At 42.3% G+C, this 109,966-nt stretch overlaps 2 protein-coding genes and 1 long non-coding RNA gene across 3 annotated transcripts; 2 read left to right on the top strand and 1 right to left on the bottom strand.

Moving 5' to 3' along the window:
- The first annotated feature begins 496 nt into the window (after positions 1–496).
- IPO8 (importin 8) lies at positions 497–57,035 on the top strand. Its single transcript, XM_077469012.1, has 25 exons — positions 497–722; positions 4,695–4,776; positions 6,144–6,300; positions 9,143–9,301; positions 9,422–9,578; positions 10,194–10,283; positions 13,582–13,676; positions 14,714–14,798; positions 15,307–15,441; positions 16,442–16,541; positions 21,081–21,157; positions 23,942–24,058; positions 24,143–24,232; positions 25,387–25,552; positions 29,474–29,634; positions 30,099–30,224; positions 30,302–30,368; positions 30,629–30,754; positions 34,915–35,012; positions 39,504–39,599; positions 45,333–45,553; positions 48,562–48,767; positions 51,810–52,010; positions 54,440–54,556; positions 56,413–57,035. The coding sequence occupies exons 1-25, from the start codon at positions 639–641 to the stop codon at positions 56,475–56,477; spliced, it is 3,078 nt and encodes a 1,025-aa protein (XP_077325138.1). The 5' UTR covers positions 497–638; the 3' UTR covers positions 56,478–57,035.
- LOC143960423 (uncharacterized) lies at positions 20,033–75,938 on the bottom strand. Its single transcript, XR_013270311.1, has 3 exons — positions 75,785–75,938; positions 30,274–30,376; positions 20,033–21,246 (listed from the first exon to the last, which is right to left on the bottom strand). It is a non-coding gene; the product is annotated as an uncharacterized LOC143960423 (long non-coding RNA).
- On the top strand, positions 72,489–101,639 carry LOC143960422 (poly(3-hydroxybutyrate) depolymerase-like). The gene is made up of 11 exons (XM_077469013.1): positions 72,489–72,639; positions 74,000–74,119; positions 74,528–74,725; positions 86,393–86,484; positions 90,238–90,348; positions 90,443–90,475; positions 93,012–93,120; positions 93,217–93,259; positions 94,321–94,446; positions 97,297–97,322; positions 99,440–101,639. The coding sequence occupies exons 1-11, from the start codon at positions 72,579–72,581 to the stop codon at positions 99,505–99,507; spliced, it is 987 nt and encodes a 328-aa protein (XP_077325139.1). The 5' UTR covers positions 72,489–72,578; the 3' UTR covers positions 99,508–101,639.
- Positions 101,640–109,966: the final 8,327 nt, after the last annotated feature.

The following is a 109,966-nucleotide window of genomic DNA, read 5'->3' as shown; positions in this document are numbered from 1 at the left end:
TGGCACAAGTGGCTGCATTTGATTGGTACAAGTGGCTGTATTTATTGGGCCCAAGTGGCGTCATATGATGGGCACAAGTGGCTGCGTTTGATGGGCACAAGTGGCTGCATTTGATGGGCCCAAGTGGCTGCATTTGACAAGCAACTGTGGCTGCATACGATGGGCACAGTGAGGCTGCAATTGATTGGGGGTCAGTATTTTTCTGAGTATTTTTTTCAGTTTGTTTGTGCCCCCCCCCCAAAAAAAAATATTTTGAGCACCAATCACCACTTGGTTGCTCTTTAAGTCACAAACAGAAATGACACCACTGTGAGCATAATTCTTCTCCCCCTTATACTTTGTATCACAGAATGAAAGTATTCCGCACACACACTGACAATGTCACAATTTCTTCAGTGACATCTCGCTCCGTACAGTGACCTCATTCTGTACAAAACCACCCCTCCCGCACCCCGTTCTGGCTTCACTGGCTCGTACTGCGCATGCTCCTCCGTACAGTATGGCCGCCAGGAGCGTCTAATGGATTCCGTACGGCGCGATACTTTGCGGCAGCAGTGTGAGGAGTCTGGTCGTAAAGTGACATCTTGATGCCCGGCATCTGCTGTTGAGCCGAGTGATCAGCTCTGATTCTCTCAGCAATGGATCCGAACCGGATCATCCAGGCCCTGCGGGGGACCATAGACCCCAAGATGAGGCTGGCGGCCGAGAATGAGCTCAACCAGGTGGGGGCACTTACTGGGCTGACACCATCCTGGGGTAATACTGTTATTACATGGGATGACAGTGGTAGGGAGGAGTACAGCATTCTGCCCCCAAGGGATAAAAATATACAATAGTATGCCCCCCATAGGTACATCATTCTTCACCCCCCCCCTTTAGGGGTAGTAGTGTAAGGGAGGGGTACATCTTTCTTCACCCCCCCCCCCCCTCTCCAGGAATAACAGTGTGAGGGAGGGGTACATCATTGTTCACCCTCCTCCAGGGGTAGTAGTGTAAGGGAGGGGTACATCATTCTTCACCCCCTCCAGGGGTTATAGTGTAAGGAAGGGGTAAATCATTCTTCATCCCCCTCCAGGGATAACTGTGTAAGGGAGGGGTACATCATTCTTCACCCCCCTCCCCCCCACCGGGGTAGTAGTGTGAGGGAAGGGATACATCATTCTTCACTCCCCCTCCTTCCAGGGGTAGTAGTGTGATGGAGGGGTACATCATTCTTCACCCCCCCCAGGGGTAGTAGTGTGAGGGAGGGATACATTATTCTTCACCCCCCCCTCCAGGGGTGATAGTGTAAGGGAAGGGTACATCATTCTTCACCCCCCTCCAGAGGTAGTAGTGCGAGGGAGGGGTACATCATTATTTACCCTCCTCCAGGGGTAGTAGTCATTCTTCACCCCCCCCCCTTTAGGGATAGTAGTGTAAGGGAGGGGTACATCTTTCTTCACCCCCTCTCCAGGAATAACAGTGTGAGGGAGGGGTACATCAGTTTTCACCCCCTCCAGGGGTAGTAGTGTAAGGGAGGGGTACATCATTCTTCACCCCCCCTCCAGGGGTTATAGTGTAAGGAAGGGGTAAATCATTCTTCATCCCCCTCCAGGGATAACTGTGTAAGGGAGGGGTACATCATTCTTCACCCCCCCCCCACGGGGTAGTAGTGTGAGGGAAGTGATACATCATTCTTCACTCCCCCTCCCTCCAGGGGTAGTAGTGTGATGGAGGGGTACATCATTCTTCACCCCCAGGGGTAGTAGTGTGAGGGAGGGATACATCACCCCCCCCCCCTCTTTAGGGATAGTAGTGTAAGGGAGGGATACATCATTCTTCACCCCCCTCCAGGGGTAGTAGTGTGAGGGAGGGGTACATCATTCTTCACCCCCCTCCAGGGGTAGTAGTGTGAGGGAGGGGTACATCATTCTTCACCCCCCCTTTAGAGGTAGTAGTGTGATGGAGGGGTACATCATTTTCACCCCCCTCCAGGGGTAGTAGTGTGAGGGAGGGATACATCATTCTTCCCCCCCCCCCTCCAGGGGTGATAGTGTAAGGCAGGGGTACATCATTCTTCACCCCCCTCCAGAGGTAGTAGTGTGAGGGAGGGGTACATCATTCTCCCCCCCCCTCCTTTAGGGATAGTAGTGTAAGGGAGGGATACATCATTCTTCACCCCCCCCCCCCTCCAGGGGTGATAGTGTAAGGCAGGGGTACATCATTCTTCACCCCCCTTTAGAGGTAGTAGTGTGATGGAGGGGTACATCATTTTCACCCCCCTCCAGGGGTAGTAGTGTGAGGGAGGGATACATCATTCTTCACCCCCCCTCCAGGGGTGATAGTGTAAGGCAGGGGTACATCATTCTTCACCCCCCTCCAGAGGTAGTAGTGTGAGGGAGGGTTACATCATTCCCCCCCCCCTTTAGGGATAGTAGTGTGAGGGAGGGGTGCATCATTCTTCAGCCCCCCTCCAGGGGTAGTAGTGTGAAGAAGGGGTACATCATTATTCACCCCCCCCCTCCAGGGGTAGTAGTGTGAGGGAGGGGTATTAGAGTAAAGGAGGGGTACATCAGTCTTCTCTCACCAAAGGGTACTACCCCTAACCCAGGGATAATAGTATAAGGGAGGGATACACCATCTTTACCACCCTAGGGGTAATAGTGTTAGGGAGGGGGTACACCATTCTGTCCCCTACCACCCTATGGGGTAATAGTGTTAGTGAGGGGGTACATCATTCTATCCCCTACCACCCTAGGGGTAATAGTGTTAGGGAGGGGGTACATCATTCTATCCCCTACCACCCTAGGGGTAATAGTGTTAGGGAGGGGGTACATCATTCTGTCCCCCCCCTCCCCAGGGGTAATAGTGTTGAGGAGGGGGTACATCATACTCCTTTGCCAGGAGTAAAAGTGTAAAGGGAAGGGTACATCATTCTTCTCCCCCCACAGGGGGTAATGGTGTAAGGGAGAGGTACATTATCCCCCACCACCCGCCTTTAGGGATAGTAGTGATAGGAGTCCTTAATTCTGATAGGGTAATGGGGGGGGGGGTGCACAATTTGTCCCCCCCCCCCTCATTCATGCCCAGGAGTGATAGTGTAGAGAAGGGGCACCTCGTTCTTCCTTGCTTAGTGGTAAAGAAAATGTACATTATCCTGCCTCCCACACCAATGGAGACAGGATAAGTGATGTAGTATAAGGGGTACATAATTCTCCCACAGCCCAGGCATGGTAGTGTAAAGGAGGGGGTACATCATTCTGCACCCCTGGGGCTAATTACATTATGCCCCCCCCCCCCAGTCTTCTGTGGCTTTAGAGAGAATGATAATTTTTGACAGAGATGGATGGATTTAAGGCGACAGATAAAATGGCCTTGGTGTGTAAATCCTCTTGTATCTCCCCAGAGCTTTATATGCTTGTATAAATATACACTTCTCTATAGGGTGCAGAACCTATATCTTTAAAGGGCATATATGTCTTCCCCGGATTCATGTATGTAGAAATTATGTAGTGATTAAGGCTGAATTCACACGAATACGAATCACAGCCGGTGTCCGGTGCATCCCTGTTCTCCATTTCAGGGATGATTCGGGCCCGAATTTTTGCCTGAATTCGGACCTGAAACAGCCAGACACACAGGACCCCTGTGCAACTCGCTCCACGGCCACCATGGACATGTATGAACCAGCTTCATAGAGAGCCAGTCACAGTCTCCTGCCATGCAAATTGGATGCGGGGAAACCTGCATCCAATTCACATAAGTGTGAACCCAGCCTAAAGTGGAACTCCAGTCAGAAAATTAGGATCCACTAGATGACTTCATGCTGGCCCCTTTTGCAGATATAGCTATGTGAAACATTAAAAAGAAGTGTCTATACTGTAAAATCCAGTAAAACACTCCCTCGCCCTCTGCACATGCTCAGTTGCTCTCCATTTTTAAGCTAAGGAAGCTGCTTCTGTTTGATCTGCAACTTCCATGGTGCTTCACATGTGATCAGTTCAAACACCAGTCATTTTTGTAAAATTTTTATTTAGAAACTTTTTAGTTGAAAACTACATACAAATCAGATATACGTTAACCGTATTGATTTAGGCGAATGTCAAGAAAACACATATACATGTATAAACTATCTAGAGAAAATAGGAGACAGGAAAATATAACAAAATGTATAGAAATTATGCGTTGGTATAGGCTAGTGCATATAACTTTTTTCCTAGACCTAAGATGGTATCGATCAATGCCCCGAAAATAGATTTTTATTGACCCAGGGAGGAAAGTCTGGCCTAAGGCCAGTTAAACACCAGTCATTTGATGGTTTGACAGTTTGGTTGAGGACACAAGCAAATTTGACAGTTAGCAATCCTGGAATTCCAGGAATATAACTGTTTTTTGAAACCGTTAAATCAATGGGTTTAGTTCCACTTTATGATTTATTGCTGCTCAGGGTCTCTAGACTTCAGTCAAACGGCAGCTTCCAGCAAGAAAAAACAGAAACATTGCTGGAGGCAATGTACAGCTCACACTTTTTTTGGGTTACATAATTATCAATGTAGTATGTATGTTCCTTGCTAAAGAACATTTATTTATTTTTTAACAAGTCGTAATGGGTAATGTTCCGTTTTAAGCTTTACACAAAGAGGATCTCCTTCACGTATAATAGAATGTCAGACATTTCCTGATGTGGTTCCAATGTTTTTCTCTTTTCTCTCCAGTCCTACAAGATCATCAGCTTTGCTCCCACTTTGCTGCAAATCATTGTGTCTGATCAGGTGGAGTTTCCTGTGCGACAGGCAGGCAAGTGTATACCTAGGATTTGTCATTTTGTTCCTGTGTGGTAAAGAAGTATTAAACCCATAAGCAAACATTTATTATATTGCAGCTTACCTATTTTTAGATGTGATGGCTGCATTAGTTTTCTTTTTAGGCTTTCTTCTATTTTCATCTGGTAATCCAGCCAGCAAGTCTGCTGTTTTTCAATAGCACAAGCTCTCCAGCACAATGTATCAGGTTACATGGATGAGGCAAACCACTTAACAGATCAGCTTTTATGTATTACTGCAAAACCTAAAAAAAAAAAACCCAAGGTAAAACAATGTGCTCTGTAACTGATTATAAAGTGTTAGATGGGGTTTGGCTTGTTTAGTGTATCTAAATCTGCTAATACATTTAACACTACCCCTCCAGACTGTCAACGCTGCTAATACTTCTGTGCCTCCTGTTCTCATTCATTCAGAGTATTGTCTCTAATACAGGTGGTGTGTTACTGGCCAGATCACCAGGTACAAAACAGAGGGAAAAAAGCCAAAGAAAATAAAACGAATACAGCCACCACATCTAATATTTTTTTTCCCACAAATAGAGCTTTCTTTTGGTGATATTTAATCATTACCGGCCTTTTTTATTTTTGCTAAACAAAAAAAGACTTAGTCGACAAACTATGGCATAGATATTTGAAAATCATTCAGTCCTGATGTACTGACGGCTTATCTTACATTTCTTGAGGCTAGAAAATGGCAGGACAGTTCAAATGCCCCCATTTTTTAGAAAGTAGATAGTCCAAGGTATTTAGTAAAAGGCATGGCCAATATACCCTGTTTCCCCTAAAATAAGACCTAGCATGAGTGTCGGTGATGGCTGCAATATAAGCCCTACCCCCCAAATAAACCCCATCCTCTTTCCCCAAAAATAAGCCCTACCCTGAGAATAAGACATAGAAGGACTTTAACTAGGGCCTATTTGGGGGGTAGGGCTTATATTGCAGCCATCGTCGACAATCACGCTAGGTCTTATTTTAGGGGAAACAGGGTATATATATATATTTTTTTACATACTGTGACCAGAACAGTACGGTGTTACCATAGTGACACTGTACTACTATGGGAAGGTGATCAGGACTTGGCTATGAATGGAAGCCATTCATTGTGTACAATTGCCATGTGATCTACTGTGATTGGTCACAGCAATCACATGGTACCGGCAGCAGCCCAGTACACTAATTTTTCATCTGCAGTGTCCAGCATTGCATGATCCTGAGAGGGCGTCATATGACATCAACCCGGGAAGGTAGCATGCCCACTCGGCTGTCATTCTATTATAGGCGGAGTGGGTAATTGACGTTGACTTGTAATTGAGATGCATTTTAATAACCCCCTCTGTCATAGCTGCCATCTACCTAAAGAACATGGTGACACAGTACTGGCCTGACCGAGAACCCATGGTGGGAGAAGTCATCTTCCCATTCAACATACACGAGAATGACCGCCAGCAAATCCGTGAGAACATTGTGGAGGGGATTATCCGTTCGCCTGACCTTGTAAGGTATGGAGTAACTTTGCTTATTTGTCAAAGCTTAGATTCATATTGTTCCTGTAGCCCCTGCCTACCAAGAACCTGTTTTATTATCCCGGTATGGGCTTTTCTCCTTTTGTTTTTATTTTGTTACCATCACTATAGTGAATAACTTCTTTTGTTTTATGCCTATATACTGGAACACACTCTCTTGCTCTGTTAGACCCTTTTGGTAATACTGCATGGCTTAGACACTCAGAAGGCACCTCTTAACGTGGATTTGTTGGTAACTTTAAATCTCCACTTAAAGTAAATTCCTGACGTGTCATAATATCCGGCAACCGTGTTGTTTTTCAGAAAAGCTCCACCTTTTCTCATTAAAAAGCCATCCTTTAGCTCCAGCAGTGACTTTGCCTAGGCTGAGATGATGTCATCAGTCTGCTGCAAGCAGAAGGAAGCATTTCCTCAGTCGTCTTAATTGGTAACCCTGGATGATACTTGAACAAAGGTGACAGTGGGGGAAATTCACTAAACTGGATAACTCGGAATCTGGTGCAGCTGTACATGGTAGCCAATCAGCTTCTAACTTCAGCTTTTTCAATGACGCATTAACAATAAAACCTGGAAGCTGATTTCTATGCAGAACTTCACCAGATTTTGCACTCTCCTATTGTAGTAAATTAACCCAATTGTCCTGGAGAGAAAAGCATACTGTGATGTCTGTGAAAGGGAAGGGGGAATAAATACCTGGATGTGTTACACTTCTACATTATTGATAATGCATAGACATAAAGCCCAGCTACACTTTTAGTTACAAATAAAAGCAAAGCATTGAAAAAGGTGTTCAGAATCTTACAGTTTGTCATACATTTAGTATTCATGTGGATATATTTGCAGGTATATGGTCATTCAGCATTAAATAAGCCTGTATTTGCGGTGGCTGGGCCCGCAGCTGCTGTGCAATTATTCCCATAGGAACAAATGACAAAATATGCTGTATGCAAGTATATTTTAAAGATGAGCTCAGGCGTGTTCGCAAGCAGCACATGCAGAGCCCGCCAGGAATTCGGCACTGTGGATTGCTTATCACAAGCAGTGAGACATTGTTCCGATGTGCGGCTGCAGAGATTGGGAAATGTCCTCGCTGCCTGTGATTAGCGCTGTGCAGTGCCCACTTCCTGGCGGGCTCTGCATGTTCTGTTTGCGAACTCTCCTGAGCTCATCCTGAGTATATATGGAAAAACGCTGGAATTTTGTTTTATAGGCGATGTTCAATGGAAAGTAGGTCATATGGTTTCCACTGGCATAGTTCACACCATTGCGGTCAGTTCCAGGGATTTCCAAAAAAAAAGTAGAACATGCTGCATTTATCCTGCACTGGACAGGAACGCGGTAACATGCATTGGAATGCACTGAAATGAATCAAAAACACACTGGACACCAGTACAGTGGAAAAAAGCATCTGGAATGCGTTCTCAAACTCTTCAAAAATGCACTGGAATGCATCTAAACGTGTTAAAAAATATGCGCATGCATAAACACATCCAGATCAGATCTGGAGTGCGTTTTTGTGGTGTGAACCAGCCCTACAAGCATAAAAACTCAAAGTGCCAAACCAAATGGTGAAAGACTCCCGGTTGTAGTAATGACTCGTAATACGATCACTTGGAACAACAAACGCATTTCAGGGACTAACATCCCCACTTCATCAGAGCTACAAAATATACATTAAAAAAAAATGTCTATCCATATTGTTTATATACCCCTACACATAATAATGTGTAATAATTGGTCTTGTATTCACATAGATGTTAATATACGATATGTATACGGATACATTTTCTATATCAGGGATATGCAATTAGCAGACTTCCAGCTGTTGCAGACATACAAGTCCCATGAGGCATAGCAAGACTCTGACAGCCACAAGCATGACACCCAGAGGCAGAGGCATGATGGGAATTGTAGTTTTGCAACAGCTGGAGGTCTGCTAATTGCAGATTCCTGTTCTATATTATTTTGTAGCCCCGATGAAATGGGGATGTTGGCTGTTCTGTGTGATTTTATATTACAAATCATTTAATTAACTTTGACTTTTTCAGCATATTGTTTGGTGTCACTTCTTGTGTGTGTTTATTTTTTTTTTTTTAATATGCTTTTAAAAATAAAATATTTCAGCAGGGGTTCCCCTGCTCTCCAAAAGAAAAACATTTTTATTTCGGTCTGTGTTGCTGTAGGAGAGGTCCCCTCGCTTCCTGTCTACTAAAACATCAGTAAGTGAGGAAAATCTCTCTAAGGCCGGCCATACATGGATCAAAATCGGGCCGGTTCAGCAGGGACTGGCTTAATTTTTAATACATGTATGGGCTAGCAGATGGACTTGTGTACAACCAATTCATAGTCGGTTTTTTCCCAAACAGTCTGTGCTGCCAGCTATAGCCACTAACACTGATCATTGTATTCTGCCAAATGGAAAGGTTCCCTGCCGGCAGAATACAATAGTACAGCAGGAAGGATTTCCCCATCCACATCGAATGTGTCGATGGGGCAATCGGCTCATTTTTTTTTCTTTTTAGTTCAACCTGCCGGTTGAATGAAAAAAAAAAAATGAATCCTGTATGGCTTACCTAACAGAACCCCAGATAGCAGTAAAGACCTGACAGGGGTTCTAATCCTTTAATGATCTATTCTAAACTAAGTAAACATTCATTTTTGCTGGGTGTACACTTGAACTGTATTCCCTGACAGTACTCTAGGGTAATATTTTTCTATACTTATTGTCTTTTTTTTTACTTATTTATATGTCCCAATCTGTCGCCATAACATACAATAGTAAATGCATCAACTAACACAGCGTCTGATGTTGCCGCAGGGCTCAGCTGACACTCTGTTTACGCGTCATCATTAAACACGATTTCCCAGGGCGGTGGACCAGCGTGGTGGACAAGATCGGCTTCTACCTGCAGTCACAGAACACAGCCAGTTGGCTGGGCAGTCTGCTCTGCCTGTACCAGCTGGTGAAGACTTATGAGTGAGTGTAATTTTTTTAAATTTTTTTTGTTCATTATCTGGAGAGGAACTGCGATAATTGTGGGGGAGGGTTGAGAAAATCGACCGCTTTTAATCGTAAAACCTTTCCTGTTACTTTCAGGTACAAGAAGTCAGACGAGCGAGCACCTCTCATCGCCGCCATGCAGATCTTCCTGCCCCGCCTCCAGCAGCAGATTGTTCAGCTGCTTCCAGATCCCTCCCACTACTCTGTGCTGATGCAGAAGCAGATTCTGAAGATATTTTATGCCCTCATCCAGGTGAGCATGGAAGGATAAGCATAATTGTACTGAAATTGCTTACTCTAATCTCCTTGCACACTGTGGGCATTAGCATTGGTGTGCATTAGAAGCTCCAGCGAGTCAGAGCCTGCTTAGTGGTTGACGTTATTAGCAATGGTAGGGTGCATTTTCTTTCATTTCTTTCAATGGTAATTCATTGATTGGGACAAGGGGAGGGCTGTATAGTGAATTTAAATGTTACTTTTGATCTGACCCTCATAGACCCCTTAAAACTCATCTATGGACCCCAGGTTAAGAGCCCCTGGGTTTGCTCCAACTATATTTTTGTTTTTTTATTTAGATGCACTTTTTAAATAAAGTGATGTAATCACCCAAACATATTTTAAATATTGCTCTGCATAGATGCCAAGTGTGTCAATTCAGAACAGTTACCTTCTCACCTTCTGGCAAATTGCCATTCAGTAATGTCCCATCATATGGGAAGGGGGGTGGACCACCACTGGCTTTGGCAGGCAGCATGCAAAAAGCTCCTCCATTTTTTTTTTCTTTTTCTTATTGCAGGAAAATGTTCTTTGGGTACATTGCCTACTATGCCAATGTGTACACATTTTACATTGATGAATTTCTTTACAGTACACTCTCCCGCTCCAGCTGGTTAACAATCAGACCATGACACAGTGGATGGGAATATTTAGCAGTATTGCTGATCGGGATGTTCCTCCTGTGAGTATAAAATGAAAAATAAATTTACAAAACTGAACTTAAAAGGTGAATTTGTTGCGTTATAGGGAACATCAAAAATGTTAGTTGTGTAGCCTTAAAAATTTACCTTTTTGAACTGCTTGACTTTATCATCATAGCTGTGTATTTGCAGTGTGCGATCATCTAAGGCTCTGCTTCCTCTGACTGCTAATATCTCCAGATTTGGAGTGAGATTTGGTGATTTCACTACTGTGCTGCACACTGTTCTGCTTGCTGTAGGGGAGGGTGTACCTGAGGACCTGCAGAGGAAGGATTTACCTGCTTCTGCTTTGGCCCCCCCACATTCCTGCTTGATCCCCCCCCCCCCCCCCAGTCATTGGATCACCAGTCATCAGGAGGCAGCTCTGACACAAGACATTAAAGCCCTGCCTTTACCAAGTTAGCTGTCTCCACACAGAGACATAATGCAGAGCAAGGCATGATAAGTCAGCAATGGGGAAAGCTCAGGTAGGCCGCAGACAGTACTGATAACTTGCCCTTTGTCTGTGATTGCCTTTGTTTGGGCACAAATTCCACATTTCAGTTACTTTTTAGGGTCTTCTTCCAGCCAAAATATATTTTTAGTTTGGGATAAAATGGAAAAGTGATAAAATTTGTCAGGTTTTTATTTCTGCGTCTGTGACCCATTGGGCACATGTTCCCTCACTTCTTATTACTGTACACTTGGAATTTATTTATTTAAAAAAAATAAAGCAGAGGACTATGTTGCGTTTGATTTTAACCCCTTACCAACCAGGCCAATTCTGACATTCCTCTCCTACATGTAAAACATCTTTTGCTAGAAAATTGCATAGAAGCCCCAAACATTATATATGCAGAGTAAATGGATACCCAACATGTCACGCTTCAAAATTGCATGCGCTCGTGGAATGGCGGCAAACTTCGATACTTAAAAATCCCCATATGCGACGCTTTAAAATTTTTTACTGGTTGCATATTTTCAGTTACAGAGGAGGCCTAGGGCTAGAATTATCTCTCTCGCTCTAACATTCGTGGCGACACCTCATATGTGTGCGGGACTTACGTATGCGTTCGCTTCTGCATGCGAGCACTCGGGGACAGGGGCACTTTAAATAGAGAAAAAAAAGTGATCACTTTTATTCCTATTACAAGGAATGTAAACATCCCTTGTAATAGGGATATGGCATGATCGGTGCTTTTTACAATAAGACCCCACATCTCACCTCTAGGCTGGGAAGCCCGAAATAAAAAAAAAAAAAAAAACGATCTCGGATTCCCAGCTGAGGTGGCGCCGTTTTTTTGAATACAGAGGCCGGGCGTGACGTCATAACATCGTGCTGGGCCTCCGACGATCATAGAGACTCTGGCGACCATCTGGTCCACCGGAAATCTCTATGGTAAACACCTGGGGGTGACGGATCCATTCTCTGACTCAGATCGCAACAGTGAGTCGGTAGAAGCACCGGAGGGCGGCGGGAGGGGGGTCTCTGCTTAAAAAAAACATAGATATATAGATATATATATCTATATATCTCATGTTTGGGTGCTCCAAGTAATTTTCTAGCATAAAATAATGATTTTTACTTGTCAGAAAAGGTTTGGTCTTTAAATGGTTAAACTGCCTTCCTCTACACACAGGAGTTCTTTCCTTTGATAATATACTTTGTTTCTACTTATTCATGTGTTGTAATAAAACTTGGCAGGCTGCCTGAATTTTTTTTCCAGCTGCGAGAACTCTTTGCACTAGTTAGAAAGATCTTGAAATGCTGTTTTGAAGATCGGGAAGAGAAAAAGATTGCGATTTAGATTCTTAATGATTAATTGTGCAGCTCTGCTATGCAGGTAAGGGATGTTTGTAGATTACAACTAACTGTGCAGCTCTGACTAAATATAAATAATACCCTTGCTTTAGGTGTAGGCCATTTACATACCTTATGAAGCCTGAATGGAATACTCATTTAGCAACATCCTGGGAGTATTCCAGTCAGACTTTATAAGGTATGTAAATGGCCTACACCTATAAGAAGGGCTTTATTCAACTTTAGTTAGAGCTGCATAGTTTGTTCTTATCTATAGATGCCCCTTATCTGCATAGGCAGTTTTGAGGGAAAGGTGAAACGGAAGTAAACCCATCGATTTAACAGTTTTAAAAAAAAAAAATCCATTTCTGGGCACGCTGGGAATGTAACTGTCACATTGGTTGTGCCCTCAACCAAACTGTCAAAACCATCCAACGGCTGATGTCATAACTGATCATCTGTAGCATCATGACAGTTGAAGATTAAATAGAGGCCAAAGATGGCAGCTTCCTTGAGTGAAAATGATAGGAGGGTTTACTTCCACTTTAAGGCTCTGTTCACATCTAGGCGTTGGTATTTTACAGGTGTTTTTCCTGGCATTTTTTTCTGGCGTTTTTTCAGCATTTTTGTACAGTTGTATTTAAGTTCAAAAGGTCACCAATGTAGAAGAATTAAAACGCCTGTAATCTACCAAAAAAGAAGCTTGTGTGCTTTTTTTGAGTGACAGGCGTTTTGCCTCGGGCAAACAATATATTAAAGGTTGAGGCTCTAGTGATGTTCAGTAAAACAAATCAAGTTAATTGTAAATATACATAGTATAGCAAGCTAGAAAGTCCATATGTGTTGAATCCCAACACCAAAATGTGATGCTCAAAAAATAAACTTCTAGTTCTTCACCAGGAGTGCTCAATAGATGGGTGGCCACTCGCTAGAAAATGATCACCACTTTTTACAGGAAGGTCAAACAGCACTTCTGGAATTCCAATTAATTCCACTGACAGCATGGTTCCACTCGACCGGCCCCTCGAGATGAAACTAGGATGGGAAAAATGACTCCACAAGAGACATAGAGGAAGGTTTCATAGTGTAGTCATTTTATTAAGGTAAAAAATTACAACAAATGGCGATTGCTCACATGTTACAGTGCCAATCCAGGCACCAGGTGTAATCAGCGTGTGCAAGCCAGCTAGTCCTTGAAGGATGGCACGTAGTCTGCGTCTCTCCTAAGGGCAAAGCCTGAATGGGATGTAGGATCCCGTTCAGGTCCTAATCCTACATCCCATGTTGATCTATGTCTTCAAACTTTATAATGTACAAGCACTTTTTTTTTTTTTTTTTGTCCTTCCTTCCTTGTCAATGTCAAAAGTTTTGATTTAAAAAAAAATAAAAATAAAAAAAAAAAAATAAAGAAAAGAAAAATGCCTAGTTGTGAACAGAGCCCAACATGGGATATCTTTTTTTTTAATGTTTCTGTGCTGATCTTGTGCTCCTATTGATAGGAAACTCTGCAGGTGGATGAAGATGACCGTCCAGAGCTAGTCTGGTGGAAGTGCAAGAAGTGGGCCCTTCACAACATCACCCGGCTCTTTGAACGGTAAAGTCAGCATATTATAAAGCTGTTCATGCTTAACTCTTTCGACTAGTTACTGACCTTAGGCCGTGTATGGTATGTCCAAAAATGCAAGTACCTAGGGTATATCTTGTACATACAGGCCTTCTTTTCTGCTGCTGCCAAATCCTACTTATTTGCTGGAGTTGCCAGAGAGCAAACATCAGCTACGCTGTAAACAAGGCCTGCACATTATAATATTATTGATACAGTGTGAATGGAATAGTTATTCATTGTGCAGATCAGGAGTTTCCTTTGTGTATTTAATGTCAGAGCAACTTGCCATGTGGCTGGATAAAAATGAACATAACATCTCTTGCACTTTTTAAAAGCGAGCGAGCTGTAGTGGATCCAATATGTTTAGTTTGGCAGATTCTCGCTAAGGCTGGCTGGTTTGGTAAGAAGTAGAGGTAGCCATTTTTGGTTCTGCAGTTTAACATTACAGTGATGGACCTTTTGATAGCCCTACAGGGCTGCATGAATTTTTTTTTGGCAACATACAGTAACAGTATAGTTTTCATAAAATAACATAGTTTATTTTTTAAAAGCTGAACTTGAGTTCCAGGCCAGTGACTGTGTTTAAGTGGAGAGACATCCCTCCCCAATGATCAGACTGCAATGATTATAAGTTTTTGTAGCAAATTACAGGCTGCAGCAGGGGCTGATCTGTATCAGGCAATGTTGAGCAGAGCCAAGAACTGCACAGGCATCAACGTTTTAGATGATTGTGTCATCTCTGAGCTGGCATCTCAGTCCAGGAAGTAGATGGTGGCTGTGGATGCCTGAACAAAGATGGAGAGAAAATCAGATGGAACCTTTGTCAGGAGTACTGTAATGTGTGAGAGGCAATACCTGGAAATGTTAAACACATACGATACATTGCGTGTGTTTGTCAGATGAAAAAATATATCAAAAATTAGGTCTGCTTCAAGTCTGAACAATATATATTTTTTTCCCTTCATGTCTTGCCTGGAAATGCAGGAAGATGTGTCTATCACTGATTTTGGCTTTGTATTCTTTAGGTATGGAAGTCCTGGAAGTGTCACCAAGGAATATATAGAGTTCTCAGAATTCTTTGTGAAAACTTATGCTATGGGAGTATTACAGGTGACTTTTTGTTTTCTTTGTTTTACCATAAGCTGCATGCATACAAAGGGGGCAATTTGCTAACACTGGATGGAGCACACAGAATCTGGTGCAGCTGTGCATGGTAGCCAATCGGCTTCCAACTTCAGCTTGTTCAATTAAGCTTTGACACTAAAACCTGGATGCTAATTGCTTCTATGCCCGGCTGCACCAGTCTCTGTGTACGCCAGTTTTAGTAAATCTCCCCCAAAACGACAAGCGCTTCTTTCTAATTAGAAAAATGCAATTGAAGCTGAATATTTTGCTGGTTCCTCCCTCCCCCTGATCAACACGCTAATGAAATTTTAAAAATAAAACCTTTCTTTTTTTTCATTATATACCTTCTTTTAGTCCTAGCAATGTTCTCACATGGTCTCTGCTTCTATATGCAATGCGGGCAGATCATAAATTTGACCATCATAAACATTTGCTCAGTAGTTATTGCACTTGGGAGGAATTGTCGCTCTACATCATTATTTTGTTTCTTCAGGTTCTGCTGAAAGTCCTGGAGCAGCACAGACAAAAGCAGTATGTGGCCCCACGGGTTTTGCAGCAGACTCTCAACTACCTGAACCTGGGAGTGTCCCATGCTGTCACCTGGAAGGTTCTGAAGCCGAACATGCAGGTGAGAATACCATCATACATAGCTGGGTTGAAAGGGGCATGTGTTTGAGTGTTAGCCCTAACCGTTTTAGTCTCTGAAGTGAAGAGGTTCCATCTAAGGGGCCAAAGAACCCTTAAGGGCCCATTCACACTTTTGCATTGTGGCAATGCACATTACTACAGTGCCATTCATTTTGAATGGCACCCCACACACATCCACAGCCCACTACAAGATAAAATACTGTGTGCAAAATGGAGCTTGCATGTTCTTTTAAAGGAGAATTACCACTAAATCTCATTTGGCTGTACTTCTGTGGCGAACCACAGGAGTGCAGTTCAATCTGCACTCCTGGGACCTGTTTTCAGCAAACAGCGGGCTGAAGTCTGCTGATGTCAGAGTTTGGGCAAGATTGTGGCAATGGGGTTGGGATCCACCCAGATGCCGGGGCAGCACCCAACTCGGCCTCTCAGCATGCCGTTGAGATGCTGAGCCGGCCACTCCCACACGCTCCGCAGCCAAGCACTCCAGTGAGGGGGGGAGCTCTGAGAACCGAGCGAATGGCGGTGGTAGTAGATCGCTCAGTTCTCAGTGTTGGAGGTGCTGGGGGACAGATGCAGCATCGGCCTGATGCTGCATCCACCTAGGTTAGTATGATTATTAAATAAAAAGAAAATCTATACTTCTCTTTTAAACATTCTGTTATGTTGACAGCTCACTTAAATGAATGCGTTGCCTTAATGCAGCACACGTTAATGCGTGACATAAATGCAATAAGCCCTTGTTTTATTGCATCATAACAGGAATGGGTCCTAAAAAAAGACTCCTGTGTAGTAGTTAGTAGCTAGTTATTCATTTAAGTGATCTGCCTCCTTGGGCTACTAAATTTTTTCCAAAAGATAAAATTATCAAACAAGTTTGCAGTGTAATATTGGCAAAGTGTCTCCACTTGTTAAACATAGTGCAAACAAATGATTATAAAAATTTGATACATGGACTCTCTGCCCCACCTCTTGCTTCTAAGAGTATTTCCGAAGAGGTGATTTTCCCCCTGATGTGCTACAAAGATGAAGATGAGGATTTGTGGCAGGACGACCCATACGAGTACATTCGCATGAAGTTTGGTAAGTACATTGTTTTTGTTTGAAGTAGAAGGAAAGGCAAGGTAGTAAAGTAACGATTAAATGTTCCCTCCCCTTTTTTCCACATTGCTCTGCATATATTTTATAACAAATTACAATATAATGCCTGTTTTAGCGTTTTTTTTTTTTTTTGTTTTTTTTTCATCACGGCATCTTCTGGAGCAGCATCTGAGAGATGGGGCTCCTCCCCTTGTAACAGGAAACACATCACATACCTCTGTGCCTCAATTTATGTTTTTTCCTCCGGACCAACAGGACATCTTTTTTTTTTCTCACAACCAGGCCGACATGCTTGTTGCTCCCTGTCTGGTGGCCTTCCCATGGCCTCACTGCAGGCCAGGCTTGCCCAGGCAGGACCTTGTTATAGGCACATCACTTGTGGTGTTCCCTCTCATCTCCTTACAAGCCCGAGGTTTTTCCTTCAATGGGAGGTATGCAGCTATCCCTCCAACCACAGGCTGCCTTGACAGCCTCCCCTGGTGCTCTCCTTATAGCCACAGTACTTCAGCCTAGTTTTAACCTTCTACTCCATGGTCGATGCGGACATTTGGGGTTAGCAAGATGAGATAAGAGTGGACATGGAACTGTATCCCCATTTCCAGCTGTGCTTCGAGACACTGGTTGCATCACTTCTGATGTGCTTCCTGCAAAACAACCCTGCAGGTGCTTTTCCAGTTAAAGTGGAAGTAAACCCTTCTATCGTTTTTAGTCAAGAAAGCTGCCATCTTGGCCTCTGAGTCTTCAACTGCCATAATGCTGCACATGTGATCAGTTATGAAACCAGACATTGGATGGTTTGAAAGTTTGGTTGAGAGCACAACCAATGTGAAAGTTAGCATTTCCGGCATGCCGGAAATGTAAGTGTTTTTTTAAACTGGGTTTATTCCCGCTTGAAATCACTTCCGGCGCAGGTCCTATTGGGATACAGGAGTGACCTCACTTGGAACACTATGAGACACCTGAAACATGCAAAGCCTCCCCCCAACAATGTGGCTCACCAGGGACCAAGCACAAGCCGGTAAATACTAAAACCCACCTATGCATATGGCGGGGCAGGGCCAGAGCAAGGGCAGGCAGCTTAAAGGAACACATTTGGATGGCAATGTTTAAGATGGCTCTAAGGTATGCCAGTGGGTGCCCAGTTTCCTCTGTCTTCTTAAATTTCCACTATGCAGGTGTTCAATGCTAGTGGTACCTTTCCAGTCATTTTCCTGGACCTGATCTTTCCTTTAAACACACAGACACCCTAAGGGACCCAATGGACAAAAAAGCAGAGACCTTGTAAAAAAGGGCACAGCCAATTTCAATCTGCCCATTGCCACTTATTGCATTAGCTGGATGTTTATGCACTAGCTCAACCAGTTTCAGACCCACCTGGAAGCTGGCACGGTCATAGCAGATCTCTTGAAAACACTACCAACTTTAAACAAAGCTGCAGCATTTATTGCAGACACTTCAGTCGAAGCTGTGAAAAGAACAGTGCTGTCGATGGCCCCCATCAGCTCAGCTCACAGAGCATTATGGTTTAAAGCTTGGAATGGAGGCACCACTTCCAAGACCTAACTATGCAGGATTCCATTCGCAAGGTAACTACTGTTCTGAGCCAAACTGAAATCGATACTGGACAGGTCGGCAGATAGAAACAAAGTGTGTTCTCCCCCACCCCCACCCCAAAAAGAAACAAAACAATAACCCCATTTTCTTTGCAAGCTCAGTACAGTAAATAGCAAAACGAGTCCAAGAACAGGTCATCCTGCGCTAATGTATAAAAGCAAAGAGGGATTTATCCTTAAACCCCCAAGAAACAATAACTGCCTGCTTGTGGGGGGAAGCCAGGCTGCATACTCAAGACAATGGCAGACAAGCGCAGAGAACAAGTTTGTCCTTGACACCATACTAGAAAGTCACACACTAAAATGCTATCCATCACCCCCAGTTCAATCTTCCCAGGGAGACACTTAACATATCTTATGAGTGGCAAAGAAAAAGTAGCAGGACCACAATCATCACTGGACGATCTAGCAGAACAAGTAATTGCGTTTGTACCCCCAAGAGGAGGGGAGAGTGATCTATTCACACACATTCGCAGAGAGGAAACCCTTACGCAAATTCAGCCTGAACTGGCTATAGACTGATCGAAATTTGGCTGATTTAGCAGGATTCCCCTGGGCTTTTGATCTGTCTATGGACAGGCTGGTTGTACTGAAGTCTATCCATCAGTTGACTTCAGTACAACCAACCTGTCAGGTTTTTTCACCTCATCACTGAGGGTGGCTATAGCCACAGAACACAATAGCCCTGTGGGATTGATTAGAGCAATTTTCTTTCCTTCGACTTGTCGAAGGAAAGAAAATTGCATAATGCGGGGTATGTTTAATTCTAAACCTCAAATTTTTAAAATTGTAAAATACAAAAGGTTCCAGATGGAATCTATTTATTCCATCGGGAACATCCTCGCGCCAGGAGCCCTTCATGTCTACTCTAGATCTGAAAAATCCATATTTACATATCCCGATTGGCAGAGAACAGAAGACTGGAGGAAGTTATTGGCTCTAGTCGTCCTCCTCTCAGTTGCCAAAAGGGACAACAAGCCTCCAGAGATAGATGGATGAATCAGACTTGCAATTATCTACACCTTCCAAATTTTAGAATTGCGTACCACCCAAAGAAATCATGGCATCTTCCTATGCAAATAAATCAGGAGCTACACCAAACTAGATCTGCAGGGCAGCAACATGGATGAGCTTTAAAACCTTCGTAAAACACTACGGGATAGACTTCCTGTCCAACCAAGACCAGTCCTTCGGGCTGTGGACCCCCAAAGTAAGTATTCCTTGCCAGTCCTCTGAGATGCTGCCCTGGATGATGTCTTGAGCAAAAAAAAAAATAAGAGAGTTGGGTACCTGGTAACTAATTTTCTTGAAGTCTTCCAAGGCAGCACATCTCTACTTCCAAGTCAGCACATCTCACATCTCTACTCTCGGCAGAGTGCTTCCTCACAACTTTGGCACATCCTTAGGGGGTCCCTGACTATACCTGGGTTTTCCTTTGGTGCTTTTTACTTTTGTAATGCTGAGACAGATGTATATGACCATTTTTTTAATAATGGTTGATGATTCTTACTGTCACGGGTGGGAGGAGCCTAATCTCAGATGCTGCTCTGGAAGACTTCTAGAAAATTTGTTACCAGCTACCGAACAGTTTTTTTTTTTTGTATGTGGTCATGTGACTGCAAAGCTCTGGGTCCTGTGTGTAACGTGGTGGGCAGACAACAGAAATTAATCCTATGGGGTAGTAATGGTGTCCACTGCTTTAGGCCCGGTTGGAGGAAGAGAGAGTTCCCTCCCATCAGCTTCGCCACATGCCGCAGGGATGGGAGCTTTGCAGATATGGAACCGCATAGAAATTTTTTTTTTATTTATATTGTGATTTGTTATAAAATATGTGCAGGGCCATGGGGAGACAAGGGAGTGGAGCATTTAAATGTTGATTTATTACTTGGCTTCTCTTCTACTTTAACTTTTTACACAGCTAACAAAACTGTTAATGTTATGTTCACAAAAATAATTATTATTGTGTAGCACAGGTTTTATATATTCTTGTATATGCAGTTAGTCTACAAGGTCACCTTCAAACAGCTGGATAGCTGCAGCCACCAGATTCCTGTAGCAAGGATTGGCAGATTCTTGGAATGAGTGGGTCATGTGATCAGTAGCGGCCACTCAGCCCATTTAAACTAATGGCAAACTGACAGTGGCCGCTGCTGTTCCCATGTAGCCATGCAAAGAGTAGATAGTTGTGGTTTGTGTTTGACACAGCACACCTGTCCTTTGTCGAGAAGCCTGCAAAGGTGTGAAAACTTCAATTTACATGGCTGAAGGTGTGAATTTTTAAAATCAGAACAGCAAAGTTTCAAACTGGTACAATCATCCTGGAACAGGGGTGGGGATCTTCGCTATCATGTGTCTTCCATTTATAATGCCGTTTTCATATCTCTGTCCCAGCGATTTGACAATTCACATCTTCAGCCATGTAAAATTACCAGCTGTTCAGATTTCTGCCCACCAAGGATGGGATTATGTAAGTAGAACTGAGTGGTTCCACAACTTTCACACCTCCCACCCTGTTTGTGGACAATCATCAGCATTGACACATGCCTTGGTGATTGGATTAAGGGATCAGTGCTACCTGTGTGGCTTTAAATGTTGATGTAAGTTCCTTCGACATTACAAAACAAGTCCAGTTGAATGTGACTAACTACTGCTGGCTGTATATGTAGTTTCATTTTTTTTTTTTTGTGCACTACTGCCCATACATGGGTTTTGTTTTGTTGCTTTTCCAATGCCATGTCCAATATTGCTCTGCCTTTTTTTTCCTGTACATCTAGCAAGGCTGTCAATTCGTTCAATGTTGCACCTTCGCACACATGGCGGTTTTGTTGTGTACTGGGGGGTATGTGTCACACAGTGATGCTCCACGCTAATTGTCCTTGTCCATGACCTGTTGTGTTTCTGGTTCTAGATGTGTTTGAAGATTACGTATCTCCTTCAACTGCTGCTCAGAATCTGCTCTTTACTGCCTCCAAGAAGAGGAAAGAGGTGAGGCAGGAACATTGGCAAAACGTTGTTTTCAACCACTTGCTGACCAGGAATTTGGAGCGTTTCAAGTGAATAAACCAAGCGTATTGCTGCAAATAATAAGAAAAATAAATTAGAAATTGAAAGAAATTTCCCCCCATGGATACACATAAATTTCCCCCCATGGATACACATAAATTTCCCCCCATGGATACACATAAATTTCCCCCCATGGATACACATAAATTTCCCCCCATGGATACACATAAATTTCCCCCCATGGATACACATAAATTTCCCCCCATGGATACACATAAATGCAAACACACACTTACTGCCCGCAGCGATTGGGCCACACATGAGGTTCGAGGGCCATAATTCATGGTTAACTCTAAAATGATAAGCTCCTAAAGACTTTTAAAGCATCACCACTGAAAAATGTTATGTACTGTCATTTTTTGCCATTTGATACATGCAGTTTTTAGTCTCGACATGTTTGGTATCTATTTTCTTGATGCAACCCTGATTTTTTTTTTTTTGTTTCACCAAAAAATTTGTGTTTTTATGGTATTTGTACTAAAATTCATTTTAGTGTATATCTTTCAAAAAAATATGCGTTCGATAATTCCAGTTTAGCAAACATCATGCAACATAATAAATTGTAATTGCCACTTTAGTCTACAGGTCTCTGTTTACAGAAAATATACAATTGGGGGTTCAAACTACGCAGCCAATAGATGATTCAGCATTTTTTTTTTTTCATTCAACCAATGGGCTGAACAAAAAAACTGACCTGATTTCTCCATCCACACATGAGCTATTTCCTTACGATGGGGACACTTCCCCGCTGTCAGAATACACTGATCAGCACTGCCAGCTATTAATTGAGCTGCATTTATCTGACATGGTGGTTGTACAGAAGTCAATTGGTACTGTCCACCCTCCCTATGCATAGATTGAAATGCAGCTAGTCCCTACTGCAATGGGTGAATTCCGTTCCTTAAGTCTCTAGCAAATTTTTTTAATATGTATGAAAAATTAAAATATTGCCTCAAACACAAAATGGTTAAAGCTGAACTCTAAGCAGATTTGAACAAATTATTGTATGTCTATTTATTAATACGTTATTAAATGTATTTTTATTACAAGTTTTGTAAGTACCTGAATCAGCCTCTTGCAGTCCTGTGAGATGAGGAAGCAGTACAAGGAACCAGTCCATTCATGTGCTAACAAGAAGCACAATGATGGGAAGAGAGATCAGAATGACAGAGACACAAACTTATCACTGTGCAGCCTCTCTTCATTGCGCTCAGAGATGGGCTGGGTCAGGTGCAGGAAGACCTGGACTCTGAGGAAGTGGGTTGAATGATGCTGGTCTTCAGATTGAAGACAACTGGGGCAGAAATAATCTCTACTATATCAGCTTCTATAAAGGTCACATGACTTGGAGTCACTGATCATCATTGGTGACTTGAACTATCAGTAACAGCTGAGTTTAGGGGCCACCAGCCGTGCAAAGTGTTGGCTGGTGGCACTCAAATGGTGCATTTATAAATGTACCCCAACCCAGTGCATCATTCTAAGGGCATGTTTATTCAGAGGTATTGTGATGGCATTTATGAAAAGGCTGCCGACCTAGAGATCCTTTTACAGTCATACCCCTCTGCAAGTGCCACCAAAATACCTAGTGTTGGCTTTTGTTGCAGTCTAGAGGGAGCAGTGACCCCCTATTTCTGGACTGGAGCAGTTAATATTATTGAGTGTGAAGGGGGAGGTATTTAGTAATATGTTTTAGTTAGTTCAAATTTTTTGTCAGGCTGTGTCCTTTGACTTCCTGTCCCATTGACACTGATACAAAATATGAGGGGAATAGGAGTCTTCCTCACAGGGAGATGCAGACAACCTAAAAATGGATGGACTCTTTTGCCAAATGCTAATGTTCTGTTTTGTGACCTTTTTCAGCAATTTCCAATCACTTTCCTTCTGACTCCTTGTATCTAAGATTTATGTGAGGGGAAGATGGAGGTTCTACCCCCTTCCCGATTCTATCCAAAGAGGGGGGGGGGGGAATTGTCTAGAGTTGGGCTTTAAGTAGTTTAGAATCAGTGCGTCCAGAAGTTACATTTCAGTAAGTAGTTGAGTCTGGTGGTCTGAGGCCATCTTTGGTTTATTGTATCTCTTTGGCACAGGGATAGTGGGATCCCCTCAATGGGCACAGCAGGTGTGCAGACCTGAAATATCTGTACACAAATGATGGGGACCCCTCATATTGGGCACGGCAGGTGTGCAGACAAGGGAGCTCAGTACAGGAATGGCGGGAACCCCTCATATTAGGCACAGCAGGTAGACAGGCCTTGGAACTCAGTACAGAGCTCTCACCAATATGGTCCCCAATATATTGAAGAGATTGTCAGACGGTCACGTGGTTATGTTCCCTCCTCTTCCTCCTCGTGGAGTCTAAAGGAGCGACAGGGACCCTTGAATATGCCAACTTTTTTTTTTTTCTTGTATTTTAACACATTATAGCGCTTGGAGCTAAGAGATATATTTGTTGAAATGCATCCTTATGTCCATACTTCTAGTACCTTGATGGTCTATCTTTTTGTATACTGAAATACATATCCGTTGTAAGCAATATTTTCCCTTGGAATTTGATATGTGAATTTTCAATAAAAATGATTGGAAAAGAGGAGGCTGTCAGATGGTTTAATGCCCCAGCATCTACCAAATGCAGAAATATGCATTATGGGTGGGCTGACCCTCTGAGTTATTACTGAAAATTGCTATTGTTCCTCTTTGTTTTAGGTGTTGCCAAAGATGATGAATTTTTGTTACCAGATCCTCACAAGTTCCTCGGTTGACCCGCGGAAAATAGATGGGGCACTACATGTGCTGGGTTCACTTGCAGAGATTTTATTAAAGGTAACATATTTGCTTTCTACTACTATGGTCAGTATACAGTACATGTGACATTTCTGTAGTGTATTACTTTATATTTTCCTCCAGAAATCTGTGTACAAAGATCAGATGGAAGTCTTCATCCAGAATCATGTTTTCCCCCTTTTCATGTCTGAGCTGGGCTACCTCCGAGCACGGGTAGGTCATTCAAAAGTAATTTCCAATATTTTGAAATCTGTAACTTTTATAAATGTCCAGCCTTAAACATCCTTGTTAAGACACTTCCTGGCATAGGGTGACAATCCCATCTACCCGTTGTGTGCCTGTGTTGCCATGCAGTTACATGATCCTCAGGAGTTTAGAAGTGGCCATTTACGCAGACATGGTCCACATGCCATGCCACTTGAGTGCATATACTAAGGGAGGGACTGCAAAGAGGCTGAAAGCAGAACTTCACCCAAAAGGGAGAGTTCTGCTTTTCCTTCCCTCTCCTCTCCCATGTTTTGGATTTTTTTTTTGGGGGGGGGAGGAGAGAGAGAGGGTATGTACCTAATTTTGATGGCTACCAGCTCCCTCTTCCGCTCTGACTTTCTAGGTGATCAGAGGTGGAAGTTCACCCCCCCTTTTTTCCCCCGCAGACATGTCACAGGAGACTGCAGGACTATATACAGGGCGCAGCATGGCTCACACATGCGCAATGGGCAGTCACCTGTGAAACTGCAAGGAGTCAGTCGGCTGCCCATAGTTAAGATGCCAGCACCTGGATCCAAAGACACAGCAAAGAGTCGGGTCAGGTGACGACATGGCTGGGTCCTGGGACAAGTGTGTGTGTGTGTGTGTGTGTGTGTGTGTGTGTGTGTGTGTGTGTGTGTGTGTGTGTGTGTGTGTGTGTGTGTGTGTGTGTGTGTGTGTGTGTGTGTGTGTGTGTGTGTGTGTGTGTGTGTTTTTTTTTTTAAAGTCACCAGCTTCAGTATTTGTAACTGCTGACTTTAAATTTTTTATTTTCGGGGTGAAGATCCTCTTGAATGTCATCTGCAGCATTGGGGTGCAACAACAGATAAAAATGAAAGTAGAATTCCAGGTTTACTTCAACTTTGCATTGTTTGAGCCAAGCAAGCTATATCAGTTACTGATGTGTGCACTGTACTATACTGTATTAGCATCAGCTACATGCAGTGCTGTGTTTCGGCAGAGGTATAGGCAACTTCCCTTCTGCTGCTGGAACTAAATAGAGTCTGCCTGAATGCTTCTCTGCCATTCAAGAAAAGCCTTGTATTTTTTCAGGATTTACATCTCTCTTTTTTAACGCATAATCCTGTTCTTTACGTCATTCTCTCTTCTTTCTCTTCTAGTCATGTTGGGTCCTTCACTCGTTCAGCTCACTAAAGTTTCACAATGAGCTGAACCTTCGAAATGCTGTAGAGTTGGCGAAGAAAAGTCTGCTGGAAGATAAAGAACTGCCAGTGAAGGTGGAGGCTGCCATCGCTCTGCAGATGTTAATCAGTTACCAGGGGGCTGGTGAGAGAATTTCCGAAATATTTGGTATACGTTATTCATCCAAAAATGCTGCAGTACTGTACTATAAACAAATTGTCCCTTATCTGTCACAGTAGTATATGAATACCCAAAAGAATACAATTATTATAATAATGTAGGATTTATATTTCGCTCCAACAGTTTGTGTTCAGTGCTTTACAATAAGGAGACCATACAGTTACAATACAAATCAAGAAAAGGGTTAGAAAGGTCCTGCTCATAAGAGTTTACCATCTGAAAGGGAAGGGCTTGTTGATTCAAAAAGTGATGACTGTATCGGGATTAGAGTGGCGGAGAAATAAAGTTTCAGTTGTTAGAAAAGGGCCAGGATAGGCTTCCCTTAAGGGATGAGTTTCAGGGACCACCTAAAGACAGAATAGTAGATGGCTGAACAGATTCAGGTAGGTTCCGGAGGATGGGAGAGGCTCTGGAGAATTCCGATAAGCAACAAGGGAGCCAAAGAGCAGGAGATCTTGGGAGGAGCAAAGAGAATGGTGTAGGTGCTATTTTGAGATGAGGTTGGTGCTGTAGCTCAGGACAGCTGTTGTTGACTTTGTATGTTAGTGTTTAGAATTGTATTTGTTGTGTGAGTGAAAGTCAGTGGAGAGAATGCATTTGAGAGGGGTGGCAGACACTGAGTACTTAGGAAGGTGGATTAGTTTGGCAGCAAAAGTCATGGTAGGTAGAAAGGGGTGTATTCTGTATAGAGAGAGACCAACAAGCAGCAAGTTAGCATTTGAGGCGAGAGATGACAAAGAAGTGGTTGAACTGGATGGACTTGTGTGTTTTTTTCAACCTAACTATGTAAAGGAATAAGAATGCTGGTGGTGCCATTGGTTAAGAAGGGGCTTCTTATGGAAATGTTAGAGGTGAAGACAACAAGATTAGGACAGTAAATGTATGTGGGGATAAAAAGAGAGGTCAGAGTCTAGTATTACACCTAGCAGCCTGGCATGAAGGGAAGGGGACTGATGGTTGTGGTGTTCAATATGATGGAGACTGAGGAGTAGATGGATGGATTTGTGTCTCAGCATCATAAAGATAGTAGTAAGGTTATCAACTGCCTGAAGCAGTCAATAAATGAGTCCTTTTTTTTCATTAAAACAATCATTGTGGATGTTTGTATTCTGACAGCGGGGAGACTTCCCTGCCATCAAAATACATTGGTTAGCCCTGCCAACTGTAGCCTGCAGCACTGATTGAATAGTAAAAATCCAACAGGGTGGTTGTACAGAAGTCGATCAGTAGATTGACTCCTTTACAACCACCATACATGGATCGAAAATTTGTCCGGTCTCTGCTGAGTTGTAGATAGAGAATAGAAGGGTTTTGATGAGCCTTGGAGAACCTAGGACCTCTAAAATCCTAGGAATATCATTTTAGAGCAGGTGGACAACCACATCTTAGATCTCTGTGTTGAGATTGGGAGAAAGTCCATAGGTCTCCTATAATGCCTTGAAAACATATTCCTACCCCTTGACACTTTCCACATTTTGTCATGTTACAACTAAAAAAGTAAATGTATTTTATCATATAGACTAACACAAAGTGGTACATAATTGTGAAGTGGAAGGAAAATGATAAATGGTTTTCAGTTTTTTTTTATTTTTTTTACAAATATGTGACTCTGATACCTCCTAACTAAAATCTAGTGTAACCAATTGCCTTCAGAAGTTACCTAATTAGTAAATAGAGTCCACCTGTGTGTAATTTAATCTTAGTATAAATACGGTTATTCTGTGAAGCCCTCAGACATTGGCACAACTGCAAACATACCAAGACATGGCCGTCCATGTAAACTGACAGGCCAGGCAAGGAGAGCATTAATCAGAGAAGCAGCCAAAAGGCCAATGGTAGCTCTAAAGGCGCTGCAGACATCCACAGCTCAGGTGGGAGAATCTGTCCACAGGACAACTATTGGACCCCTTTCACACTGAATCTCTGCTAAAGCTCTGGCCGTTTTTGCAGCGCTTTTCGGGAGCTAGTGGGCTGGGTTTTTTAAGGTCACGTGATGTTTAAAAACAAAAAAAAAATGGAAAAGGCCTTTTTTGCGGCGCTTTCAAATCGCTTTGGAAGTTCTGCCCATTAATTTCAATGGTCAGCTCTGTTTTTGGAGTTTTATTTATAGCACTCCAAACCTGCCCCAAAGATGCTGCTTGCAGGATTTTTTTTACCGTCCAGCAAGCAAACCGCCCCAGTGTGCAGACACACATTGAAGTGAATGGGCGGCGGTTTTCAGGTGCTGTTTCTAGCGCTGACATGCTTGACAACTGCCTGAGTGTGAAAGGGGTCTTAGTCGTCCACTCCACATATCTGGGCTTTTATGATGGGAGAGTGGCAAGAAGAAAGCCATTGTTGAAAGAAACCATAAGATGTCCCATTTGCAGTTTGCCAGAAGCCATGTGGGGGACACGGTAAACATGTGGATGAAGGTTCTCTGGTCAGATGAGACCAAAATTGAACTTTTTGGCCTAAAAGCAAAACGCTATGTGTGGCAGAAAACTAACACTGCACATTACCCTGAACACACCATCCCCACCGTGAAACATGATGGGTGGCAGCATCATGTTGTGGTGATGCTTTTCTTCAGCAGGGACAGGGAAGCTGGTCAGCGTTGATGTGAAGATGGATGGAGTCAAATACAGGGCAATCTTAGAAGAAAACCTGTTTGTCTGCAAAAGACTTGCGACCGGGGTGGAGGTTCACCTTCCAGCAGGACAGCAACCCTAAACATACAGCCAGAGCTACAATGGAATGGTTTAGATCAAAGCATATTTATCTGTTAGAATGGCCCAGTCAAAGTCCAGACCTAATTCCAATTGAGAATCTGTGACAAGACTTGAAAATTGCTGTTCACAGACGCTCTCCATCCAATCTGACAGAGCTTGAGCTATTTTGCAAAGAGAAATGTGAAAAAATGTCACTCTCTCTCTCTAGATGTGCAAAGCCAGTGGAGACATCCCCAAAAAGACTTGCAGCTGTAAGTGCAGTGAAAGGTGGTTTTACAAATTATTGACTAAAGTATTGTTATTTTGATAACCATTTTATAATTTTCCTTCCACTTCACAATTATGCGCCGCTTTGTGTTGGTCTATCACAAAAAATACCAATACAATACTTTTACGTTTTTGGTTGTACCATGAAAAAATTTTGAAAATTTCAAGGGGTATGAATACTTTTTCAAGGCACTGTATAGACTGTTAGTGAAGAGATTAGCACTGGTAGTAGGGCAACAATTAAAGGGGTTGTAAAGGTAAATGTTTTTTCACCTTAATGCATTCTATACATTAAGGTGAAAAAAATGTCTCACAGTGGCGGCGCCCCCAGTCCCCCCGTTTTTAGTTACCTGACCCCTCGAAAGTCTTGCGCTCGCCCCCAACGTCCTCTTCGCCGCTCAGCCTGGCCGCTGATTGGCTGGAGTGGATGGATTGAAAGCAGCACAGCCATTGGCTCGCGCTGCTGTCAATCACATCCAATGACGCGGCGCGCCGGGGGGGCGGGGCCGTGTGATATAGCAAGCGGCTATACCCGCCGGCTGTATCACGGGAGCGCACCCGCAGGTGCTTCTCACCATGCGAGGGAGCTTGCATGAACATGAGAAGTACCTGCGGGAGGAAGCAGAGACAGCAGCCGAGGGACCCCAGAAGACCAGGTTCTGGGCCACTCTGTGCAAAACGAGCTGCACAGTGGAGGTAAGTATAACATGTTTTTTTTATGATTTTACAATCCCTTTAAGCTAACCCGTTGCCTTTTCCTTCATGGGTGGGATGTAACAACAAATTCTGAGTGTCTGGTTTAGGAGCTCTAATTTAAGACAAATCAATAGACTGCTCTGCTGTTGTAAACTCTTCAGACTGTAGTTCTTTGTATTTTATAATTATTCCAGCATTTTGTATCCCTCAGCAAAAGAGTACATGAGGCCTTACATCCGACCAGTCATGCAGGAGCTCCTGCACATAGTCCGGGAGACAGAGAATGATGATCTGACCAATGTCATCCAGAAGATGATATGCGAATACAGTCAGGAAGTGGCTCCCATTGCCGTGGACATGACAAGACATCTAGTGAGTGGTGTGTGAAGATATGATGAATGGCAATAGTTTGATGCTGTGATGTATATGCAAAGGAGATATCCAGGATCCCAATGATTCAGTGCTCTATGTATTTATGTATAGGATATAGTACGTCAAAGGGATGGTGATAGTATGGTGCTTTGATCTGTATGTACAGAAGATATCAAGGATGGTAATGATCCGATTCTTTGATCTGTACATACAGGAGATAAAAAAGATGGTGAAGGTCCATTGCCTTTATCTGTATGTACAAGGGATATAAACAATGGTGGTGGTTTACTGCTCTGTGCATGTACAAGAAGTTTACAGGGGGAAGTTTATTCCAGTGATCTGATCTGTATCTACAGGGAAATATACAGGATGTTGATAGTCTGGAGTAATATGCATGTCCAGATATTTAGGGTGATGATGGTCTGCTGGTGTGCTTCAATCCCTTCTCTGTGTTCTCTCTCCAGGCTGAGATCTTTGTAAAGGTCCTGCAGAGTGAAGAGTATGAGGAGGTGGAGGACAAAACTGTCATGGCAATGGGAATCCTTCACACCATTGACATTGTATTGACTGTTGTGGAAAATCATAAAGAGGTGTGTACCCTGACATGTGGCTTAGTGGATACCCCCCACTTTCTCTTACCTTCTTTAATTCTTTACCTTTCTTTCAGGTGAAGCAGCAGCTGGAGGGGATTTGTTTGCAGATTGTTGGTCTTGTTCTTCAGAAACATATTATCGGTATGAGCCTGTAAAAGATTTAAAGGAGGTCATGGGGTAATATTTATAGGGTGGTCACATAACTTACCCCTGGTATATAACCTCATGAGTTCCAAAAAACAGAATAATGTTATACGTCTGGTTTTAAACCTGTGTAAAAAGTGAAGTTTATAACAAGTAATGGCAATCCTCTATTTAATTTATGGACAGACTTTACAGTATGCTTTAGTGAGTAATGCAAAGTGATTTATGTATGGGAATTCATTTTTCTGTCCCTACAGAGTTCTATGAGGAGATTCTGGCACTAGCATACAGCCTCACCAACCAGACCATCTCCCCACAGATGTGGCAGCTTCTGGAGATCCTTTTTGAAGTTTTTCAGAGAGACTGCTATGAATATTTTACAGGTTTGTTATCAAATGCTCTGTTTGTGTGAGAAATAGCTACTGCTTCCTTCATCTAATATTTTGTGTACAATCAGCGCTACCCATAAAATGCTCTTTTATATGTATATATAAACAATATATCAAACGATCCCTCTGCGAAAAATTTTCTGTAGTTTCTGCACACTACTTAGTGATTCACCACACTAAAAATACCAAAAGTAATACAGTGCAGCGCTATCGACCCTAACCATATCTACAACAGTGATGATTACAAAATATCTATCTATCTCCAAGATACAACATGTAAAAATCAAAACAAAACAAATTAGTCTTTTCAATCTATGTGATCAACCACTGTGCTCTTCGACCTTCTTATTGATAAATCAAAGTGCAATCCCACCACCGGGTGAATTACCCACTCAACTCACAATAAATATTTAAGGCTTTTCACTATCTATCTTGCTGTTCTGATTAGGTGGATCTCCTTTTCCCCTCCTGGGATTGATCACTCTCCACCACAAACTGTCAGGGCTTTACACTCCTTGTTGCTGCTCTCTTTAAGACACTCCTCCTTCCACTCCTGGGATAGATTGTTCTTTAATCACCGTTATTTCACCACATTGAAATAAAAAGGCATCTCCATAGTGTTCTCCATTTAAAAGCTTTATTAAAATGCCCCCCAAAAAATACACTTGCAAGACCTGTAATAAAAATCTGCGAATTTCAATCTGTGTCAGAAAGCTCGTCCGGGTTAGCAGTGGTTCTGTGACGTTATGGGCTGGGCTCCTCCCTCCACTGCATTTTATAAAGGGGCATTTTAATAAAGCTTTTGAACAGAGAACACTGTGGAGATGCCTTTTTTGTATCATGTGGTAAAATAACAGTGATTAAAGAATGATCTATCCCAGGAGTGGAAGGAGTAGAGTGTCTTAATGAGGGCAGCAACAAAGAGAGTGTAAAGCCCTGACAGTCTGTGGTGAGGAGGAGCTCCACCTAATCAGAACAGCAAGAAAGATAGTGAAAAGACTTGAATATTTATTGTGAAGTGAGCGGGTACATTTTCACATGTTGCTTGTTGCTTTCGTGTGATTATATTATAGTGATGATTTTAATATATATATATATATATATATATATATATATATATATATATATTATAAAATCATCACTCTTGTAGAAATGGTTATGGTCAGTAGCGCTGACCTTTATTAAGTTATTACTTTTGCTTCCTTAATCTGTCAACCAGTGCTCCCTGCAACCCTTAAGTGGACCTGTCAGTAACTTTAGGATTCTGCACATCCAAATTCTCAAAATGACACTATATACAGAAACGGTATTATTTAAAGGATCAGTTAACCTTTTGTAACACGTTACACCCATATTTAGGGTATAACAGATGCACTGGCTCCCCACCCCCTTGCTTGCCCCTTCTGTCACAAGCTACAGAAAACATGCCTCTGCCTGCCTGGCTGCATCATTCACCGTGTTTTTTGAATGTGAAAGCTAAAAGTACCAACAGCCTTTGCAGCTGTCGGCTTGTAGTTCTCAATGAACTACCATGGCACTGTTGAGCACTCTAGTAGTTCATGGAGTCTTCCTGTCAGAGTGCAACTGCCTGCTTGTATTGGAGGTATGGGCCGACAGGCACACGGTCTGCTGGACTGTGGCATTACAGCCACGATCTGCTGATTATGGTTGCAATGCTTTTCAGATCCCTAACAAAAAAAAAAAAATACGGTAATACATACATGCATGCTTTTTTTTACCTGCAAAAAAAGTAATTTTTTTTTTTGTATAGGTGAACGCATCCTTTGCAACATATAGTAGTTGTGTTTAAAAACAGACTGTTACTAATCCCGTAGTTCTGACCTAAGCGTAGGAGCTGAAACAATCAGCATTTGGGCCTGTAATGCTTCTACAGATTGCTCTAGCCACTTAACCACTTCCCACCCGGCCAATGCATATATACGGCCGGGTGGGAGCCGTCTACTCCTGATAGGACGTTCAGGAACGTCCTTCAGGAGTAGCGGGATCGCCCGCGCAGCGGCGCGATCCCGATGTGCTCGTGTCACCCGGACACGGCACATCTCGGATCGGCAGGAGGGCTCTGTGATTGGCCCTCCTGATCACATGACGACCGTGTCCAATCACGGCCGTCATGTGATGTAAACAAACAGCCGGTTGCTAGGCAATCGGCTCTCCTCTCCTCACACGGAAGTCACCGCTGAGGAGAGGAGAGCAGAACGCTGCAGCCGGCTGATGATCAGTGAGTATGGGCTGCTTTTTACAGCTTTTTACTCACTGATCATCAGTGTAGTGTAAACACACAACACACCACACAGTACAAACACAGTCCCCACATATGTCCCCAAAACACACATGTCCCCAAATAATAAAAACACATGTCCCTAATAATAAAAACATGTCCCCCACATATGTCCCACTAAAATCACATGTCCCAATGATTATCTGCACACATATGTACGTGATCACCTGCACACATATGTACATGATCATTTGCGTACATATGTCCGTGATCACACAAACCAATTATTATACACTTAACGGAATTTTTTTTACCAAAAACATGTAGCAGAATACATTTTGGCTTAAATTTATGACAAAATTTGATTTTATTGGATTTCTTTTAAAATAGAAAAAAGAAAATATTGTTTTTTTTCCAAATTTCTGCTATTTTTGCGCTTATATCGCAAAAAAAAAAAACGGAGTCGTGAATAAATAACACCAAAATAAAGCTCTATTTGTGCGAACAAAATGATAACAATTTCATTTGGGTACAGTGTAGCATGACCGCGCAATTGTCACTGAAAGCGCTGAAAGCTGAAAATTGGGCTGGGAAGGAAGGGGGTGAAAGTGCCCTGTATTGTAGTGGTTAAGGACCAGGCCTCTTTTTCAGACTCAGTGTTTACATGTTTAAAACAGTTTTTGCTAGAAAATTACTTGGAACCCCCGCACATTATATATTGTTTTTTTTCTAACAAAAAATAATAAAATGGTGGTCATTGCAATACTTTTTTTTCACACCGTATTTGCGCAGCGGTCTTACAAGTGCACTTTTTTTGGAAAAAATTCACTTTTTTGAATAAAAAAATAAGACAGTAAAATTAGCCCAATTTTTTTTTTATATTGTGAAAGATGAAAGATAATGTTATGCCGAGTAAATTGATACCCAACATGTCATGCTTCAAAATTGCGCCCGCTCGTGGAATGGCGACAAACTTTTACCCTCAAAAATCTCCATAAGCGACATTTAAAAAATTCTACAGATTGCATGTTTCGCGTTACAGAGGAGGTCTACGGCTAGAATTATTGTTCTTGATCTACCGATCGTGGCGATACCTCACATGTGTGGTTTGACTACCGTTTTCATATGCGGGTGCTACTCCCATATGTGCTCGCTTCTGCGCGCAAGCTCGTTGGGACAGGCTGTTTTTTTTTTTAATTCTTATTTATTTTACTTGATTTTATTTATTTTTACACCGTTTAAAAATAAATAAAAAAATCTTGATCACTTTTATTCCTATTACAAGGAATGAAAACATCCCTTGTAATAGAAAAAAGCATGACAGGTCCTCTTAAATATGAGATCTTGGGTCAAAAAGTCCCCAGATCTCATATTTGGACTTAAATGCAATTAAACAAAAATGTAATTTGAAAAAATGAGATTGAAAAAATGTTCCTTTAAGAGGTATGGGCCAAAGTAAGGTTTTGACGTCGCTTCCGCCCTCCTATGGTATAGAGACGAGTGGGGGCCATCTTAGCCTCACTTGTCTCCATACCCAGCAATGTGCTGCTACCGGCGGCTCCAGTAAGCGGTGGAGAGCGGCTGCAGTGGGGGTGGCACCTCTCCCGCTGCCGATAATGGTGATCTCGCGGTGAATCTGCCGTGGAGCCCACCATTATCGTAAATACGACCGCCTCCTGTAAAGGATATCTCGGTTGTGGCAGCAGCTGCTGCCGTTACCGAGATATCCCTCTTCAAAGTGCCGATGTACATGTACAGGAGGCGGTTGGTAAGTGGCTAGGAATGTAAACACTAAGCAGGGAGAGATGTGTTTTTATTTTCTGTTTTTTGACTTTAGCACCATATGATATATATTCATGTATACTTTAATATCTCTCTCCCGCTCTCTCTCCCCCCTCCTCCTTAATATGCACAGATATGATGCCACTTCTTCATAATTATATCACGGTGGATACGAGCACACTGCTGTCTAACCCCAAACACCTGGAGATTATTTACACCATGTGTAAAAAGGTGAGATGATAAAAGCACATTTATTAGTGTATGTGTAATATATAACAATAGGAAAAATACCGTGCTGAAGTGCATACGTCACTAAAAAGCTGCTATTGTAACTATGAAATACACATAGATCAAATAACATACAATAAAACAGCAGCGCTACCACAAAAATAAATTATATATAAAATTAATCAAATGTGTATAAATTGTAATTAATAAGACGTCATCTTGGGGATCGCCAGAACAACGTATTTTGATGACGAAACACGCGTAGGGAGGTAGATGCACTGTCGTCATCGTGCTTCTCTCAGCGACAGGTGTTTGCTTGTTTTGGCCGGCCGTTTTTGTATTATGTCTGTTTTATCTTCACGCATGTAAGTGCAATACTTTTTATACATTAAACATATTGTGGTGCTGTCTACACTATGGAGATCTTCTTTTTATTTTTGGGGCATTATCCCTCACAATTTATGGCTGCTAATCCATCCTTGAACCATTTTGAAGTTGTGTCCAGGCTTCTCCCTTTTACTGGTGGTGTGATCCAACTCTGTACTGTATGAACCCTGGTTGGGTTTAGTTGCAGGCTCATCCTAGCTTGCCTCTGGTAAGTGCAATATATATATATATATATATATATATATGTATGTGTGGTGGTGCACTGTTGACACTAGGTGGTCCTCATCAGCACTTGTACACATGTTGATTTGGATTGTGGTTCATTTTTCATCCAACAACCTTCACTTGCACCTTTGGATTTTTTTTGGATTGGATTGTGCTATATTATTATATTGATATATTCACTTTACCTTGGACACTTTTATAATCAATAATTTTATTGTATTTCTATTTACATATTTATACACATTTGATTCATTTTATATATAATTTACTTTTGTGGTAGCGTTGCTGTTATATTGTATGAGATATATATATATATATATATATATTATGATTTTTTTTGCCTGCAACTAATAAAATAAGATCAGTTTAACAGAAACCATCAACCTCACACAGAAGTAATGAATTTGTAACAAACATTTTAACAAAGAAAGATTGCCATTTTCTATCCATTTACCTTCCCTCTAACTGATAACACATCATAAAATCTGTATGTTAGATATTTTTGTAAAAAAGGCAAATATGTTGCTCTAAGTGAAGCTAAAGGACATAGTTCCAAATAATTCCTTAAAAAAAATATAAAGGCTCTAAATCCAAAGAAACAATGGCTGAATAGCCAGAAATAAGTGAAGAAAACTATAAACACATCATAAAAATCCTGTAGATAATCATCCACCAAGTGACACGCCACCGACACAGAGGTAAAGAAGCACTCTTACTCCAGAGTGTGGACCCTCTGATTACGGAAGGTCACAGGAGCCTTGATGTATTCACCATTGAGGTTAATCAGGGGAGACAGCATCCGATAGCAAGCAGCCCCCACACAGCTCCTATTACTCTGTTCCAGGTCATCTCAGTGGCGAAGCTAGGCATTCTTTCACCCAGGGCAAAGACTATTAGAAACAAAACCAATCCATATTTAAACAATATAAATACCATGTAATTATTAACGATTCCAGTAACAAGTTATCATCCTAAGTTAAGATTTAAAACGTCAAACCGTATAAAATAATGTGAGCATGACTAGGAGTATGAAGATCTGGGTTACCCTGGAATGGAACCTATGGCCCAGGGAACAGTGGGTATGGTAAAAGGGGAAAGAGAAAAGGACAGGGTGAATAAAGATAATGGCGGTGGGATAAAAAGAGAGGGGGAAGAGGAGATGAGGCAGAGAAAGGGACAGAGGCGGGGAGAGAGACATTAAAAAATATATCTTCCCTGTTCACATTCTTAAGATTAGCTGCCTGCTAGTGCTAAATCAATGGCTCCGATTCTCCTGCCAGCTCTGCTCCTTCTCTCACCTCCCCAGGCAGCTCGGTATCTTCATCAGCCCATCTCTGATCTTCTCATCCTGATCAAACATTGCAGACTTTGGAAGGGGGCAGGTTACAGCAGTGCCCATTGGCTCAGGAGGCAATAGGAGAGGGATCTGCTGAAGTAGCCCTCGGTTTCTCCATCCTAGTTCTGCCTGATTGACTGGCTGCTGTCGTTTCTATACAATTTCGGGCTGATTCCTCCCTGCCACTTCTAATATCAGACTCCAGATCCCTTCAAGAATGAATGACATGGATGGACTGTGGACAGACTGTGTCACTGACACTGTGTAAGCAGCCCTGGGTACCGCTACTGCCGCCTCCTGCCTGGATCACAAGTTCAGCAGCAGGGTGGACTGATTCTCTCTTGCTCCCCCTGGCCAGCAGGTCCGGTCAGATCCCGGCTTCCCCTGCCCTGTGATCAGCGACCGTGCGGTGCGGGCTCCAGGGCTCACTGTCAGATTGAGCAGCCGCCCATCTGGTTCATCGGCTCCCTTCAGGTGCAGGCAGCAGCGCTCAGCTCCGGCAGTCAGTGAGAGTCTGTGACAGACAAGTTAGTCACAGTCCAGCCCGATACAACCAGCCACAGCCACCATATCCCTGCTAGTGTAAGCTAAGCTGGCTGGGTCATCTAGATGTTCCTTTTGGTATATAAAAAAAGGAGCTTCTGATAGTGTAAAACCTCTTACAGAAGATTTATTGAGCTAAAATATGGCACTTGCATCCTTCCACAGTATTGCAGGCATAAATAGAAAAGTAGCAAACGATGATACGTTCAAAAAAGCATGATGACAGGTCTGTGTATCTACACCTGACTGGTTTGGGCACAATTGGACTTCTTCCAGGGCATGAGAAAACACTTCCTGTCATCGCTAGATATTGTCAATACACCCAGCCGAACCTCGCTTTCACTAACAGGCATCTGGGGTTCATCATATATATCCAAGCCTCAATGTGAACTAGACAGCAACCCACGTCTCACTCGCAACTTGGGAACAGGATGCGTGCGATACCAAACCCTGCCCTTACCGGACACGACGTATAAGAAACCAGAGTGTCCCCATAGGCAAATAATTGAGCAAAAAAGATATCAAGAAAAATTAATATGTGTTAAAAAAATTTTTTTAAATTAACGTGAAAGCTTACAAAGTAGAAACAAATAACATTAAAAAACAACCACTGTATAAAAACAAATTTTAGGAATTATTAATAAAGTAATTAACATCTCAATCTACATTTAACCCATATGGAGTAGAACTTTTAAGAATCTAAATCCACTTGGTCTCCATTCTAGATAGCTCCCTCACTTTAAGGCTACCTCTCTAGTGGGAGACCAAATGGTCCTTGCCCACAAACTGGGTCCCAGATGGATCTTTGTTGTGAACAAGATCAAAATGCCGTGAAACACCTTGGTTTTTAAATCCTATTCTAATATTAGCAATATGCTCGTTGAGCCTAACATTAAATGCCCGAGTAGTCCAGCCCACATACTGTAGCCCACATGGGCACTGCAGAAGATATGCAACATAAGTGGTACTACATGATAAAAGGTTTAATAACAATTCCCAAGAGTAATACTGGAGGAGAAATCAAGCACTTTCTTAGCTTTGAGTTTGAGTTGACAGACCTAACATCTTCTACACTTATGGTAGCCAACTAAACTGGAAGAATGAAGGCCTGGGGGGGGGGGGGATCAAGAACACTTTGTACAACTCTATCTTTTGCGTGTCACATTGTGGAGGATCGTCTACTGGATCTTTATTATGCACTTTATGACGTGTTTATAGTTGGCTTCACTTTTCCCTGGCTGTACATAAGCCATTGTGCCTTTGGACTTTACAGGAATTATTTGGGGCCATGTCCTTTAGCTCTACTTAGCGCAACATATTTCCCCTCTTTCACTATTTTTGTTTTGTTTTATCTCACAATTTTAATGTTGCAGCTTTTTTGTGTTTTGAGCACTTTTACACAAGCGCAATAGTTTTTCTGTAGTATTGGACTGTTTTAAATATAATTGTAAACATCTGGAGAATCTTAATTTATAATTATGTTGACTCTAAATATCACTTATCCAGACATGTCATTGCATACAGATTGCAGGTGCTTGGGAGTTTGCTGCTCCAGTGATTACCAGGAGTGAGGGAAAATCCTTCATGTCACCGTGAACTCGTTAAAGGCTTGTTCACACTTGTGCTGCTGGTCTCTGAAAAGTGATGGATCACTTTGCAGAGATCAGTACGGGAGCTGTGAAAGGACTCTCGAGAGTTAATATTTTTTTTTTTTTTTTTGACAGCCAAATGGGGTTTGTAAATGGGAATACTGCACGGCATCTGCAAGCCTAGTGTTTTGTTTGCAGTTGTAGTGAGGCCCTGTTAACTTGAATGGGAAGGGGCACGTGTACACCTTAATTTTGTCACCTTCATTTTTGGGTGGTAAACCATGGCTCAGTCTATTTTTTTATTTTTTTTCCTCCAACCAGAAGCTTAAACTGCGCAATAGGTTTGACTATAGCATAGAACCCTGGAAATAAGCAGTGCTTTTTAAACCACAAACCCATTCTTTTGTTTGACAGGTGCTGATGGGAGAAGCAGGAGAAGATGCAGAGTGTCATGCAGCCAAACTCCTAGAGGTCATTATTCTTCAGTGTAAGGGCCGAGGTATTGACCAGGTAAGCTAAATAATGGAAACGAATCCAAACACGCACGCATGACCGATAGTTTGCCGTGCTTTCTATCTATTTCAGTCTGTCCTCCCTTTTTTTTTTTTCTTTTTTTTTTTTTTTTTCTTTACCTTCTGTTTTTGCAAATCATTGCTTTTGTAAAATAATAATGCATTTACTTAATGTCACTTTTTTAGGTATAGTTTTTATTTTTAATTCTCCTCACAAACTTTGTAATATGATTAATGTTCATCTAAGGCCAACAATAATATCATAGCTTGCAGCTTACCCGTCTTTAGATTTAGTGGCTCCATTAGTTTTATTTTTTTCAGAATTTTCCCCCGTTATTTTCAGCTGTTGACCCTGGCAGTAACACATATCCTGTCCTAGGGTGACGGTGCAAACTCACTGTACTGTGGTTGTCTTGTGAAGGACAGGCTTTGTCACCCTAGGCTGCTCTTCTTCCTACAGGAAACCTTCTCATCTGAATGTATGTTTTGCAGGCTAGTGGTGAAATGGCTGACAACCCTGCTTGGGATTACAGTGCAGCAGAGGCAGCTTTGTCCACCGAAATAGCATGTTGGGGACTTGATGATTTTAATTTTTTTTTTAGGAAATATTTTTCTGTGCTTGCTGCCATTTAGAGAAAGCTACTCCTTTTTCTTTTATATATATTTTTTTGCCCAGACATACACTTTGAGCTTTCCTGATTTAGTTTTGCTTGTGTCCTGCTTATTCAATGATTGCAAAGGTAATGTGGTGATCCGATGCCTGTGCTAAAAAAGACGTCTATGACAATCTTGCAAAAAATGAACTGTAGTAATGAGGATCTTGTCACCTAATGTGTGGCTGCATCAGGCTAACCACAAGATGGTGCTGTAACTCATTGAATGACACCTCCTGTCAATGTAACTTGCATTAGTAAATGAAAAGTATGGCCAATGCTTTTCATGGTCATACTTCTCTTGTGAGTCACTTTTGATCTCTTGTGACCCAGAATTGGACAGCGGGCCAAAGCCCACTGTCAGTTGATATCACAGGTTCTGGAAGATCCTGACCATATTGCCGGGATCTACCCAGCTGCCCTAAAGGATAGCTGACTCTGGCTCTTAGCACATGACTGAGAGCCGAAGGCAGCAACAACTGCTCTCTCTCCAGCCTGGTGCTCCAGTAAACTTTGTAGGAACATAGCAGAGAGCAGTGGCTGACGGTCACTGCTCTTTGCTCCAAGCAAGCCAAGAACTGAGCAATCATCAGGTATGTGATCGCTCATTTCTTGAGGCGAGAGGAAGACAACTGCAGCATCTGATTGATGCTGCAGCATGGAGATGCGTATGCATGTTTAATATTTTCCAAGTCTATATCTTGCCTTAAAGTGGTTCTAAAGCCTAAATGCCATTCATATCATTAAGGAAAAAAAAGCACAGGATTTCCCCCCCCCCCCCACCCCCTTTTGGTGCTTGACCTGTTCCAGCCATTTGCATGAAAGCAATGGCTCTGTTTGTTCTTTCCCTCCTCACTGGGCAGATTGATAGCAGCAGGAGACATTGGCTTCTGCTGCTGTCAGTCAAATCCTGTGACAGGTGTGGGCTGAGCCACGCTGTCTGTGGGGGAGAGGAGCCAGGAGCTTTGGTGGGGAACCCCAGAAGAGGAGAATTGGGGCTACTTCTGTAAAAATCCATTGCACAAAGCAAGTACATATAATATGTTTATTTTATCATAAAGTTGAACCTTTACAATTGCTTTAATTGTTTCTTATCAATTGCGGGACACAGCAAGTCTTTCCCTTTCAGATTATACTAATGCCTACAAGATTAGACGCTGGCAAACATTAAAGCTATAGATCAGCCCCGGATAACCTCCTTTTACCAGAATACCTTTGCATGTGTCCTAGGACATCTTTTTTTTTTTTTTTTTCCAGTACTCCTTTCTTTACCAACACTCTTCTATAGTGCTGCTAGAGCTGGCCTCTCTCTCTCTGACTGCAGCTTGCTACGCAGCTGGCCTTATCAAAACGTGGTGTGCCCACACTGTGGATCCAGCAGTGTCCCGTCTTAACAAAGCCCATGTTCTTGGAAGGATATACCTATCTTTATGAACCCAACCGGTAAATCATTAGAAGCCCTTTCTAGAGCTTTGTTCTCATTGGCACACCCTGCTCTTCATCATAGACAGTATAGTGGTTTGGATGAATCCCGAACATTTAGAAATTGTCACTGGAATCGACTTTGTGTTCTGAGAACCTGGACCTAGTCTTGGTTGTGTCACAGGCCAGAGTGCTCTTTCCACAAGAGAAACTCTTAGATTTGAGCTCTCCGGTCTAGGGGTTGTTCGACTGTCTGTCTGCTTTTGCATGAGATACTTGGTTGATGGTAGCCTCCTTCAAGGCAGTCCCCTTTGCTCAGTTTTATTCATAATCTCTACAGTGCAATTTTTTATCATCATTTTAATAAGTCAGTCTAGTTACTGAACAGAAAGGTCCATTTGGTACTGAGGATCTGGCATAGTAGCTCAGGAATCCAACTCTAGTACTAGGGAAGTCCTTTTTTCCCATCCTCTGAAAGAGCCTTATGACCGATGCCAGCCTCCGCGGCAGGGGAGTTCTGAGCACTGTCAGTGCAGATAGTATCTTGTCTCCCAATCAATATCCTGAAATGTACTCCATATACTGTGGCTCTCTGCAGTGTTAGACCCAGAAGGGTCATCCAATCCAGTTTCAGTTACACAATGCAAATGACAGTGGTATATAATGACCATCAGGGAGGAGGCAAAAGTCTGAACAGCAAGAAAGGTAGATCGAATCCGGTCCTGGGCAGAACTTCACTTAGTATATGTCTTTGGGTTTCCACCCAGAGGGCTTCCATGTGAAAAGTATTCTCTCCTTCCTGCAGTAGGTTCTAAACTAGGGTTTGGCTATCTGCACAGTCAAGGGTCAGGTTTCTGCCCTTTCCCTTTTGTATGAGACTGATAACCCTGTTATTCTGAGACTTCTCTTTCTGCTCTCACCAGTAAGGTGGTATTCTTTGTTGCCATCACCTCTGCACGGTGAGTATCTGAACTAGCTACCCTAACCTCCAAGGAAGCCTTTCTGGTTTTGTATAGGGGCAAAAATAAGACTTCCTTTTACTTAAGACAGTTTCTGCCTTTCACCAAATCCAATACATTGTTTTTCTGTGCCCTTGTCCTGCTTTATTTCACTCACAGGAAACTTTCCTTCATTGTTTGGATGTGATTTGGGATATCCAAGTATGTATTTTTTTGCTACGGTTTCTTTCTGGAAGACTTATTCCGTTTCTGTTTCTGGATAGATCCCAGAAGGGTGCCCTCGGCTTCTCATTCCATTTCTTGGTGACTCAGGCAGACCATAATCCAAGCTTTTGACATTCAGAATAGTTTCCTTTCAAGGCACACCCTACTGTATCTGGGAATTCTTCTTTGGCTTTTCAGCATCAGAAACTGTTTCTTGGATTTTTCAAGGCTGCCACCTGGTTTTCTGTTCACACATTCTGTATGTTCTACCAGGTGAATTTTAAGGCCTCAGCTGATGCTGACTTGGTTTTTGGATGTTCAGAGGATGATTATTATTATTATTATTATTATTATTATACACGATTTATATAGCACCAACAGTTTACGCAGTGCTTTACAATGTATAGGGGGGGACAACACAATTGCAGTATAATACAAAAGGTACAGGAGGGCCCTGCTTGTAGAGCTTACATTCTAAAGGGAGGGGGTGGTTTTACAAAAGGTAATAGCTGCAGGGAATTATTTGATGGGGGTGGCTCAGGGACAGTTAGGTGGGTGTGGGATAGGCTTCACTGAATAAATGAGTTTTCAGGGAACTCCTAAAGGTGGACAGGGTAGGGGCTGATCGGACAGACTGGGGCAGGGAGTTCCAGAGCATGGGAGAGGTTCTGGAGAAGTCTTGAAGGCGAGCATGAGAGGAGGTAACAAGGGAGCTAGAAAGCAGGAGGTCCTGGGAGGAGCGGAGGGGACAATTTGGGTGATATCTACAGATGAGGTTGGTGATGTAGATGGGGCCGATGTTGTGGATGGCTTTGTATGTTATGGTTAGCATTTTGAATTTTACACGGTAGGGTAGGGGAAGCCAGTGAAGGGATTGGCAGAGAGGGGCAGCAGTCACGGAACAAATAGGGAGGTGTATTAGTCTAGCAGCAGTATTCATAATAGACTGAAGGGGGGATAGCCTGCTTAAGGGTAGGCCATTAAAGCCCCGTACACACTACCAGATTGTCTGCTGATTTTTGTCATCAGATTTACCAAAACCATGTAGTAGAAGGGTCTGCCTGATTGCATACAAATTGAAACTCCTAATGTTTGACCTCATATTACATGGTTTTGGTAATTCTGAAGGAAAAATTCAGCAGAAAATCTGATAGTGTGTATGGGGCTTTAGGAGAGAGTTGCAGTAGTCAAGGCGGGAAATAATCAAAGAGTGAACGAGTTGCTTTGTGGTGTCATTAGTCAGGAAGGGTCGAATTCTGGAGACGTTGTGGAGGTGAAGGCGGCAGGATTTAGCCAGTGATTGGATATGGTGGCTGAAGGAGAGGTCAGAGTCAAGGATTACACCCAGGACCCTGGCATGTGTGGTGGGACCAATGGTTGTGGTGTTGATATTAATGGTGAAGTCACGGGGGGGGGGATCGTGAAGGATGAAATATAACAAGCTCAGTTTTAGAAAGACTCAGTTTGAGGAAGTGGTGTGACATCCATACTGATATGTCATTCAGTAAGTTGGAGATCTGTGAGGAGATTGAGGGGGTGAGTTGAAGAGTGGAGAGATAGATCTGGGTGTCGTCAGCATAGAGGTGGTATTGGAAACCATGGAAGGTTATCAACTGGCCCAGGGAAGAAGTATAGAGTGAGTATAGGAGGGGCCCAAGGACAGAACCTTGGGGTACCCCAACAGAAAGAGGAAGGGGAGCGGAGCTCATTTGGTCATGGACAAGGCGTTTGATGAGCTTGGAGGCAAACGGGAGCAGGGAGATGGGTCTTAAGTTGTTCAAACAGGTGGGGTCTAGTGAGGGTTTTTTGAGTATGGGGGTAACCAGTGCATGTTTGAGCGGGGAGGGAAAGGTGCCAGAGGAGAGGGAGAGGTTGAAGATGTGGGTTAGGGAGTTGAGGACGGAATGGGAAGGTGGTAGCAGTAATTGTGAGGGGACAGGGTCTAGGGAACAGGTAGTGAGGTGGGCCATAGAGAGGAGTTTATTAACTTCATCTGTGGTAACTGGGCAAAAAGAGGAGAGTATTGAGCGTGGTGTTGGACCTGTTAAGTAGGGAAGGAAGTTGAATGCTGGATATTTCCTTGCAAATTGTGTCAATTTTGCTATTGAAATATTGAAAGAGGGTGAAAGATTTCTGTATCCCCCAATGAACTTGGAAGATTACAGGATTTTTGTAATCGCCATAAAAATCCTATTCTTGGAGTTCATTGGGAGGCCCAAGTCTCACCTGTCTGTGTTTTATGATTTTTCTTGTGGTACTGCTTTGCTACTAAGCTGAAGCATGATGGTCGTGGGGGGGTTATCCTGGGCTGGCCTACAGTTATTTGTTTTCCAGTGACCAATCCTCTTGTAGATGTCCGTATAAACCAAAAGGTGAAAAACTTCTTGAGTCCTTCATTAGGATTCAAGAAACTGATTTTTTTTTTGGTAAGTAGAAAAATCTTGTTTACGTTCCTGTTTTTTCTCTGAGAACTGTCTCACTGTGTTTCCCCAGTGCATCCCCCTTTTTGTTGAAGCTGTCCTTGAACGGTTGACGCGAGGTGTGAAATCCAGTGAGCTGCGCACCATGTGCTTGCAGGTTGTCATTGCAGCTCTGTTTTATAATTCTGCTCTGCTCCTCAACACCCTGGAACAGATCCGTTTTCCTCACAGTTCAGAGCCAATCACAGCACAGTTCATCAACCAATGGGTGAATGACACGGACTGCTTCCTGGGGCAAGTAATGTATTCTTCTGTATCCACTGTGCAGCTCAAGCATCATTTATGTACTCTTTGTAAAGTTTACTTTATTATGTTTTTATATTGCCTCTAAACTTCAACCACCATTACCCACTTGACCTCCGGAATATTTTCCCCCTTTCATGACCAGGCCATTTTTTATTATACGGCACTGTGTTACTTTAAGGGATAATTGCACGGCCATGCAACTCTGTACATAAATTTAATTTATGACCCTTTTTTTTTTTCTCACAAAAAGCTTCTTTTTGGTGATATTTGATCACCACTGGGATTTTTATATTGTTTTTGCACTATAAACCAAGGCTGACAATTTTGAAACGGGGGGGAAAAATTTTTTTTTTACTTTCTGTTATAAAACATATCCATTAAATAAAAAAAATAAAAAATTAGGCCAATATGTATTCTGCTATATATTTTTGGTAAAAATATCCCAATAAGTGTATTTGCTTGGTTAGTTAGAGCGTCTACAAACTATGGTGTGTATATTATAATCCATAAGCCATAAAATTCATTCTGCTTTGCCTTAAGGACTTTTTCCAGAATGAACTTTATGGGTTATAATGTATTGTATTAATATTGCGGCTGCTATTTCCACCAGTTTTTATTAAGAGTAACTAACCCTCATTTAGATTGAAGCGCTAGATAAGTGACCCTGTTTACTTGTTATAGTTTGTGTATGTGTGTGTGTATATATATATATATATATATATATATATATATATATATATATATATATATATATATATATATATATATATATATATATAGAGATATATATATATATATATATATATATATATATATAATTATAAAAATTTCTATACTAGTAATGGCGGCGAACAGCGACTTCTAGCAGGACTGCAATATTGTGGCGGACTGACACTTTGTGTGGAACCAGTGACATTAATACTGTGATCCGTGCTAAAAATATGCACGGCCACTGCACTAATGACACTGGCTGGGAAGGAATTAAACATCTAGAGTGATCAGATGGCTAAATGTGTGCCTTACCAGTGTTTTTGTGTTTATTATGTGGTGCTATTACTAATCGATGTGCTGGATTTTATTCCTTGCTTTGCAAGAAACAAGATCCAGCACATCTCCGCTGACAAGACAGAGCTCTGCCTTGTTTATGGCAGAAGTGGCATGCAGGCACGTGCCAGATCACATACTAGGTACGTGATCCGGCACAGGAAAGCCACTTTGTCACTGAATAACATTGTTATGCCGGTGGCAAGTGGTTAATCCAGTATATAAATGTTTTGAAATTCTTTTTATCTTTTTTATCAATCTTTTTATTGTGGAATTCTGTATGTGATTCTGCATCTGCAATTTTCTTTAGTTTTATTATGTGGCCAGGGCCTAAAATATCAAACCATATTCAGATTTCCCAGCATGCATTGCTTCTTTTCTGATTCTGACAAAGTCTTCAGATTCTAGATGCCAGATTGTTGTGTGCACATATGTGCCAGTACAATTTTAAAAAGTAGTTGATGTTTCCTAAAAAGCGTTTTAAGAATTAAATGGTTAGTCCGCCCATAAGTTTTTTATTTTTATTTTTTGTGTTTTTTTTTTTTTTTTTTCTTCTTACAAGTGTAGTCTAATAAGTCAAGCAACCCACTGGCTTTATATCTCTTGGAAACTCCAGCAGTGGTATCTCCCTGCCATAGTGTCTTAGCTACCTGCCTAGAAGTTTTGGGTTGTCTGCTTCCACCTTTATGTATTCCAGCCCCTCCTGTTCCATTCTTCATATAGCAATATGCATAAAAGTTCCAACAGGCAGAAAGGGACCCCTAGTAATGGCTGTGGCAGATATTCAAACCCGAGGACTCCCCGGTGTTTACCAAACACTGAAATATTAGTGTAAGGCCCCTTTCACACTTGTGCGACTTGTCCTGTGACAAGTTGCAGGACAAGTCGTACCCCATGATTTCCAATGAGTACTAATCATATCTTTGCGACTTCAAAGTAGTCCATAGACCTAAAGATTGCACAGGCATTGCTTCACGTCGTGTCAAAATTGCACAACTTTCAGGTCACGCAAGTGTGAAAGGAGCCTAAGTGAGATTAATTGTTTAAAACAAGTCAACTTGACATTAGAGGCCTCAAGTGCTGCCCTGAAATCACCAAATAGCTACACATAAGGTTCAGTGTATGTAATGCTGCAGAAAATGTTCACAGATTGGACATGCTATAGTAAGATGGTCAGGGACTGCGAATATGCCCGCAGGCAAGGTCAGAGACAGGAAACATTAAAAGACTATGGGTATTACAGTCTTACAAGTCAGAGCCCACTACAGCCCCTACAAAAATGACTGGCCCCCACATCTGATATTTCTCTCCACAGGTTAGATTATTATTTAAGAGAGAGAGCACAAAAAGGGGGAAAAAAAAGCATGGACAGGAAAAAGTGTAAAAGAAATAAACCATATTCTTCAGCTAGCGGAAACCTTAAGATTGAATATTTTCCCTGAATAAAAGTAAGCACCCAGGCAAGGAAAATAATTAATACTGGCTGTTGGGGTCTGAGAGCAGCAAAGTAAGTAGAAAGGGGCTGCTTGCTGGGCTAGGGGAACATTAATAGATGAGAGAGCAAGTCCCATTCATGCATTTTTTTTTATATCGCTGCTAAGGCCTCATACACGCTAGCTTAAAAAAAAACACAAACATTTTTAAACTGATCTGAATGAATGCATCTTATAGTCTTCTATGTACATTTGTACACTTGGATGTACAGAAGAGTTTACATACTCAATGTTTAGATGCACTTATGTAATCAAGAAAAAAATTGCATTCATGATTCGTTTTGTCTAAACCTGCTTTAAAGCAGAAGCCTCTAAATACAGGAAAAATGGATTTGGGAAACATAAAAACATTTATATTTTCCAGATGATAATTTTTGTAAAAGTTAAACACAGGAGTACCAGTGTGATTGAGGTCTAAAAATTAAAGAACTCCTATTCAGTGTTCATATTTCCCTCCAGGTTGCATGATAGGAAGATGTGTGTGATCGGCCTTAGTATTCTTATGGAGCTCCCAAATCGACCACCAGCTGTCAGTGCTGTGGCCTCGCTCATCGTGCCTTCCATCCTCCTCCTGTTCCTTGGGCTGAGGCAGGTGTGTGCCACCCGTGACCATCTGGACCGAAGGACGGCATCCCGAAACCTAAAAACCGACACTGAGGAAAATGGTAGGGGAGCTGCAACTAATGACACAAGGGGAACCTGCCTGTAAATGTGTATAGACCAGCTATATACTCGGGATCGCTGTAGTTTAGTTGGATCATGCTGATATAAGGGGATGCTCATGGTCCTCTCCAGTGTTTTTAAAAATTGAAATTATTATAATTTTTCTTTAATCATACTTAGGTGAATGCAACATCCGTCCCCCATCAGCTCCAATGCTGAGAACCGAGCGATCAAACACAGCTGATCGCTCGGTTCTTGGTGCTCCCTGAGCAGAGAGTCGGTGACTGTCAGTCACTGGCTCTCTGCTCTGTGCGCACGCTCACTGGAGCACTGGGCTGTGTAGGGGGTGGAAGCAACCAACTCAGACTCTTGGCGGCTTGCTGAGAGGGTAAGCCAGGTGCCGGTCTGGCTTATGACAAGATCACAAACATATGGTCAGGATCCGTCGACATGCCTGGACCTGGCTTAGCCTCTCAGCAAGCCGCTAAGAGCCTGAGTCGGTTGCTTCCACCCCGGCTCTGTAATGAAGCCGACAGCGGGCTCCAGCGGGTCCAGGACTGCAAAACGATCTGCACTCCGATGATCCACAGAAGTACAGCCAAACAAACTTTGGCTGTACTTTTTCTTTAAGCGTATGCACTATAACGTTTGTTGTGTCATGTTAACATTTATTGCATTAGTGCAGCCTGTTTACTTGAATGGACTGCCCAATGCACCTCAACAAACCAAAAATCATGTATGCAGTGTTATCTGCCGCACACAACCATCTGCATGGTGCATTGGGGTGTTGTCCCCTCAAAATAATTCAACACACAGCCATTAATGTCTTAAGTGCTGGCAACAAAAGTGAGTAAACCCCTAAGTGAAAATGTCCAAATTGGGCCCAAAGTGTCAATATTTTGTGAGGCCACCATTATTTTCCAGCACTTGGCTTCAGCAAACTGTTTGCAGGCTTTCTTGTAAATCATCTTTAGAAGATGCTTCACTCTGAGACAACAGCCATGCAGACCAATTTGATGCAGTGTGCAGCTTATGGTCTGAGAACTGACAGGCTGCCCCCCCCCCCCCCCCCACCCCTTCAAGCTCTGTAGCAATGCTGGCAGCACTCATAAGTCTATTTCCCAAAGACAACCTCTGGATATGATGCTGAGCACGTGCACTTAACTTTAGCACAAGGAAGTATTAGAGTCATGTCAAGTTTTAATTACCTTCTGTGTCTCTTCACTTCCTATCAGGACAGGAAGTGATGTGAAATCTTTCCAACAACTGCTCATACAAAAACAAATTTCTAGTAAAGTGTGGAGCGTTTAGAAGGTGTGACAATGTTTTTATTGCTGTCTGTGCCTTTCTGTCCCAGTGTCAGCCATACAACCATGTCTTGTATGAGCGTCACAGGTTCAGAAAGTGATAACAAATCTCTCCAGTGGGATCACAGACAGAAAACTGAACAAAACAAACTAAATTGTTTGTCCGGAGCTGGTCCTTAAGATCTCTTACTTGGCTTTGGCTAGAGTAGGGTATATTTTAAAACCCCTGTAATTTTTTATTTTTTTTGTCTCTTTACTGCCTGTCCTGAAAACAGCAGGAAGTGACAGGAAATATCTCCAGTGTGAGGAGAAATTGTCTTTCTTGCCGCAAACTTCCCTTTTCTGATGAGTACTGTTAAATTTTGGATTTCAGACCATTTTTCTGTTTGGGTGACAGTGGTCACTGGGAAAAATGGCGACACAGACAACAATAAAATCTAGAGGTCGACCGATATATCGGCCGATATTTGCCGTTTTTTAAATAATCGACATCGGCCGATTGTGCTGATAAAAAAGCCGGGACTTTGAAATGACTTCTGTACTAGAAGTCAGTGTAAGTTGCCTGAGTGGTCATAGAAACCCTTTCCTCCTCTCTGGGCAGCCTGCCAAGAAAAGAACAGAAAGATACAATGTTTACACTTGAATGAATGAAATCCTCTCCATGTGTAGAAGTTCTCAGTTTAACCATTTAAAGACTAAATCTTTTCTGACACTTGTTGCTTACAAGTAAAAATCCTGTATTTTCTGCCAGAAAATCACTTAGACCCCCCAAAAATTATATATATTTTTTTAGCAGAGATCCTAGGGAATAAAATAGCGGTTGTTGCAATATTTTATGTCACACGGCATTTGCACAGAGGTCTTTCAAATGCATTTTTTTGGGAAAAAAATACACTATTTAAAAAATAAAATAAAAACAGTAAAGTTAGCCCATTTTTTTTTTTTTCGTCCAAAAGTTTTGACTACCTGCTTTTATTTAATATATAGTTTTTTTTTATTTATTTTTTTATCTAAATCATACAAACAAGTAAACTGATTGGAGGTTTGTTTTGTTTAATAAATGTTTAAATGTAAGACATTTTCTGTATCACTTATGAAGGTTGCTTTCACACTGGAGCGGACAGGCGTTGATGGTAAAACGCAAGTTTTAGCGGCTCTTTACCATCATTTTAGCGGTGCTATTTGGCTGCTAGTGGGGCACATATAACCCAGCTGGCGGCCAAGGAAGAGGTTAAATGCGCCCATGAAGCACTGCTGCCAAATCGCATTGCATGCGCTTCGGCAGTAGTGCCCATTCATATCAATGGGCAGGAGTGGTGGAGGAGCGGTATACACCACTCCAAACGTGCTGCTTGCAGGACTTTTTTTTTAAGATCCTGCCAGCGCATCGCCTCAGTGTGAAAGCACTCTGTCTTTCACACAGACTGCAGGGGAGCCATTTTGCAGGCACTTTACAGGCGCTATTTTTAGCCCAAAAGCGCCTGAAAAACGCCCCAGTGGGAAAGGTGTGTTAGATCGAGGGGGATTAAAAAAAAAAAAAAATCGGCCTAACATATCGGCCCAAAAAAAATCGGCATCATATATCGGCTATCGGCCGCCATGATTTCTAAATATCGGCATCGGCCAGAGAAAAACCCATATCGGTCGACCTCTAATAAAATCCTCCTTCCAAAACTAAATATAAACAGTGTTTGCTTTACCTATACTTTGAACTAAATTAAATGTTTTCATTTAAAGAGGAGATTCCAAGTGACGAGGAGGAGGCGAACAGCCTGGGTCAGGCCATGCAGGAAAATACCCGGGAGGATGAAGATGAGGACGACGATGAGGACTGGGATGATGAAGCACTGGAGGAGACAGCCTTGGAAGGGTTTAGTACTCCGCTTGATTGCCATGATGCCTTGGACGAATACCAGTTCTTTACAGACGTCTTGTTGGGTAAGCCTTTGATAGGTATAGTTATCATTAGATTCATGAGGAGGAACCAGAGAAGGCAAAATATAAGCAGCTTAATTTCAGATTTAAAGTGCAGTCCCTGAAATCACTAAATCACTCGCACATAATTTTTATAGTATATGATGTTGCAGAAAACTGTGCGCATACTACAGAAGACACTCAAAACCTGGAGACCTGTTACATAAGACTGCTAGAGAGAACTTATTACAGCCCCTTTACAAGGTTCCCACATTATGGAGAACCCTTAAAATTCCCTGACATCACAATTGATATTGCTCTAAGCAGCTTAAAAGAGCAGTATGAAGTATCAAAAAACAAACTTTATACTCATCTAGGTTTTGTAGCATAGATCCGATGCTGCATCTGTCCCCCGTCACCTCTGCACTGAGAACTGAGTGATCAAAAACTGCTGATCACTCAGTTCTCCCCTCCACTCTGAGCACAGAGCGGTGACTGTCAGTCACCGGTTTCTGCTCTGCCCCTTCAGCTTTCACTGGAGTGCTGAGCTGGGGAGGGAGCATGTGGCTTAGGCTCCCAGTGGTGCAGCTGAGAGGCGGAGCCAGTTGTCATTCCATGCATTGGAATCTTTCCCCAGCCTGGACCATCTGAGTCAGCTGAAAATGGGTCACAGGAGTGCAGAACAAACTGCAGTCCTGTGATCCATAGGAGAAGTACAGCCAAAAAAGCTTTGGCTGTACTTCTCCTTTTTAAAGTGGGGTGCCCCTATAAAAAATTTAAAAAAATTAAATTCAGCAGCTACAAATACTGCAGCTGCTGACTTTTAATAATCGGACACTTACCTATCCCAGGCCCCCCCCCCCTCGTTCCCCGCCCCGCTCGCTGCGCCGTCATTCGTACTTTGGGCACCCGGCTGTGGCTTCACAGCCGGACGCCGTGATACACCGCACAGTTATCTGGGGCACGTGAAAGGTCCCCGATGACTGTGCGGCGCGAGGGGAAGTGATGTCACCAGCCCTCTCTCTGGTGTTCCTGTTGTCTGTGCCTTGTCAGAAATGATCTATGCAGATAGAAAATCACACTAGGTGCTTTGGATTAAGACACGTACACATTATAGAAGATCATGCTTTGTTCAATTTTCATTTAGTGATTTACATCCTGTTTAAATGGGTCCCATTTTTGTTGGAAGGTCCTGTGTCACCTGTCAGCGTAAATGGCTGCTGATGTTGGTGCATACAGTGCACAGCTACTTGCATGTTGTAAGATGACCTAATACTGGCTTTAGAGGGTCATGGAAAGCTGTGCAGTGATTTTAAAGTGTCCATGAATAAATCTCTAACTTGTCACAAAATACAGCTGCAGTATTGTTTTTCAGAAAAGCTCCACCTTTTATCATTACAAATAATACTTAAAGCGGAGGTCCACCCTAAAGTGGACCTTCCGCTCATCGGAACCCTCCCCCCCTCCGGCGCCACAATTGGCACCTTTCAGGGGGGAGGGGGTGCAGATACCTGTACAGTACAGGTATCTGCACCCACTTCCGGGATAGCTCTCTGCGGAAAGGGGCGTAGATTACGCCCCTTTCCGAAAGTCCCCCGCTGCCTGCTGGGAAACACACAGATCCCAGAGGCAGCGGGTCCATCCTTATTGCGCAGCGCGACTCGCGCATGCGCAGTAGGGAACCGGGAAATGAAGCCGAAAGGCTCCACTTCCTGATTCCCATACCCAAGATGGCGGCGGCAGCACCCGAGAGACTATCGAGAGATCGGCTTCGGGTGCCGACATCGCGGGCGCGCTGGACAGGTAAGTGTCACTATTTTAAAAGTCAGCAACTGCAGTATTTGTAGCTGCTGGTTTTAAAAAAAAAAAAAAAAACGCGGAGTCCCGGCGGACTCCCGCTTTAAACTCCAGTGACTTTGTCTAAACTGAGATTATGTCCTCACCAGTCTTCTGCAGGTAGTAAGAAGCATTTCCTCAGTCATCTTTCCTACTCATTGATTCTAACTTTACAGCAAGTCACAAGAAAGGCTTTAGCAAGGGGGTGACCTGTGTCAGACATTTTGTGAACACAGTCGAGTGCTACATAGCCGCCAAGATTTACAAGATTGTGCCATTTCATTTCAGAAAGTAGATGGTCACCCTGAATGATGCCTAAACAAAAATGTCTCACCCTAATCATGTCATTGTCGGGGGAATAACTATGATCCTTGTGAGAGGGGACAAATATCTGGAAGTGTTATACTGACACATTACTTAGCAGGACAAACATTTTATCTGATACTAGATCCACTTTAAAGTTACTGACATAAGACAAGTACACGGCACACAGTAATATTGCTATACATTAGATATATAACTAGTTTATCCTCCCATTGTAAGGGGGTGTTATGATATCTTTCCTTGTACATAGAAAATTGCTGATCATGTCCTTGGTTGCTCTTCTCCTGACTCAGGCATACAGAGTAGAGATCAAGCCTGGTATCATTCATTGACGGCACCACTCAGCAATGACCAGAAGAAGCAACTGCAGGAAATTTATACACTGTCGGAGCAGCGGAAGAGCGCAGCTGGTAAGGGAGCGATTACATGACAGTGGAATTATGTAGTTTTGCCGATTTTATTACACTTTAACAACTTGCCTACCGGGCCAATTCTGACACTTCTCACATACATGTAAAAATCTACATTTGTTTTTTTTTTTTGTTTTTTTTGCTAGAAAATTATTTAGAACCCCTAAACATTCTATATTTTTTTCAGAGAACCTAGAGAATAAAATGGTGGCTTTTGCAATTTTTTTTTTTTTATGTCACACGGCATAGCAGTTTTTCAAATGCAATTTTTTTGGAGAAAAAAAAACAAACACAATATAATACCCAAATATAAAAGATGATCTGCCGAGTAAATAGATACTGAACATGTCACGCTTTGAAATTGCGTATGCCCTTGGAACAGTGCCAAACTGTGCTACCATTCACCTCCACATGTGACACTTTAAAAGCATTTACAGTTTACCGGTTTCGAGTTATACAGGAGGTCTGATGCTAGGATTATTGTTGTTGCACTTACGTATGCGTTTGCATTTGCAGATAAGGGGATCAGTGCCCTTACAATTTTTATTTAAAAAAAGTAATTCATGTTTTTGTTTTTTGTTTTTTAAATCAACTTTATTGCTATCACAAGGTACAGGAACAACATCCCTTGTGACAGCATGGGTTGTGACAGGCCCTCTTTATGGAGACATCTGGGGTATTAGACCCAAAATCTCTCCTTTTTGATATCCAGTGCAGCTGATCAGGGACAGATTTGATCGGCTGCTTTTCTGGCCACTGACGGCAAGGTAGACAAAAGGCTGAAAGAAAATAATTATTGCTTTTGGTTTCTGGGATCACAGAGAGGGAAGAACAACATCAGTGCCTCTCTCTCTCTGTGTAGTGCTGCCATTGTGGCCTCAGGCTCCTCCATCAGACAGGAGAGCCCAGGAAAGTCTGGGTGGGGGATTTGGGGGGAAACCCCCAACACCCATTTACTGCCCGCAGAACTTCTGTCTTAAGTGCAATCGCCAGCTGTAAATTTTGATACTGGTATGATGCCTGCAGGTGTACAGTATAACCACTTCCCTCCCAGGACATTGTATGACATCCACCTGGGGAAAGTGGTTTAGAAGACCCCATCACCAACCCCAAAAAATAAAAATAAAGAAAAATCAAGCATTTTTAAATGTTTACTTGCAATGTTTTTCCTTTTCTAAAAATAAATTTTTGTTCACTTTCAATGTGCCTCTGAACTTGCTAGAAAATATGACTACTGTAGCAAAAGGCAGTTTCCTAACACAGCCCCCCTCCTTCCTTGCATGGCATAGACATCTCCTTTTCTGGGAATGTCTTAATACTGTCTGTGCTGGCCTAGCTCCTCCACCCCTACACTCACTTCCCTACATAACCGTATAGACCAGGAGGGGAGTGAAGGGAATTACTATAGAGCAGTGATGGCGAACCTTGGTACCCCAGTTTTGGAACTACATTTCTCATGGTGCTCCTGCACTCTGTAGTGTATTTGAGTATCATGGGAAATGTAGTTCCAAAACATCTGGGGTGCCAAGGTTCGCCATCACTGCTATAGAGTATAAATTGAGACTCCAGTGGTTGCTGACATCGCAACCAACGATGGACACCCAGCAGCAGTCTACACAAAGGGGGGGCATTTACAGGTAAATAACATGCTTAAAATACCTTGAATGCACATATAATCTTATGGGAAGGTTGTTAGCTGAATTAAATGTTCTAGTGACAATGTGTCTTTAATTACTACAGTTTCTTTCTTTTGGCTGTGAAATTATTATCAGCATACAAGACGAATACCAATAAGTGGCAGGCCTGGAATGTTTCACACAACCTATTCTAGTTACAATTGTGTTTCCTTCTCATAGCCTCTCGAAAGCTTGAGCTGCAGCAACAGCAGTCGGGGCAAATGGTTGGCGGTTCTCAGCAATGAACTGTGAAGCTGCAAGTGACTCTGGGACGTTTGCACTACTACATTTTGTAAATGCCATCACACTGGGGAGCGACTTATAAAAGTTATTTGAAGGCTGCTACAGCGAAGCCCATCGACGAGCATTCACACCGATTTCTGGAAGAGTGTGCTTTTCTTTTGTTGGTCAGCTTCCTTCTTTTTTTTTTTTTGGCAGAGGACGGACCCTCTTATGAAATGACTGAAGAACTGTGTAAATTATTGTTTTTTTTTTTTAAGGGGTTTTAGCTAGGACTCTGGTCCAGTTGACCTCTGCACTTTTACTCATTCCCTTCATGTGCTCCCTGACTACCATGCACTTGGAGTCTATTGATGTGTGCTATGGACCCCGCCCCTGAGGAGCAGATTCATGAATGACCGATCATGAAGTTTAGCTTTAAAGCCCTGCTTTTAACTACCAGTGTAACATTGATCACCGTCTTTTACATCATTGTCTTTCAATAAAGAGCGTGTGTGTGTGTTTTCAGCAGTTATACAATCTGTTGGCTGCACATTACATCTGTGTCAATATTTATGCAGAAATTTGTTTGGCAGTTTATTACAGTAGATTCAACCAATTGATTAACATAAGACAAATGACTGAGAATACAGCTTCTCTATGTATCAACAATAAGAAATGTCTCTTATGCTGGCCGTGTGCACAATTTTTAGGATTGCAATTTTGATTTCCGTTAAATTTCCATTTGATGCGTGGGAAATCCCTGTGGTATAGCAAACACATCTGATGGTCATAAGTGCCCAATATCCTTTTAAGTGGTAGTAAACTCAGATAATTTTACCCCAAATAAAAAATATGGAATTGCATGTTGCTGTTTAGAAGCTGTTCCCGAAGCCAAGCCTTGTTTTCGTTCTGCTTTTACCATAGCAACCTTGTATAGCGAATAGGGAGCTGATCCTGCTGCTGCATTACTCCATAATCGAGGCTTGGCCTCAGAATGGTGAAGGTGTATCACAGGATGTCAGAGCTGCCGCTTACCCAAGGAAGTGACGCAGCTCCAGCATGTACACAGCATTTTTCCAGCAGAAAGAGCTTCTTTTAAAAATAAGACTAACAGCGCATGCGTCGGTGATCTCATTACAAACAAAACAAAGGATTACACAGAAGGTAAACAGGTACAATAGCTTGCAATGATTAATTTAACATAAACCTGATTAAATGAGTTTATGACCACTTTAAGGAATTATACCTAAGGCTGGCCATATGTTATAGGCACATTGTAATAAATTCAGGGGAGTAGGATGTGAACAGTGTGTTTACAGCTATATGTGTTGGGGGCGGGGCTGCTGAAAAAAACCACACCCTCTGTTTGCCATTAATGGGCCTTAAGTGTAGTAGTAATTGAACCGAATTCATGAAAAGACCAAATTTGGTCCTGTCTTTGTTTTTTGATGCGGTTGTACAAAAGTGTGGGATTGCACAATCAGAATCTTTTTGTGGTAATATTTCTTGTATAGTCTACAGTCAGATTGTAATAGGTGAAATATTACACCATCCAACCCTCTGTTTGAACACTTGCCACAAAGGCTATAAATCCACTTTGTGTGCAGCAAATTCGTTAGCAAACCCAGCAGGCCACACCCACTACAGGCTCCCTGCAGATAACTAGAGGAGAAGGCGGAGATGAGACCAGTCACCCTGCAAAAGTAGCGAGAACAGCAGAGACTGGTCCCTATTACAAAAGCCTCTGCATACAAGCACAGTTTCAGACTGGAATACTGCAAAGATCTGGAAGAAATACACATGCCTCTTTTATTTGATATTCACTTTACATAGAGTTCAGCTTTGATGGAATTTCATAGTTGTAAGAAAAGAATTTCACGCGTGTGACCGAGGATACAATGTCTGTGCTGATGGATTTTCTGCATGGTGAGCACACTGACTACATTTATTATGTAAATTTGATCATTCATAGCTCATATTATTTTATTCAAAAGAAAAGAAAAAAGTTTTTACTACAATAAAGCTCAATCACCTGGTCTCCAGGCACACTGTGTTTCACATCATTGCAGTAAGAGAAAAGGAACAACAATAGAAAAATAGAACCAGCTGTATAATACGGCACACTAGGAGCTCTTTTCTGTTAGAAATAAAAATTTTAGGTTGCTATTGCTGATCTCTCTCTCCTGAAAATGATTGACTGTCATTCTGATCCCTTGTATTTTATCATTTCTGAGTCTCTTTACACCAGAACACTGGTGCAGTGGTGCAGACAGAATTTTATGCAGATTTACACAGTAATCATTCAGCTTCTGATTAATTAAGGCCTGGTTCACACTGGTGCAACATGCACTCTGACTTTAAGAGCACAAGTCGCATGACATATATATATATATATATATATATATATATATATATATATATAAAAAAACAATATTTCCCTATGAGAGCCGTCCTAACTGGTCCGACTTTGGAAATGGTTCCTGCACTACTTTGGTCTGACTTCTGTCTGATATTAAGCCCATAGAATTGAATGGAAGTTGCATCCAAATCTTAATTGACGTGACATTACAGGAAGCTTACACAGGCATTCCCTGAAGTCGCACCAAAGTAGCCTGGTAAAGTCGGACCAGTGTGAACCCGGCCTAAGCTTTGACAATTAAAACCTAGAAGCTGATTGGTTACTATGCACAGCTGCACCGGTTTCGTTAAATCTCCCCCATTGTGTTCTTTATTAGCTATATATTAAATTCAAATTCATAACTGTTTGACTATTGATTCTATACATAGAGGGTCCCCAGCACACGTTCAAATTAGTCAGCGTTTTGGTTGCATACATTTGCAAATCCATGTAGAAGTCCATACTACTGCTGCAAAGCACCTCTGATAGTTGCAGTCCCAAAATCTATACTATCTGAGTTTCCCAACTATGGGATATTTACAGTAGACATATAATTGTATAGTAATGCAGCAATAGAAAGCAGGCTTACCTGGAAGCAGCCCTTTCTTCTTGAAAATTTCCCATTCACACCTTCCAATTTTATTTGCATTCCAATGCATAAAAAAGAGGATTACCATTCTTTATGGTTCCTAATCACACAAGTTTAAGTGCTTATTTTGGTGTGACAATGCACATTTTTGCTGCATGGACTTCAGTTGGAATGCATGAAAAATGCATAAAAAGGCACATGTGCAAGTGTGAACCTAACCTAAAGGTGCGGCAACATACCATAAGCCAAGATACTTCCAGTGTGTTTCTGCACCAAATCCAAGAAAAGGAACAATGATCTGTAAGAAACTTTCAAAAAAGAAGTCACATGGGCAGAGCAATATCCAAAAAAGGATTTCCACAACACTTTCACACTAAACAATTTTGGGTTAAAGTGGAACCTAAAGGATAAGTTCACGTTTTCAGAAAAAATAATAAATGCAAATTTTTTTTTTTTTGCAGGTTAAAAAAAATGTGCATTTATAATTTTTTTGATGCAGGACCCTGTAAAGCATTGCAACAGCGATTAGCAGACCTGTCAGTATATAGGCTTCATCTTAGGACATCCTGACAGGAAGAAGGAATGAACTACCACAGTACTCACAGCGTCATGGTAGTTCATTGAAAACTACAAGCCTACAGCCGCAAAGGCTGCTGGACCTTGTAGTTTACCATTCACACAGTGCTGTGAATGAGTGATGTGGCCGAGTGGGCGGAGCCCTGCACAGCCACATGTTTTTTTTTTTTTTTTTTTTTTACATTGTGACAGCTGCTGGTGAAGAACCCCCGCTAGCTGGCACAGCGGGGCCTGTGCATTCATGTTACATGGTAAGGTCAACTTATTCTTTAACTGTATCTGAGCACCACAAACTGAAAACACTATTTGATTAAATTTTTACAGCAAATCCATGTCTCCATACTTTATTTTTTGAGAAATCACGCTGAAAAACACCCCCTAGCATTTCTAGCCACAAGCCATCTTGAGTAAGGGCAGATAATTTTATGTAGCATTTACTTCCTGAAATCCATCTGTTCTTAGCTCAGGTATATAGGCACGAGGGCATGCTTATCTGAGAAAATCCCTCCTCCAGATGAAAGAAAAAAAAATGCTCAGACTCCTGGACTGACATCATTTTGGCCTAGGCCAGAAACCAGGAAGCCAATAAAATAAGAAATAAAATGTTTCAAACACTAAATATAATAAACCTTCCAATCTATTTACTAAGGCTGGTAGCATAAATATTAAAAATACTGGATTTATTGGCGTATAACACTTTTTCACCCTAAAAATCGGTTGCAAATAGTGTGTGCATGTTGTACTCCGATACTGCAATTTGGACTGCCTGGGAGGGGACAGGACGAGAGCTGTCAGATTATATACAGTGAGCATCTCCAGTTTACTCATCGGCCTCTAATAGGAAATCCCGTCTCCTGGGCCAGTGTTCTGTCTATCATAGAACTTTGTATTAAAGAGGCTGCCGAGTAAACGGATTTGCGCTGTATGTAATCTGACGGCACTTGTCCCGTCCCATCCCTGTCCCCTCAGAGGCAGCAGTAATCTAAGGTGAGGATGCAAATGGGCACTGATCAGGTTGTATTTATGGCAAAGGTGAGGCTGCATATGGGCATTGATCAAGCTGCGATGGGCAATTGTGAGGCTGTAGATGGGCATTGATCAGGCTGCATTAATGGGCAATTGTGAGGCTGCAGATGGGCAATTGTGAGACTGCAGGTGGCATTGATCAGGCTACAGATGGGCAATGGTGAGGCTGCATTGTTGGGTACTGACCCTTATTTTGCTTCAAAGTACTTCATTTAAATGTTAAGGTTTTTTTCCTGAAACTTCCCTCCTAATATGAAGGTGCGTGTTATATGCCAATAAATATGGTAGTTCATGTTGATTGAGGGAGTTTAGTTCTGCTTTAAGAACAGAGGTTTTAGTTGCCTACAATTGCAAATATATGTAGAAGCCATTGCTATAGTATATAGCAATGCACAAACAGCGGTACCTTTATGTGGCAGTGTGGCTTCCGCATGAACTAGAAAATCCGCAATCACATAAACAATTCTCAAATTATAAAAATGATGGACTCTTTACAGTTTTTACCACCTCCCTATGAATGCTCTACCCCTAATTCATGTATTTACAACAACCTATAATGTGTGCAAAAGAAGATATTTGGAAAAGGAGGGATTATTACGGTGCCAAAATATTTCAACCAATGAAAAATTTTTTGATGTAAGAATTTTTATTACAACGTGATTAAATAACAAATGGTACATACAAATATGTGAAAAAGAGACAATTAAAATATAACAATGGGGAGCACAAAGAAATAAATAGGGCCAGAATAGTAGAGGCCTTGATGTGCTGTTGGGTCAATTCTTCCCTACATGTTTCACCATTACAATGGCTTCCTCAGGGGAATTATAAAATGGGATACTATAAAAATACAAGACAATAAGTTAGTGAATTCAGATTGTATGCTGCGTGGCTACTAAAAACAAATGATCAGATTGACTTGATCAAAAACCCCCTCATACAACCCCCAAACTGAATGATGGAACACACGTCAAATCCAAAGGAGTGCATACCTACCCCAAAATTCACCCCAGTGTGGAATGAGCAAGGCGACCGCTCAGTGTGTGGAGCCTCACCATAAAGGCCACCTTAACATGACTGCAGGGGGCAAAAAGACAACCAATAAAACAAAAAAAAGGAGAGAAAAACAATTAAAATCGCGGAGATGAATAAACAAACCCCCCAACGTGGCCTCCTTACATACCCAATCAAATAGTATAATTAGAGTAAAAGACGGGGATGCCGAATAGGTAGGAGACCAGCTATATACGAAGGCTAAGATGAGGAGAAAGCGAAAGAAAAATATCGAAATGTATCTAATAGACGATTAACCAACTTAACATTGAGTCAATCAGAACAATAAGGTGCTTACCTCTTTAAAACAGACAAAACCAGCAAATATTGGATTGCCAAATTGCAGTACTGCCCAATGCAAGGCAAACTTTGGGTATTCAAAGAGCCTAGTTACAAGGTATCCCTAGTAAGGAAGGTCCTATAAATAATAAAATTGAAAAAAGGATCATATTGTTTCAGACCGGACAAGTAGGGGAGGTGTGGAACAAACCCCTCTTATACCGCAGACTAACCTTAATCCAGCCACAAAGTCCGCATGACGTCCCCGCAGAGCCAGCAAAATTTGTCTGGCTCAGGTGTCTTGAATACCCCCCACTCGTACGGCATACCTACGTCACCGCCGAACGAGAGCGTACGGAAGAAGACAACTGCGCATGCGCCCAATCCACAATACTGAGTCTACATTGCCCAGAATGCTAAGCGCCCTATCAGTTGCTTCAACGCAACAGCGGCGAAGCTTAGCCGAATGGTGTGGGCAGGAGATAGGCGCCTGTCCCCGATGGGAGGGGGAGGTTTAGCGATACAGGGGGAAATTTGCAGACACAGCATTAGTAACAAGGGATGGTGAGCAAGCGCAAGCATTAGTAACAAGGGATGGTGAGCAAGCGACATTAACGAGCCCAGTCTCCACATAACCAGACCCTGGCCCGTTTGGGGGTTGTATGATGGGGTTTTTGATCAAGTCCAACTGATCGTTTGTTTTTAGTAGCCACGCAGCATCCAACCTGAATTCACGAACTTATTGTCTTGTATTTTTATAGTATCCCATTTTATATTTGTCGGTCAAGTCTCAATTCCCCTGAGGAAGCCATTGTAATGGTGAAACATGTAGGGAAGAATTGACCCAACAGCACATCAAGGCCTCTACTATTCTGGCCCTATTTATTTCTTTGTGCTCCCCATTGTTATATTTTATTGTCTCTTTTTCACATATTTGTATGTACAATTTGTTATTTAATCACGTTATAATAAAAATTTATACATCAAAAAAAAATTATTGGTTGAAATATTTTGGGACTGTAATAATCCCTCCTTTGCAAATATCTTCTTTTGCAATCTACTCTTGGGATGAGGTGCCGTATCTGAAACAGGACCCCCTTGCCATTCTTTTCCAACCTATAATGTGTATATACCCAGCAGCAGTGTACATGAGGCCCAACTCAACACACCGCCATTAACCACTTGCCACCCAGGCCAATTCTGACATTTCTCTCCTACAAATCATAATTTTTATTTTTTTTGCTAGAAAAAATACACAGAACCTCCAAACATTTTTTTTTTTGGAATGGCGCCAAACTTCGGTACTTAAAATCCCCATAGGCGATGCTTTAAAATTTTTTACAGGTTACATGTTTTGAGTTACAAAGGAGGTCCAGTGCTAGAATTATTTCTCTCACTCTAACATTCACAGCGATACCACACATGTGATTTAAAAGTCGTTTACATATGTGGGCACGCGCTTACGTATGTGTTCTCTTCTGCAAGTGAGCACACGGTTGCTTTAATATTTTTAAAATTCTTTTTATTGTTAATTTTACTTTTATTTTTCTATTTTGACACTTTTTAAACATCCCTTGTAATAGGAATAGTGCTTGGCAGGTCCATTTTACAGTGAGATATGGGGGTCAATAAGTCCCCAGATCTCACCTCTAGGCTATAAAGCCTGAAATAAAAAATAAAAAAAGATCTCAGCTTCCCAGCCGAGGCCGGACCTGACATCATAACATCACCCCCAGCCCTTGAATGATCATAGAGACTCCAGGGACCATCTGGCCCACCGGAAATCTCTATGGCTGGGAGAAGCGCCGGAGGACGGCGCCTATAAGAATGATCAAGTGGCTGAACAGCCGCTATGATTGTTCTTATGGTAAAGGGAATCGCTGGCTCTAAAAGACATCATTCAGATATCACCGCTCAAAGTCTGCGATATCATATGACGTTATGTGGGCGGCAAACGTCAGTACATCCCTAAGTGGAAATGTCCAAATTGGGCTCAATTAGCCATTTCCCTCCCTGGTGTCATGTGGTTCATTAGTGTTACAAGGTCTCAGGTGTGAATGGGGAGCAGGTGTGTTAAATTTGTTGTTATTGCTCTCACTCTTTCATACTGGTCACTGGAAGTTCAATATGGCAAAGAACTCTCTGAGGATCTGAAAAAAAAAGAATTGTTGTTCTACATAAAGATGGGCTAGGCTATAAGAAGATTGCCAAGACCCTGAAACATGGCACAGGGCAGCTTCCACTCAGAACAGGCCTCCCCATGGTTGAGCAAAGAAGTTGTGTTCACGTGTTCAGCGTCATATACAGAGGTTATCTTTGGGAAGTAGACATATGAGTGCTGCAAGCGTTTCTACAAAGGTTGAAGGGGTGGGGGGGTCAACCAGTCAGTGCTCAGACTATAGGCCGCACGCTGCATCAAATTGGCCCACAAACAGTTTGCTGAAGACGAGCAGACTAAGGACATGGATTACTGGAACCATGTCCTGTGGTCTGATGAGACCAAGATAAACTTATTTGGTGCAGATTCTGTCAAGTGTGTGTGGTGGCAACCAGGTGAGGAGTACAAAGACAAGTGTGTCTTGCTTACAGTCAAAATGGTGGTTTGACTGTCATGGTCTGGGGCCGCATGAGTGCTGCTGTCACTGGGGAGCGACAGTGCATTGAGGGAACAATGAATGCCAAGATGTACTGTGACATACTGAAGCAGAGCATGATCCCCTCCCTTCGGAGACTGGGCCGCAGGGCAGTATTCCAACATAACGACCCCAAACACCCCCCAAGACAACTACTGCCTTGCTAAAGAAGCTGAGGGTGAAGGACTGAGAAAAACAAATGGTGTAGCGCTAATAAAGATGTGACTTGACGTATGTAATAAACAACGGGTGCTGTACTTATTTGGACACCACTAGGGATGAGCCGAACACCCCCCGGTTCGGTTCGCACCAGAACTTGCGAACGACCCCCGCGTTCGGTACGAACGTTAGAACCCCATTGAAGTCTATGGGACTCGAACGTTCGAAATGGAAAGTGCTAATTTTAACGGCTAATATGCAAGATAGTGTCCTAAAAAGGGTTTGGGGGCCTGACTCCTGCCTCAGGGGACATGGGTCACTGCAAAAAAAAGTTTTAAAAACTGCCGTTTTGGCGGGAGCACTGATTTTAATGACGATTAAAGTGAAAAAAAAAAAGTGAAATATTCCTTTAACCACTTCAATACAGGGCACTTTCGCCCCCTTCCTTCCCAGCCCAATTTTCAGCTTTCATCGCTCTAGCGCTTTCAGTGACAATTGCGCGGTCATGCTACACTGTACCCAAATAAAATTGTTATCATTTTGTTCGCACAAATAGAGCTTTATTTTGGTGTTATTTATTCACGACTCCGTTTTTTTTTTTTTGCGATATAAGCGCAAAAAAAGCGGAAATTTGGGAAAAAAACAATATTTTCTTTTTTCTATTTGAAAAGAAATCCAATAAAATCAAATTTTGTCATAAATTTAAGCCAAAATGTATTCTGCTACATGTTTTTGGTAAAAAAAATTCCGTTAAGTGTATAATAATTGGTTTGTGTGATCACGGACATATGTACGCAAATGATCATGTACATATGTGTGCAGGTGATCACGTACATATGTGTGCAGATAATCATTGGGACATGTGATTTTAGTGGGACATATGTGGGGGACATGTTTTTATTATTAGGGACATGTGTTTTTATTATTTGGGGACATGTATGTTTTGGGGACATGTGTGTTTTGGGGACATATGTGGGGACTGTGTTTTCACTGTGTGGTGTGTTGTGTGTTTACACTACACTGATGATCAGTGAGTAAAAAGCTGTGAAAAGCGGCCCATACTCACTGATCATCAGCCGGCTGCAGCGTTCTGCTCTCCTCTTCTCAGCGGTGACTTCCGTGTGAGGAGAGGAGAGCCGATTGCCTAGCAACCGGCTGTTTGTTTACATCACATGACGGCCGTGATTGGACACGGCCGTCATGTGATCAGGAGGGCCAATCACAGAGCCCTCCTGCCGATCTGAGATGTGCCGTGTCCGGGTGACACGAGCACATCGGGATCGCGCCGCTGCGCGGGCGCGCGCGCGCGATCCCGCTGCTCCTGAATGACGTTCCTGAACATCCTATCAGGAGCAGGCGGCTCCCACCCGCCGTATATATACATTGGCCGGGTGGGAAGTGGTTAAATATGGTGCCTGGGGGGTGTCTGTAGTATGCCTGTGAAGTGCCACGTGTTTCCCGTGTTTAGAACAGTCCCTGCACAAAATGACATTAAACGTAAATAACACCATTTAAAACTGCTTGCGGTTTTAATGTTATATCTGGTTCCTGCAATATGGTTGAAAATCATTGAGAAACATGGCATGGGTAGCCCTCCCTGCCCATTACCAGCCTATTTGGGTCTTGTACGCATATTAAGGGGAACCCCGTACCCATATTAAAAAAAGGAAATGCGTGTGGCCCCCAGGCCCTATATACTCAGAACAGCAGTATACAGGCGGTGCAAACAAGACAGGGACTGTGTAGGTTTGTTGTGTTAAGTTGAATCTGTTTGTCATTTTCAACCGGTACATTTTTAAAGTGTAGCTCCAGTCAAAAAAACGATTTTTAAGCTTTTTGGAAAACATAGGGAAGGGTTATCACCCCTGTATAATTTGTTTTGTCGTCCATCTTTTTTCATCTCACTTGCTGCTGTCTCCTTGCGTTTGCAAGTAGGAGATGTTTGTAAGTTGGATGTTTGAAAGTAGGGGCCTGCCCTATATTATAGCGGTATGTACTGGGTACAGAGAACGCAGACAGCACGCACTATCTCCTAACACTACTGACTGCAAGCTCTATTATTAACCACTTGACCACTGGGCACTTAAACACCCTTAATAACCAGACCAATTTTCAGCTTTCGGTGCCCTCACATTTTGAATGACAATTACTCAGTCATGCAACACTGGACCTATAGGAAATGTTTGTCCTTTTTTCACACAAACAGAGCTTTCTTTTGGTGGTATTTAATCACTGCTGGGTTTTTTATTTTTTGTGCTATAAAAGAAAAAAGACCGAAAATTCTGCGAAAAAATGAATTTTTCTTCGTTTCTGTTATAAAATTTAGCAGATTAGTCATTTTTTCTTCATAAATTTTGGCCAAAATTCATACTACTACATATCTTTGGTAAAAATAAGTACAAATTGGTGGATATTATTTGGTCTTTGTGAAAGTTATAGAGTCCACAAGCTATGGTGCCAATATCTGAAAATTGATCACACCTGAAGTACTGACGGCCTATTTCCTTTTTTTTTTTTTCCACAAAATTGTCATATTATCAGGTTATTTATCAGGTTATTTCACACACACAGCACACATGCATACCACAAATTACACCCCAAAACACATTCTGCTATTACTCCCGAGTACGGCGATACCACATGTGTGAGACTTTTACACAGCGTGGCCACATACAGAGGCCCAACATGCAGGGAGCGCCATCAGGCGTTCTGGAGCACCCAGGCCAATTCTGACATTTCTCTCCTACATGTAAAAATCATCATTTATTTGCTAGAAAATTACAGAGAATCCCAAAACATTATATATATATATTTTTTTTTTAGCAAAGACCCTGGAGAATACAATGGTGGTCGTTGCATTTTTATCTCACACGGTATTTGCACAGCAATTTTTCAAACACGTTTTTTGGGGGGAAAAAACAGTTTTGTGCTTAAAAAACAAACAAAAAAAACAGTAAAGTTAGCCCAATGTTTGCATAAAGTGAAAGATGAAGTTATGCTGAGTAAATGTCACTCTTCAAAATTGCACATGCCCGTGGAATGGCGCCAAACGTCGCTACTTAAAAAATCCCCATAGGCGACGCTTTAATTTTTTTTTACTGGTTACATGTTTTGAGTTGCAGAGGAGGTCTAGGACTAGAATGATTGCTCTCGCTCTAACATTCTCGGCGATACCTCACATGTGTGGCACATGCGAGCACATGGGGACATGGGCGCTTTAATTTTAATTTTATTTTTTTATTGTTCATTTTACTTTATTTATGTTAGTTTGACATTTTTTTCTACAAAAATATATTTTTGATCACTTTTATTCCTATTACAAGAAATGTAAACATCCCTTGTAATAGGAATATGGGGTGACAGGTCCTCTTTACAGTGAAATCTGGGGGGTCAATATGACCCCACATCTCACCTCTAGGCTGGGAAGCCTGAAATAAAAAATAAAAAAAAAGATTCTGGCTTTGATCGTACTGGCGAGTTGGTAGAAGCACCGGAGGGCGGTGAGGGGTGGGGGGCGTCTATGGCTGGGTATTTCAGGGTATCACCGAGTATGGCTGGGTATCTCTGAGTATGGCTGGGTATGGCAATTTATGGCAGGGTATTACAGAGTATTGGCGGGGTATTGGCGGGGTACTACAGAGTAATAGCAGGGTACTGCAGAGTATTGGGGGGTACTACAGAGTAATGGCAGGGTACTGCAGAGTATTGGGGGTACTGCAGAGTAATGGCGGGTACTGCAGAGTAATGGCGGGTACTGCAGAGTATTGGGGGGTACTGCAGAGTAATGGGGGTTACTGCAGAGTAATGGGGGGTACTGCAGAGTAATGGCAGGGTACTGCACTGCAGAGTAATGGCAGGGTACTGCACTGCAGAGTAATGGCGGGGTACTGCAGAGTAATGGCAGGGTACTGCAGAGTATGCACTGGTATTGCAGAGTATTGGCAGGGAATTGAGGGGTTAAATTCGGTGAGCAGCGATGTGGGCACTGCAGATGCAGCCCACATCGCTGCTGACACCGATCTCTTTCCCCTCCGCTGTACCGATCGGTACAGAGAGGGGAGGGAGGAACAGGCGTCATAACATGACGCCGGTTTGTTTCCAAGTGATCACGGCCGCTCACGCTATGAGCGGCCGTTTACCGTGATCCGTGATGCGACCCGGCGGTCACGGATGCTCTCGAGTGCGCACACCTCGGGGCACGCGAGAGCAGAATTCTGGGAGGCCGTTAATTAACGGCCTCTCAGAGTTAAACAACCGCCCTGAAGCCGTTAATCGGCAATGGGCAGTTGTTAAGTGGTTAAAGCTAGATCACTAGCTATATAGGTGAGGTGAATATAGTGGTGTATACTGCAGTCAGGGCACAGACAACAACCACTACACAGCAGCAAGATAGGAAATCAGCCAAAAACGATTGGTGTGTACTGTGTTGAAGGTACACAGAACACCCACTGCTTCAGATGCTAAGTAACACACTACACGAAGCCGCCTCAAAGGCGGCCTTATATAGTGTGGGGCGTGCACTACACAGCCTGAGCTATGATTGGCCACAGGCAGGATGCCTGTGGCCAATCATGGCTCTCCTCGGTGCCGGCGCTGCGATTGGCCAAGCATGCGGGGTCACAGTGCATGCTTGGCCAATCATGGGGCAGCAATGCACTGCGCCACCGCAGTGCACTGTGGTCCGCGCGCACGTCACTCGAATTTTGACGCGAACGGCCCAAACGTTCGGAATTCGCCGAACGGCCGAACAGCCAATGTTCGAGTCGAACGTACGTTCGACTCGAACACGAAGCTCATCCCTACTAGACACCACTAAAATTGTAAAAAAAATTGAAAAAAATAGTGAACACTAAAACAGTGACAAATATTGTGAAAAATAAATATCAAGTAAAAGTTTATCAAAATATGATTCAAAGTTCCATGTGAAAAATACTGTTCAAACACTTAATGTGAATATCCCAACGGTGAACAGGATGAATGATTGAAGTGAAAGGTACCACCACCAAAAGCTAGGAGGCTTACCAGAACGTTTGAACCCACAAGACCATAAGTTCTGTGAGTCAAACAGGCTTAGGTTGTATGGAAAGGTAAAGGTGATGGACTGGCCAAGCATGTCTCAAAACCTAAATCCTATTGAGCATCTGTGGGCATCCTCAAACAAAAGGTGGAGGAGCGCAAGGTCTCTAACATCCACCTGCTCTGTGATTTTGTCATGGAGGAGGGGAAGAGGACTCCAGTGGCAACTTATGAAGCTCTAGTGAACTCCATGCCAAAAGAGTTAAGGCAGTGCTGGAAAATAATGGTGTCATCACAAAATATTGACACTTTGGGCCCAATTTGGACATTTTCACTTAGGGGTGTACTCACTTTTGTTGCCAGCGGTTTAGACATTAAGGGCTGTATGTTGAGTTATTTTGAGGGGACAGCAAATTAACACTTATACAAGCTGTACACTCACTACTTTACATTGTAGCAAAGTGTAATTTCTTCAGTGTTGTTACATGAAAAGATATAATAAAATATTTACACAAATGTGTGGGGGTGTACTCATTTTTGTAAGATACTTTATGTGTCACCACAATTTTCCTGACGACTCAATGGCAGCACAGCTGGGTATAGGCTCCGCCCTCCAGGACGTAACTCCTATAAATTTAAACTCAGCCTCTGCGTTCTTATTTTTTCCACCTATGCGCAGGACCTAGGTGTGCTCTGCTACCTGGCTGGTCTAAAGGGCTGGTTCGTCCTTCCATGAGCGTGGATTAGGCTGGATGCAGTCCCTGGTGTCTCGGCTAAATGACCCATAATCCAGGGAGCTCCGCTGCTGGATTATTGCCATAAAAAGTTTATGCGTACTCGGGTACTGTCCTAGGGGACATATATCAATGCAAAAAAAGTTTTTAAAACACGTTTTTTCAGGAGCAGTGATTTTAATGATGCTTAAAATGAAACAAATTAAAATGAAATATTCCTTTAAATATCGTGCCTGGGGGGTCCCCTTAGTCTGCCTGCAAAGTGGCGCATATGTACGATGTTTAGAATATGCTGCAGCAATAATGACATTTCTAAAGGAAATAATGCCATTTAAACTTGCTCGCAGCTGTAATGTGTTGCCTGCTCCCGGCAATATAGATGAAAAATCTATGAAAAAAAATGTAATGTATTGCCTGCTACCAGCAATATATATAGGGTCTGGTATGGAATTTAAGGGAAATTTAAAACCCTGGTATGGATTTTAAGGGGAACTTAAACCCCCCCCCCCCCAAAATCCATACCAGACCCTTATCCGAGCATGCAGCCTGGAGGTCAGGATAGGGTGGAACGAGCGAGCGCCCCCCCCCCCCCCCCCGAACCTTCAAGAAAAAGGTCTCCCATGATGTAAATCCATCCTTGTTAAAGGGGGCTTCCAGAATCTGATAAGCCCCCTGACCCGGGCAACCACCAGGCCAAGGTTGTCGAAAGGAGGCCCTTTTCCACATCAGCATGGGAACACGGTGGTTTAGGCCACCCCAATGCACCCTCCCCATGTTGAGGGCAAGAGGCCTGGTAAAAAATAAAAATAGCATCAATAAACTGTTTTAAATTGTCATACAAATCTATAGGCCCCTCCAGCTTGTGTCTTAGAACTATAGGGAGGTAAAGCTTCCATTAATCTACTTTTAATATCCCACCACCATTTTGCTGGTTAGTGGGCATGGAGGAGGAAGGAGGGAGTGGGCTGTCATTTACCACTGTGTATACACCCACAAGTATGACTCACTGAAAACTGAGCATGTGCAGAGTTGCCACCACATCTGCAAAATCCCTAGCTGAATCGGGGACATGGACAGAAGGCGGAGATGGAAAGCAGCAAGATCAACCAGGTTTCTTGCAGAATACAGAAAACAAATCTCATAGTGACTGAGTGAGTATGAACAGCATGTATTAATAGCATGTATTGACCATTTATTGATAGTTTTTAATGATGTGGGTTTAGTGACACTTTAAGGTCTTTGGGCAATTTTAGCCTTCTCTAGCAGGCCTATAATGGAAGGGTCCCTCTAATAACACTGGCTCTCCTTATTACACAGGGAATAATTCAGAGGCACCAACCTTTGGCTTTTTGATAGCTATAAGAGTTGGTTGGCAGTGTTTTTTTCTTTATTTTTTTTTACTAGTATGGATAACTATAAAAGGCCAGAATGTGATTTACCTTGGAAGAAACTTTGCCAGACTAACATATCAGATTTGGGGGGAGTTGTCCTTTTCATGAAGGTTAATAATTACTTATACTCAACCAAGGTTTCTCAGCAGCTGGCCTTCACACGGTGTTTTTGTCACCTGCCTCTCAGATTATCTGCTGCTCAGGATATATAAATCCCAGTAGAAAAGGGCAGGCGCCGCATCCCAGCCATCACCTTGCCTACCTGCTAAAATGATGGGGTACATCCTTCTCCTTGCCCTCATTGGGCTCTGTAGTGCCCAGTCCCGGCTCGGTAAGAAAAAATAACTTCTTGCCTTTCAGCAATTGGATGCTTAATTATTGAGTATTTGGCAGGCAAACATTTTTGTGCTTAACTGCAGCTAATTCATTTTAAATAAACTAGCCAATAGCTGTAACACAAAAAAAGAATCTGTCCATTCAGGGATAAGTGACAGATTCTCCTGTAAGAGCAAAACCCCCACCCAGTCATGCACACTGCGTTACTGCTCTGTTTGGAGCATTTAGAAAATGCACAGGCCTTCCTTTTATGGAGGAGCATGTGACCTCATCCTAAGATGTAGCGCTTAGGTCTGAGCAGTCAGTCACCAGGCCTAGACACTGCTGTATGACAAGGAAGAGGTCATTAACCCTGACTTTGACACCAATCGACATGAAGCTTACTCAGGGTTTGCATCTAGTGCTCTGACGGGGGTGCCTAGAAGGTGCATATCAATGGGTGGGGAGTGATTCTTACAAAAGAATAACTCCCCTTCTTAAATTTTATAAATAGCCTTGTCATAGTTAGCCATAAAATGTATCATCCCCATTCATGCCCCACATTTGACATGCCCACCTTCTGGGCAGTCTCACCCAGATCACAACCACTTTCTGGGTGGTGCCATCCCTGAATATGTTTGAATTGCCCACTGGTGGCCACGGTCCCCTCAGTTATTACTCTTTTTTGAGTTTCTGTTGAAGAGGTGATGCTATGATCCTGAAACACAGTCTGGGACAGTCTGCACATAAACCACCTCATATTTTATTAGTCACATTAAACACACCTTTTATCCCCATAACATCCCTTAGCACATTGATGGTGAACCTTGGCACCCCAGATGTTTTGGAACTACATTTCCCATGATGCTCATGCACTCTGCAGTGTAGTGAAGCATCATAGGAAATGTAGTTCCAAAACATCTGGGGTGCCAAGGTTCGCCATCACTGCCCTAGCATATCCCTGATTAAAACTGTCATGCTGCTGGCCAATTTTACTCTGCCCTATGCAGTATCTTTATCTTGTAAAGTCCCAGCCTGTGCTCTTTGTCCCTAACAAATTTGGGCCTAGCCTTGTTCATTAAATGATGACACTGATGTGTCTTCTGTGGTCTCTTTATTCCTGTATTAAAACACCTACTGGTATTTTTTGTCTCTAGTGCACTTTGGCCAATTCTCCCTCATCTATGCTATATAAACTGCAGTCCCTTATCTCTTGAAAGAAATTGGCTAGCGGCAGGACAGTTTTGCACCAGGGAGGGAACAGGGAGAGTCTCAACAAACTACTACTCAATTTATATCTGCCAATCAAAGCAAGCCTATTACTGTTTGCTGAAAAAGTATGTGTTGCTGATTATGCTACCTTCTTTTTTTTGCAGGCAGCTACAATTTGGATAGCACTGTGACAGTTTCTGGATTGTCCTCCGGGGCCTACATGGCCAATCAGTTTCACATGGCACACTCAGGAAAGGTCACAGGAGCCGCTATCTTTGCAGGAGGTAAGTTCAACTATAGAGAAAACAGCTGGTTGGTCTTCATGGTATGCACAGATGTAAATAGATGTAACATATTTTGAAGCAAAATAACAGATCAGATTAGTGAAGGAGGAAACTCCAACAGTGCAGAGTATTTCAGGAAAAGAGAGTTAGATAGAGGAAGGAGAAGAGTCATCCAGCAGTGCAGAGTATTGTCAGGAGAGGAGAGCTAGACAAAGGAAGAAGAGTCCTCAAGCAGTGCAGAGTATTTCAGGAGAGGAGATTTAAAGGAAGGAGCAGAGTCCTCCAGCAGTGCAGAGTATTTTAAGAGAGGAGAATTAGATAGAGGAAGGAGCAGAGATCTACAGTAGTGCAGAGTATTTCAGGAGATGCGAGATGGAAGAAAAATCACAGGTTTTTCTGTTCCTATAGGTCCCTATTATTGTGCGTTGGGAAACTCATTAACAGCCACCACCACATGTATGAAAATCCCTTCTTCCATCAGTCTTGCTGCAATAAGAACGTATACACAAACCGCTGCAAACACAGGATTAATTGACCCCTTGTCTAACCTGGGCCGTGGACGTGTCTTCATCTTTTCTGGAACAAAAGATAGTGTCCTCTTACAAGGTGATTTTATTATTTATGTTCTTTTCTTTTATTTATTTATTTATTTGGTTTCATAGGCTGTTGTATGAATGTTATGTTGTAATCTGTAAAATTGTGCTTTTAGCATGTTGTGAGTGTGGTATGGAATCTTAATAATACATATGGGGAATTTTAATTATTAAGATCTCATTGTTTTGCTCAGTGCCTCCAACCTTACTGTAAAAATGTGAATTACGTTCACACAATCAGTAACATACCACAAATTTCCTGAGTTTGTTCATCTATGGGGAATTCTTACCAATGTATGAATATCTCCCAATAAAATGATTAAGTAAATAAATGTTATTAATTTACAAGTATAATTATACAATTTCATACAGAACCGGGATTTCTGGTGATTAATATTTCATACACAAAGACATCAACACGGCAATAAAACTATTTTCCTTACTATTTGACAAATAACCCAAGGGTAGCCCAAATGACTGATGTTTAAAAAAATATTTGCGGTAATCGTGCCTTAAGTTCAAAAACACAATATCTCCTGTCGCTCAGGAAGACAATCCTCTGAATTTCTTTGGCCAGAAGGAATACAAAGTATGTCTTGCAGAGTCAACAGGTAGATATTATCAATTTGAAGAAAATATTAATTTAACATAGCTACCAGATTGAATGGGGCAATAAATTATTTCCCTGGGACCACAGTAGCCAAATTTGTTGTAATGCGGGGCTATACCTAATTTCACCCACAAACGGCTTCAACACACAGCCTAGACCAGGGGTCTCAAACTGGTGGCCCTCCAGCTGTTGTGAAACTACAAGTCCCATGAGGCATTGCAAGGCTGACAGTTACAAGTATGACTCCCACAGGCAGAGGCATGATGGTACTTCTTGTTTCACAACAGCTGGAGGGCCACCAGTTTGAGACCCCTGGCCTAGACAAATAATGTGGGAAAATGATTAATTATAAAACTGCCCTACACACTGTATATGATAAGGTTAAAACGTCAACTGTAGAATACAATCCCTAAAATTTTTTGAGGAAAAGGTTAATTAATGTCCGTATGGTTTGTATCTTACCACAGTTTAAAAGGGGAAGATATCCAACAAATTACAAGTATATTCAATTAGTTCCAGTAACAGCCCAGTCCAGCGAGATTGGGAGTGTTCATTTATCAGCAGACGTCTTCTTCGTCTAGGGATTGTGGGTCTGTGGTCCTCTTCCTCGGTCATCTGTGTCTCCCCTTTTGTATAGTGTAAATACTTGGATGATTACCTCCCTAGCTTCATGTTTACCATCTTGTGATTGGTTGGTTCCAAATATGGGAGGTGACTGCCCTGATTTTCACCCGCCCACCTGTGGTCATGGTAAAGGTGTAATCAGAATATGACGTCTAGAGTTATTATAAAATGTGTTTTAACATGTTTCATGTTAATATAATATGGCGATTGCTGGCCTGTCCCCATCTCGTGTACCTTGCTGGCTATAAGAAAACTCTACCTAACCAAAAATATTGAGATTGACAGAGATTTATGGATTTAACCACTTTCAGACCGGACCATTTTGCTGGTAAATGACCAGAGGTCTTTTTACACTTTGGCACTGCGCTGCTTTAACTGGTAATTGCGCGGTCATGCAATGTTGTACCCAAACAAAATTTGCGTCCTTTTCTTCCCACAAATAGAGCTTTCTTTTGATGGTATTTGATTGCCTCTGCGATTTTTATTTTTTGCGATATAAACGTAAAAAGACCGCAAATTTTGAAAAAAAATGATATTTTCTACTTTTTGTTATTAGAAAAATCCAATAAACTCAATTTTAGTCATACATTTAGGCCAAAATGTATTCAGCCACATGTCTTTGGTAAAAAAAAAGTCAATAATTGTATATTTATTGGTTTGCGCAAAAGTTGTCACATCTACAAACTAAGGTACGTTTTCTGGAATTTACGCAGCTTTTAGTTTACGACTGCCTATCTCATTTCTTGAGGTGCTAAAATGGCAGGGCAGTACAAAACCCCCCCAAATGACCCCATTTTGGAAAGTAGACCCCCTAAGGAAATTGATAAGAGGCATGTTGAGCCCATTGAATATTTTATTTTTTTGCCTCAAGCGATTGAATAATGACAAAAAAAAAAATTTTTTTTTTTTTTTACACAAAGTTGTCACTAAATGATATATTGCTCACACATGCTATGGGCGTATGTGAAATGACACCCCAAAATAAATTCTGCTGCTTCTCCTGAGTATGGGGATACCACATATGTGGGACTTTTTGGGAGCCTAGCCGCGTACGGGGCCCCGAAAACCAAGCACCGCCTTCAGGCTTTCTAAGGGCGTAAATTTTTGAGTTCACTTCTCACTACCTATTACAGTTTTGAAGGCCATAAAATGCCAAGATGGCACAAAACCCCCACAAATGACCCCATTTAGAAAGTAGACACCCCAAGCTATTTGCTGAGAGGCATGTTGAGTTCATGGAATATTTTATATTTTGCCACAAGTTGCGGGAAAATTACAAACTTTTTTTTTTTTTTTTTTTTTTTAACAAAGTTGTCACTAAATGATATATTGCTCATGCATGCCATGGGCATATGTGAAATGACACCCCAAAATAAATTCTGCTGCTTCTCCTGAGTACGGGGATACCACATATGTGGGACTTTTTGGGAGCCTAGCCGCGTACGGGGCCCCGAAAACCAAGCACCGCCTTCAGGCTTTCTAAGGGCGTAATTTTTTGATTTCACTCCTCACTACCTATTACAGTTTTGAAGGCCATAAAATGCCAAGATGGCACAAAACCCCCACAAATGACCCCATTTTAGAAAGTAGACACCCCAAGCTATTTGCTGAGAGGCATGTTGAGTCCATGGAATATTTTATATTTTGCCACAAGTTGCGGGAAAATTACAAACTTTTTTTTTTTTTTTTTTTTTTTCACAAAGTTGTCACTAAATGATATATTGCTCACGCATGCCATGGGCATATGTGAAATGACACCCCAAAATAAATTCTGCTGCTTCTCCTGAGTATGGGGATACCACATATGTGGGACTTTTTGGGAGCCTAGCCGCGTACGGGGCCCCGAAAACCAAGCACCGCCTTCAGGCTTTCTAAGGGCGTTACAGTTTTGAAGGCCATAAAATGCCAAGATGGCACAAACCCCCCCCAAATGACCCCATTTTGGAAAGTAGACACCCCTAAATTTAGGGGTACACTAGTGAGACTAGGTAATAAATGGCGGGTGCCCTGAAACTATAAAAAAATAACTAACCAACCAGCGTCACCTGTAACAGTTATATGGTGATCACTGGTGAAAGGGTTAACTAGGGGGCAATTAGGGGGCTTTATGCGGTAGTATATGGGGGTCCCTGGCGCTATAAAAAGCTGCAGCGAACCTAAATACCTACCTGCCTAACTAGCGTCACCTGTGACACTAATACAGCGATCAGAAAAACGATCGCTTATTAGGCTGGGTTCACACTGGAGCGATGCGGGAACGCCACGAATGCGCGGCGGGTTCCCGCATCGCATGCCTCCCGGCGGCAGTTCACACTGCCCTATGCGAACTGCTGGGAGTGTCAGTGAAATGTTACTGACACCCCCAGATCAGTTCGCATATCGCAGTGCGATCTGCAAACTCGGATCGCATGGTGTGAACACCCATGCGATCCGATTCTGCTGCGGGCCAAAAAAAGGGTCCCGTGCGAATTTGCGGCGGGTGCGGCGGGTGCGGCGAATGGCTGAACTCGAATCGCACAGAGATCGGATGTGATTTGCACTGCAGTGCGGTGCGAATCACATCCGTTCTCATAAACCGCTGCAATGTGAACCCAGCCTTAGTGACACTGGCGACGGGGGGTGATCACGGGGTTAAACCTTTATTGGGGGGGTTAGGGGGGTACCTTAGAACTAAAGGGGGCTAACCCTAACTGCCCTAACAGTTATTAGTCACAAATGACACCCGCCGGGTGATCAGGGGGTTAAACCTTTATTAGGTAATAAATGGCGGGTGCCCTGAAACTATAAAAAAATAACTAACCAACCAGCGTCACCTGTAACAGTTATATGGTGATCACTGGTGAAAGGGTTAACTAGGGGGCAATCAGGGGGCTTTATGCGGTAGTATATGGGGGTCCCTGGCGCTATAAAAAGCTGCGGCGAACCTAAATACCTACCTGCCTAACTAGCGTCACCTGTGACACTAATACGGCGATCAGAAAAATGATCGCTTATTAGGCTGGGTTCACACTGGAGCGATGCGGAAACGCCGCGAATCCGCGGCGGGTTCCCGCATCGCATGCCTCCCGGCGGCAGTTCACACTGCCCTATGCGAACTGCTGGGAGTGTCAGTGAAATGTTACTGACACCCCCAGATCAGTTCGCATATCGCAGTGCGATCTGCAAACTCGGATCGCATGGTGTGAACACCCATGCGATCCGATTCTGCTGCGGGCCAAAAAAAGGGTCCCGTGCGAATTTGCAGCGGGTGCGGCGGGTGTGGCGGGTGCGGCGGGTGCGGCGAATGGCTGAACTCGAATCGCACAGAGATCGGATGTGATTTGCACTGCAGTGCGGTGCGAATCACATTCGTTCTCATAAACCGCTGCAATGTGAACCCAGCCTTAGTGACACTGGCGACGGGGGGTGATCACGGGGTTAAACCTTTATTGGGGGGGTTAGGGGGGTACATTAGAACTAAAGGGGGCTAACTCTAACTGCCCTAACAGTTATTACAGTCACAAATGACACCAATGCAAAAAAAAAAAAAAAAAAAAAAAAAATGACATTGGTGTCACTGTGACTGGGGGGCAGGGGTAATTGGGGGGGTAAAGGGGGGTAAAGGGGGGGTGTGAGTGTGCCTGGCATGTTCTACTGTGTGTGTGAGTGTTGGTGCAACTTACTGATCCGCTCTCCTCCGTGTCGGAACGAAAAATACCGACACGGAGGAGAGAATACATCACTTCCTCTCCTGTGTTTACATTACAGGAGAGGAAGTGATGTCACCGGGGATTTCTATTCGTCGGGAGCGATCGCGAGGGGGTGGCCATGAATGAATGGCCGTCCCCTCGTCCGGGATCGCTCCCGTACGAATACCGACCGCCGCAGGCACCGGGCGGGGGCCCGATTGGGCCCCCGACCCGCGGGAGGCAAGGGACGTACATGTATGTCCTTATGCCTGCCCGTGCCATTGTACCGACGTACATCGGCGTGCGGCGGTCGGCAACTGGTTAAACAACATCACCTTTTAACCATAACAGACTGGTGCTAAATCCTTGTCAAATACATAGATGACTACAGTACACATTGATTCTCACAAAATGCTTTGCAACATTGTAATATCTTTATAGATATATAGTATCTCACAAAAGTGAGTACCCCCTTCACATTTTTGTACATCGGCAGAATGGCACGGACAGCCAAATGAGCGTAGAGGTATGTCCCTTTAAATTTGCCGCCGTGCCATCGCATGCGTACGCCGGTCGGGACCTCCGTGAGTCTGATCTCGGGTCCTGTGGTCTCGATCACCATGGGGATACCTGTGATTGTCTCATAGGGAGGAAAAATGGGGAGATGCTAATGTAAACAGTTCCTAGTGACAGTGTCACTGATCTTTGCTCCCTGTGATCGGAGCAGAGATCAGTGACATGTCATACACAGCCATGCCCCCCCACAGTTAGAATCACTCCCCAGGGCTCACTTAACCCCTACACTGCCACCTAGTGGTTAACCCCTTCATTGCCAGTGTATTTGTATAGCACTGATTGCTGTATAAATGACAATGGTCCCAAAAATGTGTCAAAAATGTCCAATGTGTCCGCCACAATGTCGCAGTCACATTAAAAATCGCTGATCGCGGGGGGCGTGGCCTGACAGCGCATGGAGTAGGATGCCATCTGAGGAGCTCCGCTCACTAATCCTATAATCTATTGCATCCTGCTCACTGTGGACCGATTTTTCTCCCACCATCTACCTGGCGAGACAGCCCAGACTTCAGGCAACATGTCGCCATCTAAATCTCAAAAGGCTGCGGCGGCGAAGCTAGCCCAGTTCTGCCATGGAGCCTCGGGGGAGCAGCAAGATGGCGGCGGGGCGCGGGAGGACGAAGGGAGACCGGCGGGAGATACAGCCCTGCTGCTGGAAGCTATTACTCTGTGCCTCACCTCGCTGACCTCACAAATAGAGGAAGTCAAGATAGATATCTCACACCTCCATCAAGATTTCCATAAACTGCTGGGTGAAAGAAGCTGAAAACCGCCTGAGTGTGGTGGAAGATGCTCTCCCGCCATTACGCTCTGAAACTGAAGGCCTCCAACAGCAAATACAACAGTTACTCTCCAGGAATGAGGAGATGGAGAACAGGCTCTGAAGATGTAACCTACGATTGATCGGTTTACCGGAGGGCGAGGAGGGCAAAGATCCTGCGACCTTTTTGGAACAACTATTGATCACTACATACGGCAGGGAGGTGTTTTCCCTGATGCTAGTGGTGGAAAGAGCTCACCGCATGCCGGCCAGACCGCCGCCGCAAGGTGCTCCCCCACGAACATTTATAGCTAAAATGCTTAACTTTAGAGACAGAGACACAGCCTTGCGCCTGGCTAGACTGAAAGGCAACATCGAGTTTGGCAATGCTAAGCTTGCTTTATTCCCAGATTTCTCAGCGGAGGTTCAGAGACGTCGCCGCACCTTTCTGGAAGCCAAACGCAGATTGAGGATACATAACTATGAATATGCTATGCTATTTCCGGCTAAACTCCGCGTTGAACATGATGACAAAGTGTCCTTCTTTGAAGAAGCTGAGACGGTGATTGCCTGGCTGGAACGCCGTCCTGCTGCAGCCCACAGAGCCTGATGAGGTTGTGAGTATGATGACTGCTGACTTATCCTGGTGTGGAATCTGGGAAGCTCATGGTTGGACACATCTGTACCCTGTTTAATAACTGCTGCTTCTCATGATTTACTTGGACATGCACTTCAGATGGGTGGACAGGACCCCCGGACTACACTGTATGCCAGCTAGTTTTCCACACCCTAACTACTGCACCCGGAATATCTGTTAAGCCATTATTAGAGCCACAGGAACCAATTTACCACTTGTACTATTTTCTATCCTACCGTCCTTAGCTGGATGGGACGCATTATTTTGGCCTGCTATGTTCCCCCACCGTTCACCGCCTCTATATTACTGGCGGGTTTCTCCTTCATGGCAAAATATGATACCACACAGACAATATGGTTAGGCGACTTTAATGCTGTCATGGATCCTAAGCTGGATCTTTTACGCCCTACGCATCCTACGGGGGGTTCTACTGGAAATAGTAAGCTGCCGCAATTGATGGCAACCTTCCATCTGGTGGACTCGTGGAGACACAGGTTCCCTACCACGCAAGCTTTTTCCTGTTTCTCCTCATCCCATAATACAATGTCCCGGATAGACTACATATTTATCTCACAGGGTCTTACTCCTCGTCTACTAGATGCATCCTTTGGCCCACGGTCCCTATCGGACCATAGCCCATACCAGATCTCTCTTAGCATTCTGATGCACAAGCCAAAACGGACGTGGCGTTTGAATCCCTTTTGGCTTACAATGTTGCCGGAGGGGGAGGAACTCACTGCTGAATGGCGTCGTTTCTTTGAGGATAATGATTATTCAGCAAGCCCCTCGGTGGTTTGGGAGACCTTCAAACTCCACGCCCGTGCTACCCTAGTGTTCCACATTAAAAAAAATTAAAGATAAGTCAGTGGAGGAGTTGGAGGCGGCTTTGGCGGGACTGGCTGTGGCGGAAAGTAGTCTTGTACGGGATCCCTCGGCTGCTAACGCGGCCCAGCTCCGCCTGCACACCAGGGTGGTAGACCATATACATTATGCGAAAGCCAAACAAAAGCAGTTCTTTCTCAAGCAAAAAATTTTTGAACATGGAGAGCGAACTGGCAGACTCTTATCATACCTGACACGTAGTGAGGGGAAACCCCCGGTAGTTATTACTTTACGAGGCCCAAGCTATTCCTTGATATCTGACCCATTAGAAGTGACGAATAAATTTACGGAATTCTTTTCAGCCCTATACTCTTCCACAGCACCCCCCAATTGTGACCCTATGACCGTTTTTTAGAAAAGATAGACTTCCCTCAACTCACGGCGGAACAAATTGACATGCTAGAGGCCCCACTTACCCTAGAGGAGATTACTGTTGCGGTTACTAGCTTTGCCCACTCTAAGGCCCCAGGCTCGGATGACCTGCCAATAGAATTTTACGCACATTTTTCTGAGGTTATTTCACCCAAGCTGCTGATTCTTTACAGCCACTTGTTCCAAACATTTGAACTACCTGCCTCCATGAAGGAGGCCACTATAGTCCTGATCCCTAAACCAGGGAAAGACCCCTTGCTCCCGGAATCGTACCGTCCCATCTCATTGTTGCAGGTGGACATTAAGATTCTGGCTAAAATCCTTGCTCTGCGTCTCAATCGGGTTATTCTCAAACTTATCCACCCAGATCAGGCGGGCTTTATGCCAGGCTGCAACACATCCTTTAACTTCAGAAAACTCTTCATTAATCTGCAAACCCAACATGAGGAAGTAGGTACGCGAGTTGTCGTGTCACTTGACACGGCAAAAGCATTTGACTCAGTTGAGTGGCCCTATTTGTAGAGATGTCTGCAGAGCTATGGTTTTCGTTCTAATTTTATACGATGGGTGAGGCTTTTGTATCACGAACCGATGGCCAAAGTGGTGGCAAATGGATGGCCTTCCCCGTTATTCAATCTTGGTAGGGGTACACGACAGGGCTGTCCACTATCCCCGCTCCTGTATGCCTTGGCGGCGGAGCCTTTAGCTATAACTATACGAGCTGATCCAGTAATTAAGGGTCTACGGGTGGGACATGTTATTGAGAAGATCAGTCTCTATGCGGATGATACGCTATTGTATCTTTCTGACTCGGACTCCTCCTTGACTAGGGCTTTGATGGTTAAAGAACAGTTTGGAATGTTTTCTGGCCTTAAAATTAACTGGAATAAGTCCCAGATTTTGCCGCTGGATAGCTTTCCCCCAACCCGGTCCCAAAACGACCTTCCCTTGCAAAGAGCCACAACAATTAAATATTTGGGTTTGTATATATCCAGAGTTCCGAGAGATTATATAACCCTGAATATTGAACCCCTTTTCTCTCTAATTAGAAATAAACTTCCTACATGGTCCCACCTTCCTCTGGGGGTATGGGGTCGCATTAATCTTATCAAAATTATTCTATTGCCCAAGGTGCTGTATGCCCTCTGGCATTCTCCAATATACCTCCCCCTAAAGTATTTCAAGAAACTAGAAGCCCTTCTAGGCCCCTTTGTGTGGGGTAAAAATAGGCATAAGCTGGCGTGGCAAAAGCTCAAGAACCCGATGGATGGGGGGGTATGGCGTTACCAGATTTTAACCACTACTACATTGCAGCACAGCTTTCCCAATTTTTCCATCTTGACAAAGCTGATAGTGATCGCTTCATGACCTTGATCTGCCCCAAATGGGCTCAACGTACAGGTGATCCACTATACGCTATCACTATGGGCACAAACTGCAGGAGCTTAGGTGATGATATCGCACCCCTTCTCCATCAATACAGACGTATTTGGGATATAGCCTCTGGTAGATTGGGCATCCCGACTTACAATGATTACACCCCACTGTGGAATAATAATCATATGAAGGAATTTGCTACCATACAAGGGCAGGAACTATGGAGCAAGTATGGGGTGTTTTACCTACACCACTTAGTTTCTGGCAGCGCTCCCAAGCCCTTTAATCAATTGCAGGAAGAGTTTGCAATACCATACAACATGCACTTTCAATACATGCAGGTTAGGCATGCGACTAATGCACAATTCCCTTGGGGAGCATACCCACATCCCACCCCCAACCGCATTCTATCTGTGGCCAAGAGCGAGGATCCTAAGGGCCTTATATCATCATATTATGATATGCTATCTGTTCCAATTGCCTCCAAGGTTGCATATGCCCCAAAGGTGATCTGGGAGAGGGACCTAGATCAAATGACGGATGAGGAATGGGAGGAAGCGCTTGAGACGTGCAGGGAGGTGTCCCCCAAATTATCAGATAGAATGACCCAAATTTATATACTGCATAGAGCTTACCTCACCCCGATTAGAATAGCGAAATATAAACCTGAGGTTCCCCCTAGCTGTCCAATGTGCAAGGTGACCACAGGCACCTTTTTCCATCTCGTATGGGCATGCCCTTTGTTACAAGGGTTCTGGATTCAGGTGGTGAATTTTCTGCATGAAAATATGGGCACACCTGTTGGCTTGGATCCCAAACAATGACTGTTGGGTGTATACCCGGGAGTACTTGACAGGAATACTAAGTTATTCCTGCAGGAAACTTTGTTTGTTGCAAGAAAGCTTATCGCCAGGCAGTGGATGAGATCTACACCACCAACATTAGCAGAGTGGAAAGCTGACATTAACCTGACTTTACCATACAAAAAATGTATTTACATCAATAGGGGGTGCCCATTCAAATATAATAAAGTGTGGGACCGCTGGCTAAATGATTCTGATACCTGCATATAGCCATCGTTAGACCCTGCCATTTCCAAGTGCATAAATCTGCTGCTGGTTTGATATCCATGGTGCTGAATGCTACAAGGGATATAATGTTTAGATACAAATCCGTACTCTATGCTGAATGTACTATAGAATGCAAAATGTAGATACGCTGATGTAAACTCCTTCCATACGTGTTTATTACTGTAAGCTATGTTTTTGATATCTGTGCTTTACTTCAATAAAACGTTGTTAATTGAAAAATAGCTGATCGCCGCCATCACTAGTAAAAAAAAAAAATATTAATAAAAATGTCATAAATCTATTCCCTATTTTGTAGACGTATAACGTATAACTTTTGCGCAAACCAATCAATAATCGCTTATTGTGATTTTTTTTTGCCAAAAATATGTAGAAGAATACGTATTGGCCTAAACTGAGGGAAAAAAAATGTTTTATTATATATTTTTGGGTGATATTTATTATACCAAAATGTAAAAAATAATGCCTTTTTTTTTTTTTTTTCAAAATTTTTTTGTTTATGGTGCAAAAAATAAAAACCGCAGGGGTGATGAAATACCACCAAAAGAAAGCTCTATTTGCAGGGAAAAAAAGGACGTCAATTTTGTTTGGGAGCCACGTCGCACCACCGGGCAATTGTCAGTTAAAGCGACGCAGTGCCAAATCGCAAAAAGTGCTCTGATCTTTGGCCTACAAAATGGTACGGGGCTTAAGTGGTTAACAAAAGTCTCAAACTATCGCATCATCTCATCCAAATGAAACAAATGAAGATAAATACATTTGTTGTTTTTGTTATCATTTATTTTGGTTTAGTTAAAATGCATTACTACTGTGATTCAAAGATTCCAATACATCCAAATCTCCATATCAAGCTAATTTTGTCTGAATTTCGATTTGTAATAAAACAAATCGCACATGTCTAATCATTATCTATGTTGGTTTATTGAGTATGTAATAACAATATTTTATATCATATTTAAATTCATATCTTTACAGAAGTGGGATATTGATTTGGTGTAAAGTTTGCATTTTGTGTTTTAAATTATTAGATGCTGTATAATGTAAAATGTGTTCCAGGGCTGATTTTCTATTTTCTGTTGCTCACAGGGGTGGCCCAGAAGCTGCAGGAGTTCTACACAGGGTATATCGGCTCTGGATCTATAAAAACAGTATATAATGTGGCTGCTGAACATGGAATGGTGAGTCATATCTGATTACCTTGTATTCCCAGGCTTCTCGGTCCAATCACCCATTTATAGGGCATGTCCCTTTTTTTGTTAGGAACAAAGACTGAGATGAATGGCTCAATGTTCTCTGTACAGCACCATGGCATATTTCAGAGCTATAAAAACATATATTAATAATAGTATGTGGCTGTGGTGGGACATTAGAGTGCAAGCTTCTCTGGTGCAAAGATTGGTGGAAATGTTTTGTTATTTTCTGTGCAGCACTGCAAAATATGTAAGAACTATACAAATGTGTAATAATAATGATAATAATGTATGACTGTGGGGGGACATTAGAATGTAAGCTCTTTTTGTGCAAAGACTGATGTGAATTGCTCAGTTTTCTATGTATAACACTGCCAAACATGTTGAACCTATGTAAATAAATATAAATATAATAATAGTGTATGACTGTAGGCAGACATTAGAGTGTAAGCTCCTCTGGTGCAAAGGCTGATGTGACTGGCTCAGTCCTCTGTACAATACTGCTAAATATACCAGAGCTATATAAGACCTCTTGCACACTGTAACTTAAAAAAGCTCAGTACAGCTTTTTTTTTTTTACTGAGCTAAAATACAGCCCGGTAATTGTAATGTGATTGTGCACACAAGCGCGTAAACAAGCGCCGTGCATTCTTAAGTAAAAAAAATGATTTTTTAAAATCTGCTTTTTCAGACATTCACTTACACCTCATGCACGCAAGTGCGCGCAAGTACACGCCAAACAAAAAATTACAACGCACACGTACAAAAATTGCATTTAACTCCTGAAAGGCTATTTAAAACACCTGAACATATTCAGAAAATATGGGGATTTGGTCACACCATATGGCTATATAGTGCTAAGCCCACTACTATGTCAAAGTACCCCCATCAGTGGGTCCTACGCTATCCATAGAATGGAAGATCCTGCTTTTCTGAACCATGGAAGAAATACACTCCTCTATATGGGCTGGAGCACCCCCCCCCCATCTTATTAGTGTCATCCTGTGTTATAGGAGGAGTCCTTTAGTTCTCCCATATAGAGGAGTGTATTTCTCCCATGGTTAAGAGAAGCAGGATCTTCCATTGTATGGCTAGTGTAGGACCCACTGATAATGTGGTACCATGACATAGTAGTGAGCTCTAGACTATATGGCCATATGGTGTAACTAATCCCCATATTTTCTAAATATGTTTAGGTGTTGTAACCTCCCTGGCGGTATGAATAGGTCAGATTTTTACATCTCAAAGCTGTACAATTGTTTTGCACAGAAATTTGGCATTTTATATTGTAGGCCTGTAATTCTTAACAATAACACACTTAAATCTGTCCAAACAAGAGTCTAGTAGATGTCCCGGGTATGATAAAGTTTGAAACACAAAATCATAAATTATAATATAATAAATAACTATAAATTATAAAAAAATAATAATATAATTATAATAATTAATTTCCCCACAATTCACTATCGCTCAGTTCTGCAATTGTTCTAATTTATTATCACTGTTTTCTAGCTGGTCTAAAACCCCTTTTGATATAAAGGGACATTTTTTGGTTGCTATGGACAATCTCAAGTTTCCAGGCAGAAAGAATAGTATATATAATATAAAACTGCATGCAGGGCATTGGACAAACCACTAGGGACAAAAGTGATGTGAAATAATTTCAGTATATTACAGTATATTACAGTAATGTAATCTGTAAGATTACAGTGTACTGTATGTACTGTATTATGAATTTTAAATTTTTTGAATCTGGTGCCAGGCTCCGCCCTGTGCGTCGCGATGCTTGCAGGGAACAGAGCCCAGCACACAGGAAATGTGGTGGAGGACAGAGCCCGCAGACACAGCGGGGTGACATCGCAGGATCCTGGGGACAAGGTAAGTACACTGCACCAGGATCCTGCAATGCAATCCCAAGTGTGGCTCAGGGGTTACCACTAATGGTACTCAAATTTAACCCGACCCACACTCTGGAAAACCGCCAGAGAGGTTAAATAGCCTTGCAGGAGTTAAATGTCATTTTTTTAATTTTTTACATGTGCGCTGTAATCTTTTGTTTTGCCTGTATGGTCTTATGTCTTTAACCACTTGCCAACCGGCTCCTGTACTTTTACGTCGGCAGAATTGCATGGCTGGGCAAAGTAACATACTCGTATGTTACTTTGAATTTCCGGCCATGTGCGGGATCGTGTCACGGAGCTGAAGAACTGGGAGATGCCGATGTAAACACAGCATCTCCCCATTCTGCCTAGTGACAGGACACTGATCGTCTGCTCCCTGTCATCGGGAGCAGCAATCAGTGTTGTGTCACTGCTAGCCCATACCCCAGACAGTTAGAATCACTCCCCAGGACACACTGAACCCCGCCCCCTAGTGGTTAACCCTTCACTGCCAGTTTACAGTAATCAATGCAATTTTATAGCATTGATCGCTGTATTAATGCCAATGGTCCCAAAAATGTGTCAAAACTGTCCGATGTGTCCGCTATAATGTCGCAGTCATGATAAAAATCGCTGATCGCTGCCATTACTAGTAACAAAAAAAAAGATCAATAAAAATGTAATAAAACTATCCCCTATTTTGTAGACGCTATAACTTTTGCACAAACCAGGCGACCTCCTTCGCTAGTCCCATCTACCTGGAGCCACGTTCGCTAGTCCTTCGCGACCTCCTTCGCTAGTCCCGTCTACCTGGAGCCGCGTTCAAAATGAATGGACTTTCCTCCATGTGTGGGCAAATCCGTTCATTTCAAAAGCCGAAAAAGTCCGGTCGTGTGTGGGCAGGTCCGCTCGTTCGTCAGGTCCGCTCAAAAGTCCAGCGGACCTCCGCTTCAAAGTTCGGAGGTTTGTCCGCCGGACTAAGTCCACCGGATAGTCCGATCGTGTGTATACGGCATTACATATACCCTGTAAAGTGACTGGCCTCAGGCAATACACAGAAATGAAACAGATCCTCCTACATAAGTACCTGTAGCCCACTCTTCTCTACATCCAGTTAAAGTCCAGAATGTACACGGCTTTTCGAAGCTCTTGCAGGCAGGGGTGAGGATCCATGTCACACACTGCACAGGAAAGAGAGGAGAGACGTGTGTAATTTGAGACCTGAGTGGAGGGACACACCCCCTCTACACAGATCATAGGGAAACATACACAGTTGAGGCTGTCAATCATAGGCTGTGCACTGGAGCCCCCCTCCCCCATCTCCCTCAATCCCTTGGAATCAACTTCTCAGAAATAAGATAGCAGATAGCAGAGAAACCAGACTGCAGATAAAAATCACTCTAGGTCAGTGGTCTCCAATCTCTGGCCCAGGGGCCAGATGAGGCCCTTTGCTTGATTTTTTGCAGCCCCTGGGGATACCAACAATGAGGCATAATTTGCACCCACTGACACCAGTGATGGGGCACAATTCCTCCCAATGACACCAAAAATGGGGCACAATTCCTCCCAATGATACCAACAATAGGGCCCAATTACACTAATGATGGGGCACAATTCCTCCCACTGATGTCGGGACCTTCTCCGCTGCCAATGGCCAGGATCTGACCCCCCTAAAGTCCAAAGGACAGTAAACTGGCCCAGTATTTAGAAAGTTTGACGACCCCTGCTCTAGGTGCTTTGGATTGAGGGAAAATACACATTATAGAAGGATATGGTTTGTTAATTTTTCATGTAAAATGTTTACAACCACCAATGGGAACTTTTGAACTCTGAATAAAATTGAATTTTTTTTCCCCTCCAGCCTACCGACAGCTACGGAGGTACCTGTGGAATAATGAACAATGACTATATCAATAACTGCAACTACAACGGTGCTTATGAAGCTCTCAATCACCTCTATGGTGGACTGCAGGTGACCTGAGAATTATATTACAATTGTATTACTAAACAGTAATTTTGGGCCCCATAACTGATTCTTAGACTGATGTCATCTCTCTTCCTTTCAGAAACCCAGCAGTAGTGCCGGACAGTCTGGACAGGTAAAGTTTGTGACATTTTATAAGAACATGGAGAATTGCAGATTCTTAGGACCGTTGTTGCATAAAATATGGTATACTTATAACTTATGGGACTAAAGAGATCCTTTCATCTTGCTCATTCTCTGAAAGATATATATGTATCTTCACATTGCTCTGCTGTTCTTCTGTCCTCTGCTACAATCGCTGCAAAAGACCTGTTGTTGGCTGGGGTCAGATCTTAGCAGGAGCAATGATGTCACCTCTATGTGACAGTGCTTGGGCTTTTTGTTTGGCCACTAGACCTGAGTAATGCATCATGGGAGAAAGTAACATGCTCTCCATACCCAGGAGCACCTAGTATTTTATTTTGGCAGCCATGGATGGAGGAATATTGTAGGTCTGATGTATACAGTGATTGTAAGATAATCAGGGATGGGCTTTGGATTGACCTTTTTGACTTTGCTCTGAATGGACAAGGTGACATGGGCTCTTTACTACCACTAATGTAAGCCAGAAGCTCTGTATTCTGGGATTAAACCTTCTAAATGGCGGCACCCAGTGGTATGTTCTATGTTATTGTTGCCTGCTATAGTCTCCCCTTCGTTAGAACACAATAGCATAGTGGGAGGATTACTCCATCCCCCTCAAATGTGTGGATAGGGAAATTGGTTCATTTGAATGCTGGTTGCACTAAAAAAATTAATACTGTATGGCCGGCTTAGGACTTAATTTATAGCTCTACATTTTTTCATGTGATGCAGTCATAATCCGGTACATTTTACATGTGTTGCTAATGTAGCAGCCATAACCCTTTGTAGGGCGGCCTTGACTTATTGGGCTTACCGGTTACCTCCGCTTGGCTTGTTCTTCCACGTCTAGGGGTTCCCAGGGTTGATACCCAACAACTTGGATGCTGACACCAATAAAGTCCTTTTGAAAGGTTTTATTTTGCAGGGGTAACATCCAACAACACAGTCTCGTATAGGAACAGAGCGCAAGGTTGAAGAACTCAGGCACCTTGAACTGCAGACATAACAAAGTCTCTAATACCACGCAGAGAGTAGCCACTCGCAGCTGGGCACTTCAAGGCTGAACAGATCTCTAGCCAGGGATCATGGCAATCAGCACATTGATTCAGAACTTGTAAAATCTCTGAACATAGACAAGTTGTAACTGAAAGTGAACAGGAACCTTTTTCCTCAGTACCTGGAACGTTCTCTGTCTCCTTGATAGTACTGGAAAAAGCGTGGATTCGTCAATGTCCTTCCCAACTCAGTAACCAGGCACTTCTCAGGGTGCCACTTGTCGGCCCTCCTCTGAAGAGTCCTCCCCCGGTCACTTTCATGAGCTGTGGTGCCCCTCCAAGCCGAGAGCAAACCTGGACACCTTGAATCCACCCTCAGTTACTGCGCCTCGGACCAGCCGGTTCCGAGACTCGGGAACAGACGGATCCCTACCCCAGACCAGGCAGGTCTATTGGGGGTAAACGACAGAAGCATGTTGCAGGATGTCGAACACCCCGTGACCGGGATCCCTCGCGGGGCTACCCTGGTCCTGGAAGCAAGAACAGACCACACGGGCCTCACGAACTCCTACTGAACACGTGACCTCAACATCTTAAGTACACCTTCCCTGAGAAGGCTGATACCCAAAACGTTCAACCAGGCCTGGTTCTGGCTTGTCATGTGCACCTCACTGTACACATGACCAAGCAGAACTTATAACACAGCCCAGTCAAACTGATGTCAAAGTTAACCTACATAATTAACCCTCAGAACCCCACTACTGTTCTGAGGTAAAAACTAAATTTACACACGAATGACCCTTTGTCCAAAATGTCATCCGCTACACTAATAATAGGCAAGGGGCACTTTGCAGTAAACTGGATTTTTTAATGCACTGCACCAAAATGCAGTACAATAATGCAGCTTAGTGTTTGTAAAGGTTCAAATTAAAAAATTAAAAAATAACAAACATGTTATACCTTCTTGCGCTATGCAGTGGTTTTGCACAGGGCAGCACCGATCCTCCTCTTCTCCGGTCCATCGCTGGCGCTCCTGGCCCATCCCCCCTGCTAAGTGCCCATATAGCAAGCTGCTTGCTCTGGGGGACACTCGTGCCTGCTTGTTTCTGAGCCGCCTCTGTGTGTCTATGAGGCATAAAGAGCATGGCTTGGCCCCGCCCCAGCTCCCTCCTCGCTGTCTTTGATTGACAGAAGCAGGAACCAATGGCTCCCACTGCTGTGTCTCAGCCAATGAGGAGGGAGAGACCCGAGAGACCTGCTGCATATCACTGGACCAGGATCGGGCTCAGGTGAGTATAAAAGGGGGGGGGGCTGAGGGGTAAGCTGAGGTAAAAAACCTTCAGCCTTTGGAACCACTTCAAATGTTCTGAGATTCCATTTGTGATGGTATTATTGTTCCTTGATCCCAAAACTCCAGTGTCAGTGTGTGTTTGTGCTGAGACCTTCGGTGTCAATGTGTTACTTTTTTGAATGCCCCTTCTCCCTTCACAAAAAAAATCTAAGTGTATTCTGTCTCATATCTGATATCTGCAGCTGATCCTGTTTAACCAATCAGAATTTTTCAACCTGGCCCCTCCTGTCACTTATGGCATGGACTCAGCAGGATACATCTATGTCCCTTCAAAATGTGCAAGTGGAACAAGTAAGCAATTATTTAGACACACCATAATGATGAACTGTCTACTCTATGGTTATAAAACATGGTGGCCTTAAACATTTTATTTAATTATATCTTTAGGATGCAGGCTTCATATTGCATTTCATGGATGTCTCCAGGGCAGGTAATACCCTTCTGTCTGCTTTTGCATGTTGAAATAATATATATGACCTGGCTGTCCAATTTGTGGCTCATGAGCTAGATGTTGCTTTATTCTTGTATCCTCCTTTCCTGAAAAACTTGCTCTATTTATTTGCAAAACATGTCAGAGGAAGGCAATAGATGAAGGCAGGACTTCCTGAATTTAGGCCAGGGGACATGTACTGCTCCATCTTCTGACCTTAGTTCATTTGTAAGGAAGGTATCTCTTCATCTGAGTCCTCAGCAACACCCATTTTCCAGGGTCATATTCTCCCTATTGGGTTTTTTATTCATGGATCAATATGGAGATTGCAGCATAAAGATTACAAATCGGAGAAGCAGGGCCAGGGTCTCACCAATGGAGTTCCTGGAAGACAAAAAAGCCAGTACGTTATTAAGCTCAACCACATCTGTTCATAAGCAAAATATTAGTATCAAGTGAACTGACCCTTTTGGCATGTGTAGTTCCGCAACAGCTAGAGGTCCATAGTTTGGAGATCCCTGCTTTAAACCATGGCAGCCAATAAAAATTGTTAATTGGGCTGAGCAATGTGAAAATGTCGTAATCTTTACTGATGTAATAATGAAAGTATCTTGCAATTTGCCAATATATTGACTAATATCTACTCTAATATATCATATTTAATAATATATATCAAAAGAATAAAAAAAATATATGTACATTTTTACTTCTCACAAGTTTGTTTTACTTTTTAATGTATATTTATGTTAGTTTTCCCATTAATTGGGTGACAATTTGTTTTTTGGAGCTACCTTAGTGGTACGATATTGTACATATTGTATGTTTTTGGACTAGTTGAAAGAATGCCAAGGTCTAAGCTATGCATCTCCTTATTGAGAGGAAAAAAGAAAGAAGTGATTAGGTGTGTGCTGCTTTTGTTCATTGGTGAAGGTCCAAGACACATAGCAGCTAGTAAAAGCACATCTGAGTACAGGCATGTCTCTCCATCATATTTAGGAAGGCATCTACATGTCTATAGCTCCGCAGTCTTTTCCACAATCTTTGACAACCTTGTATTACAGAGAGAAGGTTGGTGATAAGTTTGCCAGATACGCCGGTTACAACCAAGTCGCTGATCTGAATAATTTCATCATCCTCTATCCTCAAGCCAGGACCATTGTGACCAACCCTAACGGATGCTGGGACTGGTAGGTGCTCTGATTTTTTTACACTGCATTTTGCTTAGTTATCTTTGTTTCTATAAACTGTATTAACTCCAACCAAAACAATAATTTAGCAGAGCGAGTACAGGAGGTTTAGAAATTCTGTTGGGCTGGCTGTGTCACTGTTGAGATTTTCCCTCATTTCCTAATCTGTTTGACATCCAGCTCAAAGTAAATCTTATAGTCCAATCAGCTAATTAATTTTGTGCCGGAGGTTAGATTACTGGCAAAGTGCATTCCTGAGAACTGAGTTAGAAGGGTGTTGTATTGTATTTGAGCCGAGGAGAAGAGACATTGTTATTGTGTGTGTTAAAAGATTCAATAAACGACTTTCCAAACTACGAATCATTATCACGAATGTCTATACATACATAAATAGCGAATTTCAACGAATACGAACGAATGAATTCGACACTCTACGAATAATAACGAATTATCCGAAAACGTATTAAAGTAACATAACGAATATAACAGAACGAAATGATGTATTTTACGAATGACAACGAACCGAAACTAAACAAAATTTTCCGTTCTGCACAAGTCTAATCTGTCACACCCTAATGTCACATGTTACAACCAAAAACGTAAATGTATTTTATTGGGATTTCATGTGATAGACCAACACAAAGTGGCACAAAAATTGTGAAGTGGAAGGAAAATGATAAATGGTTTACAAATTATTTTACAAATATGTGAAAAGTGTGGCCTGCATTTGTATTCAGCCCCCCCCCCCCCCCCCCCGAGTCAATACTTTGTAGAACCACCTTTTGCTGCAATTACTGCTGCAAGTCTTTTTGGGTATGTCTCTACCAGCTTTGCACATCTATAGAGTAACATTTTTGCCCATTCCTCTTTACAAAATAGCTCAAGCTCTGTCAGATTGGATGGAAAGCATCTGTGAACAGCAATTTTCAAGTTTTGCCACATATTCTCAATCAGATTTAGGTCTGAATATTTGATGTTTAGGGTAGTTGTCCTGCTGGAGGGTGAACCTCTGCCCCAGTCGCAAGTCTTTTGCAGACTAACAGGTTTTTATTCTAAGATTGCCCTGTATTTGGCTCCATCCATCTTGCCATCACAGCTGATCAGCTTCTCTGCCCCTGCTGAAGAAAAGCATCCCCACAACATGATGCTGTCACCACCATATTTCACAGTGGTGGTGTGTTCAGGGTGATGTACAGTGTTAGTTTTCCACGATACATAGCGTTTTGCTTTTAGGCCAAAAAGTTCAATTTTGGTCTTATCTGACCAAAGCACCTTCTACCACATATTTACTGTGTCCCCCACATACATGGCTTTTCGTAAACTGCAAAGGGGACTTCTTATGGGCTTTCTTCTTGTCCCCCTTCCATAAAGGCCAGATTTGTGGAGTGCACGACTAATAGTTGTCCTGTGGACAGATTCTCCCATCTGAGCTGTGAATCTCTGCATCTCCTCCAGAGTTACCATGGGCCTCTTGGCTGCTTCTCTGAGGAATGCTGTCCTTGCCAGACCTATCAGTTTAGGTGGATGGCCATGTCTTGGTAGGTTTGCAGTTGTCCCATACTCTTTCAATTTTTGGATGATGGATTGAGCAGTGCTCCATGAGATGTTTAAAGCTTGGGATATATTTTTATAACCTAACCCTGCTTTACACTTTTCCACAACTTTATCCCTGACCTGTCTAGTGTGTTCCTTGGCCTTTATGTAGCTGTTTGTTCACAAAAGGTTCTCGAACAAACCTCTGAGGGCCTCGCAGAACAGCTATATTTATATTGAGATTAAATTACACACAGATGGACTCTATTTACTAATTAGGTGACTTCTGAAGGCAATTGGATTCACTAGATTTTAGCTAGGGGGTATCAGAGTAAAGGGGGCTAAATACAAATGCACGCCACACTTTTCAGATATTAATTTGTAAAAAAGTTTGAAAAACCATTTATCATTTTCCTTCCACTTCACAATTATGTGCTACTTTGTGTTGGTCTATCACATAGAATTCCAATAAAATACATTCACGGTTTTGGTTGTAACATGACAAAATGTGGAAAATTTCAAGGTGTATGAATATTTTTTCAAGGCACTATATTTATCACAATAGTGGAAAATGGTAGCCAATTTGCTTGAGGGCTTCTCCAGTCCATCCTCATCAGGGATGATAAAAGTAAAAACTAGACAATAACTGAACCAAGGGAGGATATCCTGGGGTGGATTTGGTATGCACGTATTTAGAACCTGTTTAGTTGACTGGTGATAGCTCTTAAATGTGCATATAAAACCCACCCCATTATATCTTCCCCTATTTAAGTTACCTTCCAGCTTTTACTTGTTTAAATAGGGATTGGAGAAGCCCTTGAACTGTGTTGGGTATCATTTTTCTATTTTGGGATTGAAAAAATCTAACAAGACTTTTTTTGCACTACACCTTCTACCATTTACGGTATGCTGTTGTTTTCCTGGGGACCTGTTTTTTTTACCTATCTGGTTATAGAAAAGCTTCCTCTAATAAAACTATCATTAGGAGCCGCATATCAAAAAGTGTAATACCCACATGGACATAGTCCAGTGCTCCACAAACAACATATCTGCTTTTAAATTGAAGACACGATTTAGAGTCATTACTAGTCATGCTGCTGAAAACTTTACATTTTCATGAAGTTTATATGGAGGCCCTTATAACCCCATTCTCTCTTGCTAATGTTTACTGACAAAAGAATACCTAAACTGAGAGATTAAGCCCAATTCCAATTGCATCTGAGATTAAGTTCTTCATCTCAGAAAGACGTTTTAAACAGCAGTTTAGCATTGTTATCTTTATTTATTATTAATTCTTAATACTCTGATTACTTCTAGGTGGGGATACACAGGCTTTGCCTATGGTAAGTACACCTTCGAACTTGCTGAAAACAAGGGGTGTATTTCAACATCAACATGTTGGGGCTACAAATCTGTCTTGCTGTCACTGTTCATTTCCACTGTTTTTATATAGCAGCCATCTTCAGGTTTGTGAGCTAAAAAAAAAATCTAAAACTGGCTTTTAAAAAATTTGCAAGCAATATTGCCGAACTTTGCGAGGAAAATCTATGAACAAGATCAATGAACGGCAAAAAAGTGTTGAAGTTGAACAAAACCCGTAAACATACTGTATGTAAAGAGGCAGAGGCTTGTATTATTTAAAAAGAAAGAGGGAGGAGCTTGTATTATAGTTATTGTCATCACTGCTACGGTGCCAAACTGATCCTACAGTTTAATTCACAAATTTCAATTTCAAAACTGTATAAATTCAACTGAACAGGGAAAACTGAAAGAAACTTAGCAATTTAAAATATTAAACCCAGTAAATGAATTTGGTGAACTCCAACAACTCTCAACCCCCTCTGTTTGTTGGTAAGACTGTCTATTGCTTTAAAGACCATCAGCGAGGACCAGGAGTTTGGAAGGGGTGCTGCCAAACTCAACTTTTTTTAAATCCAACAAACTTTTTATTTCTGTAAAAAGATAAGACAATGTGTACAGACAGCTTTGGAGCACAACATAGGCTCCATGTTAGGCAAAGTATAGCTTTACAATAGAAAAAAAAAAGCATTCATAATGTACAGATTACAGCATTTCTCCTTGGTTCATAAGTGGGCACATACCGCAGTTTGCTATGGCTAGGTCAAAAGTAGAGAATTCAAACGTTAATGTATTCAAAAGGGGTATGTGTATATATCTGCAGGGACCTTACATATTTTAACCATAACAATGATCACCAAACTCAACTTTTTACAGGAAAATATATTTTTTGTAATTTTTGTAAGATGCTTAGAATCCCCTATGCAAATCACTTGTTTTCATCTTCTTATTAACCGGTTCCCGACTGGTTCATGTACATATACTGTGTCACAGTGGTAACACTGCACAAAATTCAGTGTATATATACGGGGTTCCTTTAAGGGCCGCCAGAGGGACGTACACATGCTGCACGGCGGGGACCCAATGCGAGTGACCGTCGGTCACGATTGCCAACAGCCATGCGCGATTGTGTGCAGGAGCTGTAAACACACAAATCCCTGTGCTATCAGAGGTGAAGAGACATGTCGTTTGTTCCTAGTAAGAACAGCGAAATGTCTCCTCTCCTACTCCCTATCGTCCTATCCCCATACAGTTAGAACACACTGAGGGAGCACATATTAAACCCCTTGATCGCCCCCTAGTGTTAACCCCTTCCGTAAAAATAATAATAATAAAAATGCCATAAATCTTTCCCATAGTTTGTAGACACTATAACTTTTGCGCAAACCAATCAATATCCGCTTATTGCGCTTTTTTTTTTTCTCCCAAAAATATATAGAAGAATATATATTGGCCTAAACTAATGAAGAAATTTGTTTTTTAGAAACATTTTTGGGGATATTTATTATAGCAAAAAGTAAAAAAATATTGTTTTTTTTTGTTTTTTTTGTTTTTTGTTTTTTTTGTGTGTATAGCGCAAAAAATAAAAACCACAGAGGCGATCAAATAGCACCAAAAGGAAGCTTGCTATTTGTGGGGGAAAAAAGGATGCAAATTTTGTTTGGGACAGCATTGCATGACCGCGCAATTACCAGTTAAAGCGACGCAGTGCCAAATTGTAAAAAGTGCTTTGGTCAGGAAAGGGGGAAAACCTTCTAGGGCTGAAGTGGTTAATTGCTGCAAAGCAGCTTGAAGTAGACTTTCAGAGGAAGTGGCTGTGATGGGTGATGGACAGGAGGAGGAGTTACTTATGTAGGCTATTGGAGGGCTAAGGTGGGGCTGTGACCCAGAGTCTGTAGAACTGCAGGCTCTAAAAAGTGCTTTCATTGTACTTATGCTATAAAAAAAAACACATTTCATGGGAAAGCTGGATAAAACAAAATATATGTATTGCTTTTTAAATATTGTGGTAGATGAAAAAAGTTTTACATGTTTCCCCCATGTATTTGCCAGCTTACATGGAACTGTCCTTTAACTTACTCATTTGCATTTTCCTTTGCAGCTACCAAGGATAGCTTCCAGATAACTGGAGTGGATAGGATGCTGCGGAGGACTCAGGGACTGTATTAAGCACTTTGTGGATTTCCTCTCTGGACTTTGATTGTCCTGCTGATTGATACCAGTTATAAAGAGAATGATAATATGACTATGTACAGTATGTAAAATCTACCTAGGAATATGTACAATATTTTAGTAATTTCCACCCAAACCATAATTTTTAGGGTTATAAAACATAAAGAAACAACACTGATACCTGGAAATGATAAAATACAATTCCAGTTCTGTTTCCTAGCTGTCGCCATTGAACAACTGACTTGTAAAGGCAATTGGCAGATGTTTGGTAGCAAGGGACCGGTAGAAATCAGAATTGGTTTTATTGTTCAAAAGAGGATGTGTTCTTCTTAGAGGAGGTGGGGGATACGCAGGCATTGCCTATGTGAAAGTGGAAAGCTTAGGTCTGATTCAGGTCCTAGGCTGTGCCTCTCTGATCACAAAAGAAGAATTGCTCATCTAAACATCAAATCATAGATATGTGGTCTAGTAAAATTTGTCCTTTTACTTGGAAATTGTGTACAATATTTATTGAACAAGAACATCAGATGCAACTAATGCATTTCAACGTAGGGCCTACCCCTTCTTCAAGGCTTATATATCGAATTGGTAGTTGATCAAGGTGGGTTTTACTGTAAAGTCTAGATTTGGACTGTATGAGGGCTGAGTGTCAGTGTAACCTAACCAAGATAGCCAAAAAGAGCCCTGTTGGGTGCCCTGAACAAGGGGAGAGAGACATTCCACAAAAACACTTGGCTCTGTGATGTTTTTGTTCAATAAATATTATAAATTAATTTCCAAATGAGATAACAGTTTTTAATGTCATCAAACACATAATTTCAATTTGTGAAAGCAATGTGATTGTCTGTAATTTCCACCAATCAGTGTACTATAAAGATGTGGGTGTGTCAGCAGCTGGAGACAGTTGTCAAAGATGGCCAAAGCTTGAATGTCCAAGACCATATTTATGATGTATAAAAAAAAGGTGTTTATATGTTATGGTTTAGAATATATAACATATTATTTTATTTTTGCATAGATCAATTAAAAAAAAATAGTATAAAACTTCAACCATATACAGATAACATATCTAAATAGATATAAAAAAAAAACAAGACATTTCACCCATTCCATGCAGTAGCTATTGCATTATAATGCACTTTGCTATTCAAACCTAAAACAAGGAGCTCCAGTCAACTATGCCTTTCACAGAATCTGTCTTCCTTATCTGGACTCTTAAGTTACTCTTAATTATGACAAATTAACAGTTGTCCTTTAGGAATTCAATATCCAGTTGAATAACAATCAAAATATACAGCAAGTACATACAGCCACAGTAATAATATATAAATGGATCAAATATTTGGGATTTTTAGATATTTGTATATGGAGGATGTTTTACTGCACCTTAAAAAAATCTATGTACAAATAAAATGAAATATTTTTATATATGTTTTCTAGGATTCTTAAATGACATATACTGACATAGCAGCCCCCTTTTTTTATACATTGTAAATATGGTCTTGGGCAATTAGTGTAGAGGTCAGGGCTGTCATTTTATCAATTTAGTCTCCAACACAAGCTAAAGTTACAAGATGTGAATGTGCGGTGGAAAACACATTATACAACTGGACAATGGATTGAAATGTTCTTGTTGCTTATGTACAGTAAATATAATTTAAGGAATTTTATTCCATTCAAAGCTATTCAAATTAACTTTAAAAACGTGAAATCAGCGGTACTTACATGAACCCTTATTCTTATTATCCTGAATGTCCTAAAGCCCCTGAACTCAGATGCTCAAAATGCACATGCCTTCTCCCAGTTCTGAATTTGGAGCTCAGTCAATTCCCCCAGTCCAGTCAACACTCCCAATTCTCCCCAGTCCAATGCAACACATTTTACCAACCTATAGACAGGCACTTATTGTAGGTGAGTTTGTCAGAGGTTTGACTTCAGAGATGAACGCCTATGTCTACATACTGAGTTATGGAAGTTTAGAGGTTTTGGGGGTAATTTGGAAAACAAAGGTTTATGTAGGAAGTCCTAAGGGCCTGATACCACAATTGTCTTGGGAAAAATACTTGTATAGATCAACTGCAAAAATGCTTCTGCAATAACTTTAATAAATATTGATAAAAGTAGTATTACCCACGAGTCTCTGTTTTTTTCTTTAAAAAACGTAAGTATATTAAGAGGTCACAGCTCCTTGCTGTTTGCTTTTCCTTAAGAAGTGAGTAAAATACCCAGTACATACTGTACAAGTATGAGAAAGTATTATTCCTTCCTCCCAAAATGAAGCACTTAATGGCCAAGTGTAAACATGTGTGAATGTGGGGATGTTCTTCAGCCCTGCATTTTACTAAATGCTGGGACACTTTTCAAACAAACATGGAGAAAATTGTCCTATATCATTGTAGCATCCTCCTAGGTAGGTACTAGAGTGAATGTATATAGTTTTTGGTTTCTCTGCTTAACAGGAGACAACTAGACAAATGTATGTGCTGTGTGCTTAACAGCTGTGATTGTTTAGTAAAGTCTGCTCAGTGTGCTCTGGTGCTGCTCATGCTGTCTTCATGCTTCACACTGATCCAATAGCTATGGAGTATATTGGAGAGTGTGTGGAAACCTGGCAGATGAGAGTATGGATGTCTGTACAGCCCTGGCCAATTAGAAGGGGATGTGCCCCAAGGCACGTTGGGTAGCTGTATTTATATCTGAAGAGCACATGGGCTCTGAGTCTTCCTCTACAGAGAGAGGTCCAGGTGGGTAGGGGGCTTCTGCCTCTTCCCAGCACAGGTTGCAGGGCCGGAAACACTGAAGCTGATACCCATGGTTCTGTTTCAAGTTACTCGAGGGAGGATGTCCATGAATCCTGTCTGGTATCACGGAGGAAGGTGACCTGTGGCCAGGGCCTTGTGAGTACAGACCCCTAAAAAGGATCCTAGAGACTGTTTTTGCTAAAACCCCCGTCTTGTGGAATATGGAAATACCCTGTAACTGGCTGTGGATTAATCAGTGGGAGACCCGAGCACAAAATTTGAAGTGGCTCCTACATCATCATAAGTCTCGGGGTATGCTACCTCGGCAATCTGTTTGCTGCCATTCTGTACCCCCAATTGCATATTTTCCTTAAATAAAAAAATGTACTGAATGGCTTGTTGGATAGAATGAAGACCACAAAAATGTAATCTGCACCACAACAAAACATAAACTATTTAGCTGTGTTTTTAATAATCATTTCCCACCTCTGAACAAAGGTTGAAGTTACTTATCAGTGACATGTTTTCAGATCAGAATGGTGCGATGAGTAGTATGACTCTGTAGGGCAAAGCATCAATTTAAAGTGTAAGTAAATCTAACACTAAACTTCAATTATTTGCTCCCATTTTTTCGTTTGCTAAGTATACAATTTAAAGTGTTTTGTTATATCTGTTTGATAAGTGCAAAAAATACCAGTTGATCCTGCCAGAATTCTTGTGAGCTAATAACTTCCTGAGTCAGGTCAAAGCTGAACTCTGGGCTCAAAAACTCATTAAAAACATTCAATATTTCCTTAATAGCCACAAAGGATATAAGTCCACTTTGTGTGCACCAAAGTTCCAGCCATGACGTTTCCAAATTCCTCTTTTTTTGTACTGTGGTGTCCACACCTTTGTGATAATTTGCTTTCCATAAAATGGTAAAATAAGTTAATTCCATAGTCCTGTGTCAGGGTCCTGCCCCAGGGTAGCCCCAAACCTGGTTAAATGGATACATCTGGCATGTATGGTCCACCTTTCAACTTTTAGCAGGCCAAAAGAGACCACTAGGCCCAACCTCCTCCTGCATATATTAAGGCACCTTGCCTCAAGCTAACGGATCTTTGTATAAAAACGAAGTCCATTAAAGATCTTCTGGCCAAACCTAAGATGCATTAGGATAGTAAACAGGTAGGGTCATTCTTCATCTTTTTAATGTCTAGTAAGATAATTATTCTAGTACTTGAAATACAGTGTGGATATTGCAGATTTTGAAAAAGGTGTCCAATATTTATTCTGGTAGATTTGTCCAGGATAAATCTGGATTGGTCACTAACCACTAGATGTGTAAAATATTGTTTGAATCTCAAAGTGATAGTTTTCACCAAAATCTTACCATTCAATTTAAAAAGGGGGTTGGGAGATAAGACTTGCCCCTAGCTGGGTCTTTGTTGGGCTGGAGAAAAAAGAATAAATAAGCCTCATAGAACATGGGAGGGTTGCCAGTCTCGAAGGTGTAAGAGGAAGACTAGTAGATACTTATTAGCAGTGTACTATTTGGCCAGGAAGATATCTGGGCCTGGAATTTTTTGAGTTGGTAGTTGAGAGGTTGCTTAGGATAGTTCCTCAATGGTAATAGAAGCATCAAGGGTTTATGTTGTTGTGCAGTAAGGAGGGTAGGGGAATCTGGGCTATATAATTTAACAAGTCAAAATGAGAATACAAGGCATCTGAGGAATAGAGTTGAAAATACTAGGAGGTAAAAGCACCCAGACCTTCATGAGCTTGTATATGGCAACATCCCTAACCATTCAATTTTAAAATTTTTAGGAGTAGTTTGGTTTGGCAAAAGATATATTGTATGAATTCAAACAGTTTTTTTGAGTTTGAGAAAAGGGTGCTTGCATTTCCAAATATCAGTCAAATTATAGTTCACAATCCAGTCATTAACTTTAGAGGTTTGATAAGACATTCCACTCCTAGCCATCCACCTACCCTACCTTTAAATTGGTTGTTTCCGCAAACTGAACATTTTTTACACTGTTAATACTCCATCAGTTCACGAAAAAAGATGCTTTATTGGGGGGATCTAAAACTTTCTGAGCCACTTTCAATTTCAGGTCGGGACCCCTATGTATATAACATTAGGTTTATTGGGCAGAGGATGGCCTAGAACTCTAAAGTTTTTAAAGTGGTTGTATAGCCAAATTGGGGACTTTTAAATACAGGAAAGCCTATAATAAGGCTTACCTGTAGGTAAAAAAAAATCTCCTAAACCTGTACGGTTTAGGAGATATTCCCCTCGCAATGCGCAGCTGACTGCAACGGCGCATGCGCATAGGGGATTCCCAGCTGGAAGCCCGGCAGACGCCAGACCCTGCCGGAGAGAAATCTCGATATCGTGGCTCTGGCCACTCACAGCACCGGAGCCACGATACCCGGAAGAAACGCAGAGGGAACATGTCAGCTCCCTCGGTGTGGATCGGGACAGATGTCGGGGCCTCGTTCTAAGGTAAGTATTTCATAATGAGCTAGTATGCAGTGCATACTAGCTTATTATGCCTTTTGCTTTGCAGGTGAGCAAAAAATAAAAAATTCAGCGGGTTTACAACCGCTTTAAGGACCGCAATGTTTGTTCATTGTATTTTTAATTTGCTTGTGTTGCATAGAATATGATCTAATAATGGTCTAAATTAGTCAGACCCAGCAATATCTCTCTCGTTATCTTGTAATTAATAATTTCTATCAATATTTCTCACTCATTCAGTCTCCTCATCAAGATGTTGACTTGAATAACCATTTTGGAGAAAATGGTCTTTCAGCATTAGTACACAACCAAACCACTGCTAGACCATTAATGCTATATTGCACCAGAATGCAAACTGTCCACGGGCCATATGTGTGGGGCTGATAGTGATTATAGGAAGTCTAGAGCCCAGGGATGGTGGGGGAAAAAAATTGTACACGACCAAACCACTGCCAGGCGCTCATGCTATATTGCACCAGAATGTAAACAGTAGTTTACCGCCCAATCTGCTTTTGTTGTGTAGCACTTTCAGCATAAGTGCCTGACTTTCCCTAAGCTCAGTCCAGTTAGGATGCAGTCCGAGAAATTGCCTGTGTGGCACAGAGAGGAGCCAGGCCTTGTCCACAGCTGTCCACAGGAACGTAAGAATTCAGATCAGTGGACTTGAGGTGGGTGCCCAAGCACTGGCTGAAAATGACAGAGAAAATCCCTGGTCATTGGTGTTCAAGTCATCAATCAAACACTGTAACGAATGATGGCTGCCATTCCATAGGAGGCGGATGTCATCTATATACCTAGCCAATAACAGAAACTCTGGCCTGTCATAGGCATAGACAACATCCTCCTTCCATTTAGCCATAATCAAATTTGCCAAACTGGGGTTAAATTTAGCCCCATGCCCACCCCTTCTGTTGAATACAGAATTAATTGTCAAACCAAAAATAATTGTGATTAGTGGCAAAAAATAATAGATTCATAATTAACTCTTTTTGAATATGTGGAGCACCCCTTTCTCTGTATTGATAATAATCCACTCCTTCAAACCCTAATTGGTGGGAGATATAATTATATAAAGATGCCACATCAGCAGTGGCCAATAAAACACCACTACTGATAGTGGTACCATGAAGGAGTTTAATCACATTTCTAGTATCTTTGAGATACAATGGTATTTTCTTAACAGGTTGAAGGTAGAAGTCCACATATCTACTAATCCTCATAGTTACTGAGTCCAGTCCACTAATTATGGGATGGGGGGTGGACTGTGTCCTTGTGGACCTTGGGGTGATAGTAGATGGTAGGAATTCTGGGAGCTATAGGTACTAGATAAGATTTGTCTTTTTTGTCAATGATGTTATCGGTATCCTTTATTCATTAGTCTCAAAAGTTCTTTTTTATAAGAAGAGGTGGGGTTCTTTGTTATTAATTTATATGCGCAACAGGAAACAAATGGGCGGCCAACTAAGTGCAGCTTATAAAAACAATGATTTAATAAAAAACGACAATTAGCAACTCTCAAGATCGCTGTGTAATACAGGCACAGTATATGTGAAAGGAACCAAAAATAGTGAAAAAATATATAATCAGCGCAATAATCAATATAATAATGTGAAAACAATATATAATGTAATTAGCCTACTAATAGGCTTAAGGTGATTGCTGCCCACACCACTTAGAGTGTATCCACATGTGACTCTCAATATATCAAACAAAACCAAAATAGTGTAGAGCAACCAAAAACATGCCTGTGATTATATCTCTCAGGATGGGAAGGGGACCTTGGGAAAACAATGCCTCCTGGTGTTCCTGGACAAGTCAGACCTCCTCCCCCTTTCACTTTACTGTAGCAAGGATGACTTGTGGCAAGTGCTGAATACAGACAGACCCACAAACGGAGAGATGGAGGAATGGGATAGGAAGGATAGACATAAGCTTACTAGTTGAAGATGACCAGCTTATAACATAAGAACAGAGAAAACGGGCAAAGGTATGTGGACTTCATTACAGACACTGCATGAGCGTTCAAGTCTAAACAGCAAACTATTTTTGCTACAAAAGTTATGCAAGATAAGACTACTTGAAGGCCAGCAAATGTGTGACCACGTGAACCATGTGAATGCTATGCTAGAGATCATAGAGCAGCTAAATGCCATTGGAGAGGACATCAAAGATAATCATATTTTTGTCCTGCTCCTCTGCAGCCTTCCAGAAACATATATTGCTCTCATTAATGCTTTAGAAACCAGACCCGAGCAGGAGCTGACACTGGAATATATCAAAGGGAAATATGACAGAAAGAAAATACGCACGATGATCACAAAGCTCTTAAGATGGCAATAGAGTGTATCTATCTATCTATCTATCTATATATATATATATATATATATATATATATATATATATATATTCCTGCACTACTATGTTGGAAATGAAAGGTATAAAAAAAACTGCTGCAAGCACCGAATAAGGGTCAAACCATACCCGTAAGAATATTAAAACAAATGGGGGTTGGTGCTGCGCTGTTTAACCGCTTCAGCCCCGGAAGATTTTACCCCCTTCCTGACCAGAGCACTTTTTGCGATTCGGCACTGCATCAACTAAAAATTGCGTGGTCGTGCGACGTGGCTCCCAAACAAAATTGACGTCCTTTTTTTCCCACAAATAGAGCTTTCTTTTGGTGGCATTTGATTTGATTATTTTTTGCGCTATAAACAAAAAAAAACGTCAATTTTGAAAAAAAAAAACTCGCATTATTTTTTACATTTTGCTATAATAAATATCCCCCAAAAATATATATAAAAAAACATTTTTTTCCTCAGTTCAGGCTGATACATATTCTTCTACATATTTTTGTTAAAAAAATTGCAATGAGCGTTTTTTGATTTATTGATTGGTTTTTGCAGAAGTTATAGCGTTTACAAAATAGGGGATCGTTTTATGGCATTTTTAATAATTTTTTTTTTTACTAGTAATGGCGGCGATCAGCGATTTTTATTGTGACTGTGACATTATGGCAGACACATCTGACATTTTTGACACACTGTTGGGACCATTGTCATTTATACAGCAATCAGTGCTATACAAATGCACTGATTCCTGTGTAAATGACACTGGCAGTGAATTGGGTTAACCACTAGGGGGCAGTGTAAGGGTTAAGTGTGTCCTGAGGAGTATTTCTAACTGTGGGGGGCGTGGCTACACGTGAGACGTCACTGATCTCTGCTCCCGATCACAGGGAGCAGAGATCAGTGACACTGTCACTAGGCAGAACGGGGAGATGCTTGTTTACATTAGCATCTCCCCGTTCTTCCTCTCCATTAGGCGATCACAGGTATCCCCACAGCGATCGAGTCCGCGGGACCCGCCACCTGACTCACTGAGGTCCTGACTGGTGCGCACCGTCGGCGGTGTGCAAGCGGTGTCATGTCAGCAAATTTAAGGGGATGTAGTAGAGGAAAGGGATGTAGACAGTGTAAAAAATATCCACAATGGGTTGTAAAGTGATTGTTGAGAGTGATTTCAAAGTGCAAAATAAATGATGTTGAAACACTAGAATATTTCTTCTGTAAATACGGTGATAAGTGCAGAGTGCAAATAAATAAGGGCAAAATGGCAATACAGTCCTTTCTTCTGTGTGCAATGTGCAAACACAAGGTGCCAAGGAATAGTAAACTCCTCTTTGTGCAAAAACACACACTGATAGCAATAGCCTCTTACCTTGCGGTAATGAGGTAACCGCATGTGTATACAAATCTGTAAGATTCACTTCTTCCTTCTACCATAGTGCTGGGCCACTGTAGATCTAGAAATGTCTTTGTCTCTCAGTGGATGCAAGGGAGATATCAGAAAAGAGAAGGGGTCCGGATTGTGTAGTATTTTAAATAAATGTAGCTTTTATCGATAACAACAATGAGGGTACTCACATACAATCATAGTATAATGCACAGAACTCCACAAGCGGCAAGCTCGTCTGCCAGCATCACATGTAGACACCACATGTAGACACCACATGTAGGGATGGAAAGGCACCTGTATTGACACTGGCAGACGAGCTCGCCGCTCCACCTGAAAGACTCTTGTTCTTTCAGATGGATTCTCACCTCACAGTCCTGTCATTTTGTCTCCACTCCCTCTTCTTCAGCTGACAGCACTCTCTCCGTAGTTCTGTGTGGAAGTCTGTCCCTCTCTTTTTCAATCACCTCAGCCTTCCTCCTCTTGAGTCTCCTGTCACCACTTCCTGAAACTCCCCTTTTTTCCCAGTGTGCCATGTGTCTCTGAGTTTTCTGGAAGGACAAGTCCGCATCTCTCTGTCTCCATCTTTTTATTATTATTATTATACACAATTTATATAGCGCCAACAGTTTACGCAGTGCTTTACAATGTATAGGGGGACAACACAATTACAGTACAGTTCAATGCAACAGGTACAGGAGGGCCCTGCTCATAGAGCTTATATTCTAAAGGGAGGGGGTGGTACAAAAGGAAATAGCTGCAGAGAATGATTTGATGGGGGTGGCTCGGGGACATTTAGGTGGGTGTGGGATAGGCTTCCCTGAATAAATGAGTTTTCAGAGATCTCTTAAAGGTGGACAGGGTAGGGGCTGATCAGATATACTAGAGCAGGGAAATCCAGAGGATGGGAGAGGCTCTGGAGAAGTCTTGAAGTCGAGCATAGGAGGAGGTAACAAAGGAGTTAGAGAGCAGGTTGGTGATGTAGATGGGGGTGATGTTGTGAATGGCCTTGTATGTTACAGTTAGCATTTTGAATTTTACCCGGTGGGGTAGGGGGAGCCAGTGAAGGAATTGGCAGAGAGGAGCAGAAGTCATGTTAGTGAGGTGTATTAGTCTAGCAGCAGAATTCATAATAGACCGAAGGGTGGATAGCCTGCTTAAGGGTAGGCCATTAAGGAGGGTGTTGCAGTAGTCAAGGCGGGAAATAATCAAGGAGTGAATAAGTTGCTTTGTTGCTTTGTAGTGTCATTAGTCAGGAAGGGTCGAATTCTGGAGATGTTGCGGAAGTTAAGCCAGCAGGATTTAACCAGTGACTGGATATGGGGGGCTGAAGGAGAGGTCAGAGTCAAGGATTACACCCAGGGGCATGTGTGGAGGGACCAATGGTCGTGTTGTTAATAATGGTGAAGTCACGGGGGGGGAGGAAATATAACAAGCTCAGTTTTAGAAAGATTGAGTTTGAGGAAGTGGTGTGACA

The sequence above is a fragment of the Lithobates pipiens genome, unplaced genomic scaffold (assembly GCF_037356315.1).
Source record: "Lithobates pipiens isolate NorthernLeopardFrog02 unplaced genomic scaffold, aLitPip1_a1.2 Scaffold_8, whole genome shotgun sequence".
Classification (NCBI taxonomy): domain Eukaryota; kingdom Metazoa; phylum Chordata; class Amphibia; order Anura; family Ranidae; genus Lithobates; species Lithobates pipiens.
The sequence above is the reverse complement of the archived record's forward strand: the minus strand, read 5'-3'. Positions and strand labels throughout refer to the sequence as shown.

Excerpts from the sequence above, each read along its gene's own strand:
- IPO8 (XM_077469012.1), top strand. The coding sequence starts at position 639 with ATGGATCCGAACCGGATCATCCAGGCCCTGCGGGGGACCATAGACCCC. Across the intron at positions 24,059-24,142 it reads TTGCAGAGATTTTATTAAAG|AAATCTGTGTACAAAGATCA; the intron begins GTAACATATTTG and ends ATTTTCCTCCAG. Across the intron at positions 39,600-45,332 it reads AGGGCCGAGGTATTGACCAG|TGCATCCCCCTTTTTGTTGA; the intron begins GTAAGCTAAATA and ends GTGTTTCCCCAG.
- LOC143960422 (XM_077469013.1), top strand. The coding sequence starts at position 72,579 with ATGATGGGGTACATCCTTCTCCTTGCCCTCATTGGGCTCTGTAGTGCC. Across the intron at positions 90,476-93,011 it reads GTGCCGGACAGTCTGGACAG|CTGATCCTGTTTAACCAATC; the intron begins GTAAAGTTTGTG and ends TGATATCTGCAG. Across the intron at positions 94,447-97,296 it reads CCTAACGGATGCTGGGACTG|GTGGGGATACACAGGCTTTG; the intron begins GTAGGTGCTCTG and ends GATTACTTCTAG.